The sequence below is a fragment of the Capra hircus genome, chromosome 7 (genome assembly GCF_001704415.2).
Source record: "Capra hircus breed San Clemente chromosome 7, ASM170441v1, whole genome shotgun sequence".
Lineage (NCBI taxonomy): Eukaryota > Metazoa > Chordata > Mammalia > Artiodactyla > Bovidae > Capra > Capra hircus.
Genome location: NC_030814.1, coordinates 66581627 through 66716812, shown reverse-complemented (window position 1 = coordinate 66716812; position 135186 = coordinate 66581627). Strand labels below are relative to the sequence as shown.

Genomic DNA, 135186 nt, shown 5'->3' with positions numbered 1-135186 from the left:
GTGGGTCAGGGGAGGAGGGGAGAAGCTGGCAAACAGGGTCGATTTCTCAACTGAGAGGTGGTGGCCGTTCCCCCCAGAAGAGCAGGGGCGGAAGTCCCCGTCTCTGTGAAGCCCTGGGTGGGGTGTCACAGCCCCACCTGTGGAGAATGTCCTCCAGCCGGCATAGTGGGCCCTGTCGGATGCCTGGGCTTATGGGACAAATTCCCCCCTGAAGTGGGTCCCCTGAAGTTTTTTTTTTCCCCATTGATGTGAAATTTGCATAAAATGAAAATAACCGTTTTAAAGTGAACAATTGTGTTTAGTACCTTCATAAGGTGTGCAACCGTCACCTCTACATAATCTCAGAACCTTCCATCACCCCAAAGGAAGCCCTGTCCCCATCAGCAGTCAGCCCCCGACCCCTTCCCCCAGCCCCTGAAAACCAGGAACCCTTTCTCTGTGTCTGTGAATCTGCCTGTTCCTGGCTCCCAGGAGCTTCCCAGGTGTACAAACAGCGTCATAGAGACCTGCTTCCAAACCATGAGGGGGGGCACCCATCGTTCACCTGGAGCTGAAAATGTAAATGGTGTCAGAATTGCATCAGGGCTGTGGGGGAGATAGAGCCCCCACCCCCTGCCCTGTGCCTTCTGGGGTGGGAATGGGTGCATGTGGATGCCGACGGTTACAAAGGGACCCCTGATTCCCAGCACATGTCTGGGCCCCCATCTCCACCCCGAGTCAGGAGGGCTTTGGTCAGGGCAGGAGGACTGGTGGCTGTAGGGCAGGGGTCCCCAGTCTGTTTGGCACCAAGGATGGGTTTCATGGAAGACAATTTTTTCCACAGATCAGGGCAGGGGTTTGGGGGGTTGTTTCGGAATGATTCAAGCACATGACATTCATTGTGGACTTTATTTCTATCATTATTACATGAGCTCCAGCTCAGATCATCAGGCATCAGATCCCGGAAGTTGTGGTTCAGTCACTCAGCCGTGTCTGACTCTCTGCGACCCCATGGACTGCAGCACGATGGGCTTCCCTATCCTTCACTATCGCCCAGAGTTTACTCAAACTCATGTTAATTGAGTCAGTGATGCCAGAAGTTGGGAACCCCTATTCTAGGGGACAGACATAGCGTAGACCTTAGCTGGGTGTCCACTGCCCCCCAGAGAATGACTCCTTGGCCGCCCCTGGGACCAACCTGGGTGACTGCTTCACAGGACAAGGAACACTGTGCTTGTAAAGCATTTTCTGAACGTTTGATTACTCTTCTGACTAATATTAATACACTCCACTTTTTTGGAGAGTCTTAGAGTCACAGAAAGGTTGCAAAGACAGCACATGGCTGCCATATGCCTGTCCCCAGTGCCCCCACTGATAGCAGCTCACCTTGACCCGAAGCGTTGGTCACAACCAACAGGCCAGCACTAACTGCTGAATCAGGGCTCGCCGATGCCCACGTATAGTTCCAGACATCCTCTCTGCCCCAGGGTCCCTCAGGCTCCCCCCATGACAGCCAGGTCTCCCGCCTTTGGGGTCCCTCTGGGCTGTGATGGTTCCTCGCATGCCTTGTTTGCTGCCCTGGGCAGTCATGAGAAGGCTGGGTCAGTTCTGCGGATGCCCCTCTACTGGGATTTGCTGATGTGTTTCACATGGTCAGATTGTGGTAATGGCTTTTGGGGAGGAAGACCAACACATCACGCATACTGACAGTCGATAAAAAGCACTTAAATTTTTTTAAATAAAATAAATTGAAGTATACTTGATTTACAATGTGTTAATTTCTGCTGTACAGTCAAGTGGTTCATTTATACACATAAGAGGCTTCCCTGGTGGCTCAGACAGTAAAGAATCTGCTTTCAGTGGAGAAGGCCCAGGTTTGATTCCTGCATTTGATTCCTGGGGAGAGAAATGGCAACCCACTCCGGTATTCTGGAGAATCCCATGGACAGAGGAGCCTGGCAGGCCACAGTCCATGGGGTCGCAAAGGGTTGGACACGACTGAGCGACTAACGCTTTCACTTTCACTATACACACACACATATATATACACATTCATTTTTATATTCTTTTTAAAAAATTTTATTTGTTTGCTTATTTTTGGCCGTGCTGGGTCTTTGTTGCTGCACGCGGGCTTTCTCTAGTTTCAGTGAATAGGAGCTACTTTCTAATTTCAGTGCACCAGTTTCTCGTTGCCGTGGCTTCTCTTGTTGCAGAGCACGGGCTCTAGGACATGGGCTTCAGCAGTTATGGCTCGAATGGTCCAGAGCACAGGCTCAAGAGTTGTGGCGCACGGGCTTAGTTGCTCTGCAGCATCGGGGATCTTTCCGGCAATCAAACTCGTGTCTCCTGCGTTGGCAGGCACATTTCCATCCACTCTACCATCAGGGACATCCATCCTTTCAATATTCTTTTCCTTTATAGTTTATCAAAGGATATTAAATATAGTTCCCTGTGCTATACAGTAGGATTTTGTTTATCTATTCTATATATAATAGTTTTCGTCTGCTAACCTCAATCTCCCGATCCTTCTCTCCCCACCCCTCCCGCCTTGGCAACCACAAGTTTGTTCCTCTATGAGTCTGTTTCTGTTTTGTAGATAAATTCATGGAAATGATATCATATGGTATTTGTCTCTCTCTGACTTACTTCACTCAGCATGATAATCTCTTCTCTCCCCTTTGTTTTGGCTGCACTGCACAACTTCTGATCTTGATTCTCTGACCAGGGATTGAGCCCATGTCCCCGGTAGTGAAACTGAGGAGTCCCAAGCACTGAACCAGCAGAGAATTCCCTAGCATGACAATCTCTAGGTTCAGCAATGTTGCTGCAAATGGGATTCCATTCTGTTGTATGCATGTACCACATTTTCTTTGTCCATCCCTCTTTTGATGAATGGTGAACGTTTAGGTTGTTTCCTTGTCTTGGCTATCGTAACTAGAGCGGCAATGAACATGGGGTGCATGTGTCTTTTTAAATTATAGTTTTGTCTGGATATGTACCCAGGAGTGGGATTGCTGGATCATATGGTAGTTCTATTTTTAGTTTACTGAGGAACCTCCATACTGTTCTCCATAGTGGCTGAACCAATTTGTATTCCCACCAACTGTGTAGGAGGGCTCCCTTTTCTCTACACCCTCTCCAGCATTTGTTATCTGTAGATTTCATAAAAACAATTTTTAAATTACAAACTTTTTAAGTGGTAGAGATTTTGGAGAGAACAAAACTCAGAAAATAGCAAAAAAAAAAAAATCCATCAAACTAACTATACATATACAAACGTGTAAAATATAAACATACATATGTATATATTTTTAAAAATTAAATCTATAATTTAAAGGTTGAGACCATAGCATAATACTGAATTAAAAAAACAGGTTTATTAAAACATAATTTACATATCATACAATCCACATATTTAGAATGCACGATTCAATGGTTTCTGGAAATATTACATTATCAATTTTTTAAAAATTACGTCAAATATATATATCATAAAACTTGCCATTTTAACCACTTTCATCGGTACAGATTCTTGGTATTTTTTAAAAAACGTGACAATTTGGCGTTAGTCCCTATTTTCAATATCCTGCTGAAGATAAAGATGTCTTTCTCTCGAGTCAATTGAAAGTGCAAAGTGAAGTGTTAGTCGCTCAGTCGTGTCTGACTCTCTGTGACCCCATGGACTGTAGCCTGCTAGGCTCCTCTGTCCATGGGATTTCCCAGGCGAGAATACTGGAGTGGGTTGCCATTTCCATTCTCCAGGGGACCTTCCCGACCCGAGTTGATTAGCCATTTGTATATCTCTTCTTATTAGCCTCCTGCTTGTCTTTGCCTTGGGGACCTGCTGGCTCCCCACGGTAAGTGATGAAGCCTTTCCCAGCCAAGCCCTGAAAACCTGCTTCCATCCTCCACTCTGCAGCCTGGCTCCCATCCTGGGAAGTAGGTCAGGGTTTCAGTTCATGGTCTACTTCCAAGGACTCTGGCAGCTGTTGAGGGGAGGGTTGGAAAAATACCTTGGGAACGGCTGGACCGTGAGGCTTGTCGGTTTCCCGTCAGGTTTGGAGTAACACTAGCCGGTGTGTGCGGGTGTGGCGGGTATGTGGGAGCCGCCAGTGGTGGTCCTCAAACCTTCTCCACAACCCCCCCCCTCCGACCCCGCTGCCCTGGACCCTGCATTCTCAGCCTCTGGCTGGTCCCTCTGGAGTGCCTCCTGCTTTCCGGCTTGGGCAGGAACATGTATAAAGTGTTCTGAGAGACAGATTGTGTTTTTATTGTTTAGGATAGGCTGTCACTGAAGCCTTAGGTCCTTGGAGCCAGAGGGATCTTGAGGCTGATACCTGGGGCTTCTCTCCACAGCCGTTGGGTTTCCTACGGGGGCTGGAACAAACCACTGCAGTCGTGGTGGCTCAAAACACAGCTTGATTCTCGGACAGTCCTGAGGTCAGGAGTCCAGCTCGGGCCTCATGGGGCTGAATCCAGGTGTGGGCAGGGCTGATCCCTCTGGAGGCTCCAAAGGGGCTCCCCCTTTTCCAGCTTCTAGAGGCACTGCATCCCTGGCTCACAGCCCCTCCCTCCCTCCTCACAGCCAGCTCTCTCAGGTCTCTCTGCCTCTGACCCTCCCCCTCCCTTTTATGAGGGCCCTCACCATGTGAGATGATGCCTCTACAGGCCCTGGGCCAGGGAGCGGACACCTCTGGGGGCTGAGTTCTAACACCTGCTCCAGGGGTTGGGAACATTCTGTCTGGGCTCTTGGCACCCTGTCTGTGTGGCCTCGAGACAAACTGCGTACAAGGCTCTTATGAGCTGGGTGTGCCTGGGGTCTGGGGAATGCCAGGCATGACCAGAGGGCAGACATGGGGCCCCTCCATCCCCTAGGGGCTCAGACTGAGGCCCAGGCCTCAGAAGGTGGGTCCTGCCTGGTGTCAGGGGCACAGGCCAGCCCTGGGAGACTGGACGGGGCAGAGAGGCCCCTGCAGGCCGAGTCTGGGGATCCCGTCCAGAGAAGGGCTGGAGAAAGCTGGGAGGCGCTGCAGAGGCGTCAGTCCATGAGCCCAGGGCCTGGGGTATGTGAGCTGTCGGGCCTCACGCCATGCTTTCTCCTGGCCATGGTATATGGCTTCAGGTCGGTCTTTGAGCTGCCTTAGCCCCTCAACCAGCTGGAAACTGGGTCATCGCAATGGGAGCCGATAACCAAGGAGCACGACTCGTGGCTGGGCTGTGGGAATCAAGGTGGACCCTGGGGCCTCAGTATTGCTGGAGTGTACACAGCTGGGGTTGGGGCCCACACAGGAGATCAAAGCTCCCCCAAAGGCCCCCTCAGATCTGTAGGGGTAGGAGGAGAGAGGAGAGAGGTGGTCCTGGGCAGGAGCCAGCCTGGGACCCCCTCAAAGCTGCAGAGTTCATGGGCAGCTGTGGGGGAGCAGGTGAGCATCCTGGCCCAGGAGGTGAGACTGGGCACTAGGCGGGGTCCAGGCAGCAGGAAAGAGCAGGCAGGTACCCAGCCAGCCCTTGAGATCCTGAGCGTGATGCCCTCAGCCCTCATCACATCATGGGGCCACATAGAGCTGCGTGCTGGGGAAGAAGGGAAGAGAAGGCTTTGGGTGCCCACGTTAGCTCCCAGCATGTGTGGACCAGTGTCCTTTGAGTTCAGGTTCTGTTATCAGTTGAATTGTGCAACCCCCCCGCCCCCCAAAAAATTCCAAAGCTGAAGTCATGACCCCGAATCTCAGCGGTGAATCTGTGTGTAACGGGGTCTCTGCAGGAGGAGTTAGTTAAGGGAAGGCTGCCCAGGAGCAGGTGGTCTTGATGAAGCAGGACTGGGGGCCTCATGTGAGGGATGCTTGGACACAGACACATGGAGAAGGGCTATGTGAAGGCGGAGGCAGAGTTGGGCTAAGGCCCTTTACAAGCCCAGGGTGACCAGCAACCCCCAGGAGCTGGGAGACAGTGGGGTAGGGGGAGAGAGGTGGTCCCTGGGCAGGAGCCAGCCTGGGACCCCTGATCTCCGGCGTTGTTCAAGTCTGTGCTACTTTAACTGAACACAGGTGTTGATTTTTAATGTTATTGCGGAAGACATACCTGTTGTCCATGTTCTGCCCTCAGGGGTCAGGGGAGAACTGAGTGTGGACGCTGTCATCAGCTCGGTGTGTGGCTTCCCCAGGGGGCCGAGGGGCTGGGCTGCAGGGGACCTGCGAACCATCCCACTCAAATGCACACCTCGAAGCCCCGGTCCCCTCATGCCATCCGTTTGTCACAACTAGAGATGTTTAAGACTCATACACATGCTCCGATCGCATTGGCTGGGGTTCTCTGATGTCTGAGGGTCCCCGGTGATGTCCGGGCCTCCTGTCTCCTGGGCCCCCCTAAGCTGTGATATTTCGTGCACTGGGCAGACAGGAGGGGTTCATTGGCTGTTTTCTTGTGGTTATCAGCCTGGGAGGTGGTTTTGGGGAGGGGTCCTTAGTCCACACACACCTTTGTGGTTCTCCTGTGAACTCGGGTCACATATCCTCGGGATCCAGGTCCCAGAGGGAGACCCCAGGACACACACCCAGCATCTCTAATGTATTTCACATTGTTGATAACTGGGCTCTTCCGTTTCCTAAACTTATTTTGTTCTGGTATTCTGTATGTTTTACTCATATTTTACGACCTTTAAAAATGAAAGGATGCCACCTGTATCTGTAATTCTAAATGAAGTGTCTCCTTCGTCCTGCTTTTGAACTTTAAAGGGAATCATATTATGAAAAAAAAATTAAAGGAAAACCTCAGATCTCAGAATCTGAAAACAAAAAGTAACATTTTTGTGTCCTTAAAAAAAAATTACTCAAATGTTTGGTCATTCATATTGAAAAAAAAAAAGTGCCCTTTCTCGAATTTCAGAAGTTAACACTGCTTTTAATAGCTGGTGGCCTCTCTCTAGGACATTTTAAAGGAAACTGCATGTTCTTTAAACTGAAAAAGGCAGCACTTTAGCTGAGATGAGTTTAATAGAGGTTTACCCACAGCCATGGGTCTCACTTGGGCAGTCCTGCCTCCAGGGGATGCTAGATGATGTCTGGGGTGTCTGCGGTCTAGGGGGGCTCCTGGCATCAAGGTGGTGGGGCCAAGGAGGCTACCCCACACCCCACAGTGGCCAGGATGTCCCCCCAGACATCCTGAGGGGGGGGTCCTCAGGAACCCAGAGGGGTCCAGAGGATGACCAATGGATGTCAGCAGCCTCAGGGGATGGAGCAATCCTGCCCTATGCTGACAGAGCCCACCCCCATGTGTGTCTGTGTCCAAACGTCCCCTTTTTGTAAGGACACCATCCTGTTGGCTTAGGACCTTAATTACACCTGCAACAGCCTTATATCTGAACAAGGTCACATTGTGAGATTCCGGGGCTCAGGTCTTCACGTGTGGACTTGGGGGTCAGGCTCAAGCCCCACCACTACCGTCTCTTCACACAGTGGACTCGCCACTGCCAAGGGGGTCTTTACTTTGTCAAGGTCATCTGGATTCTAGTCCTGTCCTTGCCGGCATCTTTGCGTCAGCACCATCAGCCTCAAGAGGCAGAAGCAGCATTTAAAAGCTTCCTTTCAACTTGCCACCTCCATCCTGGGGCCCGCACGGTCTCTGGAGTAGCCTGGAGCAGCCCCAAGTGGCTCCCTCCCTGATTCCAGACGCGGTGCCCCCAAGGACAGGCACATTCAGGGAGCGCTGGCCGTGCCCAGGCCCCCCTGAAGCCAGCATGGGGGTGGCGCAGGCGCTGCTGCAGTCAGGTACCTTGTTTTAAGCCCCCAAGGGGCCCAGCTGTGGCCTCCCTCTGGCCTGGAGTCCCAGAGTCCCGGAGTCCCACAGTCCCCTGGAGGCTATGTTTTCAGAGCAGTGTGTGTCCGTTACTTCCGGAGCCTTTGGTTGCCAGTAGAATATTGAAAGTTAAAGTGACAGTTGCTCAGTCGTGTCTGACTCTGCGACCCCATGGATTGTAGTCCATGAAATTCTCCAGGCCAGAATACTGGAGTGGATAGTCTGTCCCTTTTCCAGGGGATCTTCTCAACCCAGGCACTGAACCCAGGTCTCCTGTATTGCAGACAGACTCTTTACCAGCTGAGCCACAAGGGAAGCCCAGCAGAATATTAATGCCCTCTTTCATCCCACAAGGACACGGGCATTGTCTCTGTGTAGGGCACTCCGGGCCTGACACAGGTTTGTGGAAACATGACATGCTGAGGGATTCTAGATGCCTTACAGGGCTCGGTCCCCATGGAGCTGGGCCCCATCAAGGATAACTGCAGTCTGGCACCCCTGAGTTCCCTACTTGCAGATCTGGGTGGAGGCAGGCATACTGGGAATGCTGAGGAGGAAAGGGGCTGGTGGGGGTAGCCAGGGCTGCTCAGAGACCCCCAGTCAGACAGATAGCACCTGGTCCTGACTTGAGTGTGAGAGGAACACAGTGTCAGAAATGGTGCATCCCCCCCAGGAGGAAGGATCTGCCCGCATCCCCAGGCATCCTGCTGCCCACCCCATCTTTCCCCTTGGAGTGGGGTCACACAGGTGTCCACTCACCTCTGTCCTCCCGCAACCCTGCTGGCTTGCAGAGAGAACTGATTTCTGGAGTGTTGCCCTCATTTTTTAAAAAAGCATTTTCAAACTTTTTACTTGAAATAATTATAGTCACAGAAAGGTACAGCAAAATACACAGGTAGTTGTGTATGTAAGTGTCCTTGGCCCAGCCTCCACCAGTAGCGACACCTGGTAACCGTGGCACCGGGACCCTATAGCTTCTGGTAGCAGATCCCCAGAAGGAAGCTGATACCAGAGTAAGCAGAGTAACTAGATTAACTAGGTACTAGTATGTATAGATAGTAGTTGGATGCAAGAGTCAGCGAAGGGCTGACTCATTGGAAAAGACCCTGATGCTGGGAAAGATTGAAGGCAGGAGGAGAAGGGGGCGGCAGAGGATGAGATGGTTGGATGGCATCACTGACTCAATGGACATGAGTTTGAGCAAACTCCGGGAGATGGTGAAGGACGGGGAAGCCTGGCGTGCTGTAGTCCAGGGGTCGCAAAGAGTCAGATATAGTGACTGAACAACAACCAGAGTAAGTGGATGGCAACTAGATTAACTAGGTACTAGTGCACACAGATAGTAACTAGACACCAGAGTAAGCAGATGGTAACTAGATCACCCTGGTACTAGAGTGCCCAGAGAGTAACGAGATCCCAGGAGAGCCAGACGACAGAGTAGCTGCCCTGCAGAGCATCAAGTCCAGGATGCTGCTACTGGCCCAACCCCAAAGCCCACTCGGCTCTCCAGGTCCATGTGCGCCTCTGTTTGTGTTTCCCTGCCATCCGGAGAAGGCAATGGCAACCCACTCCAGTACTCTTGCCTGGAAAATCCCATGGATGGAGGAACCTGGGTGGCTGCAACCCATGGGGTCGCACAGAGTCGGACACGACTGAAGTGACTTAGCAGCCATCCGGTCACAAGCGCAGATGTGAGTCACACCTCCTGGGGTCAAGTTGCAGGAGGATGTGGGCTCACTTCCTGCGCCCCCTGCAGGCCCGCCCTCACCTGGGTGCCCTCCATCCTGAGTGCCACTTTCACCAATGCCGTGGGTGCCTGAGGAGGACCAGGCAGATTCTGAAACAGGTGGCTGGAGGATTGAGAACAGCAAGTGCAGTGTGTCTGAAAGTTTGTTCTGATTACCTTTCCTCTGTTTCCCTCACTCCTTTATATTCTGATGTATGGTGCTGATTAAAGCAGGCATCAGAGCCTAGGACTTTCATACAGAAAAGGTGGGGGTAGTGTTTATGGAAATATTCACAGCTACATTGTACCACCGATGAGGTGTGTGTTGATGAGCAGTGACTGGTGACACGGGGCAGCTCTGTGGCTGGCGATTGGTGCTAAACCCTCTAATGAGGACAGAGGCTCCCTAACGATGGGAGACGCTCAACACACAGATCCAGGCAGCCCAGGAGAGCTTTGCACATGGGAGATGAGAACGTGGTTGGTCCTCAGCTGGAAATGTGATTTTTCCTCCAGTTGCCATCACTCTGATGGGCGATCCTGGGGTTTCACACTCTTCATTGATCAGTTTCACATTCAGAGAATGAAATTCTGGATGGTAGGGAGATAGACACCTCCCAGCACCATCCCACTTCGTTTTGGCAAGATTGTTGAGAGAAGTCGTCTGGTCCTTATCAAAAGAATTAAGAGCCTAAATACACCACGGTTCAGGTCATAAGCTGACCCGTGAACCGTGGCAAATACAAAATATGACTCGACTAAATTAACTAGACGCTTGCAGTTTTCATCTCTTAACCAGATTTATGATGGCCTCTTCTTTCCTATGACAAGTTTAGATGGATACAAAAAGTAGAACCCAAACTTCTAAACAGGCTCTGAGTCGGGGGTTGGGGACAGGAGAATTTCATGGGGACAGGGTTACAGTTTGGGAAGATGGAAAGTTCTGGAGATGATGGTGGGGATGGTTGCCTGACAATGTGAATGTGTTGAGTGCCACTGAGCTGTGTACTCAGACAATAAATTTAAATTATGAGTGTTTTACCATAATTTTTGAAAACTGCCCCATATAAGAATTAGACACAGAAATAAATAACCCTTCTCATCCACCTTGAATCTATACCACGGAACTGAGGTGTACCTGCCAGATGAGAGCCAAGTGACAGTCCCTCTGCCTCTGGTGTGCAGCCCGGTTCCCACCGGAGTCTAGTCTGGAGTGAGGACCTGGCCCCGTGCTGCAGTTCTGGGTCCTTCGTGCAGCTGTCGGCCGGGAGGGGCGGCCAAGGTTCTAGGGGACTTAGAGAGGCAGAATCTTTATTTTTGCTCAGTGTGTCTTGTGATAAGTGAAAGTGTACGTCGCCCAGTTGTGTCTGACTCTTTGCGACCCCATGGACTGTAGCCCGCCGGGCTCCTCCGTAGAAATCTCCAGGCAAGAATACTGGAGTGGGTTGCTATTTCCTCATTCAAGGGATCTTCCTGATCCAAGGATTGAGCCCCAGTCTCTTGCATTGCAGGCAGATTCTTTACAGTCTGAGTCACCAGGGAAGCCACGGTGTTTTGGGTGGAATGGAAACAAGGTTGCAGTGACCCTGAGAATTTGAGTTTTTGGTGCCCCGTTAGAGGGCTGGCTTGGAGCCTGGGGGGACTGGGAGGGGACGGTCAGCGCTGTGTCCGTGTGGACGAGCTGCAGACAAAGAGGAAAGTTACTGCCTGGAACAATGTGAGATAATATGATAGAGGACCTTGAAGAAAACAAATAAAAGACGGTTGTAGATTACCGACGTCTGGGAGAAGAACAAGGAAACAGAAAAAAAGCAAGAAAACAAACCCTCACAGCGGCGCTTGTTTGAAATGCAGATGACACTGTGCAGCCTGCCCTGAAATGCCTAATAGTTAAAATGAAAGGCTTTTTTAAAAAAATCAAAGGCAAACAGGATGGAAACTCAACGGGGCCTAATCCTTGACTCTTTGTTGAAGAGACACTGCAGTGCGCCGCCCTCTCTGGTCTGGGGACGTGGGGATCTCCATGGAGTGGGGGACACAACGACAAGCGAACAACTGAAGGGGGGCCGCGGCAGGGTCACGTTCCCGGCAGGGTGTCTGCTGCCCTCTGAGCCGAACAGTGAACACAATGGGAGGTGTCCCACTTGGTATGGGAAATGCTTGCTGGTAGGGATGAATTTAGAGAAAAAATATTTTTTATGTGGTAAAATATACATAACATAAAATGTACCATTTTTAAGTGCACACTCGGTGGCATTAAGCACGTTCACACTGTTGTGCAACCAGCCGCACTGTCATCTCCAGAACGTTCTCATCTTCCCAAACAGAAACTCTGTCACTATGAAATACTGACTCCCCAGCCCCTGGCCCCACCTCCTATCTCCTGTCTCTGTGGATCTGACTCCTCTAGGACCTCCTGTGAGTAGAATCAGACAGTGTGTCCTTCTGCGTCTGGCTTCTCTCCCTGAGCATCACATCCTCGGGGTTCATCCCTCTTGTAGCAGGGGTTTGGAACCTCCTTCTGTTTTACGGTGCAGTAACATTCCAGTGTGTACATGGACCACATTGTGTTTATCCATCATCTGTCCATGGACACTTACCTTGCGTCTACCTTTTGGCTGTCCTGAATGGTGCTGCTAAGAACATGGGTGTGCAGATATTGCTCACAGTTCCCTAATCTCCCTTCTTTTGGGTTTGTATCCAGGAGTGGGACTGCTGGAGCATATGGCGATTCTATGTTTAAATTTTTGAGGAACCTCCAGACTGTTTCCACAGCAGCTGTACCTTTTTACATTCCCAGCATTCATGGAAGAGGTGTCCAATTTTCCTGCATCCTCATCAAGTTGTTATTCCCTGTGTTGTTGTTGTTGTTTAGTATTTGCCATCCTAATGGACATGAGGTGGTATGAGTTTTTGAACTCTGTTCTTAGTAATACGACCAGGCTCAATATTTTTTACTTCTATAAGGGTGGGTTTTGAAATACGTAGAATGGGGATTAGAAAGCATGGGTAATTTTCTTATTCCATTGTCCACAAAGGCAATTTTTTTCAAAGGCTTAAAACTACACACATTGATTATCTCATAGTCCTTTACAGTCCTGCAGGTCAGGAGTCTAACATGGGTCTCTCCGGCTGAGATCCAGGTGTGGGCAGGGCTGTGCTTCTTTCTCAAGGCTCTAGTTTGTTTCCTGCCTTTTCCAGCTTCTAGAGGCATCTCTGTCCTTGTCTGGTGACACACTTGTCTCTCCAGGGGTAGCCAGAGTGCTCTATAGACAGGGTCTGTGGCCAGGTATTGTAGCTGCTGCCCAGTTAGCATTTCATCTGCAGGGCTAGTCCCTGGTCAGGACAGCGCCGTGAGTGGCATTGAGTTCTGAGCCCCATGAATGACTGTTCAGGAGCCAAATGCACATGGCTGATTACTGACGTACTTGACTGGACCCGTCTCGGATCTCAGGAAGGAAGATTTTGAGTGAAGAGAAAAATCAAGCTGTTTGCCAAAATCAGTTTGGGTATGCTGGAAGATGGCAGGCGGGGTGGCTGGGCGGGGTTGGGGAAGATGGGATGGGCTGACATTGGGAGCTGGCGAAAGACATCATGGGATATGCTGCCTCACCCCGGGCTTTCCCCTCCTCCTGCTGTGGCCCCTGCCCGAAGGGCAATGCTGACCTACGAGGGGAAGTTCAGGAGATCTGTCTGCTACAGACAGACGGCTGCCTTTCATTTGTTCAGACACCAGGTGGAGGGCGCACACTAGGTGCAGGCGCTGGGCTTGTCCCGAGGACACCCCAGGGAGCGAGCTGACCCAGGCGTGCCTACTTCCAGGGCTCTGGCAGGGATGCAATTAGTCTATGGCTGCGGGTCTCCCCTGAGGGGCACTCTGCTCCCCTAGGACCAGGGGCCATGTCTCGGGACATGTGTGGTTGCCATGACTGAGGGTGCCCCTGGCATCAAGTGGGTGGGGGCCAGGGATGCTGCTCTATCCCCCACAGTGCCTGAGACACCCCACTCCCCTCAGCATCAGCAGAACTGGGGGAGAAGCCACTCTGGCATTAAACTGGTTAGCACACAATGGGATCAGTGCTGAGCAGAGCACACGGCTCCTTCACAGAGGTCAGTGGAGCCACGGATGACACCCGAGGTCAAGTGAGGAATCTGGGCTCCCAGGACAGCTGGCAATGGGGCAGCTGTGGGGAAGAGGGTTAACACGGTGTGGGAAACAGTAGTTAGCTCAGTGGCACCTGATGACCCCCTGGGGCCTGGACAGAGGCAGACACGGATCACAGAAGAGCTATCATTGTATAACTGGTCTTAAAACTTTTTACTGTTTTTTATTTTTATTTTTAAGAACAATACAGGGAATTTCCTGGCAGTCCAGTGGTTAGGACTCCGAGGTTTCACTGCTAAGAGCCTGGGGTTGGATCACTGGTCGGGGAACAAGGATCCCAGGAGATTTGCATCAGGGCAAGCAAATAAATAAACAACTTTTAAAATAAAAGAACAATACAGAAGTAACACAAGCCAAAGGCAATGGGGACAAAAGGAACAAGATGGAACCCCACTGATCCTTCCTTCAGTTCACTCACACCTGGCTGACATCAGCATGAGACAAGCTGGAGTCTATGGGGATGTGGGCATGTTCAGGTCTTGTTGTTTTAATCAGGAGCATGGTTCTCCTTGGACTTTCGTGAATTGCAGGTGTCTTCTAATAACCACGTAAATACTCATCTTTGTCAGACATGGTCATACCACATACCTGCTGAGTGCTGGCTAGGGCACCTGGGTGCCAGGCTCCAGCCAGCTGGCTGACTGGGTCATGCAGGCTAGTTCTCTGCTTTAGCTGAGCCAGTCTGGCTCTGCCAGGATCTGGCTGATCCTGCCACGTGGTTAAGGGGATGAAAAGGGATGTTGGAGGTCCCTGACCACACCTGCTCTGCCATCTCCCGGCTATCTCTCTGTCTCTTGATCTCCATGGGTCCCCACCTCTCTTGGCTCCTCTTCCTCGCCTTTCAAATAACAGCTATTTTCTCACACAGAGGTCTTGAGCGGTCTCTCTGAGTGCCCTTTCATCTCACATCCTCAGGGCCTTGCTCTCCGTCCCCGAGTACTAATTAAGGTATTTTCCTAAACAAGCCCAGTTGCATCTCTAAAATGAGTTCTGGTGCCAGCCAGTGAAATTAATTTCTTTCCTAACCATCCTCTATGATACAATAACAAATGACATGCCGTCTCTCTTCGGTGGAAGGTCAGTGTCTGGGGAAGACGAGTGTATAGACAAATAATTACATTACAGCATGAACCAGCGAGGCTTTGCGCAATGGTGCTGCGGTGACAAATACCCCGAAGCTTGGCATCTATAAACAACTAAGGTCCATTTCTCATGGGCACTAGCGGGACTGGGTTGAACATCGTTCCCCCCTAATTCACTTCTACCCAGAATCTCAGAAAGTGACCTTGTTTGGAAACAAGCCTTTGCTGACATTAATTTACTGAGAAGAAGCTGTACTGGATCAGGGTGGGCCCTAAATCCAATAGCTGGTGTCCTTGTAAGGGGAGACACAGGGACACCAAGCAGGGAAAAGGGCCATGTGAAGATGGAGGCAGAGAGGGAGTGGTGTGTCTACAAAGTTAAGGACAGTCAGAGCCCCAGTAGCTGGGAGGGGGCAGTTTCTCCAAGTCCCCAGAGAGAACCAGCCCAGCCCACTCCTCAATCTCAACAGCTCCACAAATGTGAGCTCATGGATACCACTGTCTGCATCCAGGGGTGCTCATCCACCAGAGCTGACAGGGTTCCTCTGTGTCACTGTCTTCCTTGATCTCAGGCCCAGCTAGTGAGGCAGCCAGCATCAGCAGTAGAGCCAGTCCTCAGGGTGGACAGAAAGGGGAAATGGGGACATGCATACTTGCCATGGTGCTCTGCTCATATGTCATCAAAGCAAGTGCCCTGACCACGTCTGTATCAAGTGGGCAGGATGTGGGCATGGAGGAGAGAGGACCACACAGATGGAAACAGTGCCAGTGAGCACCAAGCTTTAGGTTCAGACTGGCTGTGGTCTCAGAGGGAGTACCCAGCTTCCTGGGATAGGCTCTCAGGAGGGTTTCCTGAAACTCAAGCTGGGATTGGAGGGGGATGTGGCCCGAGGAGCATGGAAACAGAGGAAGGCAGGTGATGCAAAGAGGGAGCTTTGCCTCAGTGGACCAAGAGACACCATGCAGCAGGCACCAAACATGGTGGCTTAAAACACCACCTTCTGAAAGTTTTTGTGGGTCAGGGGCCTGGGCACGCATGACTGGGTGTTCTGCTAGGGTCCCCATGGTGATTCATATGTCACGGTGGCTCTGTTACATCCGAGGCTGGGGCCTTTTCCAAGTTCACAGGTCATTGACTGAACTTCTTTCCTGGCACTCGGGGCATCTTTCCTCCCTGTGAACCACAGGAGAGCCTCTGTAGCCTCTAGGGGACCCTAGTCTTTTCCCTCTTCTAAATGGCTCCTTCTATCTGGCCAAGCCCAGCCACGATAATCTCCCTTGTAATTAACTACAGGTCAACTGACTAGGGACCTTCATTCCGCTGGGAAAATCCTTTGCCTTTGCCAGAGTATCAAAGGATCACATCGTAGGTTTTACCCATACTCAAGGGTGTGAGCTGTTGTGGACTGGCTTAGGATTCTGCCTGCCACAAAAAGACACTGACAGTAAGGGCAGGGGAAGTCCAATCGCACCACAGCTAGAGGTGTGGCTGCTAGCTGTTGGCACTTGTGGTCTTGGCAGGAGCGATTCAGGATGTGCAGGTACCTTTCTCTTTGGTTTTTTCCTTGGCCCCCAGAGTCTCAGCCAGCCTCCCCTCTCTTTTACGCGCTACAAGTAAGGGTCCTGAGTAACAAAAATACTGCTCTGGGTTACACAGGGACGATGTATGGATGGCTTCTGCTGTGACTTCTCAGCTGCCTCCCAGTATCCCTTCTCCCCCAAATGGAAGACCCCTGTTTTTAATTGGGAAGGTGGTTCCCAGAATAAAGACAGCTCTCCCAGCTGGCCTGCCCCCTAGAAGCAGGGGCAGGGTCTGTTTGGACACTATGTGGGATATGGGACAGAGTTGGTACAACGAAGGTCTATGTGACTCAGGCCGTCCACTGCCCCTTGACCCCCTGTGGTGGGCAGATGGGCCCCAAAGATGTCCACCCCTTCCTCTCTGGAAATTCTGTATATATCATGTGAGATGATAGAGGGGACTCTGCAGGTGGGATGAGGTTAGGCACCTTAAGATAGGGAGGTCACCCAGCATGTGCTCAGTATGGATTACTGCTCAGCAACAAAAAGGAAGGCAGTCCTGACTCGCGGGTGGGCTCAGAAGCATCTCCCGGGTACTGTGCTGAGGGGGAAAACAGCTCCAAAGTTTCCAGGCTGTGCTGTCGCCTCTATAGAGCATTCTCAGGATGACAAAGATAGAGAAGAGTCCTAGAGCCCAGGGGTAAGGCATGGCAATGAGGTGGGGGGCAGTCTATGTGGGTGGGGTAGCTGGAGGAAGCTCTCTATGGAGACAGAAACACCCTATAACTGGGTTTGTAATTACAGGAATCTACACAGACTGTTCCCATGTCACTGTCCTGGTTTTTACACTATAGTTACATAAGCTATAACCTTAGGAGGAAGCTGGGTGACAGGTACACTGTTTTTGCAAATTTCTGTACTGTTTTTGCAAATTTCTATGAATTTATAATTACTTCAAAATAATAAGTTGGAAAACCCCCAAAACCCTCCCAGAGCACATCCAAGCCCCAAGGGACTCTTGCGTGTCACTCCACCCTCACACCTTGGTCCTGACCTCACCAGACTTCACTCACTTCCTCTGTGCAATTGGGCCTGATGCTACGCCAGAGCCTTTGCAGTTTCCTAAGCTCTGAAAGCTTGCTCTCGACCCATTTAGGCGTCAGGCTTCAGGGTTAAATGTTATTTCCTTTATCCTGACCCCCCCAACCCCCTCACTCCAGACAAAGTTGTCTTTGTTATTCTCAGGGTTCCCTGCACTTTTCCTGTATAAACTTCCTTACAACCTGTATTTATCTTATGGTGCAGTGGTTAACACTCTGGACTCTGCAGCAAGACTTCCTGTTTTTAACCCTACCTCTGCCTTAGATAGGTGATTTAACCTTTTTCTATCTTGGTTTCCTTGTCTGTACTATGGCTGGGTGCAGTGATGCCCAGTACTTCACATCTGCTGTTATAACCCTTTCCTCTTATATCTGAGCTGGGCCTGAGACTCACTTTCACCAAGAGAATGTGGTGGAAATGAAGCCGGGCCAGTTCAGAATTTATGCCTTAAAAAGGATCTGCAGTGTCCACCGTTGTGGTCCTGGGAACCTTGAGCAGTCGTGTAAGCCAGAAGTCAACTTCCCTGAAGGAGTGAACACCTGGAGAGAGGCAAACCCCACCAACCCAGGCTCTGCTGAACACAAGCATCAATGTGGCCATTGACAAGACCGCCAAAACAACCACATAGGCGAACTCAGTCCAGACTGCACACCTGTGAACAAACAAATCAGTTCTTTCGGCTAAGTGTATACATCTTTGGGTATGCTTCATGATGCTTTGCTATACAGTGATAATTGAAACAATGGGGCTTATTATTACACCATCCTTTTAGGGCTCTTGTATTAAATAACGTTAATTATAAAGCACTTATAGTAGTGGTAGCAAAAAGTGTTACAATGTTACTTGTGATTTTATTAAATGTCTTCCCCATAAGGCTGAGTTCCCCAAGTGCTATTTTCCTTACCACTGTATGCCCAGTTCCTGTCACCAAGTAGTCATTCAAATCTTTGTTTCAAGAATAAATACATGCCCCAAATCATCGAGACTCACAGTTGCAGCAAAGGGCCTCCTTCTAAAGTGGCACAAATGACTGGCAGAGTTGCTGAGAGAACATCCTTTAACAAGATCCATCCTTCTTGGAAGTCTGTTTGGCTTTAATTTAAAAATTTTCCCTTCTACTGGAATTGTATCATAAACATTTCTTGAGACTGAACACATTTTTAAAAATAGCTTCCATTGTGTTTTTGCTAACCAGACCTCTATTGCTGGACATTTCAGGGCCTCCTGATTTTTTTCCACGATACAAGTAACATTGCATGAAACAAATGCTGTACATACATCTTTATGCACATCTGATTATATCCTTATGATATGTCTCTGGAAATGGAAATTGCGGGGTTGGAGGGTCTCAAGCATTTCCAGAAAGGTACCAATTCACACGTCCCAATAGCCTCGAATTAGTGCTGCCCATCTCACAGCCGGCGCTGGGGCAGGGCCTGAATTCTCTCTTTGTTAATTTGATGATGGGAAGAAAAACATACTAAGTTTGTTACTGAACCATGAACCGAATCAAAGATGAGTACGTATTTACACACACCCTAGCAAGGGAGCCTGTATCAGGACGGAATCTATATTTTCTTTTCTAAAACATCTTTATTTGGCTGGGCCGGGTCTTGTTGCCTTCACGTGGGATCTTCCCTGCAGCATGTGGGACATTTAGTTTTGTGAACTCTCTGCTGTGGCATGTGAAATCTAGTTCCCTGAGCAAGGATGGAACCCTGGCCCCCGGCATTGGTAGCTCAGTCTTAGCCACAGGACGACCAGAGAGGTCCGCAATCTGGTATTTTCTAAAACGATGGAGACGGAGCAGCCAAATCGCTAAAGGACTGAGACACCTGCCCCCTCCCACGATATTTCCATTAATTCAGGTAAGGAGGCCATGAAGGGACCCCACTGGTCACCTAGACCTCGTTAACCCAGACTCTGATCCCCGCGGGACGGGCCAAGCGGTCACCTGTCCCTGCGTGGGCTGGGCCCCAGGGCCCCGCCACGTTTGACACAAAACTTCCCAGAACGAGGCGGGCCGACCAGCACAGGCTCCCGAACCGGCCACCCTGAATCCCAACTTCTGCCTTTGATGGGACAGACACACTTGGAGCTGAGGTGGGAGGCGGGGGCCGTTTGTGGGTTCGCTACGTCGCACATCTCACTGCACAATGTCTTCACACCGACTCCACAGCGGGAAGGCGGGCCCGAGCGTGGTAGCTGCTTCCCAGGTCAACGCCCACACGAGTGGGTCACTTGCGAAAACGCGCTACCCCTCCTCTGGTGGACGCTGGTCGGAACCGCCGTGGCGCCTCACGTCAGGCACCTCCGACCTTGGAAAGTTCTGGAAGGCTCTCAATTGTTCCTCCAGGGCCTCGGCGGCAGGAGCCTCAGGCGCCGCGCGGACCCGACCAGCGCAGGCGGAAGGCGGCGGGGCCTGAGCCGGGAAGATGGAGGCCGCCGCCGTCACCGCCCACCTAGCGCCAGCCATCGCGGCCCGCGCCCGTCAGTCAGCCTCGCGCGCGCGCCCGCCCGTCACTCTACGCCTTGCGGGGCGGAAGGGGCGGGGCCACAACGCGAACGCAGGCGTCCCATTGGTCGACGGCGGGGGCGTGGCTTGGCGCCGACGCCAGGCTGGCCCCGCCCCCTGCCCGCGGGAGCGGCGGCGGCGGCGGCGGCGGCGGCGGCGGCGGCGGCGGCGGCGGCGGCGGCGGCGGTGAGCGGGAGCGCGAGCGCGGGCGCGGGCGCGGGCGGCGGCGCCTGGGGCGGCACGGGTGCCACCGCCGTTAGGCCGCCGCGGCTTCCTCGCCCCCAGCACCGGGCTCGGGAACGCCGCGCTGGGGAGGCCAGGGGCCTGGTGAGCCCGGCAGGCTGCGCCCCTCGGGCCGGCCGTGGCGGCGGGGCTGGGCCTGGGGGGAGGGGCGAACCCCGAAAGAGGCTCCCCGGGGCGGATCTCCTGCCGCGGATCTCCCATTTCTGTTCATTGAATCTCTCTGCTCTCTGAACCTTTGCTCACTGAACTCCTCCTCTGCCTGAACCCTTCCTCTGCGCTTTGAAGACTCTCCTTTGCTTTTTGAGCCCCCTCCTCCCTGCCCTGAACCCAGCCTCTGCTGTCTGCACCCGCACTTCTGCTCCGTGAACCTGGCTTCCTCTCTCTGAATTGCCTCCTTGCTGTCCGAAACCCCACCTCTATTGCCTGAATCCTCTCCTGCTAATGGACCCACAGTCTCCTGCTGTGGTGAACCCCCCCAACTTTGCACAAACGAACCCCCACCCCCACCCCCCCAGCTCCTCTTTTCTGTCAGCAGCCAGATCAGCCTTCCTGGTTGATGTAATGAATGGCCCGCAGCTGTCCCCGTCCTTTAAGAGCAGTCGTTTTCCTCCGATTTTATTTTTTTGCGCCGGGGTCAGTTTAGCTCCCCAAACACGGGAGGATTGTAAGCTTTGACCGTTTAAAACACCTCTCGTGCCGAGGTCAGAGGCAGGCCCTCAGTACGGGGACGATTTATTCAGGAGCCCTTTAAAAATAGGCGGGACCTTTGGGAGGGAATTTGGCTGAATTTTATTTGTGAAAATAATCCAGGCGCCTCCCCAGGCATCAAGGCCAGTCATTTCTTTTTGGCACAGAGCCCCTTGGTACAGGATGATGGAATTGAACCATCTACTTGAGGATCAGCCCAGCTCACCTTCACCCTTAAGAGTTGTGGCGGCCTTAAGAGTTGAAGTGGGAAGCAAATGATGTTATAAACCACCGTGCAAATTTTGTTGCAGGGCACATCGCGTCAGACCTTCAAGTACTTTGTTTGTGCCAAATCATTACCACTTGCCACATGAGTCTAAATCATGACGGATGCCAAGTATGTCCTCTGCAGATGGAAAAAGCGATTATGGCCCGCAAAGGTGACAGCCATTATTCTGTAATTTAAGGAATTAGAAATGACTTTCGGGTGACAAGTAAAATCTTTATCGGGAGATACCTAGGAGTCGCTTCAGCAAAATAATTGAATTTGAACAGTTGGTGCTCAGATCTGTTGGCACTGGTCCTTGCTCCTGGTCTAATGGGGTTTTGGCCGAGTGCTTACAAGGTTACACTTCCGGAAGCGTCTTTTTTTTCCTCACGCTTTAAAAAAAAAGAATTTTAGCATTGTCAGCTATAAAAAGGCATGTAAGGCTATAACTCAAGGAAATTTTTGGCAAGCAGCCCTGATAGTAAGTAACAGGACTGTCTTGGGGACGCTTTCCAGCAGTGTGGTGGGAAGAGGGCCAAATATTGAGGCAAGACCCTGCTTCTGGTCTCGGTCTGCTGCTGTCCCCTCATGCCTCAGTTTGCCTGTGTCTGCACTCCTATCTTATATTCTTTAAGAATCATCCACTGCCTTTGTGTTTATATGTTGCAACTGCTTGTCAGGGTCAGCTGTGTTTTTTGGCTTATAACAAGGTTGTGTGTGTGTGTGTTTTTTTAATGTAGGTCCTGGCCGGAACTGAAAAGTCAGCCAAAAATAAGAGGAAAAAAGGATTTTTTCTAAACGTTCAGATACTCTCCCTAGACAAAAAGTTAAGTGTTGTGTTTTTGTAGTCCCTCTGCATGGGATTTGTGATACCACCACCACCCCCCAAAAAAGTGAAGTCTGCTCTTAAGTCTTCTCACCTCTTTGCTTATCAATGTGGTCACAGTAACCTGAAGAGGAAAACAACCAATTTTATTTTATGTACTTTTGGAAATTGAAGAATCTCTATGTGGTATTGATATCCAGAGAGATCAGTACAAAAATGGGATGGGTGTAAATTATATGCTGGTAGACTCTCGTTGGGGTTCAGGTAGGCCTGTTTCTTTCCTACAGATACATTTGTGTGACTTTCTTTCAGAAACGTGTGTCAGCCCCCTGCGTTCTGGGATATTTGATGTTTGAGCCTGTGCTTGTAATAAGAAAGTGTTGTTTAGCATTCAGAAGGCGGATGCATGGAGGGCGCAGGGTAGCATGTTACATCCCATGGTGGAAGGACACAGATGACTGGGGACGATTAAAATGGCCCAGGTTGTATGTTTCTGATGGGTGAATTCCCAATTCTAACTAGGGAGGGAAACAGGGTCAACCCCTGCTCCTGCGTCGCCGGGTCCCCATCCTTTCTTTAGAGCGGATCCTAAGCCTGCTTAGTCCGCAGCTCACACTTTCCCTGAGGCTGGGAAAGTAGCTGAATACTCGAGTTTAAAAGGGAAGCACATCCTTTTAAACTAAAACACACCTGCTGGGCTGTAAACAGCTTTTAGTGACATTATCATCCACTCTGGAAATCTAACAAAGGAGTTATTTGTGCAGTTGAAAGTGGGATGTACCTCATAAAAGTCACAATTTGAATTCATTTTTAGTCTTAAATCCAACCAGCCTTTTTCTGTCTTAAAAGGGGAAAGGGAAAAAAAAAAAAAAAAAACAGCCACATTCACAAGGGTCCTTGCTGCCTCTAACCTCAGGCGCTTGAATTCCTGGTTGGCAGTGACTCCTGGTTTGAGTGAAAGGGTGCGAAAGAAGAAAATGAATCTGATTCTTTTGTCGTCTAAAGCAAAAGACGTTTGCGAAGGTCTCGGTGGCATTGCTGGTGGCGCATAACGGGCATCCCTGTCCCTCCAGGATTAAGGTGAAGAGCGCGGAAGCCAAGGTCCTGAGAAAGGTGCACATCGAAGACATCGCCTCCTCATTAGGTGAGAGCGTGTTTTTCTGTCCCAGTGAGGTCTGGCAAGAGCAACGGGGCATTCTAGGAGAAAACAGACTTGGCCTTCTGGATACAGAGGGACCCTGTTCCCCGTCTCTCCCCTTCCTTCAAGGAAACGTGATTTCCCTGAACTAGAGGAGCTGCTGTCTTTAACCTAGAATCTGCCCCTCGAGCCTGTCCTGTCCTTGACCCCCGCCCCCACGGATGGCCAGTGACAGCAGCATCAGGGCCCGCTGGCTCCGTCCACGGCCTGCAGCGCACTCAGAAGGGATGCACCTCCCCCAAGAAAGGGCAAGAGGCTTCTCCTCTTTCTATGTGGGGTTTTTTTTTTTTTCACTTATCTGTAGTAAGACTGTAAAACGGTTCTGTTGCTGGTCTGGCCTCCGTCCAAGGTTTAAAAAGCAGCTGGGTATATATTTACATTCTATCGCCCAAGCCCAGGGGAGAAAAGAACGGTGTCGCTGCCACCAGCCTTTTGGCCATTGGTGTCTGCAGGGATATGGGGGCCAAGGCAAGGGCAGGGTGAGGCAGGCTGGAAGTGGAGCCCTGGCTCCCATCTCCTCGAGGGTCAGTGTCATAGGTGAGACAGACCTGGCTGGAGTCTGTCTGAGCTTAACCCCTGGTGCACTGCCCCCTCCCAGACCCACTGGGGCCCCACCTAAGAGCTTATTCCATGTGCAGAGAATTTTCTGTCTTGTGAAAAGATTGCCCAGGATCTCCCAGCGGCGACTGGGAAATAGGGTCTGTTTTCCTGCATTTTCGGGGAATGGCTTTGGCTCAGAGCAGGGTGCCCAGCTCAGGCAGCATCCACCACCACTTCTCGGCCGCCCTAATTGTTTGTGTAGATCGTACTGGGGGGCTGGTGTTTGTGGGTGCCTTTAATATTAAACAGGGCAGAGTCCTGTGCCGACTCCGAGGTGTTATTTATGCCTGCTGAGTTCTGATATTGCGTCCGTCATCTTGTTCAAATAAAGGGCGCCAGAGCCGCGCATGGGAATGAATGAATAAACTGTGGCGGTGGGGAGGTCAGGCCGGAATCTCTGCACCTGCGATGCTGTCCACTGGCTTTGAAACGCCCTTGCAGGGAAGTGTGGACAATTTGCTGGCTCACAAAGAGCCTTTTAGGCAGCTGTTCTTACCCACCCCCGCCCCCGCCGCCCCTACCCGAGAATACCCTGCCAGCAGTATCCTTTATTTATTGACCCTGATTGAATTGAAATTGTAAGGCAGAGAGGATTTGAGAAATATCTGAATACATTTTGTGGGCGGTATTGTTTTGAAATCTGGAGGAGTATACCAGCCCAGGCAGGGCAGGCTCAGTCAGTGTGCTTTCTGGGGAAAAGAAGCCTTGCAGCCCTGAAGCAGCAGCTGTGGTTTGATGCCCAAGTCCCTGTTGTGGGGAGGATGCCGGTGAGAAGCATCAGCCCCTCTTCAGGTGTAAGGACCAGTTTTGGCGACACACCAGAGCTGGCAGGGTGTTGCTGGGTGCTGGAGCCCGGGGCCCACTCATCACCAGGCTTTGTTCCTCTTTCTCTGTCCCACAGCCTTGCAGGACGGGACTCCCACTGCGCCCCTGGAGGAGCTGACCTACCGGCGGTCACTCCGCGTGGCTCTGGATGTCTTGAACGAAAGACAAGGGAGCTCTTCCAGGGAAGGAACGACACCTCAGCCTCCAAGAGTGAAGCCCACGGAACCAGCCTCCTGGCCCCCCAAGCCTGGCCTTTCCCCATCATTCCTTGAAGACACGGCAGGCAGTCCAGGGCCCACAAGGAGGGAACGCGTGTCCCAGAGGCTGTCCGGCCTGCCAGCTGGTGAGGAGGATCTGGAGTGCAGAGTGGACCACAAGGAAGGGCTCAAGAGAAGCGGAGGCTTGGATGCCCCGGCTGTGTGTTCAGCCAGCGGTGCCGTTCAGGACAGGGAGGCATCCAGAAAACAGCGGGCAGATTGGATGACACCCCTCAGTAAACAAGGGAGGAACCCGGCACAGGGACCCCGCTCGGGTCAGAGAGTGGGTCCATCCTCAGAGGGAGCCGGCCAGGAAGATGGTGAGACAGGGGCTGGCCTGGCAGCCCTGTGCTCGCCTCTGGGAGGCAGGGACCTGAGTCCCCTGGATAGCTGTCCTGCAGAGCGCCTGGGCCTGGACGGTGGCCAGAGGCCGAGGGCTCACATGGGTCCCCACAGCCCTGCTCAGCTCGGCCCTGCAGAGGAGGCAGCTGACATCCGGCCACTGAAGGAAGGTAAAGGCCCCGAGAGGGTGAGTTGGGAGAGGTTGGCAGTGGGTTCTCCTGTGGCCAATCCAGAGCCAGGCCCCAGATCTTAATGAGATCATTACCAGAATAGACCCTGAGTAGAAGTTTCCTGGGGCCTCTCTTTCTGTATCTCCACCACGCTCTAAGCACTTCAGCTGCCTCCCATACTTGTGTTTTTATTTTTGCTTGGCGGCAGAGGGACTGGAGGGGCACACTGTGGCCGAGATACCACCGTGTCTGCTCCCGGAGGATTAACTCCTTTCTCCTCCTGTTGCAGAAGCCCTAATGCACTCCCGTTAAACTGGCAGGAATCTCAGAAGTGATTAACTCACTTAAAAGGCCCCTGACTTTTCAGGATTCCCGCGTGCATGTGTTTTTGTGTGGCTGCAGCCATGCGCTATGGTTTTCTCTGTTGAGATGCCTTAGTATCCCACTTAGTTTTGAAATGCTAATTTGGAGATCTTCATTTCTGCATGGCTAGGTACTGCACTCTGCCTGCCCACACTCGCTCCGGGTGTCTGCCTTTCTTCTTCGCCTTTCAAGGGGCCCCCTCCCCAGCAGTGGCAGTGAAGCAGGGACTACTACTTTGAAGGGGGCCAGCCCCAGAGCCGCATCCTCCCCATGTGGCTGAGTGCACCCTAGGGAGGGACAGGCCCCTGGTTCGTTCATCTGCCCTCTGCGCACTTGTGGCCACTCCTGCCCTGTTTCCTCTGTTGAACATGCTTTCACTGAGCGAGGCTGAAGGCAAGTCCACATTGTAGTGGCTTTGCTCTCTTAGCTGATGTTCAGGGATCAGGGGGTGGTGTTCCCTGGGTAAGTCCCCAGGACTGTGACTAGTAAGGTCTGATCTATCCTTGTTGGCAGCCCGACCATCGTCTGAAGAGTTTATGGAGCCGAGTGCTGTGAACTCTCTCCTGGAGGAGGACGAGGATGATGAGGAGCCTCCGAGAATCCTGCTGTATCGTGGTGAGTGACTGGCACCTTCCTGGGGTCAGGTCCCTGACATCCCAGTGTCCTGGGGAAGGTCTCTTTGCTGTTTGGCTTTTGTCCTGAACCCAGACCTCACAGAGAGGGAGCCCTGGCTCCCCTCTCTCAAGGACAAACACGTGTGGTGGGGGGGGGGAGGCTCCCAGGACGCCATTCGGAGGGAATGGTGGAGGGCGGCCAAGTTAACAGATGGGCTCTGTCGCCACCGTTGGGTGTGGCCTGGCGCTGCCTCTCAGCCCTCCCAAACAGTGTCCCCACAGCAGGGTGGGCGCCCCCCCCAGGTGTACGCAGGACCCCCGCCCCAGCTCTAAGCAGTGCACAGGTCAGCTGCCCTGTCCTCCCGGGCAGGGGTTGGACACAGGCCCAAGCATCCAAGCCAGCCATGGGATAGTTAGTTACCTCGAACTAAACAGTTGAGGACTGGCTTCAGTTTTCCACTCACCCATTAACCATTCATCTTAACGTAGTCTAGTTTTGTTTTGTTTTTTAATCTTTTTAGCCTGAGATGTTTGTGCATTCAGAGACTGTGGCTGGAGCTGCACGGGGTGGTCTGGGGGCCCTTCCTGCCTGGCTGGAAGGCTGACCCGCTTTCCTGGGAGGGACGGTTGGGGGGTGGGTCAGTCGCCAAGCCCTACCCCGCTGTTGGGGGTCTGGATGCATCCAGCCTGGGGCCCTGCAGTGTGTGGGCTCTTGGGGCATCACTGGGGTCAGTTCCTGCAGGCACAAAAAGGGACGCTGTACCTTCCTGCAGAGGGCGTTTCTGTCCGCCTGGGGGGGGTCACTCAGCCCCCAGAGGCCCTAGAGTCAGCTCCTTTCTCCTGCTTTTGTCTTCCTTGGGTTTTGGTTGCTGGTGTTTGGATTGACTGTTCCTGTGACTGTTGTCCTGGGTGGCCCTGTGTTCCTCCCGAGGGTGACCAGCTCTCCACTTGTGCCCCAGGCATCTCCCCTTCCTCCATCATGGCCCCTTGTCCCTCACAGCTCTTCCTATTGTCATATGCTGCAGCTCAGCCATGAGCCTCACTCGGGGTCTGCGAGCAGTCTCTGTTGCATGCTTGCTTTTGTTACCTGGTTTTTTATCGTTGTGTTATTTACTTGTTTGGGTTTTTTTTTTTGGTTGAGGATATAATTAAATTTTATTCAGAAATCATTTGTAGTTATCTTATGATTATTTAAATAGTTCTTCTTTTTTTCCCCCGCTTTTTAAAGCCCCCAGTTTCTCAGATGAGCTCAGAAATTTACTCCCTGTGTAGGGTCCTTCCTGTGTGCCACGGTCTCTTTTCTGTTCATGTACTATGTTTGAAAAGTGCTTTGCCCTGGAGTAATCTGAGACTCAGAAAAGTGGCAGAGGTGGCACTGCGCCCCTGCTTGTACATGCGTGGTCCCCACCAGGAAATCCGTGCGTACCCCAGCTGCTGGTGGCCAGCGCTTAGGTTCCAGGGTTGGGAATGCATCCTGCCTTCCCGACTCTTGGGTCTGTCCCAGGAACCACGTTAACACTGGGCTTAAGCAGCATCTCTGTGGTTGTGTTTTCTCAAGCAGGTTTGTCTGGTGCTCGATATGGATCTAACATGTCTCTTTTTTGCTTTTTTCTTTCCTTTAAATTCTAGAACCACCTTCATTTGAAGTAGGGATGCTAGTCTGGCATAAATACCAAAAATACCCCTTCTGGCCGGCCGTGGTAAGAACACCTCTCTGCTTCTCGCTTGGTCAGTTGGTTCCCTAGCGTGCAGCCCAGGGGGCCATATTCTAGACACTGGGCCTGGACAGGGTTTTCACTGTTGTTGCTGGTGAAACGGTGGATCTGTGAACAACAATGTAGAGACGAGTTCACCTAAACAAGGGGTCTCAGCCTCCCGGCACTGCTGAGAATGAACTTCGTAGGTCAGGTTCTCACCAAGCAGCTTTAGAAAGGCCGACTCTGAAAAAATGTCCACTATTTGCCCATTTTAAATATTGTACATTTGAGTTTTTTAGTTTGTAGGTCAAGGTGGGGGTCCACCACATGTGTAATCGCAGGTGTTTGAGGTTCTGGCTGTACCTGCAGTGGGATGGACACCCTTAAACATGGTCGTACCTCCTCCAAGTGCCCAAAGGGTGCACACAGTGGGTCAGGTGGAGAATTTTTGAGCCAAGGCACCACCCACCTGCCTTTGCCCCTTCTATTTCCACCTGAATTTATCCTGTGTCCTCTTCCAGCAGGGACAGGATTCTCAGGGTTCTAGTTATAGGTCTTTAATTTGGGAAAGAGGCAGTGAATTGGAAGGTCTCTGTCCTGTGGAGCAGCTTTCTTTGCTGTGGTGAGTCTCGGCTCACGCGGTCAGCATGGCCTCCAGGCACGTGACTGCCAGTCTTGGGAAGGACAGGATTAAACCTGTGTGGTGTCTGTGGAAAAAGCTCGGCCGTGCAGGTGAACCTGGCTCCTCGGCAGTTGGGACCTGACCATTGGGGCCCCTTCCCTCCCTTCAGCGCTTGCTTGCCGGAGGCACCGTGTCCCCTTGTGGTTGTCAGCCTTCTCCATGCCCCTCCCTGTTTACCAGTTCCCAGGGGAGCTTTTGGTTAACTGGGGCCAGCACTGTAAATGCCCAGTGAGTACAGGAAATGGGGTAGTCAGGCCAGCCACCCCCTGGCTGTGGACCTTCCCAAGCTCACTTTGCTTGTCCCCCAGAATGAGGAGGAATGTGCCCTGAGCCTGAAAAGACTCAGCAGGAGGAAGGGCGCTCACAGCGGCTATGGTTCCTCTTTTATAAAACTGACCAGAACCCCACCCACCCACTTCTGCTGAGTTGTAACAGTGCTGGGAGCTGAGTAGTGCTTGCTGAGATTTCCTGATGTCAGCTGTGCCGTGGTCACCCCGGGCCAGCCACCTTTCTTGTCACACACTCAACAAAGTGACACCACGAAAGTGTTGAAAACCCAAACACAGCCTCCTGGGTCCTGGGTGCTGGACACCTTGTGTTCTTGTGTCTGCCTACAGGTCAAGAGCGTCAGGCGGAGAGATAAGAAGGCGAGCGTGCTCTTCATTGAAGGGAACATGAACCCCAGAGGGAGAGGGTAAAGCACCGTTATCTGCTCTCCCAGTGCTCCAGGTGGGGGGACCCTGGGGTTGACCCCTGATGGAGCACCCCCACAAAGGCTGTATTGAGACACCTGGCCAGACAGTCGGGTTTTCCAGACTGCCTGTCGGCTTCCAGAATCAGCCCTGCTGGATGGCCATGGGCCCCCACAAGCCACAGCACAGTGTGCTCCCTGAAGGCCTGTGAGCAACCCCCCACCAGGTGACCATTCGGTAACCCCCACAGACCTTTATCGTGGGACAGAAGCACCATCTGCCCAGAGCCGGTCTTAGAAACACCCTGCTGCCAAGGAGGGGGTGCCTAGGGACCCCTGGAGGTACACCTGGGCCCAGGCCTGGCTCCCTGGGGCCTCCTCCCCCAGGAGCGGGGCTATCCCAGAGGAGGGGGGGCTTTTGGGTCATGAGATGGCACCAGTCCCGTTAATCTCTGCTCTCTGCTTCTAGTATCTCAGTGTTGCTCCGACGACTGAAGCACTTTGACTGCAAAGAGAAGCAGGCACTTCTGGTGAGTGGGTGATTCCTTGTGCTGCTCTGAGCTCCTGGCTTGATGGTTGGTAACCCTGTCCCCATGTATACCTTCAGACAGTGGCCATCCCAGGAGTGGCACTTGGCCCTGCCTGCTCTGTTGGAGGTCATCACTCTAAAGTCTCAGCCTCCAGGGAGGCTGCCCTCCATTCCCCCTGACCCTGTGCAGGGTGGCTGTTTGGTGGGGGACAGAGTGCCCCCTGGAGGGGAGGTGGTAGGGCTCAGGCTGAGGCCGAGGGCTCTGAGCTGCTGCCCCCAGATGGGGCCGTGATTCTGTGCACCATGCTCTTCAGGGAGGCTCCCTCGTGGCCCTGTGACCTACCTGTCTGCGCCCCGGGAGCTGGCGCAGGCAGAGCACTGTGTCTAATTTGAGATAGTGCTTTGTGTCAGCTCCACCTTGATGCCAGCGTCTGCTTGGCCCAGTCAGAGGGTTCAGGCTCTGTGTGGGATGAGGCTTCCCTGCTTGGGAAGCAGCGTCTTGGCCATGGTCAGTGAGCTAGGGCCTAGGGTGTTTGGGGGCTGTTTGGAAGGCCGGCACCTATGTGGAGCGCATCCTTGGGCTTTCAGGAACGATGGTGGGGGGCAGGACGAGAGCAGGAATTGAGGTTGAGATCATGTGCATTAAATACCAGGGGGACACCTAGGTTTGCAGAGATGGCATGTGGTCCATAAATGATCTGGTGTCTGGGCATCCCTCGCCATTCTCCTGTTTCCTGGAAATGGGCTGTGGGAGTGGCTGCCTGTCCTGGGGCCAGACCCCAGTTGTCCCAAGCGCCTGTCAGTGAGCCTGGCCACGGCCCGAGCACTCTCCTCACCCCAAGCTACCTGCCTGCTCCCATCAGACACCTGTGGGTCTTGGGCTGGTCTTGCTGGTCCTCCCAGCTCAGGGGTCTCCCACCCTGGGGGCAGCACCCTCCTCCTGCCAACACTGTGGGAGGAGTGTTTGTTTGGAGTCACAGGCGCAGAGGCTTCTCCTGTGGGCTTGGTCTCACGCACCCCATGTCCCCTCCGTCTGCTGGCCCATCAGCTGCAGTGGGGTGGGGTCTCTCCGTTCCTGTTCTCAGGTCTCTGCTTCTCTCTTGGCCCTGAGGGCTGTGATCACTTTCTGAGCAGCCCCAGCCCCAGAGGTGCCTCGAGAGCCCCACTCAGGTTCCTTCCTGGCCGAGGGACTGAGGACACAGGACGAGGGAGGCATTGCCTGCGGCCTCCTGCTGACAACTGCCGTCCGGGTCTCATTTCAGGATGAGGCAAAGGAGGACTTCGCCCAGGCCATCGGCTGGTGTGTCTCCCTCATCACTGACTACAGGGTCCGGCTCGGTGCGTGGGGCTGGGGCGGTGATGTGGGCTTCCCTTCATGCCCCCAGGGTGAGCACAGCCTGGCCCTCAGTTGGGCTTCTCCTCTCTATCCTGGGTCCAAACAGGACAATTTCCTTTGCATGCAGGGGATTTCCATCCACAGGGGCTCATTGCCCAGGAGTGGTAGGGGTGCCCTGCCTGATCCTGGTCGCAGTTGAGGTGTACACCCGGCAGACAGCTTGGTGCCATTGGTCCTGTGTAACCGGCTCCCTCCTGCCCTTGCAGGCTGTGGCTCCTTTGCCGGCTCTTTCCTGGAATACTACGCGGCTGACATAAGTAAGTCCACCAACTCCTCCAAAGCAGGACTTGCTTCCTGGCCCTCAAGAAGTGGCAGTTTCTCTGTCTGATCTCTGGACGGGGTGTGCAGTGGGCAGCGCGTCTCGAGCCTGAGGCTGACTGTGCAGCCACCCCCGGCTCTCCAGGCCCCACAGATCCCCCTGCTGAGGGTCCCCATCTGCTGTCCGTACTTGCAGCTACTCGCCAAGTGTGCAGAGCTGGGGCATCTGGGTGGCTCCTCCCCTCTGCCTTGTCCTGGGCATTTTCAGTGGCACTGGTCCTTATAGAGCAGTGCAGATGAGCTGATACTGGTTCCGTGGGGTGGGCAGTGGGGGCCAGAGCTGGGAACGGCAGTGAGGGTCCTGTGGGGGTTCCTGCCCAGGTGGGGTGTCCTGGCCCCTGCCCACATGGTTGCTGAGGGCACCCAGTTAGGGGAAGCCGTGTGCTTCCTTCACAGGCTCCCCCGTCCGCAAGTCCATCCAGCAGGACGTCCAGGGGACGAGGTTCCCCCAGCTGAGCGGGGGAGACCCCGAGGAGCCTGTGGCTGGGAACCCACAGGGCAGGAGGCCAGCTTACAGGAAGGTGCTGCCCGACCGCTCACGGGCCGCCCGGGACCGGGCCAACCAGAAGCTGGTAGAGTACATTGTGAAGGCACGGGGTGCCGAGAGCCACCTGTGGGCCATCCTGAGGAACAAGAAGCCATCCCGGTGGCTGAAGACCTTCTTGAGCTCTGGCCAGTACATGACCTGTGTGGAGACCTACCTGGAGGACGAGGAGCAGCTGGACCTGGTGGTCAAGTACCTGCAGGGTGTGTACGAGCAGGCGGGCTGCCAGCTGCTGGCACGTGGGCACGGAGATGGCATCCGCTTTATCCTGGATGTGCTACTGCCTGAGGTGAGTGGTCAGAGGGCCCTCCGCGCACAGGGTGTGTGTGTGGGGAGGGTCTCCCAGGGCGTGCAGCGGGCTGGAGGGGCCGGGTGTCGTTCTCCAGGATCTTCCCTCAACCTGGTGCCACCTGAGCCTCAGTTCAGAGAGGGCACTGCCGGATGGGAACAAAACGTGTGGGACTATACCAGAAGGCTCAGGAACACTGAGCTTTGTAACCGCAGAGAATTTCAAGTATGTTAAAAAGTTAAAGCAGCTCTGTGAACCCTCATGTGTCCATTCCCATCTGCAGCGGTGGCCTTGCTCCATATGCTTCTCCAGCCCCTTCTTCTGGACACACTTTAATGTGAGTGTAGGAAGGGTGACTCTGCCCCCTGGGGACACTGGGGGTATCGGAGGTTGTCACAAGTCGGGTGCTCCTGGCACGGAACAGGACACTGCTCCACACTCTACAGCCCAGGATGGCCCCGTGTCAGCCGTGCCCAGGTGAGGGACCCCTGGTTGGAACGAGAAGGACTTTCTAAGAATTTTGAAGTAACTGAAGTACTCTTTCACCTGGAGTAACCAACAGTGATCCTGTGTTACCAGACATCTAATGTGTATTCAGTTTACCACTTTGTGTTTTTTTGTTTGTTTTGGTTCACTCAGATTTTTACAGCTGCTTTTTGTTTGGCGGCCTGCCTTTTTTTGGGAGGTGGAGGACGGCACCGTTTATCTTGCTTGTGGAATCTTAGTTCCTAACCAGGGACTGAACCTGGGCCTTGGCAGTGAGAGCACAAAGTCCTAACTACTTGGCACCAGGGACATCCTGGGTCCTGCTTTTCTCTGCTTTGAGTGCCATGAACTCTCATCTTGTCGATTTCACTGGGAGCAGAGATTTCGCAGATGGTGTGTACATGTGTGTGAGCCCGGCGCTGGGAGGGCCCTGGCGCCTGGACTGTCCACCTTTGTGGTCTTCTCCAAGCCTGGTGTGAGTGGCCACACACGGCCCAAGCCTGACCCGCGCTACCTTTTTGCAGGCCATCATCTGCGCGATCTCAGCAGTAGATGCGGTGGACTACGAGACAGCCGAGAAGAAATATATCCGAGGACCAGTGCTGAGCTCCCGGTAGGTGGGCCACACACTGTGTCCCGAGGGCTCTGTCTCTGCATGCGGGTGGCTGGGCCTTGGGGCCGCTGGTCTGAGTGGGCAGAGCTGGACCCACCTCATCCAAACTGATCCTCAGGGCTGACGTCCACCTGCCCCTTGTTCTCCCCCGTCACCTCGCTGCCACGGCTGTTTGAGGAAACTGTGAGATTAAGCGGCAGCTGCCGCCTGCCGTCCCTGGCTGGCAGGAAGAATGCAGTGATCAAGATGTTCCTCTACATCCATGGTGAGCCGCCCCGGGCTGGCCTCCCAGCCCCTAATCCCGGCTCTGGGCCGGCTGCCAGGCTGGCTGGGAGCAGGCTAGCCGCGTGGCCCTGACAGGCTGAAGACTCAACTAGGGTCTTGGGCCAGGGCCGAGCAGGCGCTCACAATGGAGTCTGTCCCTGGTCTCTGGTCAGCTGGCCATCCCTGTAACCGCATAGAGAGAAGGTGCTCATGGAGACCGAAGTCCAAGTGGCCCCTCCCCATCCAGCACCTCCCTCATGCTCAGGCGACAGAGGGTGTCCTGTCTCTACAACCCAAGCAACTGCACACGTCCTGGGGCTGTGGGCTGCACCAGTCCCTCTCTGCTGCCTTGGGGACACGGTCCAAGAGGCTGAGCCTGGGCGGTCAGGGTTCCATTGGGCTGGGTTTTAGTTGTCCAGCGGGTCCATCCCAATGCACCTACCTCCCCCATCTTCTCACGCCATAGTTGCATTTAGGTTCTCATGCGCAAGCCATTGAACCTTCACACAGAGACAAGGTCAGGTCTTATGGGGTCCTTAGGCTGCGTGTCCCATTTCCCTCAAGGGCATACCCCTCAGAGTCACGTTTCTTGTTTAGCCTGAGAGGAGCGGCCAGTCAACTACCTGATAATAGTCACTTAACGACGACTTGATACTTCATCTTCTTTTCTTTGTAGTTTTATTTTTTTTCCATTGTGGTGAAATATACATAATATTCACCACCTTCCCTACTTTTAAACATACATCCTAGTGGCATTAAGTTCATTCACATTGTAGTGTAGCATCCACACCATCTCCAGGACACCATCCCCAAAATGAAACTGTGTCCTCACTGAACACTCACTTCTTGTTTAAGGGATGACGGGGGTTGTTTGTCTTTAACAGACACGTAGTTGATTTATAACATTACATTATTTTCAGGGAAACAGTAATTCAGTATATATGTATGTATGTTTGTGTATATTTTTTTTTTCCTCAGGTTCTTTTCAATAATTTGTTAGAAGATATTGAGTGTAGTTCCCTGTGCTTTATAGTTAATCTTTGATGTTTATTTTATACATAGCAGTCTGCATCTGTTAATCTTAAACTCCCAATTGATCCTTTCCCTAACCCTTCCTCTGTGATGACAATAAGTTATGTCTGTGAAGTCTGTGTTTTGTAAAGAAGTTCTTTTGTGTCATATTTTAGATTCCACACATAAAGTGATATCACACAGTATTTGTCTTTCTCCATCTGATTTACTTCATTTAGCATGGAAATTTCCTGGGTGGTTGGGACACCACATTCTCTGTACTGGGATCAGGTTCCATCTGTAGCTGGCAACTAAGATCCGGCACAGCATGCTGTGTGGCAAAAAAAAAAAAAACTACAAATATTTCACTTAGTATAATAATCTCTAGTTGCATCCATGTTGCTACAAATGACATTATTTTATTCTTTTTTATGGCTGAGTAGTAGTCCATTGTGTATGTGTACACATCTTTATCCAGTCATCTGTTGATGGACATTTAAATTGCTTTCATGCGTTAGCTACTGTCAGTAGTGCTGCTGTGAACATTGGGGTGCATTTATCTTTTTGAACTATAGTTTTCTCTGGATATTTGTCCAAGAGTGGGATTGCTGGATCATACGGCAACTCCGTTTTTAATAATTTTGAGGGGAGCCTCCATCCTGTTCTCCACAGTGGCTGCACCAATTTACATTCCCACAAACAGTGGAAGATTCCCTTTTCTCCACACTGTCTCCAGCATCTGTTATTTGTAGACTTTTTAACAGTGGCCATTCTGGCCAGTGTGCAGTGAGACCTCATTGTAGTTTTGATTTGCATTTCTCTAATAATGAGTGAAGTTGAGCATCTTTTCATCTGCCTTTTGGCCATCTGTCGTCTTTGGAAAAATGTCTATATAAGTCCTCTCCATTTTTCAATTGCATCATTTGTCTTCTGGTTATGGAGTGGTATGGGTTGTTTGTATGTTTTTGATTATGGAGTGGTATGACCTGTTTGTATATTTTGAAGATTAAGCCCTTGGCAGTCACATCATGTGCAAATATTTTCTCACAGTCTGTAAGCTGATGGTTTCCTTTGCCATGCAAAAGCCTGTAAGTTTGATAAGGTCCCATTTGTTTATTTCTGCTTTTATTTCTGTTGCCTTGGGAGACTGTTGACGTTTATTAAAACACAATTACTGAGTAAAATGAAGTGATCTCCTTTTGTTTTTGCAGGGAAAAAGAAATATTTGATAACCAGCTCCTAGAAGAACGGAATCGGCGATGCTGAAGCAGGCGGTGGCAGTGCTTCATGCCTGTGCTCTGGGGGCCGGGCTGGCCGTTTGCTGCCTCCTGTCTGCGGGTTCTATTTTCCTGGCTCTTGTGGAAGGTATACTTCCCAACAGGCTTTTAAAGAACAGAAACACTTCATTTTTTTTTTTTTTAAACTTCACGTCATTACCTGTGACTGTACTGCGTAGGTTCATAGAAGGTGCACATTTGTTTTTTATGTTAAAAAGCATTGTATCTGACATTCAACAGGAGTTTAAAAGACATACAAGTGTGCTGCTCCCAGCACATCAGTGTGTTTTTCCATTTGTTTCCCTCTTCTGTGCGGTTCCTCTCATACCGGCTCCTGAGTTTGCTGTGCCTCTGTTCTGTGTTTTTGAGAAAACCAGGTGTTTGTGAGGCAGACCAGAGACCAGCTGCCATCCACACTCTTGCCTCTGCTGGCACTCAGGCAGGGAAGAGGCAGACCTTGAACCTCTCTGGCCACTTCCTCCTCGGTCTCTCTGCGGGTTTCTCCACCCATCCCACTCCTGGGCCGGTGTGACAATCCCTAGTGGTCATCGCTCCCATCCAGCCTGGCCAAGGTCACTGTGCATGTGGCCTGGGCTGTGGGGTCGTGGCCTGGCACCTGCGGAAACCAGCGCTTTGTCCTAAAGCCAGAGCATGGACAGGTCCCCTGCCACCTAAGGGTCCCAGGCTAGGGGCCCGCACTTCGGAGACAGTTGCCTGAAGGCTGGGTCCTCAGTTCGGTCACAGAAATTCTATACACCACAGATTATTTATTCTAAGCTGACGTAGAGCTGCTTGTGGAAGGAGACAGCCAGGTCCCCACTGTGATGGCTGCACCACAAAGTCTGAGCCCGGCCAGTGAGGAGAGGTTCTTGTGGGGGTTGGGGGGGTGGAGGGGTGAAGGGGTGGGCCCTGACCAGAGTGGAGTGGACCAGGAGGAAGGAGGCACAGCCATCACTGCAGGCACCGGGCACCGGCATGTGACCTCTCTGCTGGTTTTGTATGACCCTGAGCAGAGGTGCAGCTGCTGGCCCAAGGTCCGTCTCAGCCACCCTCCAAGGAGACCCCAGGGGTGTCTTGGCTGGGCTGGCTTGGAAGGATTCACCCGCTTTTGGAAGGTCCTTTGACACTGAACCTTCTTTAAACGGGTCAAGGTGGAGAGCAGTACGCTCTTGGGGGCAGGGGACCACATGAACTATTCCGTTACTGTCAGGTATTTTTATATATCTGTGTTCTGAGCTCTCCTTGTGAGCTTTGCTTGTTGAACTGAACTGTTGAGACTGGAATTAAAGACCGTTTTGCAGCCCTGCTTACTCTTTTCTGGGATCTGCCTACAGCCCACCATGTTCAGGCACTCAGGCAGCCACCCTGTCCCCAGCAACGGCTTCTGGAGGCCTGTACCCTGCTGGGGAGGGGGTTCCCACACCAGGCCGGGTAGAGCAGGTGTCTACGATGCACTGTGCCGTGCTGAGCAGATGTGCTGGGGGCTTCCGCCCCACCCCCACCCCCTCCCCACCCGGCGCCTCAGCTCTCACTGTTCTTGTGTCCTGTGGATTCTGAGTGTTTCTGTCTTCAAGCTTTGTCCTGCATCCACCAGGGCAGGCGGTGGTGGGTGGGACCTCCTGATGCCCCCAGGTGGCATTGGGCAGCGGTGAGGAAGCTGGAGCCAGCTGACCCAACTGGCTCCCAGGTGAGGGATGTTCAGAAGGGCCTGCCAGGTAGCCCCAGCTCCCTGGGGAAGTCAGCACACTGCTTCTGAAGCATCAAGAAGACAGCACAGGAGTGCAGGCAGGGGCCCCCACCAGCTGGCCTGTGGCCTCCTGCATCCCTATCCTTCAAAGCCCCAGATTCCCTGCACCCCCTCACCTACGGTCCCCTCGTCAGCCATCCTGGGCTCCAGCCAGCTAGAGACAGCTGCCTGCGCCTCTGCACGGCCACCTTGCTGCCCCCAGGTCTGGTCATCTCCCACCTGGTCACATTCCCAGTCCACCCTCCCTGACCTTTCCACCGAGACCCCAGACCTCCTTAGTACGCTCTTCCTACATTTGCTTGACCTGTCTGGCTCCAGCCCAGATGGCGTGAGGGGGTGATCAGACCCCCAATGGAAGGAGCAGCATATTTCAACAAAACTGCTTCCTTGGTGATGGTGGGGGGGGGGGAAGTTCCCTGTGTTTACTTGGGCACCTCTTCAAGCCCATCACCATTTATTCTGGAAATTGATTAAAACGAGGAATGCCCGGCACACGCATGCACGCTGAGAATCTCAAATCAGCTGTGTATGTCTGGGCAGTGTGGTCAGGGTCTTTCAACTCTGAGGCAGGGCTTCTCCCTCCTGGCTTTCCTGTCAGGGCACCCCCTCCCCCAGCCCCTGCTCGCCCTCCTTCCTCGCCCTGTAGCTTCCCTGGGCCTCTGACCCCTCTGCCTTCCTCTGCTCCTCCTCTAGCCCTGCTTCCACCCCCTGCCCCCACCCCCATCTTCTTCCTCCCTCCTCCCTGCCTGCCCTCTGTTTACTCCCTGCCCCATCAGACCTGCTTCTGGTAGGTTGCCTATTTGAAGGTTCTCCCAGGACACCCCAGGCTCCTGATCCAGGCTCTTCCCTCCCTGTCCAGTGCCTGTCTGAGTTATCCAGCCCTGCATCAGCAGTGAAACCGGCCCCTGCTGTCCAGAAACTACATTCTCCTGTGCGCCACTCTGTGGTCTCAGGAGGTCTCTGTCTGGGGCTGCACCATCTGAAGGCTTGGGTGGGGCTAGGGGCTCGGCTCCCAGATGCCTGGCTCACACAGGACTAGGAGATGAGAAAACGAGCCTGAAAAGGCTGTGATGTGATCATGTTGGCGATGTATCCACATTGGTTCCTGAATCGTGAACGTGAGTATAAGATGTTAGCAATAGGGGACACTGGGTGTTGAGCATAGCAAGCTCTATACTATGTTCAAAACTTTTCTCTGAATCAACAGATTATTTATGGCTGTGCTGGATCTTTGCTGTGTGTGCTTGTCTCTAGTTTCGGGAGCAGGGACTACTCTAATTGCAATGTGTGGTCTTATCACTGCAGTGACTTCTCTTGCTGCTGAGCACAGGCTCTAGAGCCCCCTGTGTGTAGTTGTGGCTCTCAGGTGCTAGAACACAGGCTCAGTAGCTGTAGCACAAGGGCTTAGTTGCTCCAGGGCATGTGGGATCTTCATGGACCAGGGATTGAACCTGTAACACCTGCACTGACAGGTAGATTCTTTACCAGTGAGCTACCAGAGAAGCCTTCTGACCCCCACCACCACCTTAAATTTTTTTATTTGTTTTTGGCTGTGCTGGGTCTTCATTTTTTTAAATTAATTAGCTTATTTGGGTTTATTTAAATTTTAAAAACAAAAATCCAGCTCCACAGCCTGGCCAGTCGTGGGAACTGAGGACTTGTAGGGTTCCCCTCGGCCCCACCTGCTCTTTACTCCTGCATGTGCTGGAGATGGATGGTGAGGGCGGCCAGATCCCACCTGCCCCTGCCCGGACCTATTGCCAGGCTCCCCGACACCCCTAGGCTGGTCCTCGCCCGCCAGGAGGAGCCCTGCTGCTCACCTGAGTTCCCCCGTTTAAGAGTCAGTTTCCCTATACGTAAAATGGGTAGAACAGGTGCCCAACAGGATTGTCACAATTAAACCACATAGGAGGGACTTCTCTGGCAGTCCAGAGGTAGATAGAGTCTGCCTGCCAATGCAGGAGTCACAGGCTGGATCCCTGGTCAGGAAGATCCCACATGCGTCGGAGCAACTAAGCCCCTGAGACACAACTACTGTCCCGCTCTGCGTGGACGGGGCGGTGCTTTGGGGCTGGAATCACAGTTTTGGGGATTGGTGGGGCGGGGCGGGCGGGCGGGTTTGAGGCCTGTTTCCATTCAAGCCCTCTCGCGTTGCCATAAGCCAATGTCAACATCCACACATTCTTGGTAAACAAGCTGGGAGCAGCTGGATCAGCTCCGAAAGAGAAGGATGATGCTAGCAGCGCCAAAACTTTTGCCGAAACCCGGGATCGAACCAGGGACCTTTAGATCTTCAGTCTAACGCTCTCCCAACTGAGCTATTTCGGCTGGATAGTAAGTCGTCTCCTCGCCTCCTGACTCCGCCCCGCTCTGTGCGGCTCGCACGCAGACGTAGGTCGGGCCGCCCATGCGGGCCGCGCATGCCTCGTAGGGTCGCGCCTGCAACTGAGCCGCAACACCGTCTCTGTGGCGCAATCGGTTAGCGCGTTCGGCTGTTAACCGAAAGGTTGGTGGTTCGAGCCCACCCAGGGACGGAGGTTGCACCTTTTGCTTCCCCGGGTAAGAAGAGACTGGGTTACCCTCTTCCTTTTGCCAAGACTCTCCGCCCGCACCTCCGTGTTCTATTTCCGCGTGGGGTGTCGGAGTCGCGCGGCGGTGGGGCGTCCACAGAGGCGGAACGTCCCCACCCGAGTTCCGGTTTTTCCGCACCACCCGAGCCGCTTTGGGCGACGGCCCGGGGCATCCGGAGCGCTACAGAGGACGGACCGTAGAGGTTGTCTGAAGGCCGAGGCCAAGATGGCGGCGCTGGCGGGTGAGAGCTGGTCAGGGCGGCGGGGTCCGGGCTTGGGTCGTTCCGGGAGACCTTTAGCCTCAGCCGCTCGGGCAAGCGGAGGCCGAGGGTGATGCAGGCTGCCATCTCTGGGAGGAATTCCAGGCGAGGGCAGAAGGGGCCCACATTTGGCCCAGGATGCTGCCCCTGAAATTCCCGGGAAGAGGCGGCGCTGGTGGGTACAGCCCTGACAGGGAGAAAAGTGAGGCCCAGAGAGAGGCTGGGACCCCCCTGGAGGTCACGCGGCCTGGTAGGGCCGGAACGCGACCCAGGGCAGCCTGCCACCCTGGGAAGGGGTCGGTCACCCGCTGCGCAGGCGTCCTAACCCTGGCTGCTCCAGGGCCCTTTCCTCCTCCGATTAGCGATTAAGCGCCTAGGATGGATTCCCAGGATTGTAAAGTAAAGTGGGTATACTGACAGCTGTCAAGATACTGTCTGGGAACCAGGGATCTGTTCGCAGTCCGGGTGCTTCATTAGTCATGCCTGGAAGGCCAGAGTCTAGTGGCGGGTCTGCCAACTGCTGTGTCCGTGAAGGAATGGAGTGGGCACGTTCCTTTATACAGGGTTGGCAGCAGTCCCTGTGGCGTAGCTAAGAAACCACTGTCATTTCTGTTGGTGAAATGCCTGCGTCCTGCTAATACTGCTGTAGTTTGGGCTATACTAAGGAAAGGCCAAATTTTTAGTAAGACGTGGGTGGCCATAAAATGGGTGTTTTTCCTTCCCGTGCAAGTTCGCTGGCCTTCTGAATCCTTACCAGCAGCCTCTTGCTAAGTCTGGACCAGAGGTTGAAATTCCTTCACCTTGAAGGTGAAGGGCGTTTACTGTGCTGTGAGCTTACCCAAAGCCCTAACTAAGGTCAGGTTGGGGGGCTGAGGCTGAGGCAGAGGCAGCTCACACAGGAGTCTGGAGTTGCCCAGCCTCTGGAACTCCTGAACTCCCAGCCAGAGCCTGGAGCCTCGCTGAAGTCTGTGGATATGTTAACTTGACACACACCTGTCAGTCTGAGTCAAGGCCATGACAGACACTAAGGGAAGCCAGGGAGGCCCTTGCATCTGGGGCAGGCAGGCACCATACTTGCGGATGTGGCAGGATCAGGAGGGCCTAGGAAGCTAGTGTAGACCCAGGCAGTTGAGCTGAAACCCGTCCCACAAGAAGGGCTGGGTGCTCCAGGCAGAGAGCATGGCAAGTGCAAGGCCCTGAGGTAGGTGGGACACTAATGTGCCTGAGCAAAGGAGCACTGGCCTCCAGTGTGGACTGTGTCATTGGAAACAGAGGAATGACACTGGACACTGTCTGGTGTCTGCTTCGTATTCTGAAAGATGGCTTTTTTCTTTTTTTGGCTATACCTCACAGCTTGCAGAATCTAAGCACGGAGTCCTGACTCCTCGACCACCAGGGAAGTCCCCTGAAAGATCGCTCTGTACCAAACATTTGTTAAATGGAGTCTAGATAGACTGAGGGTGAGAGAGAGGGGGTGCTAGGTCCTGACAGGCAAATGCCTGGCTGGACACTCCCAGCTGGTGTGGCCTCTGATGCTGCCTCAGCTCACTGCCTCCACCCTGTGGTTCTCTCTGCAGCTCCCCGCCTGTTGCACCCGATCCTTGCTGTACGGTGAGTGCCTGCCTCGGGCTCTGATCCTGACCCTCTACCCAGAGCAGTGAGGCCCTGGCCGGGAGGGGCTTAGACAGAGCCATTAGGGTGCCTCAGACTCGGGAGAGTCCTCCAGCAGTGCCAGGTTGGGGGTCACCTGGCCTCCAGACCCATGTTTCCCTGCCCTCGTGCCCTCAACTCAGCCATTACCTGACACTGGAAGGCTTCTAGTGCATTTGCTCAGGCAGCAGCCCTGTGCAAACCTCCTTGGGACGGGAAGGCAGGTGGCTGCAAACAAAGCCCAGAAATCCAGCCCCAGCCCCAAGCTTTCAGGGACACAGCAGATCTCAGGGGAGGGTCATCTTTTATTTTTTTAATACCAAAAACGTTTTGTTTTGGGTTGCAGGTGATTAACAATGTTGTGATAGTTCCAGTGAAGAGACTCAGTCATATACATACATGTATCCATTCTCCCCCAAACCTCAGGGGAGGGTCTTCTTAATGGAGGGGAGTTGGGGGCTCTGAGGACGGTGTGGATTTGGGCTGATTTTATTTTGATAGGCTTTTCCCCTAAGAATAAAATAGATAATGCAAAGCAAAGGGAAAATGGGGAAACAAGGAAAATTTCAGATGCAGAGCAGGCACTCTCTAGACCAGGGATCAGCAGATTTGTTTCCGCAAAGGGCGAGTTAGTGGACGTTTTTGGCTCTTTAAAAACCGCCACAGCCACCAAGAAAGTGAACGGGCATGGCTGTGTGTCAGTAAAACTTAATTTACAAAAAACAGGCGGAGGGCTATATTTGGCCCCTGGTCGGTCCCCCAACGCTGGTCCCGGGGTGACCCTGTCAGCAGGCGCCCCGGGCTCCCTGTCATGTGTGGTCCATCTCCCAACAGCTCTGGCATGGGTGCCGCTCTGCAGGTGCGAGGGGTCCATTCAAGCATGGCCGCTGACAGCCCGAGCAGGTGAGGCCAGCCTTCCCGAGAGCTACCCCACTAGCCACCCCACCCCCACCGGCTCAGCACTGGCCCATGGCAACCCTGGGGCCCTCCCACTACCCAGTGGGGCAATACCAGGAATCCTTGCCCTCAGAATCCTGCCCAGCCCCCTCCTGCACATCCAGGCTGATGGCTGCACATGTCCAGACCAGGAGCTTGCTGACAGAGTGTGTCAGCCAAACCTGTTTTCCAGATAAGGAGACCAAGTCCCTGAGAGGACAAGGTCTCACTGGGACTGCAGCGAGGCATGTCCTGCCCCAGGCCTGGGCAGCAGGTGGGGGCAGAGGGGGCGCCTGCCTGGCTGACGCCTCCCCATGCCATGTGTCCATGCCCAGCACCCAGCCCGCTGTATCCCAGGCCAGAGCCGTGGTCCCCAAACCTGCCGCACTTCCCAGCAGCCGGGGCGAGTATGTGGTGGCCAAGCTGGACGACCTCATCAACTGGGCGCGCCGGGTGAGCCCCTCCCTGTCTCTGTCCCTCAGGCCCCTGCTGCCATGTGGCCACAGAGCGGGCCAGGCCCCTCTGTGTGGAGACCTGAGGCTCTGATTCTCAGGATCTCTGCCCTTCCCCCTGCCACCTCCCAGAGAGGATGACCCACCTCCTTCCTGTCCTGTCTTCTGTTCCTCTCTTTTCTCTTTTAATGTAAAACCCATGTTTTTAACTGGAAATGGGAGATGAAAACAGTAGCTCCTTCCCAGCAGATATCCTAACTTCCACCCCACCCCTCATGTTGGCTTTGGGACAGTCTGGGTACCCTCGTGCTCATCTGTGTCTCCTTAAGACACATGTCCTCTGCCCTAGGACAGGGGCTCCTTTCAGTGCCCCTAGGGCGCCCCGCTGGGGAACAGGCCCCCATTGATGGTACTGTACAATGTCCATGTGTGATCAGCAGGGCTGCAGCAAACGGCGCTCCAGACCCGCAGCTCCAGGGTGGCCATGTCATTATGGTGGGCACCGCTCGGGTACCCTGCCATGTTGGGCTGCCCTTGCCCTCTGGATGACCCAAGCCCTGTCACCTGAATTAGCACATCTGCAGGGCAGCAGGGACCTTGGCCAGATCCCAAAATGGACACAGACAAGCAGAGATAACAGCTGGGGTGGTGGGGGATAGGAGGTGGTGGGAATCAGACTACAAGTCGGAGGGAGGTCAGGGTGCATCCAGGAGGGCTTCCTGGAGTTGGCCCTTTTAGTTCAGGCACTGTTGGGAAAAAGGCCCTGCAGGGGCTTAGTCTCAGGCTCTAAATCTGTGCCAGAAGTGATCACTGGGCACCCAGAGCAGCATGTGCCATATTGGAGGCCAGATTTAGGGGAGACTGGGGTTGTGTGCACTGTATCATTAAAACTATTTGCAGTTGGTTTTAGGGCTTTTCTGTTCGTTTTTCTTTTTGGTAACATAGCTGCTGGGAAGCATGGACCCACTGGCCAAACTCACTTTGCCCTCTTGGCAGGCAGTCCTGGGCTGGGGCAGCATGCTCAGGCTGGTGACCAGCATCCAGAATGCCTTGGAGGTCTGGAGGTCATGTAGTCACTGTGGGCTAAGGGGTCATCTTTGAAGAAAGGCTAGGCATCTGGATTTTTCTTTGTGAAATCGCCCAGTTTCTTGAAACACGGTGGGCCCCTCAGTCTGCTCACTGGCCACCCATCCTGCCCTGCAGAGCTCACTGTGGCCCATGACCTTTGGCCTGGCCTGCTGTGCCGTGGAGATGATGCACATGGCAGCTCCCCGCTATGACATGGACCGCTTTGGCGTGGTCTTCCGTGCCAGCCCGCGCCAGTCCGATGTGATGATAGTGGCTGGGACGCTCACCAACAAGATGGCCCCTGCGCTCCGCAAGGTGGGCCGAGCCCCAAGGCTCACCCTTACTCCCCGTCCCCCACCCCCCAACCTTGAGCCGCACAGACCCCTGTCTCTTCCAGGTCTACGACCAGATGCCAGAGCCCCGCTATGTCGTATCCATGGGGAGGTGAGTGCCCAGTGGGGCAGGGTCGGATGACAGACGCCGGTGACACACTGGCCTCTCTCCTGTCTTTCTGTGCTGCTTTCTCACTGGGGTTGTCCAGAATGTCCCCTTCTGTCCCATGACAGTCGTGCCCTCACTCCAGCAGCCTGTCCAGTTCCTGTCTGTGTCCACGGTAGGACCATGGGAGGGACATCCTGCTCTGGGGGTGCTGCAGCCTTCTCCCCATCTGGCAAGCTCCTATTTCTCCACGCCATTAAAGGCTGTGTAGTCATCTAATTTCTTGGTGGAGGTGGAATTCACATACTATAAAATTCACCCTTTCAAAGTGTAATATTCCGTGGGTTTTGGCGCATTTACAGGGTTGTGCACCCACTATACCTATGGAAGAGGTGTGGGTTGGAGGTTGGGAGCGGGGAGAGAGGTGGCCAGGGTGGTAGGAAAGGCCCTCACAGCCCCATTCCCCTCCCCCAGCTGCGCCAACGGAGGTGGCTACTACCACTACTCCTACTCAGTGGTGCGGGGCTGTGACCGCATTGTTCCAGTGGACATCTACGTCCCAGGTGAGCCCCTCTGGGCACACAGAACCCCCTCTCCCCCATTGAGAGGGCTCGCCCTGTACGCATGAGCAGACCTAGGGTCCCAGAAGAGTGACACCTCAGCCTTTCCCCCCGTTGTCCCTAGAATTGTAGGTCTTTTGAGTTTACCCGGATTCACCTCGCTCCAGTCTGCCCCTACCTCTTTGCAAGGGTCCTGGGGGGCGGAGCAGTGTGGCCTGGGTGTCAGCAGGCCGCCCATACTTGTCTCCTGGGTCCAGAGCCAGGTCACGTGGGGGTAAGGGCCGTGGACAGGGTAGCTCACCTGGGCGGGGCCCTCTGGGCCTTCCCCCACCCACGTCTTGGCCTGGAGGTCCAGTCCTGGGTTCATTCCGTCTGGCGGGCGGGCCTGGACCCCGAGGGTGGCTCCGCCCACCTGCCCACCCCCAAGCCCATCCCAACTGGCGTTGGGTGGAGGATTCAGGAGCTTGAGGCACCGCTCGCACCGCTCCCCTCTAGGCTGCCCGCCTACGGCCGAGGCCCTGCTCTATGGCATTCTGCAGCTGCAGAAGAAGATCAAACGGGAAAAGAGGTTGCGGATCTGGTACCGCAGGTAGTGCTGGCGCCCGGCCGCCCTGAGCATCGTCCCCCCAAGAGGCGGTCAATAAACCCTATCAACCCTCCCTGCGCTCCTGCCCAGCGTGCTCTGTGGGCCGGGGCTGGGGACCTGCGGGGAGGACGGGGCCTTGCTCTCTTGGGGGGGGAGCTGAGGCCTCGGGAGGGCGTGGAGTCAGAGGAAACAGGATGATGGGAGAGTTGGGGTGCAGCCTGACTGGGTGGGACCAGAGGGTCTGGATCTTGGGGCTGCCACCCTGTGTGGCCCTGACCTAGTTCAGCCTCTTCTGAGGACCCCAGGTGCCCACCAGCGGGAGGGTGGGAGGGGCCATCGGTGATTGATTGCCAGTGTCTGACGAGGGCGGGACGGGAGATCGGAAACTAGTGGGGAATAGCCACCGGCTCCGAAAAGCGCTTGTAGCAGATTTTTTTCCTTTTACCATTCTTTGGAGAGGCAGGAAAAATAAAAGCAAAAACACACTTGTGTCCCACTGCTGATGGGCCAGACCAGCATTAGCCTTTATTTCATCCACAGATCCTCTGGCAGAGAGGGATAGGGAGGCTGGTGTGGGTCTGGACCAGGGTTGAGGGCTGGAGCCTTCAATTCCGGTCACAAAGGCACTGAGTAGGGGTAGGTGTTACCGAAACCCAGGGCCCCTGGGCGGCGTGGGCAGCTGGCCCTTGGGCTCAGTGCTTGGTGACCAGGGGCGTGATCATCCGCGGGAAGGCGTAGTAGCGGCAGTCGGCTGGTGGGACCAGCTCCAAGACCTGCGTGCGTATGTTATCCCGCCGGAAGCCCGCCTCCAGCAGGGCCGGCACCTGGGTCTCCTGGCCAGAGGGAGGCGCCAGGTAACGGGGAGTGGCCGGCAGTAGTGACGCTCTGCAGCCCGCCCCTCTGCCAGGTACCCTGGGGGCTAGGCGGGGTCGGAGGCCTGGGTGTGGGTGTCTTCAGGTGTTCTAACAGGGCTTCCAGGCTGTTAGGGGGTATCGCCTAGTACGTCCTCGCAGATAGAGGAAACCAAGTGGGCAAAGGCCTGAGACAAAGGTGGCCAGACCAATAAAGAGAAGCCTGGGTGCAGGAGGGCAGAGGGAGGGGTGCGGTGACTCTGGGGTGCATCCGTGTATCCCAGGGACTGGGGGAGCCACCAGATGTCAGCCTGGAGAGACTGACCTCTCCTGATGTACAAGTGGGCGCTCAGTCCACTGAGATCAGCCCTTAGGGCTGGCAGAAACCAGAAACCCTCCCCAGATCACAGCTGCCTTCCCACCCAGAGTCACTGCCCAGGATGGGGGTGGGGCACCTCAAACATGGTGGTGATGTCCGAATACTTGGTCTTCATCAGCTCCCCCCAGGAGGTGAGGTTACAGTAGGTGAGGACACCCCCTGGCTTCAGCAGGCGGAAGGCATGGTCCTGGGGGTGGGGGTGGGGGTGAACAGTGGTCAGGAAGGGATGTGAGGGTGGGCAAAGGTGTTCCCAGTGGACCTCCCGCCTCCTGGCAGGTCAGGGGAATAGTGGAAGGAGAGGTGACCCCTGCATGGACAGCAGGTGCCCCCCACGGGGCTGGCCCTCCATCCTGTGGCTGGTAGCCCACATTCCACCATCAGTGGCCCTACCCGAATGAAGTTGAACTGGTGAGTGTGCCAGGTCTCCTCCGACAGCGGGTACGTATCGTACAGGATCCCTGTGTGGGAGGATGGAAGTCACATGGTTGGGGGGGCAGCCTCACCAGGCGGGGCTGCCAGTGGGAGCCTTGGGGAGGCCCCAAGTGCCATGGCCACTTCTACGCATCATGTCTCTTCCGTCCTTAAGGAGGTGTACGTGCACCTGCATGCCAGGCTCCTGGACGTGCATCCGTCCGTGCCTGCCTCTTGGCTCTGTGCCCCAGTGAAATGTCAAGGCTTCATAAGCAGGCAGAGGGGCTGGCAGGCCCTGCAGAGCAACCCCCCAGCTCCCAGAGCCCCTCACCATCAAAGTGACTGTCTGGCAGGGTGGGTGCCACTTCCTCCCACAGGCCTTTCAAGGGAACCACCTTGGGGCAGAGGAGAAAAAGGCTAGGTCAGAGGGGGCCCAGAACTCCCATCTGTTACAAGGGAGGGGGCAGGGCCTTCACCCTGAAGACAGGGGCCAAGGGCAGAAACAGGCACCTTGTGTGGCTGCTGCAGGGCCCAATCCTGGAGCCGCTGGAAGACGCCCTCGTTGCACTCAATGATCCAGTGCTCCTCGATGGGAGCCTCCTGCACCTTTGTGGCTGCGATGGCCATGCCAAAGCCCACTTCTAGCACCCGGCCCCCTAGGCAGACAAAGAGCCCAGGTGTTACCCACAGGGTGGGGCTGGTGAGGCTACCTGGAGGAGGGGGCACGGGGGCACAGCTTTGGCGGGGAGAAACATTTGCCACAAGGACCGGGCGGCACAGCAAAGCAGAGGTGGGACAGAACACAGCAGCTCTGAGGGAACAGTGTGGGCCCGGGCCAGTAGCCAGGGAGGGTGGCCTGCCAGGGAGGCCATGGACAACAACTACTGGGCTGGCCAGGCCAGGGAGCAAGACAGACCCTGGACCTTGAGCCCTGGCCCAGGCTGTTTACACTGAGGGTGCTTATCTGCCGATTTGGGCAGTCCCCAGCCCTGCAACAGTGAAGTCAACAAAGGACAAGGAAGAACCAGGATTCAAGGCCCAGGCCTGGAACAGAAGAGGGCGGGGATTGATCCCCTTTAGGTCAAAGACGGAGGCAGAAACACCCTAACCAAGCAGGGACGCTGGCTGTGCCCATTTGGTAGACGGGGACACAGAGGCCCACAGGCGGAACGCACAGCCTCTGGGGTTGTGGGGATCCCTCAGCACCCCACGGGCTCTGACACCTGGTGCAGGGCCACCTCCAACAGCTGTCTCCTGGCCTTAGCTTTCCCGGAGCTATTCTTAGCTGAGGTGGGCCTCCCGCGACTCCTAGGCATAAGTCCCCACGTGGGCTTGGGCAGCACCTCTCCAGGCTGCTATTCCCCGTCTTCGGCCTCGCGCGGGGTTGGGGGGGCGGGGCGCTGAGTTCCGCGTCTCTGAGGACCCATCCCCCGATTCACCCCCATCCCCGAGTGGGGGCGTCAGTGCTCCTGGAGAGGGCGTTCCTGGTACTCAAGGCGCCCGCAGCGCCCCCAGGACAACCCCGCTAGCCTTGCGAGCGGCCCTACATTCCGGGCGAGGAAAAAAGGCGCACAGAGACTCCGCCGCGTCGCCGGAGAGCGGGCTGGCCTCGGTCGGCCCCGCTCGCCGGGCCGGGCTACCTCTGGAGGCGGCGGCGGCCGCCAGCGCGTGCATGTAGGGGGTCTCCCAGCGCTCCATCACCGGCTTGCCCAGGATCTGCAGGTGCGTGTCCGACTCGTCGTAGGCCGCGGGCGCAGCCCGCCACGCTGGGCTGCAATTCTCGCCGGGCGCGAAGATAGGGGTCGCAGCGGGGGCGCTCATGCTGCTGGATAGACCGCGCACCCTGCAAGCTCCGGAGTGGCAGGGCCCCGTCCCTGCAGGGCCTTCTGGGCAGGGGGCGGGGCGGGGCGGGGCGGGGCGGGGCGGGGCGGGTGGTGGGCGGGACGGACGGCCCAGGGCACGGGGCGCGAGCTCATTGCGCAGCGCCACGAGCGGCCTCTAGCGACCGCGGTGGAAAAGGCGGCCCTCGGTGGGTCCCGGATCCCCGCGACGGTCTCTCGCGAAGCCTCCAGCGCCTAGCGGGTAGACCAGGCACTAGAGCCCTCGGGGTCCTCACCCTGTCGCTTTCCTGCCTCAGTTTCCTCATCTGTCACCACCGACCTTATCAACATAGCCCTCCTTGCTGGAGTGTGAAGGTCTAAGGATTTTCCAGGCAGGGTTGGACGTGCTTTAGTGTTTACAATTACTCATCCTTCAGAAGTGTTGCAGTGGCTTCTTTTATCCTCATCAGTTTTATCTTATTTATTCAATTTTTAGTTTTGGGCGTGCCACATGGCTTATGGGATCTTATTTCCCTGACCAAGGATTGAAACTGGGATGCGCAGTAAAAGCGCCACCAAGTCCCAACCACTGGACCACCAGGGAGTTAGTTCCCTTATCCCTCCTCACTTTACAGGTGGGGAAACTAATACTCCACAGGCAAAGCTGGCAACCTTACGACTGTGAGTGCAGGGGTGCAGGGACCCAGAACAAACCCTGACCACCCTTCCTGAGCTCATATCACTCCCCCATGCTACCTGAGACCCCGGAGGCCCGATAAGCAACTCAGGGCACAGAGGCCTCCAGCACTGGGACTGAAACACTCACCCCAGCAGTCAGCAGTTGCCAGACCCTCCTCCCCAGGACAGTAGGCAGGACAGCCCACCCCTGCTGTCTTATCCCAGGGCAGCCTGGGAGTCAGCTATGTCCTCTGCCTGCCATTCTGGGACCCGGCCCCAAGTGGAGCTGGGATGTCCTCCAGGCTCTCCCTTTTCCTGTCTGCACACAGGGTGTGAGTCTGGAACACTCCATCCCTGCCAAACCTTTCGCACATCCCAGTGAACATGTGGGAAAACTGAGGCCCAGAGAGGCTGAGGTCTGAACAAAGATTCATACAGCCAAAGCTATAGTTTTCCACAGTAGTCAAGTACAGTTGTGAGAGTTGAACCATAAAGAAGGCTGAGTGCGGAAGAACTGGTGCTTTTGAACTATAGTGTTGGAGAAGTCTCTTGAGAGTCCTTTGAATTGCAAGAAGATCAAACCAGTCAATCCTAAAGGAAATCAATCCTAAATATTCATTGGAAGGGCTAATGCTGAAGCTCCAATACTTTGGCCACCAAAGAGCTGACTCATTGGAAAAAATCCTGATGCTGGGAAAGATTGAAGGCAAGAGAAGAGAGCGACAGAGAATGAGACTGTTAGGTAACATCATCAACTCAATGGACATGAATCTGAGCAAACTGTGGGAAATAGTGGATGACAGGGAGCCTGGCGTGATGCAATCCATGGGGTCACAGAGAGTGGGACATGACAGCAAATGAAAAACAACAAGCCACGCCCTTCTGTGTCCACCTCTGGATGGCTGCTAACAGCCCTGACCTGGCTCCAGACTCCTCCCCACAGGCCCTGCCCACCCCCTGCAGAGCTCCTGTGTCCCTCCTGCCCCCAGTCCTTTGCACACACTCTTTCCTCTGCCTGGACAGCTTCTCCTCTCTCCTGGCCTGGTTGCCTTCTCTTTCTGCTTCATGGCTGCAGCCACACCTCCTCTGGGAGGCAACCCCCCTTCCAGGCTGAGTACAGCCGATTTGAAGCTGTTTTATCTCTGGTACCTCTCTTTGGTATTTTACTCACTGACAGTATTTCTTTAAGGTGGTATTGTCTGTCTGACCCACCTGGTACACAGAAAGTGCTTGATTAAATCTTGGGGTACATTGGTTCTCATGTGGTCTGGATGGAAGAGACTCTCAGGAAGAGGCATGGTGAATAGATGTCCCAGGCACCAGTCACTAGGGCTCCGCTCACACTGCTTTTAGTCTCACGTGAGTTCATATTGTCTGGTTACGGCTGTGCTGGGCACTGTGGTGGGGGCTTTGCAGGCATGCACCCCAGTATTCTTGAGCCACCCTTGTACACAGGAGGCACTCACTAATGTCACCCAATTCAAGCAATGCTCCAGAATGCCCAGCCAGAATCAGGGGAAGGCAGGTTGTATTCATTAGCTATTGTTGTTTGTCGTTCAGTCACAAAGTCATGTCTGACTCTCTGTGACCCCATGGACTGTAGTTTGCCAGGCTCCTCTGTCCATGGGATTCTCCAGGCAAGAACATTGGAGTGGGTTTCCATTTCCATCTCCAAGGGATCATCTGGACCCAGGGATCGAACCCACGTCTCCTGCATTGGCAGGTGTGTTCTTTACCACTGAGCTTCCAGAGAAGCCCTCATTGCTATTGCTGTATAACAGATTGCAGCAAATATAGCTGCTTAACGCAACCCAGTTTAGCATCTTTCTGTGGGTCAGATTCAGGTGCAGCTTAGCAGGTCCTCTGCTTCACAGCCTGTGGCATGGCTGCAACTGAGATGCTGCCCAGGGCTGGGAGACTCATCTGAAACCCAGCTGGGGATGGGTCTGCTTCCAGGGTTGCTCACTGGCAGTTGGCTCCATTCAGTTCCTGGCCACGTGGGTCTTCCTGAATTTTCACCGTGGCTTCTAGCAAGACAGAAGTCAAAACTGTTTACAGTCTGGTCACAGAAGGACATCCCCACACCCTGGCCATGTCCTGTTGGTTAGAAGCCAGGTGCACAAGGGTAGGGACCCCAGGAGCCCATGGAGTAGGGGTCATTCTCAGAAGCTGCTGCCCACTCAGACCCGAAGAGGAAGCCATGGCGGCAGAGGAAGGGAGTCAAATGGTACTGTCACCTGCAGCTTTGCTGCCAGGAGATATGGAACCTCCCGTGTCTGGTCAAGCTGCCACCTACCAGTGGTTGCCGACAAACAGCCGGGACTCCATCCCCAAGAGTGGCTGAGAGCGTGGCACAACCTGGCTGGCAACTCAGCACAGGGCTCTCTGTTCCAACCTCGGCGGCCAGTGTCCTCTTCTCTCAGTGGAGTGACCACTCTTGCCCCGCTGATGTCTTCAAATAAATGACACATGGTGGTTCCTTGTGTCCACTTTTCTCAAGAGAGCCTAGCGTCTGTGCCCTGTTATCCGCATTTCGCAGACTTGGACTCAGAGAAAGAAGGTGACTTTCTCGGACACGCAGTGAATCGGTGGCAGAGAGGATGGGAACAGGGGTGTACCTGACTCCAGAATGCAGCCTTCAGAGATGTTTTAAAAGAAAGAAAATATTTATTTTCTGATTAGAAAGGTGACACCGTTGATCAAAACATTCCAACTTATGGAGTTGTCAAACTCTGGCCTGCAGGTCACATCCCCTTTCTGTGGTTTGGTTATAGCCTCAGTAGATAAAGAATCTGCCTGCCAGTGCAGGAGACACAGGAGATGCAGGTTCAATCCCTGAGGGGGAAGGACCTCTAGAGAAGGGAATGGCAACCCTCTCCAGTATTCTTGCCTGGGAAATCCCATGGACAGAGGAGCCTGGTGGGCTACAGTCCATGGGATCGAAAAGAGTCAAACACAACTGAGTGACTAAGCACGCAAGGATGTATGTGAGATAAAAATGTTTTGGTTTTTTTTTACATCTTTAAATGGTTGAACGAAAATCAAAAGTATTTGAGACACACGGAAATTATATGACAGTCACATTGGTGTGTCTGTAAATAAAGTTGATAGTCACAGCTATTTGTTTCCATATGAACTCTGATGCTTTCCGATTATAGCAGCACAGAGTCATTGCCACAGAGCTTCAGAGCCGAAAACATTTACTGTGTGGCCCTGAACAGAAAGCTTCCCAGCCCCCTTCCAGAGCAGCCCACAGCTCCTTCCTGGAAAATGAAAGTCACCCAGTTATTCAGCACATATCAAGTTCCTCACCCCGAGGGTCCTGCCCTGGCCCCACCCAGACTCAAAGCATATTGAAAGATGGACAAAAAATAAATAATAAGTGCATGTCACCTGGCAGCTATGACAAAACAAAATCCCCATGATCCCTGCCCCCTGTCTAGGTCTCTCCTCTACCAGGCAATGTCCATGCCATATATTTTCTCTGTACACAATGTTACATATAGTTTTTAAATTAAAAGGGTCCAATGGGCTTCCTACGTGGCACTAGTGGTAAAGAACCCACTCGCCAATGCGGGAGACAGAAGAGACTTGGGTTTGATCCCTGAGTTGGGTAGCTTCCCTAGAGGAGGACATGGCAACCCACTCCAGTATTCTTGCCTAGAGAATCTCATGGACAGAGGAGTCTGGTGGGCTATAGTCCATGGGGTCTTGCACAGAGTCGGACACAACTGAGCAACTTAGGACACACAAAAGGCATTTGTACATCCACGTTCATAGCAGTATTATCCACAGTAACCAAAGGGTAGAAATTACCCAAGTGTCTGTCAATGGGTGATGAATAAACAGTATGTGGTTCTTCCACACACAGGGGACTATCACTCAGCCACGAAAAGGGGTGAAGCACTGACCCTCACTACCACATGGATGGACCTTGAGGACATTATGCTCAGGGAGAGAAGCCAGACACAGAAGGACACATACTGTTTGATTTCACTCACAGGAGGTCCCTAGAAGTGTCAGATCCAGAAACAGGAAGTAGATGGTGGGGCCAGGACTGGGGGAGGGGATGGGGAGTCAGTGTTTCATGGGGACAGAGTTTCAGTTTGGGAAGATGAGAAAGTCAGATGATCAGGGGCGGGCGGTGGGGTGGGGGCCGCTGCATGACAGTGTGAATGTGTTTAATGCCACTGAGCTCTGTACTGATACATGGTTACAATGGTAACTGGTATATTTTACTGCAATTGAGAAAAGGGCAAAAACTGTATTCTGTGTTTTGGATATGCCTGAACAACCCATGTTAGGAGTTACATTCAAGAAAGTGTGCACATACCCGTTTTTGATTCACTGTTCACCCTGGGGTGGGAAGAAGGAAGTGAATGGAGAGGAGGGAAAAGCAAGCTGTCAAGTTCATCTCTTTAAAAAGATCTGAAGCAAAAGTTACAAAAATGCTAAAATGTGTTGGTTTCAGTGACAGGTACATGGCTGCTTGTTTTATCTTGGGTAAGTATCTGTGTTTTTATTTTTATTTATTTATTTATTTTGCTGCATGGGGATCTTAGTTCCCCAACTAGGGATTGAACCCCTGCTCCCTGCAATGGAGGGGTGGTGTCTTAACAATTGGGCTGCCAGGGAAGTCCATAAAAGTACATTATTTTAAACGATTTATGTCTGCCTTCCTTCATTTGACCACATCCTGTGCATTTCATTCACGCCCTTGTGATTTATTTATCCAGTCAACAATGGACGGACATGTGAAGTGAAGTGAAAGTTGCTCAGTCATGTCTGACTCTTCGCGACCCCATGGGCTATACAGTCCATGGAATTCTTCAGGCCAGAATACTGGAGTGGGTAGTCTTTCCCTTCGCCAGAGGATCTTCCCAACCCAGGGATTGAGCCCAGGTCTCCCACATTGCAGGCGAATTCTTCACCAGCTGAGCCAGCAGGGACGCCCGGACACACATGTGTTGTTTCCAATTTTCTGATCTTCTAATAGTGGGGTGTGTACATTAGGGCATGTCTATCTGTTTTCCCACTTGGGCCATGCCCCTCCCACTCCTGCCAAGTGTTACAGGTTTCTTCTGACCTGAAAAACTTTGCAAAGTCCCAGGGGAAGGACAGAATACCTCCCTGATGCTACCTGAGCTCACTGCTTTCCCCTCTGCTGAGCCTCTGTTTCTCACCTGCAAATGGGGACTGATAAGTTACCCTCATCCAGTGGAACTGATGATGCCAACGTGCTTAGCAAATTGTAAAGTGATCTAAGTGAGGTGTATTATAAATGTTTTATGTTATACTGTTGGCCTGACACCTGGTTCCTTCATTCCTCACAGTTCATTTGATTTTATGGTGAATCAGTTATATTGTTAGGCTACCAAGAGGCTGAGAAAGTGAGTAAAAAGTCACTAGGCAGCAGGAACCACCATCTGACAACAGCGTACAGGTCAGTTTTTATTTTATCAGGGTCTGTGGATTGTTCCACCTCCCTTGTTGACGCAGTGGGCAGATTATTCTTTGTTGGGGGACTCTCCTGCCCATTGTAGGGTATTTAGCAGCATCCCAAGTCTCCACCCACTAGGTGCCAGTAGCACCCACAGCCAGTGGTAACCAAAACTGTATCTCCAGACATGGCTCAGTGTCCCCAGAGGAGGCTGAATCACCCTGGATGAAACCCACCCCTGTCGACAAACGAGGGCGGGATCATCCTTGGCACATGGCAGGGGCTCAATGTGTTTTCATAATCTTTGGACCTACAGCCAACTGTTGGGTTTGATTCCAGTTTTTCCCGAGTGACCTTGGGCCGGTGATTCAGCCTCTCTGACCGTCGGTATCTTCTTCTGGGGCAGCTGGAGCAGCTGAGGCATGGGAGCTGAACGTAGGGCCCTCGCCTCCTGCGGTCCAGCGGCGTGAGAGCGTGGCCTGCACCCGGAGCTAACTCCACCCGAGTCCGCCGGCCCCCACTCGAGACTGAACAAGGAAGCCGCAGCCGCGCCTGCGCCCCGCAGTGCCTAGCCCGGAGCTCCCGGTCGCGCGCGCGCCCCGCGCCGCCGCGCATGCACACACGCTCTCAGCACGCGCACGCACGCGGCTTGGCCCGCGCGCCCCCTCCGCGGGGCGGGGTCGGAGCCGGCTCACGGGACTCCACTTCCCAGTGTGCCCCGCGGGGACTCTCGCAGCCGCTGAGGAAGAAGGCCGAAGCGCGGCGGCCGAACGTCGGCGGCGCGGCTGTCCCGCCGCACGCACGCACGCACGCACACGGGCGCACCCCTGGCCCCGCCCCCGGAGGCCCCGTGCGGGAGCGCGCTCGGGCGTGCGCAGGGCGGCGGCGCGGGCGCGGGGGCGCGCGGTGACCGTTGGCGCTGAGGGGAGGAGGCAGCGCGGCCGCCGCCGTTGCGCAGATCCGGGCCGCGGCTGTGGGGAGGGCGCCGGGGCCAGTGACCTTCCGGAGGCGGGAGCGAGCCAGGGGGCCCGGACTCCGAGCGCCGCCACCGCCGCCATGAACAACTCGGGCGCCGACGAGATCGGGTGAGGACGCGCCGGCCCGCGCCGCCGCCTCGGCCGGCCCCCGCCCAGACCGGCCCGGCCCGTCAAGGTCACGCCGCGGGGCCGCGCCGAGCCGGCGGCCGGGGGTCCGGGGGCGCGACGGGCCGGGGTCCCCTGGGGTTCCGGGCCCCCCGCTGCCTCGTGGCCTGGGACCCCGAGCGGGAACCGGGGGTCCAGGGAGTCCTGTGGGTCTGGTCTCCCCGCCGCCTCGTGGTCGGAGACCCCGAGGTTCAACCGGAGAGAATCCGAGGAGTCTTGGAGGTCCAGGGGCCCTGCCGCTTCCTGACCAGGAACCCCGAACCTGACCTGGGGGTTCTTGGGTGTCCCCTCTGTTTCATGGTTGAGGGAGACCCCGCCGCCTGGCCAGAGTTTACCGTCGGGGCCCCTCGGTCGGAAACCTAGGAGGTCCGGGGCATGCTGTCTGCCCCCGCGCCTGTATTTCCCACTGGCGGGGGGCAGAAGTGTCCCCGCGCCCATGTTTTTCCTCGGGGACCTCGAACAGGAACCTGGGGGGTCCAGGGCGCCCCCAGCCCGTGCGCGAACTTGGCGGCTCAGCGCACGTGGCGGCCTGGTCCCGGGGGGTTCCAGTGCTGCCGCCGCCCAGCTTTTCCCACCCAGGACTCACAGCGGCGGCCCCTCCACCATCCGCTTCACTACCAAGTGAGGGTTTGCAAACCGAGGGCCCGAGGGCCAAGGTCATGGGGGCCGGTCCCCGGTCTGCTTGCCGCGCACCCTGAAGTGTCCACCATCTCGGCGCCTCCGCGCCACCTGATGGGTGTCTGCAACTGTTGTTTTCATGTTGCTCGAGCCCCTTCCTGCTCAGCCCCCATGTAAGCCCCATGGGTGTGTTTGAGATAGAGACCTGGAAACTTGGTCGATGGACTGACGGTGGTGATTCTGAGGTCTTTCTTCTCCTTGGTGTAGCTATTAGCGAGAGGAGGTTTGTTATAGCTAAGTTTTCCCTTTTAATTATACCCTTGCCTAATGCTAAACGAGCGGGAGAGCAGGGAAGCGCTCCCAGAGGAACCAGAAAATCCATTTCTGCCCTAGTCTAGGGGTTTGGTCTAGTTTTCTTTGCAGAGACTGGTTCCTACAGCATCAGCATAATTTTATAGTTAAATCTTTTTTGCGAAGATGGCAAAACAGCCTGGGCTGGGTTTCCCTGGCCTTGTGTACATTTCTGAGTGCCCTTCGCTTTGAACAGATGCAGTGTTTACAAAACGTTTGATTTGGTGAGTAAGTCATTGTTTGCTGCTGGATGGCTGGTCAGGCTCCGGCAGCAGGTTACACCAGAAGACAGAAAATGTGTTTGTGGGTTCCCGGATCCAGAGTCCCCATGGCTCTTAGAGCACCAGAAAGAAGGCACTTAGCTTCTAGCCTGGTCTGTTTGGGAGAGAGGTGCAGGCCCTGGCAGTCTGAGCTCTGTGTAGGGTAAATGAAAAGTTGCAGCACTTCCGATGGGAAACTAGCCTGTGGGCAGAATGAAAGTTGTAGCCCAAAGGGCCGGACTTGAGGGGGGCCAGTAGTCTCCCTCAGCCAAACGGATCTTTTCCTGACTTCTTAGACCTGGAGGGAAGGGAGCCTCCAGGTCTAGGAGGCCTGCCTCTTATTCTTGAGGAGGTAGTCAGGCTGGGCTCCCTGGCAGTTCCCCTGTACAGCTTGTATCAGCGCATGGGCGAGGGCGGAGCCAGGATCCCCACTGCTTCTGGAAGGTCCCACCCTCTGTACCGTAGACCCACCCCAGACCCATGGGCAACCTGGAGAGGCCGCAGAGTTGGTAGCAGGATGGGATCAGGGACCTGCCTGGCTGTGTTCCCTGCCGCGGCACCCCAGCGAATCCAGCCAGGCCACCTGACTTCTAAAGCGGTAGATCTTGGGTGTCCTGGGAACTGGTCATTGCTGCCCCACAGCACTGCTGTTTCTGTTTTCTGGGGGAGCCTTGTTTCTGGTGGCTATGGGGAGTGCAGGTCCACCTTAACTTCCTTGTTCTGGTGGCTGTTCCAGTGCAGTACTTGTGACCCCGCTGGATCCCTGACCATGGGCCCCCTTGTTTGTTGGGGGGACCGCAGTTGCCCACTCAGGGTGGTTGCCACATGGTGCTCAGAGGAAGCAATCGCCTGTGTCGTGGGGGTATGATGGTCTGACTGGTCACTGGTGGCACCCACTGTCCTCTCTGACTGCCTTCACTGTGGTGTCCAGTCAGCCTCTCTGAGTGGCTCTTGGGGAGAGTTTGACAGGCCATGGGGCGGCTCCCCTCCTGGATGGGGATCCACATCCTCAGGAAGTATGTGATGCTTGGATGCCACCCCACTGGGGAACTGCGCTTCTGCACTGGAGTCTCTGAAGGCAGACCTTCCCTGCATCTGGATGTGATGGGCTGGGCTTTCAGCATCCTGGTTGTCACAATGGCCCGGTGGCCAGAGTGGAACCTGGGCAGGTCTCAGGGCAGAGGGCCAGGGGGAGTGGCCACTGTTACACATGGCCTCGCAGGGAGCCGTCGGTGTAGTAGCCTGGTCTCTGCCATGGACTTGGAGAGTCAACTTGAAGGAGGGTCTTCTGACTGAGGTTCCTGGAGCTGACAGGTTGTGGAGGCAAAGAAGAGTGAGTGGGGCTTTCATCTGGCAGATGTGGTTCTGCTGGCGGCCCACGGGCTGGTGAGGAAGGACACCGATGTGTCCGAAGAGAGCGTTCTAGGGGGACCTGTGAGGGGAGCAGCACTGGGTGTGGGTCTCCGGGAGAGAGACCTGGGCAGGTTGGGGGGTGGGTAGTGAAAGGCTGGAGGTGGATGGGGGTGGAGGCCATGTGGGGCTTGGGTGACTTAGCTCCAAGGGGTCTGAAGGTGAGCCGACGGGTCCGTGGGCCAGCTCTCTGTGGAGTGGTTGGTGTGGAGCTCTGGCTGGGTCACAGGGTGTGGACCTGGAGTGTGCCAGGCCGGCTTGCCAAGGCCTAAGGGAGTGAGCACCCGTGGTGGGAGTCGTCCTTTGGTGGGAAGGAGGTGTCTTGTGTTCTGGACCTGTCCTGGGCATTGCCGGGTGGAACAGCATCCCTGGTCTGATGCCCCCGGTGGGTAGGACTGTCCTGTTGAGGTCTCCTGTTTGAAAGAGAGTGCTTTTTGAGGCCTGGTTCCCACCCAGTGTGTCCAGGCTGCCTGCTCCTGGGGGCTAGGACATGGGTCCAGGGCTGCTTGGACACCTGCACGATTGGCCGTGAGGGTTGGGGGCAGTTCCACTAGACCCCTATCTGGTTCCAGACAATGTGGCAGAGCCTCCTTGGTGGAGCAGACTGAGGCTTAGAAGGGTCAAGGGACCTGGTCAAGGTCATTCTTGGCATGGCTGAGCTAGAGTGGGGAGCCCGCACTCCTGGTGAGCTGGCCTGCTGTGCCTTCCCTGATGCTCCTGCAGTGCTTCCTTTTGAGGGGTGGTGCTGTGGCCAGGTTTCGGTGAGAGGTCACTGTCGGTGGGGGGCGGTGCTCTGGCTGGCGAGAACACACTGGTCCTGTCTCGGGGCACTCAGTGAAGGCCAGGCTAGGGTCTCGCGTGTGCAGCCCCCAGAGTCCATGAGAAGTGATCTCTTCTGCAGGTGAAGGAAAGCCCAGACTGTGGGAAGAGACCCCCGCCTCACCCCTTGTTTTCGGGGATGTAGTCTGTCACAGAGGGCTCAAAGTGGGATGGCTCCCTGGCTGCAGGAAGGCGTGAACACGGGCTGTAGAGGAAGAGAGGGCCTGCCAGTTTACATGATGGACCCGGCCTCAGCCCCCTGCCCTCCGGCTGGTGGTGCCTGCCGTCCAGCGGGTGGCTCTTGCTGTAGGCAACCCAGTTGAGGAAGCCCCCGAAGGCTGACTTTCTGGCATAAATGGCACATGGTTGCCCTCAGGAGCCATCCAGGACTAGGTTTCAGGTCAGCAGGCAGAACATGGGGCATGCTGCCCAGAGCCTGCCACCCAGTCACCCCTCTGCTGTTGGGGTACAGGCCCAGGAGCCTGCGCTTATCACAGACCAGGAACCTGTCTCCGGTCCCAGGGGTGGAGGAGTGGGGTGCAGGGTCTGTGGGGGCCCCCAACTTCAGCTGCAACTGAGGGATGAATGACACTGTTCAGAGTAGGGCAGGGTTGGAGAGGGAGCCACACAGGGTTAGCTGATCCTTTCACCTGCTGAGTTGCATATAAACGCTCAACAAGGCCTCAGGTCACCTGGTGCCAAGCAAGTCTGGGCTGGAGGGTGGGCATAGGCCAGTTCCCATGCAGGTGTGTCCGGCTCATCTTGCCCAGGGCCCCTGAGACCACCACGGGTCAGTGAGATCTCCCAGGACATCCTGTCTGCAGACGGGGAGCAAGAGGAGAGAAAATAGATGAAGCCCCAACACAATACTGGGCCTGGGGCTCTGTAGTTCTTCCCCAACGTTGTGCCCTGTGTCAGCCAGACCCTATCGCTTCCTCAGTTTTCACCTCCTAGTATCTGTATCTTAGGGCCGGTAGAGCAGTGACAGGAACAGGAGTGCAGTCCCCCGCCCTCCTCACGTGGGTCAGCGTGCCTTTGCGGACGTGCCACTGTGTCCTGTTTCCCAAACACAGCGAGGTGATAGCATCAGAAAGCCCCATGTCCATGTCGGCTCCCTGGCCAACTCGGAGTGCGAGTTCCGGTGGGTGTTGTCAGCTGCACAGAGGACGGCCTTTCTCGTCTTTTTCCACTAATGTCTGATTTTGAAATTTAAACATGGACTGGAGCGTGGACTGGTCAGACCAGTTCCACCCTCTGCAGCGGGTGGGGTGGGGGCGGGGGTTGGGTGGCTCGGAGGGACACCACTTAGGCCTTCCCATCTTGGTTAGATGCCAGCTAAGCAGGCAGGTATTCTTCTCAGTTGGGGTTTGTCCTGGGTGTTCTGAGAATGCTCAAGATTTTTTTCCTCTCCAAGCTACTTTTCCACAGCAAACCCATTTGTGCCTGTGCCAAAGGTCTGAGCAGAGAGGCGGTCCACATTGGCCTGGGCCAGATCAAGTCCTGTCATTTGCCCGCCTTGGTGTCAGTCACTGGGGGAGAGGGGCACAGATGGGATTATGCTCCCCAGGGTCTTAGGGAGCAGGAGGAGCCTGCCTGATCTCCCAGGGGTGTGTAGGGGGCGGATGGAATGGTCAGGAGGCTGGGTGTGAGCCCCCTGGCCTCCATCCAGGAACGTGCCCTGAATGTGTATGGGGGTGAGGGGCTGCCACCCCAAGTGGGGTGAGAAAATGGTTTCTTCTTCCCTGAGCCTCTCTCGCCCAGGGAGAGAGCTGCAGTGAGAGGGACCCCTGAGCACAGCTGAGGCCACTGCCTAGGTGGGTCTGTCCCTGTGCCCCAGCTGCCGGTTCTGGGGCCTTAGTGCAGCCAGCCTCAGGGGGCTGTTTTGTCTCCAGGCTGTGCAAGGGGGGATTGGCTGTGGACTGGATAGCGCCCAGGTGCCACTCTGAGAGTGCCAGTTTCACTCCTTTTTCTGAGGCAACACGCGGGATAGAGAGTGCCCTGCCTTCCCTACTGGCCACACCTGCCCCAGTTGGAGCCCACAGCACGGGGCATCTCTCCTTTCAGCCAGCCCAAGTGTGGCAGGCGCTGACTGGTGGGCTTCTGGGTTCTGGACCCGACCTGAGGTGTGTAGACACCAGGCACGGAGGCTCTGGGAACGGTGGCTCCAGGGAGGCCACCAGTACTTTTCCTCTCACATAGTAGGGCTCTGGCTCGAAAGTATAGCCTAAGCCACTCAGCTAAGTCCAAGCTCCAGGGGCCTCCCCAGAGATTGGTGGTGCTTACTCATGCCCATGTGCTAGGTACCCTTGCTTTGTCCTAAAGCCCCACCACTGCTGCCCCTTGAGTTTGCCATGTGGGGTCTCAGATGTGGACCTTGAAGTCTTTGGTGTTTGCAGAGCAGTGGGAAGGGGCTGCATGATCCCACTCCCGCGCTGGCAGGGTTGGGGGTGGCAGTCTGTCTTACTGTGGTTGAGGTCAACATTTGTGTGCGGCTCTGGACATTGTGACTCGTACTCCCGCCATTTGGGCAGATCCCAGTGGCATTTTTCATGCTGTACCATGGCCGTGCCCCCGGGTGACCACCCTAGGGTGAGCCCGATGGGCAGCACTGCAGGCAGATCCCTCTGTGGTCGTTGGCCATGCCATGCAGCTTGTGGGGTCTTGGTGCCCTGACCAGGGGTTGAACCCAGGCCTTGGCAGTGAGAGTGTGGAGTCCTAACCACTGGGCTGCTAGGAACATCCTGGGCAGAACCCTCCTGACCCTGAATGTTTTTTTGTTGAATTGCAGGAAGCTGTTCGTGGGCGGTCTTGACTGGAGCACCACCCAAGGTAAGTGCAGATGGGCTGTGGGCATGTGACCTTGTCTTCAAGTTGTGAGAATTAGCTTTTCAATTCTTGACTTACTGTCTGGGTTTCCGGGGGGCACTCGATTGGGGGTAGACTGGGGCAGCGCTTTGGAACTTGATCTTGTGCTGATGCTTCTGGCCAGGGAGGGTGGAGACCGGCTTTGAAGGCAGAGGCTGGAGATGGAGCCAGCAGAGTTAGGCGTTTGTGGTAGTCGCTGTGTTCAGCCTCCGGCCTTGCAGGTGTCCCTCCTTTGGCAGCTCATTCTCCTTCCCGGGGAGACGTGATGCATATTCCTTTCCCTGGCACCCATCCTTCTGCCTCTCCCTATCCACCGTCCCCACGTCAGCAGGTCAGCCAGCGTAAAGGTTACTGGCTGAACACTCTCCAGGTCAGGCTGCCAGGGTAGTAGCCTGTGACCTGCCTGACGCCTGGCTGTGTGTGTCCTGACCTCTGAGCAGAGACGCTGCGCAGCTACTTTTCCCAGTATGGAGAGGTCGTGGACTGCGTGATCATGAAAGACAAGACGACCAACCAGTCTCGAGGCTTTGGCTTTGTCAAATTCAAAGATCCAAACTGCGTGGGCACGGTGCTGGCCAGCAGACCACACACCCTCGATGGCCGAAACGTGAGTGCCTGGCCCTGAGGAGGCACCTGCTGCCTTCCTGCTTGGTGCCCCTGCACCTCAGCACTGTGTGGGTGCCAAGGATGGCTTTCCCCTGGGTTGGGTTACAAGAATTATGACTCCGGAAGAAAAAAGTTACAGCTCCGAGCTTAGACCGGACGCTGGGTCAGGATGTGGCCTGGTTGACCTGATGGACCTGTACCCCTGACCCTACCACCAACACCTCCTCTTGTTGGGAGACGAGCCTCCTGTTCACAGCTGATCCTTTGAAACTTCCGACAGATTGACCCAAAGCCATGCACGCCTCGGGGGATGCAGCCGGAGAGGACTCGGCCGAAGGAAGGCTGGGTAAGGGGCAGGGGTTCCCTCCTGCATGCTTCCCTGGGGCCCTTGCTCAGTCAGACTGAGCGACAGCAGGCCTTCCCGTGTGGCGCTGAGCAGCCAAGTTCCTGAGCACTTGGATTGATTCAGTGCCAGGAGCTTTTCATCTTGTAGCCAAGAAGTATCTTATAAATCTACCTTAGAAACGATGGCTCTTGGCTGTTTGTTGTCAGGAACCTCGTGTTCATCCACTCTGACCGCTCCCGCTGCCCCACTCAGCACTCTGCTGGCTGCTCCCCTCCAGGGCTGAGGCCTGTCTATTTTCGCACCTCGAGGACCCTGTGACCCTCCTTTGCCCGCCAGGGCCTGGCCAGCTGTCACCAGAGTGTTCTGTTCTCAAGGAGAGCCCTACCAGACATGGTGGACTGGTGCTGTTGAGGGCTGGGACCTGGGAACCTTCATTTCTGGCAGGATTCCCAGCTGTGATGGTAGACAGGGCCTCAGACCAGGTGTGTCTGTTTCTGAGTCTAAGAAACATCAAACACAGAAACAGTGGTGTAGTGAACACCTGGGTGGAAACACTGCCCAGGTCCTTCAGTAGTCTGCACAGCCGCGCCTCTGTGTGCTCTGTGGGCACTGCGTCCAGGACGCCTGAGGGGACCAAAATCCGTGGTCGCTCAAGTCCCTTCTGTGAAATGGCTATGATGGCACACGTCCTCTATGTATCTAAAATCAATTCTAGTTGACTGCGGTGCCTGATACAGTGTAAATAGCTGGCTGGCATGTGGCAAATTCAAGGTTTGCTTTTCAAACTTTGGACTTCTTTTTCTCCAAGTGTTTTTGATCCGTGGTTGGTCGAATCCCAGATGCAGAGCGTGTGTGTGTATGTGTGTGTGTCTGTGTCTCTGTGTGTGTGTGTCTGTGTCTGTGTGTGTGTCTGTGTCTGTGTGTGTGTCTGTGTGTCTGTGTCTGCCTGTGTGTGTGTGTGCGTGTGCCCACCTCTGCTCGTGTCCCTGTCACCAGCACCCCCAACAATGTAGTCTGAGTTCCCGGCTGCGGTGCCTGGAGGAGGCAGCTTCAGGGGTTGTCCACAGAGGGTGGGATCTGGCCCTGAAGGTGAAGAAGGTGGCGACTGTCCTCAGTCTTAGGAACTTCCCATCACCCTTTGGCCACCAGTGGGGTTGGTGCAGGCCCCACTGCTCATTCTCCGAGCCAGAGACACTCTTTTTGGGGCACTTGGGCCCCTGGCCCCTGTTGGCCTGTGAGGCACTCCTGGACTCCCTGGTCCCCTACGGTGTCTGGTCTGCCTTCAGGGACTGTGCCTTGAATAGCAGGGTGTGTTTGGAGGGTTCCCCACGTGGACTAACCATTTTCTCTTTGTTGAAATAGCAGAAAGGACCCAGGAGCGATAACAGTAAATCAAATAAGATATTTGTCGGAGGAATTCCTCACAATTGTGGTGAGACAGAGCTCAGGGAATACTTCAAGAAATTTGGAGTGGTGAGTCCTTGCCCTGCCCACAGCCACGATCGGGGCGGGAGTGGCAGAGCCCTGTGTCCTGGGGAGTCAAGACAGCTCAAAGCACCCCACATGGCCAGTCACCCACAGGGGAGTGCTTGCTGTAGACGGGGGCCTCGGCTGGTTGTAACTCTGCAGTCGAGAGCACTTGACCGCATCTGGAGAAGTGCTGGACATGGATGGGTCCCATTCCCTGCCCCCCCCCCACACACACACACCCCAGGACAGGGTGTGAGGGGATTGTTTTCCAGAAGAGGCTAAAATCTTTCAGAACTTCATGGGGGCTTATACAGGAACTGAATTCTAATAAGGCAGACAGGAGGCAGGCAGGGCCTTGGTGTCAGGGGTCGGGGAGGGAGGCTATCCCTTGTCCTAAGCAGAAGCACGTGGTCACCTCCAGCTTCCACCGAGCACATGTTCTCTGGCTGCAGTGTGCTTGTCTAAGGGGCGCCTATGTGTGCCCAGGGCCTGCCAAGGAACTCATGCCGCAGTGCACGATGCGGGAGCATGGGGAGGATGCGGGCCCAGCCAGGCCAGCGGCATCGACCCTGAGTGGGAGGTCCTGGCACATGGAGCCCTGGGCCCCTGGTGACCCACCACTGGTCCTGCCCCGCCTATGAGCACTCCTCAGCCTACTCGAGGCCCTGAGGGTTTCACACCCCAGAAGTGGGCCTTTTGCCTTGGAACCTCCTGGCTGTGGGCAGACATGCTGCCTGCCGACCTGGGCCCTCAGACTCCTGTCTCTGTTACAGGTCACAGAAGTGGTCATGATCTACGATGCGGAAAAGCAGAGGCCTCGAGGTAAAAGAGATCGAGTTTGTCCTTGTCCTTCCCCTCAGATGGCAAACTATTTCACACTTAGGTGGTGGTTGTAGCGAGCCTGGCCTCAGCACAGGGTGACTCGAGGCTAGCGTAGTCCTTCCCGCGCAGCCCTGGCCTGTCTGCTTCCAAAGGTCAGGCGGTACAGGCTTGGGGTTCTTTCATTTTTATTTTGTTTTTTAAGCTCATTCTTTGGAAGTTTTTCCAACTTGACATGTATTTCAGCATGGTTTCTGTTTTTAAGCGTGTCCTGAAAGATGAGTGGTTTTGTTAAATGGTGAACTTCCTCAATTATGACCATCTCCTGTTTGAAGTTCACTCAGTGAAGGCGGGGGTTTCATTTCATGTTGTCAGGCTAGGTCTTCCCCAGCTCGGCTTGAACGTGGAGTTACTTTGGTGCGTCCCATGCTTTTTTCTTGTTTTCCTGTTCTTTTTCCTGAAGTCTGTGGGACTGAAGTCTGTGAGGCGCGAAGCTGCCCCAGCTGCCCACACCTGCACGGCCACATTGGTTTGCAAGGCTGGGACACTGGGCACCCAATTTGCGAGCTGTTTTTTTTTTTTTTCTTCTTCTTCTTTTCCTTCTTTTTTTTTTTTTGGCTGCTGCTATTTGTCCCCGCCTCTGTGTTTTGGTTCCTGGACCGCTTTTGGACCGGCCTCGTGAGCCGAGTGCGTCCAGCCCGCGGCCCCTGCCCAGCCCCTGGAGGCACTGCACCAGCCGCGCGCCCGCAGCATGCGCCCGCCATGCTGGAGAATAGTTTGCCATTTGAACCTCACCCTTCTCTCCCTCCATGGTTAAGTAACGTACTTTCACCTCATGTTGATTAAGCTGTTAAGTCTTAGTCTTAACTTTACATAGACGTACTTGCTTAGTGATGCACTTAAGTGTTTTCATAGAAAAGTACAGTAATGTTAAGTAAGTTGTTTCTCCTTTTCTCTCTGTGAATTATTTGTGATTAACGATATCTCTTTAGATTTCTCTTCTCCAGGTGCTAAATTATATCACACAGGTACAGGCCAGTCCCGCAGTCAGAGGAGGGAGCGGGCTTTGCTCCAGTGGGGTGTAAACGAAGTTTCAGTGTGTTTCTGTTCCGCTTCCTCAGCGGTGATGTCGCCTCTTGACAGACAGACGCATCCCTAGAGGGCCCGCCCCGGGGCTCCCTCCCCACGACTCACCGCCTCTTGCACTCTAAGGACCGCGAGCCCTGTGGCTTCAGACCCTCCTGCACTTGGAGAAAACGTTCACTTTCTCACATGCCGCTCATCACCCATGTTGTGCTCCACCACTTGCCTCCGATCTTGGGGCATCTTGGGACATGGGGTCCTGAGGCTGCTCTTAGATCCCCTGCAGGGCTGCCTGCCATCCCTGCAGGGCTGCCTGCCATCCTTGGCCTGGGCCCTGGGGTGCGCTGGGCTGCCTGGGCGGGGTCTGGGCAGGAGGGGTTGGCAGGAGGGCACTCCAGGCTTGACCCGCGGATCCGGGTTCCGTGTGGGTCCTGCCATCCTCAGCCGTGGGCCTTGGCGAGTCCCCGTGGGTCCCCCAGTGCTAGGTGGGCGGGGGGTGGGCACCGCACCAGGAGCAGCAGTTGGTTAGCAGGTGCCCCAGATAGCATGTCCCCAATTTCTCTTCCTGAGCCTTCCATGCAGCCCCTGCTTCCCCCTCCCTCCCTGTCCCACAGTCCATCTGAGCACCCGGACCCCTCCCAGGGCTTGGTCCCTGTGCCCCCGGCCCTGCCTCTGCCCCCTCACACTGCTCCTCCACTGCCCACATCCCCATTGCCTGGCCTGTCTTCTCTGGTCTGTTTATTGTTTCTTCTCATGCGGTGTGCGGGCTCAGGCTATGTGCGTGTGTCATGCTTGGACACACGTATGTGCTAGAGAGCTGGCCCCACCCCATAAGGCTGGCGCCTATACTTCTGAGCTAAGTTGCTTTTTTTTTTCCCGCCTTTGTCTTCTTCCCACCTCGGTTCTGCCAGGAGTCTTTCCCCACGGTCCCTGTGACCGTGGCCCCACATCCCTCTTTGTTCAGCTTGAGAGGCCGGGATCCCAGGGCTGCCCCATCCTGTATCCACATCCCTGGAAGCTCTGTGCCCCGCCCTTCCCCTCCACCCTCGTCCCTTCTCTGCACTCCTCTTCTGACTCTCCTCTGCCCTTCTCTGGCCTGTCCTTTGTTCCACAGGGTTTTCCGGCAGTTGCTGCCATGAGTGGTCTTAGTGCTCAGCGCAGTTGGGCCCCCGGGGACGAACAGCAGCCTGAGGGCTGGACACGCAGGCTAGCCAGGCGGCCCGCCCACCAGACCAGCAAACTTCGTTTATACTGCACTCTCTTGTGTTTGGGAAACACTAAATTGTCTTTCCCGTTAAAATTGTCCTTTTGACGACATGGTGCCTCTTGCTCTTGCTGCTGACAGCAGTGTTTGAGCTGCTGGAACCCCTTGTGGCCTGTATCTCTGTGTATTTAGTCCATAGATACGTACAGATATAGACACTGTGTGCATACGTATGGTACTTGGGCAGGACTCCTCGGGCTTACCCAACAGTGTTGGGCAAGCTTGGCGAGGCTCTCACTGTGGTAGAGACGTGCCTCCGTTAACGCTAGAGCAGTGTACGGCTGCTGTCAGCACTAGCTGCCGAGCGATTGCCAGCCGAGGGGGAGGACCCTGGGTTTCAGAAAAGCACAAGTGCACCCATGACACATTTGGGGCTGCCTGCCCGCTGGGCCCTTACCCACCCCACTGTCCAGATGGCGGCTAAGACACGCCCAGGGGTCCCAAGGTCGTCTTTGATTTATAACTGGCCGCAGCGTCTGGGCTGAGATAGCTCCTGCCCCGCAGCCTCACACACCGGCTTCGCTGAAACCCTTGGTCGATCCCTCGGCCCGTCCCTAATACTGTTCATCATCCTGTTTTGTGTCACAACACCCTGCTACCTTGATTCACTCTTCGTCGTTGGCTAGGTTTTGGATTTATTACTTTCGAGGACGAACAATCAGTGGACCAGGCTGTCAACATGCATTTTCACGACATCATGGGCAAAAAAGTGTGTAGTTGTAGTTTTATTTTACCTTAAGACCAAACCAAGTCTTAGGCAACCTAGGGATTTCACTGGAGAGGAGATCCCTTGGCAGGAGAAGGGCCGGGCAAGTGGTTCTGGGACCCCTCCTGTGGGTCGGATCTGATTCAGGTGCCCCTGGCTCTAGAGCCCCTGGGGATGGCCGGGAGGGTGGGCGGGCTGCGTCCAGTGAAGTCACGGGTTGCCTCAGGCTTGGTTTCAGTGACCTCTCCTTCAGATGTGTGTCCCCTCCCTGACTGTCCCATGCCGGCCTGGAACGTGCCAGGCCGCGAACCTTTGAGAACTGGTTCTGTGTAAAACTGACGGCAACGTAAACATCCTGAAGGATTGGTTTCCAAATTGGGTCACTTACTGTGAACTCGGTCCGACCACATGCTCCTGGTAGTTCTTAACTCCATGCAGTCAAGTGACCTCTGGTTGTTTCATCTTCATACTGTGTTGCTGCCTCGGAGGGAAACTCAGAAAGTGGCCTGATCCCTCCTCGCCCCGTCTCCCAGACCCCTGGCTCCTTGTTCGGAGGCAAGCCCAGAACCCCTACCAGAGCCCCGGCCACCCCATCAGCTGAGACACGGAGGGAACAATGGCCCAGGGTGGCCTCTCTGTCCCTCACATCACAGATGGGCAGCTGGGTCAGCTCCACCTGAGCCTGCTGTGCGGGAGACACAGGCTGTTCTAGGCGCTCATCAGTGGCTAGTTTAGGGTTGGCATGCAGGTCTCCGAGATGCATGCTGTCATGAACACAGGTTCCGAGGTGCCTGTATACCTTGCTCAAGGTCCTATGATGGCTACAGCTGGGGGAGCAGTGAGGGCCTCCTCAGGGTGGGGTATGCTCCCAGGGACAGAGTCCAGCCTCAGCTCTGTCTCAAAGGGCAGGGGCCCACTTGTAATTAAAACCTGAGTACAGGCCAGGAAGAGCAGATTTTTTTTTTTTTTTTTTTTTTAATCACACGGGCTGCTTTGCTTTGTAAGCAGGAACCATATTCCCTTAAGGAAAGTGTGTGAAGACTCATTAATTTGAGTTCTTTGAAACGTCCTGCTGCCACACCGCCCGGAGCTAGCAGAGGTTTTCTTCCCCTCTGTGGAGCGTCCTTGGGGCATCGGAAGGTGGGGTCTTTGTGCCTCTGCGCCCTCCTTGTCCTCTCACAGAACGGGGTTTAGGCCAAGTTGACGGGGTTCTGAATACACAATGTTTGCCAGGCTCCGAGACCCCAAGGACGACTCCAGTGAATTCATTGTCTCTTTCTCATTAAAATTTATCCTACAAGCAAGAGCAACTTGGGATTCTTGAGTGCTGATGCAGCCCTGGAGTTGGGGGTCTGCTTTCAGTCGGCCCAGACTGAAAAGGCTGTGTGAGGGGGCCATGCAGCCTGGCGGGGCGGGCACCTGGTCCTCCGCCCGCCCTCCGCATGCAGTGGTTCCTGGCACCTCCAAAAGGGAAGGCTCCTGGGCTGCTGACCTAACACAGTATGAAGATTGCTTACTGATTCAAATGTCCATTTTATTGCATGTTTGTTTACTTTTTTGTTAGATGTAATGTAAGGTTCTCTTATCACATCCATCCCCTCTGACATTATTTTGAGTTAATTGAGATTCTTTAAGCGTTAGCCTGGGGAAGGTAAGTCTTTTATCTTCCATTAGACATTTAAAATACAAAACCTAAGTAAACCAACTGTGTTTCTCAGGTATGAGCTGGAAGCGCAGGCAGGTGGGGGCTCTGAAGAGGGCCTGACCGCCGGAGCGGCCAGGAAAAGGGCTGCGCTTGCGGGGAGGAGCCTGGCCTCTGTGTCCCTGGGTCTACACTGTCCCTTAACTTGACCCAAAGACCCCCTTGTCATACACAGAACTCTGCAGACTCTTGGTCCTCAGCCCAGTCTGCAGTGGGTGGGGCCTCACATGTTTTATAGTTGGATCTGTTGTACCTGAGAAACATTTTTTTAGACAAAAAATTAAAAAATTTTAAGAAAAAAGTTTCTAGTCTAAATAAGGTTTATAGTTAAGTATTTAGTTTTAAGTCATAATAAGATGCTAAGTGTAGTCGTAAGTTACCTGAGGGTGTGTCTGAAGGGAAGGGGGCTTGAGACCCCCGGTATCTCCCTAAATCAGAACTTGGTTTGTCCAGGTGGAAGTTAAACGGGCCGAACCTCGGGACAGCAAGAGCCAAGCGCCAGGACAGCCAGGTGCCAGCCAGTGGGGCAGTCGGGTCGTGCCCAACGCCGCCAACGGCTGGGCAGGCCAGCCCCCGCCTACGTGGCAGCAGGGATACGGCCCACAAGGTAAGGGTGCTGCTTGCCCACCATCCCCAGGAGCTTCCTGCAGCTCTGGCACCTGGGTGGGCCATGTGGGATATGGGAACCAGAACTGTGGAGTGTTGTCGCCCGGGGCCAAGTGGGTCTGTCCCCTCTGGCACCCCCAGGTGCCAGGGGTGCTGGGGTGGTACCTCCAGGGGAGGTCAGGGGTCATGCCCAGCAGCCAGCTTTGCCCCCAGGGCAAGATCTGAGTCTGGAGTGGACGTGGGCAGGTCAGGCTGTCTTCAGAGCTTCACTTGGATGCTCCTCAGAGGAGCAGGGAGGAAACATGAGCCCTGCCTTGTGGGCCCTTTGGGTCTGTTCCAGCTCCCCTGGCTTTGCGCTTGCCATGTAGCAGGGGTGGAGCTTTTAGAGACCACTTGGGATGGCCAGGAGCCTCCATGGCCTTTAAAACCTAGAGAAGGGTGTCCAAGGAAGGATACCAGTACCCTGAGCTGTAGAGCTGTTTCTCCCTGGCTCCAAGTTTTACCCAGTCTCTTCAGAGCTGGCTTTAAAAGTGTTTTTTATTGCAAAATGAGCCACAGCTATAGGAAACCGGTTAGTGAGACCGGATGCTCTCACACTCATCACAGGGAAAGAACCAGCACTTAGCCGGAGGACACCCCGGGTCCCCGCTCTCCTGGCTGACAGCCTCCCTACTGGGTGTCCCTGAAGCTGCTCTGACGTCTTTCCCCTGCACCTGAGATGTGTCAGGAAGCTGGGTCCCCTGGGGAGGCAGGGTCTCCCAATCCATACCTGGTGCTCATGTGGCACACCCCACCCCCCATGTCTCCTTGCAGGAATGTGGGTGCCGGCAGGACAGGCGATTGGTAAGTCCCTGCTGGAAGAAAGCCTAGAAGAGCAAGATCTGAGAGGGGTGGGGCAGGGCAGGCAGGAAAGGGGCTTCTTCGCCTCACCTGTATGCTGTGTTCCAGGTGGCTATGGACCGCCCCCTGCAGGAAGAGGAGCCCCCCCGCCACCCCCACCCTTCACCTCCTACATTGTGTCTACCCCTCCTGGAGGCTTCCCGCCTCCCCAGGGCTTCCCCCAGGGCTACGGCGCACCCCCACAGTTCAGTAAGTGCCTTGGGCCCCTGGGGGTGGGCCTGGGGCATGTCAGCACAGAGAGCCGGCTCCGCACACCTCAGGTGAGGGCTGGACTCACCTTGTCCACTCGGCTGGATTCTCTGTCCCCAGCAGCCTGTGTCCACCAAAAGAGGAGTGCCCCCCTTGACCCCATTGGGCCGGCAGGTGGGGGTGCTGGGGCGTGTCGTTCAGCCGGCAGGAGGAGTCCTCCCCCTTCCAAACCTCTCCAGCCCTGTGCTGCGTGGGCCATCTGTGACCAGGGACCCAGGACACTGCAGTTTTGTAGCCTTGCCATGCCATGCGAGCCACCCGACAACCAAGTCAGGCTGCCACTCCCGGTCCAGGCCTAGATCACTTTCATTTCTAATAGGAAAGAGCAGATCTTTCTTCATGGACGCCCACACTTCCCATTCTCCTGGGACCCTGGGCTTGGAACGCAGCCCCACCTCACTCTGCCAGGCTGGACTGCTGGGGTGGATGCATGTGGTCCTGGCGGCTGAAGAGCGTGAGCACCGCGTCTGTGTCTGTCTCCTGTCTGTCCACAGGTTTCGGCTACGGACCTCCACCTCCCCCACCAGATCAGTTTGCCCCTCCAGGGGTTCCCCCACCACCGGCCACTCCCGGAGCCGCACCTCTGGCCTTCCCGCCACCTCCATCTCAGGCCGCCCCAGACATGAGCAAACCACCGACCGCCCAGCCCGACTTCCCATACAGCCAATATGGTGAGTGCCTTGCTCCCCATCCACCTGGGGGTTGGGTGCCACAGGACTGTGGGACTGCTTGCAGGGCCCAGGCTTGAGCAGGCCTGAGGTGGGCTCTTGGCCAGGGTGCTGGTGTGGAGGAGCATTCACGGCTCGGCACCTGTGTCCAGGGCCTGTGGGTGTGGGGCCCCCAGCGGGCCTGCGCTGTGTGTGTCTGGGTCTGCCATACGCAGGGTGGGCTTGTGGGCCATGCGGCATCAGTAGGCATCCAGCTTCACCAAGGGGTGCTCACCAAGTAGGTGCTGGAGACCAGGGTCTGTGGCCCTTGAGAGCAGCTTGAGTTGGGGCGGGGCATGGGGCTCTCTTGTGCTGAACAGATGCCCCCCAGCACCCCCACATCTCAGGCTCTTGTGCCCTTGGGGCCTTGCCCAGCTGTGATCATGTGGCTTCTCGCCTCACCCAGAGCAGGACACCGCGGTGGTGGGTGCAGTGTTGCTGACCCCTAGAGGGGATGTACGAGCGACTGAGCAAGCATGTGCCCCCCCATCCCCTGCTCCTCTGCCAAGGCCGCCCGGGGCAGTTACCCTGGTCTCATCTCTCGCCAGGCCTGGGCACCTCTTCTCCAGAGCCGCCAGGCTTCGGCCCACACTTTGTTTACACTCTTTTGGTCAGGCTGAGCAGTGATGTGGCCTAGGTAGGTGGTGCCTCCTCCTCCATGGTCCCCACTGCCTGTGCCCGGGCCACAGATGGCACCTCCTCTGCTGTTCTGGGCGGGGGTGGACTCGGCGGTGCCCTCGGGGACGGGCCCTTGCCAGGGTGAGGACCTCAACTGGCCACCACCCCACTGGCCCTGGAGCTCTGCCCTCACGGTTGGCACCACCAACCCAGGGGGCCTCATGGGGCGGGTTGGCCCTACTCAAAGGAGGGGCAGCACTGTTGGGCTCCAAGCTCTGCAGCTCAGCCTGATCTGTAATGTGTCCTCAAATCCTGGAATCTGCCATGTCCACCCTGAGTTCCACTGGAGAGCAAACTTTGTAGGAGCCTGTGGTCCCCCAGGTCTGGCCAGGTGTCTGTTTCCAAGCTTGAAGGCCTCGCCAGCCGCGAGGGTGCGCCGCAGGCCCCCAGCCCCAAGACAGGGCAGTAAGTGCGGGAAGGGGTCTCAGAGCTGCTCTCCTTTCTGTGAAGATGGCTGCCCGGGTCCCAGTGGGGCTCTGGGGGGGTCCCTCCACCCACTGGGTCCAGGCCCCACCCTAGCTCACCCGGCTCTTCCCCGCAGGTTACGGACAGGACTTGGCCAGCTTCGGACAGGGCTTCTCAGACCCCAGCCAGCAGCCCCCCTCCTATGGGGGCCCCTCGGTGCCTGGCTCGGGGGGTCCCCCCGCTGGCGGAAGTGGCTTTGGACGCGGTCAGAACCACAACGTACAAGGATTCCATCCCTACCGACGCTAGCAGCAGCCCCTCCTTGCAGACGGCAGGCGGCTGAGACCAGGATTCAAACTTGTGAACTCGTGACAATCACAAACTTGGTGGAAATACCGACTCGACCGTGGGGGGAGGGGGGGAGGCTTTTGGCGGTGGCTGTGGGTACCTGGACTGAGGTTTTTAAATATATTTCTTTCTCTAACCCATCAGCACAATAAAAAAAAAGTCACTGGTTCAACAACAGGGTTTAAAAAAAATTCTTCAGCTTTAATTCAAAACTTCAGGTTTCTTTTTCTTCCTTTTTTTTTTTTTTGAAATTATTTTCCTGAGCCTTTATTTTACCGTATATTGTAAACTTTTATGTTAAAGAAAAAAATATACATTTACAAATTGTGAGATTTTTAAGAGAAATTTTCTACGATGTATACTCGCTTATTTTTTAATTTAAAACAGGGTTTCCGTCGGCACTGGTGGAGGTAAGGGGCATTTTTAGTCCCTTGCTCCTGGCTTTGAGGGTTGGGACTTGTTGGTCCAGAAACTCTGGGAGCATAAAGAAGAAATCTACTGAGTGTGTTTTGTTTTTTGTTTTCTTCTCTGCTTTTGTCGACTGGCGTGCCTGGCCATATCTGCAGGTGCGTTGTGGGGCCGCGCCTGCCTGTGTCCACCCGCCATCCAGAACCAGGGGGCCAGGCTGGCCCATCTCCCGTGCTCGGGGCTTCAGGGCATCCGCGCTGACCAGTTTGAATAAAGAAAGTGCGTTTGGACTAGAAACCCACGTTGTGTCCGTCTTTCCCTCTGCTGGGAGTAGCCCCTTCCTGTGTGGGGAGCCGGGCCCTCCTCAGCAGGTATGGGGGTCTTGGGGTCTTGAGCCTGGGGTTGGGGGCCTGCTCAGCTGCAGACCCCCTGTGAGGGGCCTTGGGCACTGGGGTCCATTGGCCACTTACTGGGTGCTGAGGAAGAGGAGTTTAGACAGATCTGGGTGGGGCCTGCCAGGCCCCTTGCACCCCTACAGAAGTGACATCTGGACTGTGGCTTCGAGAAGGCTGCTCACCTTTCCAGGTGTTGGCTGTGGGCAGGGGTGGTGGGACTCCCAGTTGAGGGCTGGTGGGTACAGCTCTTTGATCTGAAGGTCGTGGTGATGGGCCAGGAACCTGGGGGCAGGGAGGTGGGGTGGGACGAGCTCCCACCTGCAGAGTTCCTCCTGCCATGTGAAAGGATGGGGCTGTCACTTCACTGTAAAAATCACAAGATTTTAGGGAAAAAGTGATTTGAAAATGTCCTGGATGGCTCCAGCGTGCTGGACTGGAGATAATGCAATGAACTCAAATGGCCAGAAAGCCCTGGCCCAACCAACAGACCAGCTCAGAGCCAGAGAGAAAGGCACCTTCTCCCCTAGACCCAAAATGCCCCTCTTCCCGTCCCTTCTACATGTCACATCTCTTTTAGTCCTCAGACTACTGCTTTCTTTTGCATTAAATGAATATTTTCTAGTGTAATATTTTAATTCTTTCAATGATTTTTTTTCATTGTAGTTTTTGAGGTTTTTAGAGTACCATATGCACCTGTTTGGTTGCTTTTTATTGTGACAAAATTTAAGATTGGTCATTTTTAACCATTTCTAAGTATACACAGCTCGGTGGCATTAAGCACACAGTCATGTTGTGCAGCCATCCCCACCATAATCTCTAGAACTTCCTCATCTTCCCAAACAAATCTCACTCACCCTCCAGCCCCAGCCCCGCACGATCTACTTTCTGTCTATGGGTCTGAGTCCTCTAGGGACCTCTTCTGAGTGAAGTTGTACAGTATTTGTCCTGTGTTTAGGTTCTCACACTGTTTCTTCCAGGTCCATCCACATTGCAGCAGGTGTCAAAATGTCCTTCCTTTTCAAGGCTGGATAATATTTCACTGTGTGAACAAACCACATTGTTTATACATCATCCATGGATGGGCACTAGTTGTTTCCACTTCTTGTCAATCATGCTGCTGTGAACAGGCGTGTGCAAATCTGTTTGAGTCCCTGCTTTCAGTTCCTCGGGGTTTGCACCCAGGAGGGGAATTGCTGACATCATGGAACTACATACATCTTAGTGTACCAGAATCACCTTTGGATGGACACTGTTCCACTGAATATTGACAAAGTATGCCTGGGGTGTTGTGGTTCATGGGGTCACAAAGAGTCGGACACAACTGAGTGACTGAACTGAACCCCTATATAGTTCTTGTCTCTTGTCCTGTTCTTAGTATTGTTATATTACCCCTCTATGTGTTGCAAACCTAATACTGCAGTGTTACAGTTGTTACTTTACATAATTCTGTTAAAGGCTTGCAGGTCCTTATCAGGGATGCCATTTCTAACCATCTGTGCAAAGCCAGTGTCCCACCCTCTTGGCTCAGATATCTGTATGACCTTGTCCCTTACAGGTCTGCCTCAACCATCCTCCCTATGGAGCCAGCCAGAACTCCAGACAGCGCCTTCTGCAAACAGGCACTCCGTAAACACTTTTTAACATGGGTTTTATTATAGAGGTTATGCAGCAACAATATGAGTTTTCAAAATGGGCAGTGACGAATCACACGTGCCCCAGTTGAAGAAGGGGCTCCCATACACTAAGCAGCCAGCTCCAGCCTGGGGGTTCCAGCAGTGGAGGGCAGCTGTTGTTCAGTCACTCAATCGTGTCCGACTCTGCAAACCCATAGACTGCAGCACGCCTGGCTTCCCTATCCTTCACTATCTTCTGAGTTTGTTTAAATTCGCGCCCATCGAGTCGGTGGTACTATCCAATCATCTCCTCCTCTGTTGCCCGCTTCTCCTGCCCGCAGTCTTTCCCAGGATCCTGAGGCTTTTCCAGGAGTGGGCTCTTCGCATCAGATAGCCAAAGTACTGGAGTTTCAGCTTCAGCATCAGTCCTTTCAGTGAATAATCAGGGTTGATTTCTTTAGCATTGAGTGGTTTGATCTCCTTGCTGTTCAAGGGACTCTCAAGAGTGTTCTTCAGCACCACAATTCGAAAGCATCAATTCTCTGGCGGTCAGCCTTCTTTACGGTCCAACTCGCACATCCGTACATGACTACGGGAAAAACCATAGCTGTGATTACACACATCTTTGTCTCTGCTTTCTAATTTGAGGTCCAAGTTTGTCATGGCGGCGGGGCTCTTTTATTCTTCGGAGACAGAATTCTGACCTCCGGACAGCAGACGGCGCGCGTCCTCTGTCGGGAAAGCGGAAGCGGAAGCGCTTGCGCACGCAGGCCGGGGGCGGGGCATTGAGACCCCGCGATAACTGCGCTGGCGCAGAACGAAAGATCCTTTCTCAAGAACCGGCAAGATGGTGAGTGTTACGTCCTCCTTGTATGTTCCGGGTTCATCCGGTGCCATCCGAGCTCTGGCCCATAGCGGAGGCCGAGGTCAAGCCGCGAGGCTGCGGGCCTCTCCCGCAGGCCTGTGGAACCGCCGGATATGGGGGTGTGGGGCGGGCTTGCTGGTTGTCAGGATGACTCGGGGCAGGGAAGGCCTGTGTCGGCCCGCTTGTCCCAGCCGAGCCTCCGTAGCCCGAAGCCGCGCGGGCCGCCCTGGATCGGGTGCAAGGTGGTGCGTGCCCACGGGCTCCCATACCGGGAGCGCTGCGCGGTTTTCGGCGGGAGCCGCGGGTCCACTGACCTCACCGTGGGGACTGGGGGTGGATCTCGGGGACCCGCTCACCCCCGGCCCGGCCCGCGCAGGCGGAAGTAGAACAAAAGAAGAAACGGACCTTCCGCAAGTTCACCTACCGCGGCGTAGACCTCGACCAGCTGCTGGACATGTCCTAGTAAGTGGTGGCGGGGCAGGGGTTTGGCGGCTGGAGGGGTCCCCAGGGTGGGTTGAGGGCTGCAGGCTGACCTGCGGCCGTGGACCGTATGTAGGCGAGAGGGCGGGGCTGAGTGCGGATAAAAATGAGTCCTTGAGGATTGAACTGAACGGGTTTTCCACGAGTCCCTTTTGGACGTTTTGGCGTCCACTCGGACACGTAAAGGCCGCTCTAGCCCGCGAGCCTTACAAGATAGGGCAGCCGCCGTATCTGGGGGATCTGGCACGTGGGCGGGAGTTTGGCGATCCTTGCTCTAAGGTTTGGCCTGAGCTGGAAACATCTAGGCAGGGGGGTGCGAAGCCCGGGCCCCGGATGGGAAGGGAGGCTCGTGACGCCTATCTCCTAGAGCTGTGCGCGGTCTGGGGCGGAAGGGCCGGCTTCCTAGGGAGCACACCATAGGGTCCTCAGCGGCCGGGGGCTTCTCAGGGTGGCCCCACTGCTGGGTTCTTGCGGCTAGCAGAGCAGAGCAGGGTGCCCGCGAGTTTGCAACTCCCCGAGTCACCTGTTTTTCCGGCTCAGCTTACTCGTTTGTAGATAGCGGAGCGGGGATTCTCGAACTGGAGAGCTCCCTCGCGAACGTTCGGAGCGGGTGCTGTGGGCCCTGGCCGGGCGGGGAACGTTGCTCTCGGAGCTCCTGGTGAAGCAGTAGTGTTCCTGGTGGGCTGTGGGGCCGAGCCGGGCCTCAGACCGCCTACTCTGTGCCCTCACCCGCAGTGAGCAACTGATGCAGCTATACAGCGCGCGCCAGCGACGGCGGCTGAACCGCGGCCTGCGGAGGAAGCAGCACTCGTTGCTGAAGCGGCTGCGCAAGGCCAAGAAAGATGCGCCGCCCATGGAGAAGCCCGAGGTGGTGAAGACGCACCTGCGCGACATGATCATTCTGCCCGAGATGGTGGGCAGCATGGTTGGCGTCTACAACGGCAAGACCTTCAACCAGGTGGAAATCAAGGTGCGTGTGGGATGATCTGGGCCTGGGGGTGGTGGGGCCCTGCCACCGTGCCTCCGCTGACTATCCCCCAACCCTTCCTCTGCAGCCTGAGATGATTGGCCACTACCTAGGCGAGTTCTCCATCACCTACAAGCCCGTGAAGCACGGTCGGCCCGGTATTGGGGCCACCCATTCCTCCCGCTTCATCCCCCTCAAGTAACCTGCTGGCCAATAAAAGCAGAGATTTCTCTAGTCCTGAGTGCGACCTGTGTTTACTTCCTGTGGGTGCTGTGACCCATCAAGACTCCCAGGAATGGGGCTGGAGGCTAAGGTGAAAAACGGGCCAGAGCCAGGCAGCATGTGACCTGGGCTTTCCTGCTGTAGACACATCCGGTCTCAGGGAGGTTGAGGCTAGGGATCAGGTGTACTGGGTTCTGTGACAAGTCCTGGGATGTCCAGGGGCCTGTGCTGCCTTCCCTATGCCCCAGCCACTCCTGGACTGAAGGCAGCATTTCCTCTTCTGGAGCCCCTCTTCCCAAGTTCCCCCAGTGAGCCCACCTGTGGACAGTGACCTGACCTCCCTCCCCCATGCTCCAGCTTCTCACACGTTGCCCATGGTTCCTCAGTGCCCTGGGCAATCAACCGTGCTGCCCACGTCTGTCCCTCTTCTTGGCTTCCCTTGCGCTCCTGATCAGCTTCTAAAGATCTTCCAAAGTAACTCCAGGGCCCAACCCTTGCATTGAGGCTTCCTGGGGTGTCCTGTGGGTGGGATCACCCCCATCTACCATGTTCCCTAAAGTGTTCCTGTCAGGTGTTAACTTCCTTCACGATGGCAAAGATGGCAGGTGCATCAGTGAATAGAAAGGGTGGGTAACTGTCCAGACAGCAGTGAAGTCCTAAGGGGTCTGTAACTGGCAGGATGGGGGAGAACGTGGACAGGATTGCCAGGTTGGAGCCAGAGCTGGTGGAAGGTGGACATAGCAGGGTTGTGTCCTGCAGATACTGAGGTGGCCTTGAGACATCCAGGTCTGCTTGGGTTTGGTATGAGCGATGGCTGGAGTCTGGGTGTGGAGATAGAGCACACAGGTGCCTCCCTCTCCCCACAGTGGCCGCTGCTCTGAGCTCTTTGATCTCCGTTTTAACAGGAGATCAATGAGCTTACTGTTGATGTCTGGGGGTGGGGTTGGCCCAGCGTTGTGTGATCCTAGTTCCCCAACCAGGGATCTAACCTGTTCTCCCTGCAGTGGGAATGTGGACTCAACCACAGGACTGCCACGGAAGTCCCCGTACTGTTAATATCTTGATCTGGAGTTTCGTTGAACAGAAAGCACGGGTCACTGTTTTATACCTATCCTGGAGAAGGCCGGAGACAGTGTGACAGCACTGAGACTAGCCTGTCCGCAGTTTGCCTAGTAGCGCCCCTGATTCACAGGGCGCTCCTATAAGCCCCTAGGGAAAGGGGCAATCTGGAAGGAACAAGGCTGATAAAAGGAAGCTATGTCAGAATGCTGCTGGACCTCCAGTCCGTGCCTCCATCCCACCCAAGCTCCTGTTGGCTGAGAGGGGACCAGTGGGCCTGACCTACACCTGGCCAGAGGGAAGGGTGAGGGAAACGGACACCTGGGTGCTGGTACTGAGGAACAGTGAGGGGCTGCCTGCTGGTTCATGGGGTAGAACACTCTGGATGGCCCTCTGCACCCAGTCATGCTTCAAAGGGACCAACTAGAAACTTAGGCCCATCATGTGAGGCTTGGGTGTCAGGTGAGATCGTTAGCTGTCTGCTTCATGGACCTTTGTCAGAGATACAGCCTGGAAGATCTGGGCTATATGGGCCAAGTTCACTTCAGACCAGGAACTGCCTGCCTGGCCCCACAACTCAAGAGGGAGGGCAGGAGTGGGTGAGCATTTGCTGTACCCTCGATTGTCTATTTTGGGGGTTTCCGTAATTCAGAAAAACACGTGTGCTGAAGTAAGCATGTTTTTCACATTGAATTCAATGTGTATATAGAGGGGTAAGTAAATCAGTCACTTAGTTGTGCGCAACTCTTTGGGACCCCATGGACTGCAGCCCGCCAGCCTTCTCTGGCCATGAGATTTTCGAAGCAAGGATACTGGAGTGGATTGCCATTTCCTTCTCCAAGGGCTCTTCCCAACCCAGGGATTGAACCTGGGTCTCCTGCACTGGCGACTTCCCTGGTGGCTCAGACGGTAAAAGCATCTGGCTACAATGCGGGAGACCTGGGTTCAATCCCTGGGTCAGGAAGATACCCTGGAGAAGGAAATGGCAACCCACTCCATTACTCTTGCCCGGAAAATCCCATGGACAGAGGAGCCTGGTGGCTGCAGTCTATGGGGTCACAAAGAGACACGGCTGAGCGACTTCACTTCTGCACTGCAGGCAGATTTTTTACCGACTGAGCTACAAGGGAAGCCCCATATAGAGGGGTACCTTAGAGCAAATTTGCCCCTTTTTGGAGAGGAGTTTTTTGACCCTGAACTTGAAAAGCTGTACAAGTGCGGTTTTGGAGCCTCCAGGACCCTGCAGGTGCAAAATGCGGGTACCAGGACTGTGAGCCCCTTCACCCTGCTGGGTGGAGAGGCCCTGGTAGAAGTGGTGATGGGTGTGGTGTCGGGGTGGGCAAGCATTGCCATCTGGCTTCGTAAATAACTACACGTATGATTAGTCCTACGCAGCTAGTGGTGCGCGCAGCAGCAGCCAGGTGGCGCCCTATTCCGGGAAAACTTTTGGAGGTCCAGACTTGGTTGGCCTCTCTCCGGTCCGCTGGCTCAGGCCACGCCACGCTCCTGCTTTGTCCCGTCTCCTGAACATACCCTATTGGTTCCGTACCCCAACCCTGCGGGCCATCCGCACCATCTCAGAGGCAGTTCCGTCGCTCGACCCTCAGCTTCCTGTCGGTCAGTCAGCTGCCTTCAGAACCGCTTCCCCAGCGCCCCTGGCCGTCAACCTAAATGCATATCATCCTCCTGGAACCTCCCCAGGTTCCAGAAGAACGCCTAGGCTCCGCCGTGGTCCATGAAGTCCCTCCTCCCCGCTGCTCCTCATCTTCTCCCGACTAGCTCTCCTCTCCCAGCCTTCCCGCGGGCTCCGCTCTCCGCCCGACGCCCTTCCTGCAGATTCCCAGCACCTGCTTAATGAGGCCAGCCCACAGCATCCCGGCCACAGCAGCGCCCCTTACTCTACCTCCAGGAGTACACTAGGACCGATTGTTCTCTACTTCCCAAGACTTAGCAGAGCTCGCGATAACGTCCCCTCCACCACCCTCACCATCCTCCCTTCACCATCCTTGCCCAACTTCCACTTATCTGGGACACCCGCAGTCCCCTCCGTCTCCCAGCGCCACTCACGGCCGTTTTCCCTGAGGACACCAGAGGGCGCCTATGAGCAGCGGGCGGGGCCAAGTCCCGGCTCTGACCACTGCCCTGGGGGCTTGCGCGGCCTCATCCGCCCCTCACATCCAGCTCCCTCTCTTTGTTCTGGCTGTTCCACCTGCCCGGATGTTTACCCTTCGGGTCTCCATTCAAGTGCACTTTCCAGCAGCCCCTCAGTTCCCGGGCTGTTTCCTCCTCAGCACCCTCCTCTACCAACATGTTCTCTTGTTGACTGTCGGCCCCTCTCCACCCAATGTCAGCTTCCCAAAACAGTTTTCACTGTTTTGTTTCATGCACAGGCAGGGCCTAGCACACAGTAGGTGCTTAATAAGTATTTGGTAAATTACTGAAACCTTCACCAGTTCTCCACCCTGCCCCGCCCCGCCCGGGCCCGTGCCCAGCGCCCAACTCCGAGCTCGCAGCCAGTGTTTGCTGAATGACTAATGAACGGAACGCGCGGCCCGGCCTCTGCGGGGACACCTTCCAAGCGAAGGGCGGCACCACCCCCGTGCCTACGAGATCCCTATCTTCCATGAGACCACTCCTACCCCCCGGCCCACTTCCCAACACCGGATTTCCTCCGCAGCTCCCGCGAGAGCCCCTCCCGACCTCTAGGGTTCCCCAACCCCGTCGGACCCCCGCCCCTCCCCCCTCCTCCGCTCACGCTGTTCCCCGCCCTCACACCGCCCCTCCCAAGTCCTCAGCCCTCGAGACGCCCGCCGCCCGCACGAGTCCTCCAGGCCTCCCCTCTTTAGCCCCCTTGGCTTTAGAGACCCCGCTCCGCCCCTTGCTCCGCGCAGGCGCAGACGCCCTGGTCCGCTCCTCCCACCCCACCCCCAGCGGTCGAGGGGCGGGGCGCGGGCTGGTGGAGGTGGCCACAGCTCCATGGGGCTCCTGGGGCTGCTGAGCCTACTGCACTCGGCCTTCTTTGGGGACCAGGTAGGCCGCGGGGGTCCAGGTCTAGTGGGTGGGGTCTGGCCGTGGGCGCGGCTGGGGCGCGTAGAGCCGCAGCCAGAGATGCAGTGAGGACCGCGAGGACTGTGGTCGTGGCATCAGGAGGCGCCGGGGCACGCGCAGTGAATCTCCGCGGGTCTGGGGTCTTGCGCGATCGCTGTGGAGACCGTTGCCAGGGAAACCGCCTCAGGTCGTTCGCAGGGCTGAGAGCCCCTCCCCCGCGCCGCAGTCAACCTCCCCTCCACTCCCGGGTTTGCGCAAGCGCGGTCACTCGTGCTCAGCCTAAAGCCTCTAAGAAAGACTCCCTCCAGACCCCTCCTTATTGAGCGGACCAGGAGACTGGAGGGAGAGGGAGGCTGCGGAGGGGGCGAGCTGTGCCGAAGCTCGCCAAGCACAGGCGGGTAGAGGGACGTGCCACGCCCTGCGCCTTTCCGGGCCTCAGTTTCCCCCTCTGGACGCCGAGCGTATGACTAACATCACCCACGCTGATGTTAATACTAATGTCTATCCCACCAGGCCCGAGCGCTTTGCTACCTCTGACATCCGAATCCTGGGGTTCTAACATCCCCTCCTTAGGAGGAAACAGGCTGGGGGATGCAGCGGGGAACCCCCAAGGTCATGCCTAGAGCTGGGCTGGAGCCTGAGCGCGGAGCGGATACGCCCGCACGTGACACAGCCAGGAGGCCGGCGGGAGCTATCCACGGTGCTGACAGGCCGCGCGCCTGGCCCCTCCACTCCCGGGAAACTGAGGCCCAGAACCGCGGTCAGGAGACCGGGATTCGGGGAAGCTGCCTGGCCCGGCCGGCTCCACCCCTCTCCCACCTCCAGTGGCATTTTCTCCTCACCTGTCAGGGCCCTGTTCAGTCACCCAGCCTGAGCCCATTTCTGTGGTCTCATGACCATCTGGAGCCTTCCTGTTCCCTTGCCCCCATCATCCAGCTCGGAGTTGGGGACCGCTTCTGGTTCCATCTCCAGCCCCTGACACAGCTGAGGCTCAGTGGGGGAGGGCAGAGAATCAAGGGGGCAGAGATGCTCGAGGTCAGGCTCAGAAGGCCCAAAAGTGAACCTGGCTGTGTGCTGGACCAAGTGCTGGGGTGGGGGTGGGGAGAAGACAGCCCTGTGCACTAGGAGGTGCAGATGATAACAGGGACAGAGGCTGGGAGGGTACCCCCCGCTAGACCTGGGGACTGCTTCTCAGCACCTCCCAAGACTGAGCCTGGGGTTCTGGGAGCCTCTGAGGGTTACGAAGCCTCTTGTGGTTATAGAATTTCCAGTGATGCCACATTCTGGCTGTGCCTCAGAGATTTACAGGGTCAAGTCTTGGGTGATGTCAGGGACATGATGTTCCAGAGGCTTGGGGACAAGGGCATTTTGCCTTGGGGTCTCAGCCATCAATACTTCGGCCACCTGATGCAAAGAGCTGACTCACTGGAAAAGGCCCTGATGCTCTGGAAGTTTGATGACAAAATGAAAAGGAGGAGGCTGAGGATGAGATGGCTGGAGGGCATCACTGACTCAATGGATATGAGTTTGAACAAACTCCAGGAGACAGTGAAGGACAGGGAAGTCTGGCGTGCTGCAGTCCATGGGGTCGCAAAGAGGCAGACATGACTTAGTAACTGAACAACAATCCAGCCCCCTGTGCTCTAGCCTTCCAGGTCAAAGACACACCCAGAGTGGTGAGAAATGCCTAGGGAGGATCTACTAGGACTCCTGCATGAATTTAGGCAACCTTCTCCCTGCCCTGAGCCTCAGTCTGCCCCTGTGTATGAGGACAGGACTGGTCATTGGACCCTCCAAGTCTCTGCCAGCTCTAATGTTCTGACTGAGGACAGTGCCATCTGAAACTGGGTGGGGGAGCTAAGACTTCATCCCATGGGGGTAGAGGCAGTGATTCTCCAACCCACCTCCCAGTGAACAAAGTGGGAAACTGAGGCCAGAGAGAGATGTGCTCAAGGTTGTACAGGGGAGTCAAGGTGGAGCTGAAGCCGAGGCCCTGGGCTCTGTCCTCTCCCCACCCTCACTCAGCCCCAGGACTCCTCCATGGGGACTGCCCTTGCTCTGAAGGCCTCATCATTTTCCTGGTCCAGCCCCACCACCCTCTGTCCTCTGTGGCCCCACCCGAAGCCTGTATGCCTCGAGTGGGCTCTGACCTTTCCTGGTTCCAGGCATCAGACCTGCTGTTTCCTCAGCCTGGAAGGCTTTTCCCTTCCTTGACCCCATGCCCAATTCTGATTCATCCTGAAGGAGCCCAGCACCCATGTCCTCTTCTCAGTGCAGCCTTCCCAGCCTCTGGAAGGACTAATTCTGCCCGCTGCACCCCCTTCTGAGCCCTGCAAGCTGGGGACAGCAATGTCCAGCTCTAGAGGCTCTGGGACAGTCAAGGTCTGTGTCCTCTCAGGGCCCTCAGCATTGTCGTCCCAGGATGGGGCTTATGGGGCCTCCTGCAACTCACTCAGCAGGAAACAAAGTGGTCCTTGTGTCTTTTGGCTGCCCCTCCTGTCCCGGCCTTCCTTGCACCAGCCCTTGCAAGGGCTGCAGCCACCTTCCCATTTTACAGAGAGAAATGGGAGGGTCTGCAGGTGAATGACGGTTTGCTCTGGTCCCCCACCCAGAAGACAGAGGCAGGTCCCGAAGCTATGTCTTGTGGCCCTAGTGCCTCCTTCATAGCTTTGGCCACCAGGCAGCCTGAGCCACAGCTACAGATTCGGCTTCTGGGTGTTAAACCCTCAAGTGGCCCCCAGGGACTCATTGAGGATCTGATACAGCTGGGGATGGGTACTTTGGGGACCCCAGACCTTCCCCTCCTCTGGCTTCCCTTATCCAAGGCTGAATTGTGGATTCCACCTGGGACAGAATCAGAGAGATTCAGAGAAAGCCAGGGACAGAGGAATGTGGGGAGGGACACGGAGTCACGGAGGCGCTGACACACTCTGCCAAGGAACCGGGGAGAAATGCAGGGTCCCAGGTGCTCCCCAGCATGCCTGCCCATCCCCCAGCTTCACCTCCCTATGCTAGTCAGGACCCTCGAGGCCCTCCAGCTGTGTCCCCAGCCCTGGCCTACCCTGACCCATAGGAACAACGCCAGGCTGGATCCGTGGGGAAGGGCTTCCTGCCCCACCGCCCCTGGGGCTGCCCTCCCTCCACCCTGAGATTCTGATGTAACACCCAGGACTGGATGCTTTACTCTCAGATTCTTCAGATTCAGCCACTTATAAGAGCAGGTTCTAAGAGGCCATTCCACCCCGAAATGGAGTGGAAGACAAGAGGTCATGGTCATTGGGGCGCTCCCTTTCTTTAGGGGTGTTCACCCACACACATACACACACCCCCTGAACCCTAGCGAAGGCCCGACGCCCCGCCCCCAGAGGCGGTCCCCGCCCCGGGCCGCCATTGGCTGTTGCCATGGCACCAGCCATCTTCCCGCGCCGTCATTGGCCGCCGCGCCTGCATCCATCCCGCATCCTCCCCCGCTCGCGGTGGTCTCGCCCCAGCGCCCTGAGCGGCGGCGCCGCCTGGCGAGGCCCAGACCAGGCTTTGTCCGCCCTGGAGGCCCCTGTCAGACCCGCCGAAATCCCGGAGCCCTGGAGCCTGGACCCCGCGGCCGCCCCAGCCCTGGAAGACTGGGAGCTTGGGCGGGGCTGGCGTAGCTGCGCGGAGGGAGAAAGACCCAAGCCCACGGCACCGGCACCGCACCGCAGCCAGCCCAACCCCGATGAAATAAAGTAAGCGGGCGCCTTCCTTGGGTGGAGGGCAGGGAGGGCAGCCTCCGCCTAGCCCGGAGTCTCCATCCTTTTCTCTCGGCCTTGCCTGTAAATACACAATGTGGAGACTCTATTTCTTCAGGGTGGAGCCATAGGGGAAACTGTGTCCCAGAGAACTGGGCGTCTGCGTCGCTGCAGCTGGTCCCATGCAAACACCCACCCACAGATTTCAACACCCAGGTCTCCCAGAGTCTGCGGGCTGGCTAGTGTGCCTAGGGGGATGCCGCTGCGTCTCTCTGGGTGTCAGATGAATCAGAGGAAATGCGGCCCCTCGCTGCTCATTCAGACAAACCTCCAGCTGTAGGTCTTTTCTCATTGGTGATGGAGATGTCTGATGCGTTCCTCGAGGCAGCCTGGGATGAAGGGCAGGCAGGAGGGCTTCCAGGAGGAGGCTGCACTGTGAGGGATGGCAGGAGTCAGAAGAGGTGTTCTGGGCAGGAGAGCTGCATGTGTCAAGGCCTGGGGTTGGGGGAGAAAGAGCTGCCAGTGGCAGTGATGCGGGGCCTCTGTGAAGGAGTCACAGCTTATGCTGAAGGCCCCGGGGAGCCCTGGAGGCATTGGCGCAGGGGAGAAATGGAGTCCAGCATGTGATTTTCCAAGTTCCCTCTGACTGTGTGTGAAAAGTGGATCGTGGGAGGCCACGAAGGGGCTGGTGAGGCTGCCCTGAGAGGGTCCCCCCAGGGCAGAGCTTGAGGTGGGTGATGGGAGTGTGGGGTTAGGGACCCAGGTTGGAATGAAGAGCGGGGAGCCCAGGGGGTGGCCCAGCTACCAAGTTCAGTCTGATGGGGACACAGCAGTAACTACTGGGTGTGAAGGGGTTGAAAGGTCTGAAGTTCCACTGGGCCATTCCAAGAGCTCATGAGGGCAGCCTGGGGAGGGGGTGCAGGCAGGGCCTGGGTTTGGGGAATGGGAGGGTTATGCCTGGGACTACTGCTCCCCCCTGGGTGGGCATGTGTGGTGGCCTCCACCAGGACACAGGGCCCCCGCTGGACCCCAGGGGGCTCACCGCAACTCCAGTCCATCCTGATGCACAGCTGGGACCCCTGGCTGAGTCATAGGCAGGATCAGTACTGCGGTGGAAGGGGAGGCTGTGGTCTTTGGGCATCAGTCTCCCCCACCTGACACGCTGTCTCCCGTAGGACTGTCCTGTCTTCCTGTCACTTGTGGTTTGCTCCATGACAGCCATCCCACCTGGCCCTCTAGTATCGCACAAGACGGGCCTGGCAGATCGAGTTCTCCCCATTTGTCAGATGTGCAAACTGAGGCCTGCAGAGATGGCGGGGCTGGTATACCTGCAGCACTGCCTGGACTTGTGAGCACTTGCAGGGCAGTGTCTGAGTTCCATGCATGCCTGGTGCATTCCCCTCGGCTCAGCTTCTCCCTCTGGGAACAGTCTAAGGGTGGTCGCTGAGACTCTAGGCTCAGGACTGTGACAAGGTGTCAGATGACAGAGCCAGGCATGCAGTAGATCCTGTGAGTGATTAGAAAGGACTGACTCCATGTCATGCCTGGGCTGAACCCCCACACCCCTACTCCAGGCTCAGCTGTGCCCTTGGGATCCCTAGGGTGTGGGGGTCTCCTTGGTGAGGGAGAGAGAGGAGAATGAGTGGAAAAGCGAATGAATGGGTGTGGCCAGGTGGTGGAGGGGGAAGGGAGGGGGCAGGTGCACCCCCCCACCCCCTGCCGTGGGCAGGGGTGGCTGACTGATTGACTTGGGGAGGGGGCTCCTAGGGAGGAGGTGGCAGAGGAGATGGGCTGCCATTGGTGTGCCTCAGACAAAGGCGGAGGGAGGGGACATGGGCTGATGGGAAGGGAACAAAGAGGGAAGGGGGGCTGGTGGTGGGATCGCACCGTCAGGAGGGCCAAGACAAGGGAGGAGGCACTGGCCAGCTGGACAGACGGAGGAGATTGGGCTGAGTGAGGAAGGACAGCCAGACACACAAAGAAGCAAGCGGCGGTGGCCATGTGCTGGGGGTGGGGCAGGAGGCCCCGGGGGCCAGAGGGGCTAGCAGAGGGCTGACCGGAGGGGCACCGGGCCAAGCAGGGAGGTACTCTGGATCCAACCGCTGCTTGAATGGGTGTGGGGGCTGCAGGTGTCCAGGCTCCAGACCCCTACATGACCCCTGTGTTTCTGGGTCTGTCTGTCCAACTGTACAGTTGCCAGGGCTCCACCATCAGCTTGTCCACCACTTTCTTAGAACCTTCATGGCATTCTTATTGTCCATCATCTGGACCAGCTGGCAGTCTGTCCACCCAGCCTCTGGGTAGTTGTGCTCATTCAGGAGAGGGTCTTGGTTTATCATCTGTCTGTCTGTCTGTCTCTGGCTGTGTGTCTGAGCCTGGTGGCATTGGGCTGGAAAGCCCACCTGCAAGTTTAAATTGTCATATTGGGGACCACCTCGGTGGTCCAGGGGTTGAGACATAGCCTTGAATGCAGGGGGTGTGGGTTCAATCCCTGGTTGGGAAACTAAGGTCCCACATGTCATGATATGGCCAAAAATTCATTATAATAATAAAATTAAATTGTCAGAGCATCTGTCTGTCTAGCTGGCGATCCGTTTGTGTGTCCAGAGGCCCCCACAGTGAGGGCCAGCGTCTGTCTGTGTGTCTTGTGTATTGGTCACTTTGGCTGTCTGTCTGAAAACCTGTCCAATGGCTCTGTCCCTCTGTCTCCTGTTGTCCCTGCCTGCCTGTGTCTGTCACTCCACCTGCCAGGTGGTCTGTCCCCCAGACTCCCTGGGCCAGCACCATCTTGCCTGCAACATCCAGCCACCCTGCCTGAGACCCAGCCAGAACCTAGGTCAGAGGCTGTCCCCTCCCCAGACCCTTGGATGATCCCTCTCTCCTGTGGCCCCAGGCACTGCAGGCGCTGAAGATGACGAGCTCCGTGGCGGCCTATGAGCAGCTGGTGCGGCAGGTGGAGGCCTTGAAGGCCGAGAACAGTCACCTGCGGCAGGAGCTTCGGGATAATTCAAGCCACCTGTCCAAGCTGGAGACAGAGACGTCGGGAATGAAGGTGCAAGGCGAGGCGAGGCTAGGACACAGACTGTGGCACAGGGACAAACACAGGATGGGTGGGCAGGACGAGGGCATCTAACAGATGGCCAGGACCGGAGGTCCCAGGCCTCACTGACCGCTGTCTTTCCTGCCTCCATTTTCAGGCGGTCCTGCAGCACTTACAGGGCAAGCTGGAGCAGGAGGCTCGTGTGTTGGTGTCCTCCGGGCAGACTGAGGTGCTGGAACAGCTGAAAGGTGAGGCACTGACCTGGGACTTCCTCTGCATACTGCGGGGAGAGGAGGCAGAGAGAGGTGCTTATCTTCACCTCTCTCTCCATGCCCACCCAGCCCTGCAGATGGACATCACCAGCCTGTATAACCTCAAGTTCCAGCCCCCAGCTCTGGCCCCCGAACCCACTACCCGGACCCCTGAGGGAAGCCCGGTGCACAGCTCTGGGCCCTCCAAGGAGAACTTTGGGGAGCTGAGCCGGGCTACCATTCGGCTCTTGGAGGAACTGGACAGGGAACGGTGAGATGGGGGGGATCTCCACCCACTTTGTGAGCCATCCTGCCCCCACCCCACCCACTGCCCCCAGGGGTCTAGTACCTCAGCCCCCTTCCCTGGCCCAACTGACCTCAACCAGAGGACAAAGAGGAGGGGGGTGTTCCTGCTGAGGGGAAGACTCCTGGGAGATGTCCCCAGGGGTCCCGGACACACAGGCATTGCCAGGGACAGGGCTGTGTCCAGTGCCAGGGCTCAGAGTCAGGCCTGGAGCCAGGGGGACTCAAGGCAGTCTTTATGGAGAAAGGGCTGCTGCCCAAGAAACCTGGGCCTGGGGCCAGAAGGAGGCAGGGTCTGGGTGCCTAGCTCAGCTGGGTCGTGTAGGGTCAGGTAGAACAGCTCTGGAGCAGGCTGAAGTTAACTCTATGCTTTGCTGTCTGACCTCAAGCAGGAACCCTAACCCCTGCTAGCCTCAGACTTCTGCCCTGTAGAATGGGAATAACAGTGTCTCTGCACAAGGCATGAAGAAGTCTGAACCTCAAGTTTACCCTGTGTAGGCTAGAAGGCGATTATCCAGTATTGGAGAGGTGTTAACCTCCTCAGAGCCTTTCTCCGAGGATCACAGTTTACAAATGAGTTGCCAATTTTACTTTCAATTAATTTCTACACCCCATCCCCACCCTAGTCCCGGGAGTGCTATGGGCGCTGAGATTTTTGCCACACTTTTAAACATGACACCCAAGAAGTGATCATTAAAATCAGGGTAGACAGCACATGCGCCTCGGCTCCCGCCCTGAGAGCCCGCGCCCACCGACCTGCCCTCCCCCAGGTGTTTCCTGTTGAATGAGATTGAGAAGGAGGAAAAGGAGAAGCTCTGGTATTACTCGCAGTTGCAGGGGCTATCTAAGCGCTTGGATGAACTCCCGCACGTGGAGACGGTGAGCTTCCTGGGCTGCCCCGGGATCGACAGGGCCCCGCCTATGGCGGGAGGCGTAGAGCAAAGGTGGAGGCCCCTCCCCCTCCCGGGAGCCCCCTCCCCCTCCCGGGAGCCCCCTCACCGGGGCCCGTCCGCTCCTCCCAGCAGTTCTCAATGCAGATGGATCTGATCCGGCAACAGCTGGAATTCGAGGCCCAGCACATCCGCTCGCTGATGGAGGAGCGCTTCGGCACCTCTGACGAGATGGTGCAGCGGGCGCAGGTACGGCGCTGGCGGGGCACTGCACCAGTGGGCGAATCAGAGCACAGAACTTGTGGGAGGAGTCTGGGTTAGTGGGCGGGGTTATATACCTGCGGGCGAATCAGAGAGCAGAGGCTCCTGTGGGTGGGGCTTGTCGCAGGTGGCAGAGCCACAGCTAGAGCGAGTTGTGAACAGAGCCAGAGGGGGTTAGGCTGGACCCAGCACAGACGGCAGAGTCCCCGGGCGATGGGGATGCGGCCGACAGTGCGAGGAACCGAGTCTGAACAAGACTTGGGCGTTGCCAGTCAAATGGCGGGACCAAGTCAGAAAGTTGAGTGTGTCTGGAGGGCAGCCAGGGGTCTATGTTTTGGGGGGGTCCAGAGTCCGGGGTTAAGGGTTGGACCTTGGGTGGGGCCAGGAAGTGAGTGGAGTCAAGTAACTGGGTGGGGTTTAGAGTGGGAGGGCCACATCAAGGAAGAAGCCCAGGGTCAGAGCCCAGGGTGGGGCTTTGACAGTGGGTGGGGCCGATTTGAGCTGAGGGCGGGGCCATATTGGGACGTGGGCGGAGTCGGAACGGGTCAGGATTTCCACAGCGTGCATTTTCTCCCACTCAGATCCGTGCTTCCCGCCTGGAGCAGATCGACAAGGAACTGCTGTCCGCCCAGGACCGGGTGCAGCAGACCGAGCCCCAGGTACCAGGGGGCAGAGCTAGGGCCCTAGTGGGTGATGACAGCCAAGGCAGTAAGGGGACCCCCAGGGCCCTGCCCCCACTACGTTGTCATGGCAGCCTGAGAGCTTTGTATGGTGCCCCTGGGCGAAACCACAGGCCAGGCGCTCTCCCACAGGCCTTGCTGGCAGTGAAGTCGATGCCCATGGACGAGGACGCCGAGAATGAGGTCCCCACGCACCCTGAGGATGGTGCCCCTCAGCCAGGCAACAGTAAGGTGAGGGGAGTCCAGGTCGGAGGATGCTCACAGGCAGGGTGGAGGGATAGCGGTGGCTTGGTTGGGATACACAGTGAAGTGGGTCCTGCACCCCTACTGCATTTGAAGGCCCTTCCTCCCCAGGCCGCTATTAAGCTTATCCAGGTGTGGGAGGGTCGCCCTGAGTTGGAGTGCTTGGTGAGGCTGGGTTGTGGTCTGGAGCCTGGCGTGGGTGTGGCTACCTGTCCTGTAAATTTGGAGGGCATGCTAGACTTAGGAGTACCCGTGATACCGGTGGGGTGGGCCTTTGGCCCTCACGGACTGGTGGTGTCTCTGCAGTAGGGTGTATGCGTGTGCTGTTCTCTGGGAGGATGCAGGGTGAGAGTCTTAAGGTGAGCAAGGGCTAACATGATGGGACTCCCTTGTTTAGGGGGAGTCACCAGAGGCTGGGGGACTGTCCCTGGCTGGGGAGTGCAGGCTCCCCACCCTGACATCTCCTGCCCCTCGCAGGTGGAGGTGGTCTTCTGGCTCCTGTCCATGCTGGCAACGCGGGACCAGGAGGACACGGCACGGACGCTGCTCGCCATGTCCAGCTCACCCGAAAGCTGCGTGGCCATGCGCCGCTCAGGCTGTCTGCCACTGCTGCTGCAGATCCTGCACGGCACCGAGGCTGGGGTTGGGGGTCGCAACGGGACCCCCGGGGCTCCAGGAGCCAAGGACGCACGCATGCGCGCCAACGCAGCACTGCACAATATTGTCTTCTCTCAGCCCGACCAGGGGCTGGCACGCAAGGAGATGCGAGTGTTACATGTGCTGGAGCAGATCCGTGCCTACTGCGAGACCTGCTGGGACTGGCTGCAGGCCCGGGATGGCGGGCCTGAGGGCGGCGGCACTGGTGCTGGTGAGTGTGCATCCTGGGCTCCCTGAGGGGCAGGGCAGCACTCTCGGGTGTCAGGGGCCTCTGGCTTCTCCTGGGCACCTGCTTTGTGCCTGGCGCTGGCTGAGGTCTCATGGGAACCTGTGAAGATAGACTGCCGAAGGGACAACCAGGAACAACCCAGGCCGCGGGGTAGATGTTCAAGAAACCATGGATTGCAGGCAAGCCTCCAAACGTGAGTGCAGAGTTTGAGATTCCTAGCTTTTGTGGCTGGAGAAGGCAATGGCACCCTACTCCAGTACTCTTGCCTGGAAAATCCCATGGACGGAGGAGCCTGGTAGGCTGCAGTCCATGGGGTCGCGAAGAGTTGGACACAACTGAGCGACTTCACTTTCACTTTTCACTTTCATGCATTGGAGAAGGAAATGGCAACCCACTCCAGTATTCTTGCCTAGAGAATCCCAGGGATAGGGGAGCCAGGTGGGCTGCCGTCTATGGGGTCGCACAGTCGGACACGACTGAAGCGACTTAGCAGCAGCAGCAGCAGCTTTTGTGGCTGATTGCAAAGTTAATATCCGATGCTGAGCACCAGGCTGAGTGAGGCAGGTCGCTCCTTGTTCACTTTAGAGGTTCTGTAAAGGAGGCCCCTCTGCTCCGGGAGTGACTCCCACAAGCCCAGCGCACAGCACTTTGAAAAACTCTGGGGTTTTGGCAGGCCTGCAGAGTGCAGACCACAGGGAGGGGTGGGGACCCACCAGGTCACATCTCCGGGAGTGGGAGGGCTCTGACCATGGTCCTTGTGCCCACAGCACCAGTGCCCATTGAGCCACAGATCTGTCAGGCCACCTGCGCTGTGATGAAGCTGTCCTTTGATGAGGAATACCGCCGCGCTATGAATGAGCTGGGTGAGTGTCCCTCATCCACCCCCGCCCCCGATCTGGTCCAAGGTCTCCAGGCCTCCCCCAGTGCAGGGCAGGCTGTGGGCCCTAGTGGTCCTGGGACTCAGACAATGGGGGCAGGGCAGGGAAAGTCAGGAGCTGAGGTGAATTGAACCTACCAGTGGTCAGGGCAGGGCGACCCTGTGAAATTTTCGGTTTGGGAATATTACATCTTTTTCCTAACGAAGGTCAGTTGAAATGTTGGAAACAGAAATACGCAGGGTGCAAATTACATCCATCTGCTTTGTTTTACTCTAATTAATACAAAATAAGGCACATACTTCTCACCTGGCAGGTGGTTGGAGCACTCAGAAGTTCCCTAAGGTCTCTCAGGGTCCGACATCGTGGGGTGAGGGGCGGGGGAGCAGCCGGGCGCAGCCTTTCTGGGGCAGGGCAGGGGGCATCTGGAGCAGTGGCCACTTTACAAGAGGGCACAGCTCTTGAGGCTTTCCTCTCTTGGCTATTCCACAGACCCCTGGGAGTTACCAAGTCCCCTCCAGGAGGCCTGAAAAAAGGCCACTTGTGTTGATGAAGTTAAGATATGATTTGCCTTTGCCCCTCTCATGGGTATGGTGTGTTCAGTGCAATTTAACAGGCACTGTTACTCTGAGGACCCCTGGGCTGTATGTTCTGGGGTTTTAAGATTTCTCCATTTTAATTTACAGTATGGTAAATATTTGTTATTGGAGTATAGTTGATTTATAATGTGTTGGTTTCAGGTGTAAATTGATTCAGTTATATGTATTCTTTTTTTATTCTTTTCCATTATGGCTTATCACAGGATATTGAATATAGTTCTCTGTGCCACAGAGTAGGACCTTGTTGTGCATCCGTCCTGCACATAATAGCGTACGTCTGCTAACCCCAGCCTCCTTCCCCGTCAGCAGCCACAAGTCTGTTCTCTGTGTCTGTGAGTCTGTTTGGTAGATAGGTTCATTTGTGGCATATTTTAGATTCCACATTAGGTAACATCATATGGCTTTTGTTGTCTTTCACAGAAAATCTCTAGTTGCATCCATGTTGCTGCAAATGGCAATATTTTGTTTTTTGTGGCTAATATTCCACTATATATACATATATATATATATATATGAGTTCCTGGGAGTGGATTTTTAAGAAGCAAAAAGGCTTTGGATAACCCCTTCAACTTTGAATTATGCAGTGGCAACCCACTCTGGTACTCTTGCCTGGCAAATCCCATGGACGGAGGAGCCTGGTAGGTTGCAGTCCATGGGGTCCGCTAGGAGTCAGATATGACTGAGCGCCTTCATATTCACTTTTCACTTTCATGCATTGGAGAAGGAAATGGCAACCCACTCCAGTGTTCTTGCCTGGAGAATCCCAGGGATGGAGGAGCCTGGTGGGCTGCCGTCTCTGGGGTCGCACAGAGTCGGACACGACTGAAGCGACTTAGCAGCAGCATATATAACATAAAATGTACTATTTTAACCATTTAAAACAATTATTTTTAATTGAAGGATAATTGTTTTACAATATTGTCAGTTTCTGCCATATACCGCCATGTATGTATGTGTGTGTGTGTGTGTGTATGTATGTATGTCCCCTCCCTCTTGAACCTCCCTCCTACCTCCCACCGTTTTAACCATTTTAAATCATATTTTCTCAAACTGAAACTCTGTCCCCATTAACCACTCACTCCCTCTCCCCCAGCACTAGTCCCTGGCAACCAAGAGCTCACTCTGTGTGCGTGGATCGGCCTGTTCTGGACGTTTCCCATCAGTGGAGTCACACCCTGTGTTTCCTCCTGTCTGCTTCTCTCACTTAGCATCATGTTCTCAGGGTCCATCCACATGGTAGCGAGTGTCAGGGATTCTCTCCTTTTCAGGGCTGAGTGATGCTTCCGGGTGTGGAGGGACCATATTGTGTTTATCCATCATCCGGTGATGGGCACTTGGGTTTTGTCCATCTTCTGGGTGTCGTGACTCATTCTGCTGTGCACACACATACAAAGGGTCGCTTTGGAAGCTTGTGGGTTTGTGTTGCCGAGCCCCTCCCCAGGGTGGCCCCCATTGGTGTGCTCATGAGCAAAAGCGCTTCACAGCCCTGAGAAGGATCCCGTTGCTGAGTGAGGGGAAGGGCCGTGTGTGTCTGGGTTCCTGCACCTTTTGACCATCACCCTCCACATTCGTGAGAACCCCATGTCCTAGTGAACAGAGGATTGTGTGTGGGGGCCATCAGCGATGGCTCCTGAGCATACGCCATCTGGTCTGCCCTGGGGACGTGGTGGGGCACAGCCTCCTGCTCTGCCCTCAGTGGTTCGCCGTCTAATAGTTTTGAGGCTTCTTGTTTGGGAATTTGGGGGGCTTCCCTGAGGAAGTGACTCTTGAACAGAAGGGGACCCAGGAAACTGGGTGGACAGTGGGTAAGAGCACCTGGGCAGAGGGAATGGCGCATGCAAAGGCTCTGCAGTTGGACCAAGTGTGACTGGAAACTGAGGGTGGAAAGGAGGCAGGCGTGGAGGCACAGGGCACCAGGGGGTAGGGCCAGCCTGCCAGCCAGCTATCTGGAGGAGGTGTCCTCAGAGTCAGGCTTCAAATGTAGGCTTGAGGAGAGCAGATTGGGGGTGGGACAGAAGGGAGGGTGTATAGTAGAGTGACCTGTGAGGCGGGATGGCTGGGGGCACCCGACCACCCTTGCGCTCCTGGGTCCCCCTACAGGTGGGCTGCAGGCAGTGGCGGAGTTACTGCAGGTTGACCATGAGATGCACAAGATGACCCGGGACCCTCTCAACCTGGCCCTGCGGCGATACGCTGGCATGACCCTCACCAACCTTACCTTCGGGGACGTCGCCAACAAGGTGCCTGGGTGGGCGGGTCGGCCTCACCCGGCCCGGAGCAGCACTGAGCTGTGGGACAGGCGGGGAGACTGAGGCCCAGCTTCTCCCTCAACCAGTGTCCTCTTGGCCACTCTGCCCTGTGGACTAGGGGGCCTCTGGGCTGTGGATGGAGGGCTGGGAGGAGGCCAGTGTTTGTACCTGCCTGAGCCTCAGGCTCATCTGAGCAGTGAAGTGACTGCTCCCTTCCCTCCATCGTGGTGAAGATGGGGGTGGGGTTCAAGCTCCAGCACATTGCAAGTGCTTGCTTAACACTCGCCCCACCTGTCCTCCCAACATGGCATGACTTCCCTGTGTGCCCCACAGGCTGCACTGTGTGCCCGCCGGGGCTGCATGGAGGCCATTGTGGCCCAGCTGGCATCTGAGAGTGAGGAGCTGCACCAGGTATCAGGAAGCTGTGGGAACACTGGGGGCGGGGGGAGGTGGAGGGCATCCCCTGGGCTTTGCCGTGTGTCAGCTGCTATAGGCCTTAAGGGTGGGAGCCTGGCCCAGGCCCACCCTGCCTGCCCTGTCCCGCCCCCAGGTCGTGTCTAGCATCCTGCGCAACCTGTCCTGGAGGGCTGACATCAACAGCAAGAAGGTGCTGAGGGAGGTGGGCAGCATGACTGCCCTGATGCAGTGCGTCCTTCGAGCCACCAAGGTGGGCATTGGGTGGGGTGGCTGAGGGGCGGGGCAGCCAGGGCGGTCAGGAGGCCCTGGCTGCAGGTGGTGAGTTCTCCACCTAGGGGGAAACCAAGTCAGACAACCCACTGCTTGGCAATGGGCCCACACCTGGGGCTTCCAATATTGCCGCTCAGAGAACCTGTCATAGCTGATTCCATTACTTGTTAAATTTGACAATGCATCTGAGTACCTTATGTGAGTGCCTCCGGGGAGAGGGCCTGGTGAGTGGGATGTGTCGTCCCCCCACACTGTTGACCCCCTGCCGCTCTTGACCCGCACCCAGGAGTCCACCCTGAAGAGCGTGCTTAGCGCCCTGTGGAACCTCTCAGCGCACAGCACAGAGAACAAGGCGGCCATCTGCCAGGTGGATGGTGCCCTCGGCTTCCTGGTGAGCACACTGACTTACAAGTGCCAGAGCAACTCGCTAGCCATCATTGAGAGTGGTGGTGGCATCCTGCGCAATGTGTCCAGCCTCATCGCCACCAGAGAGGACTACAGGTCAGCTGGGGGCGGGGGAAGGGGGCGGGGAATGCTGGGGTCAGAGGAAGGAGGTATGGTGGGCACTCGGGCGGAGCTTGGGGAAAGAAGTGGCCAGGGGAAGGAGGGGGTTGCTGGGGAGGGTGGAAGAAGGAGGTGTAAGGGGCACTGGAGCAGGGCTGGGGGTAAAGAAGTGGGGGGAGGGAGTGGGGGCACTGGGGTGGGGCTGGCAGCTCCCCCTCTGCAGTAAACTCCCGGGGGAGCCTTGCTTTCTCCTGCCAATGAGTCATCTAGATGACCCCCTAGGTGCTATTTTTAGTATAAATACATCCCCAATACTGCATGGGATATACTTCTACTACATTTTAAACTAGCTTTGTAGAAATAAACATAATATTTAAGTAATATTAATAATATTTGTTATTTATTAAAATGTTATTGACTGTGTAATAAGTAACTTACCAGGTAACATTAACAATAAACAATACTTCAATATGTGAACAGACATACTTTTAAAAGTATATCCCAAACTCTGCATGTGATATACTTGTACTAAATTTTAAATTAACTCAGTAAAAATATACATAATTTTCTAAATAACATTAATAATACTTGTTCTTTATTAAAATACTCATTAATATTAAGTAAAACAATACCTATTCTTCATTAACATATTTCCTACTATGTAACATATTGCATGCTTATACTGAATTTTAAATGAATTTATTAAAATAAAAATGCATCATTTTCTAAATAGCAGTAATAAAAACTTGTTCTTTATTAATATCACTTATTAATATTACTAAAAATAATGCTTCTGATGAGATGTATGAAAGTACATAACTTTAAAAAAGTATACATCTCAGTATATCCCAAATATTGTATAGGATATACCTGTGCTAAAGATTTTATCAGTTAAAACATTAAGAAACAATACTTAGATTTCTGTTTACCTTTAATACTATCTTTGTGTGTGTGTGCTTAGTCACTTAGTTGTGTCTGACCCTGGGACCCCATGGACAGAGGAGCCTGGTGGGCTACAGTCCATGGGCTCCTCTGTCCATGGGATTTCTCAGGCAAGAATACTGGAGTACATTGCCATTTCTTTGTCCAGGGTCCCAATCCAGAGGTTGAATCCACCTCTCCCATATTGGCAGGTGGATTCTTTACCACTAGCACCACCTGGGAAGCCCCCAATGCTATTTTCAGTATATCCCAAATATTACATGGGATAAGTAAATGTGTTAGTCACTCAGCTGTGTCCGACTCTTTGCAATCCCATGGAGTATAGACCTCCAGGCTCCTCTGTCCATGGAGTTTTGCAAGCAAGAATATTGGAGTGGGTTGCCATTCATGTCTCCAATTAGATGGGATATAATATTGGAGTGGGTTGCCATTCATTTCTCCAATTAGATGGGATATACTCGTGCTAACGATCTTACCCCAGTAGAGAATTCCCTGGCATGCAGTGGTTAGGACTTGGTGCTTTCATTACCAAGGGCCCAGGTTCATTCATCCCTGGTGGGGAAAATAAGATCTCACAAGTCATGGAGTGGACAGGAAAAAAAAAAGTCTTATCAAGCAAAATAAAACATTTTATCTACTACTAATGCTAATAATAAATAGAAACAAACAGAAATCTCTAGTATAGGTATATAATGAGATATACCGCTGCTAAGTCGCTTCAGTCCTGTCCGACTCTGTGCGACCCCATAGACAGCAGCCCACCAGGCTCCCCTGTCCCCGGGATTCTCCAGGCAAGAACACTGGAGTGGGTTGCCATTTCCTTCTCCAATGCATGAAAGTGAAAAGTGAAAGTGAAGTCGCTCAGTCGTGTCCGACTCTCTGAGATCCCATGGACTGCAGCCTACCAGGCTCCTTCAACCATGGGATTTTCCAGGCAAGAGTACTGGAGTGGGGTGCCATTGCCTTCTCCGTGAGATATACTACACACTGCTATATGTAAAATAACAAGGACCTACTGTATAGCACAGCGAATTCCACTCAACCTAGTAGATTGGAAAAGAATCTGAGAAAGAATGTATAAAGGTATGACAGAACCACTTTGCTGTACATCTAAAAATAACAAAATTGTAAGTCAACTATACTCCATTATAGAATAAAAATTTTAATAAATAGTTAACTAAATTTCATTTTAAACAAGTATTATTAAAGAATTAATAGTACTGTTTAATAGTTTGATATTAATAAAAGCTTTGGCACAAGTATATCCCATCCACTGTTTGGGATACACTTACACTAAGAATTTAGCCTTGTTTTTGAAATTCAAAGTTACCTGGGCATCTTCTGTTTGGATTTGCCCCAGCCGGCTGCGGAGGGTGGTGGGCGGTGTCCAGGTTGGGCGGGGCCTGACGCGCTGCGCCCCGCCTCCCGCAGGCAGGTGCTGCGAGACCACAATTGCCTGCAGACGCTGCTGCAGCATCTGACGTCGCACAGCCTGACCATAGTGAGCAATGCATGCGGCACACTCTGGAACCTGTCGGCCCGCAGCCCTCGCGACCAGGAGCTGCTGTGGGACCTGGGCGCCGTGGGCATGTTGCGGAACCTGGTACACTCCAAGCACAAGATGATCGCCATGGGCAGCGCCGCCGCGCTGCGCAACCTGCTGGCTCACCGGCCTGCCAAGTACCAGCCGGCGGCCACCGCGGTCTCCCCGGGCTCCTGCGCGCCCAGCCTGTATGTGCGCAAACAGCGCGCACTGGAGGCCGAGCTGGACACACGGCACCTGGCGCAGGCGCTTGACCACCTGGAGAAGCAGGGCCTGCCGGAGGCCGAGGCCGCCTCCAAGAAGCCCCTCCCGCCCCTGCGCCACCTGGACGGCCTGGCCCAGGACTACGCCTCTGACTCAGGCTGTTTTGACGACGACGATGCGCCCTCCCTGGCTGCTGCTGCCACTGCTGCAGAGCCCGCCAGCCCCGCAGTGCTCTCCCTCTTCCTGGGCAGCCCCTTCCTGCAGGGCCAGGCGCTGGCCCGAGCCCCGCCCACCCGCCGAGGAGGCCTGGAGGTGGAGAAGGAGGCGGGTGGGGAGGCAGCCGTGGCAGCTAGGGCCAAGGCCAAGCTGGCGCTAGCAGTGGCTCGCATCGACAGGCTGGTAGAGGACATCTCGGCCCTGCACACTTCATCTGACGACAGCTTCAGCCTCAGCTCCGGGGACCCTGGCCAGGAGGCCCCGCGAGAAGGCCGTGCCCAATCCTGCTCACCTTGCAGGGGGCCTGAGGCGGGGCGTCGGGAAGTGGGCAGCAGCCGGGCTCACCCACTGCTGCGGCTCAAGGCAGCCCACGCCAGCCTTTCCAATGACAGTCTCAACAGCGGTAGCACCAGTGATGGGCACTGTCCTCGCGAACACTCACGGCCCTGCTCGCTGGCTGCTCTGGCCGAGCACCGAGAGGGGCCCGCACGTGGTCAGGCGCGGCCCAGCCGGCTTGACCTCAGCCTGCCCAGCGGCCAGGCTGAGCCTGAGGCCCGGGATGCCAAGGCCACAGATGCCCATGTGCGTACCATCAAGTTGTCGCCCACCTACCAGCATGTGCCGCTGCTGGAGGGCACCACCAGGGTGGGTGTGGGGTCCCTGACCCCTGGGGCCCGAAAACAGGCCTGGCTGTCCACAGAGGGCCTGAGCAGTGTGCCTGAGAAGCTAATGGTCGAGAAGGCACCCCTCTGCCTGTCCCGCTGCAGCTCGCTGTCCTCGCTGTCCTCAGCTGGCCGCCCGGGGCCCAGTGAGGCTGGGGACCTAGACGAGAGCGACTCATCTCTGGAGGGGCTGGAGGAGTCTGGCCCTGGTGAGGCAGAGCTGGATGGGGCCTGGCGGGGCCCAGGGACCACCTCCCTGCCCATGGCCATCCCAGCGCCCCAGAGGGGTCGGGGCCTGGGGGTGGAGGATGCCACGCCGTCCAGCTCCTCTGAGAACTGTGTGCAGGAGACACCGTTGGTGCTGAGCCGCTGCAGCTCAGTCAGTTCACTGGGCAGCTTCGAGAGTCCATCCATTGCCAGCTCCATCCCCAGTGACCCGTGCAGCGGGCTGGGCAGTGGCACAGTCAGCCCCAGTGAGCTGCCTGATAGCCCCGGGCAAACCATGCCGCCGAGCCGCAGCAAGACACCGCCACTGGCTCCAGCACCACCGGGCGAGCGGGAGGCCACCCAGTTCAGCCTTCAGTGGGAGAGTTATGTGAAGCGCTTCCTGGACATCGCCGACTGCCGAGAGCGCTGCCGGCTGCCCTCCGAGCTGGATGCAGGCAGTGTGCGTTTCACTGTGGAGAAGCCCGATGAGAACTTTTCATGTGCCTCCAGCCTCAGCGCATTGGCCCTGCATGAGCTCTACGTGCAGAAGGACGTGGAGCTGCGGTTACTGCCCCCTGCCTGCCCAGAGCGCGGCAGTGGGGGAGGCGGAGGCCCGGGGCACCGCCGACGGGACGAGGCCAGTGGCTGTCTGGAAGGGCCAGCGTCCACCGATCAGGAGCTGGAGCTGCTGCGTGAGTGCCTGGGTGGGGCCGTGCCTGCCCGGCTCCGCAAGGTGGCCTCAGCACTCGTGCCTGGCCGCCGTGCGCTGCCCGTGCCGGTCTACATGCTGGTGCCTGCCCCCGCCCGTGAGGATGGCTCCTGCACTGACTCGGCCGAGGGCACTCCAGTCAACTTCTCCAGCACCGCTTCCCTCAGTGACGAGACCCTGCAGGGAGCCCCCAAGGATGGTAGGCGTTTGGATGGGCAGAAACCCGCAGGTCATGCCGCCTCCACTAGGCAGTCTGCTGGGCAGCGGCACAGGGTGGGGGGCATGGGCCGGAGCACAGAGCAGCCCCAGGGGGCTGGCAGGAGCCGGGCAGGGCTAGAGCTGCCCCTCCGCCGGCCCCCAAGCGCCTGCAGGGATACTGACAGCTCCCGCCCAGGCCGGGAGCATGGGGACGGGGCTCTGCAGTCTCTGTGCCTCACAACGCCCACCGAGGAGGCTGTGTACTGTTTCTATGGCAATGACTCGGATGAGGAGCCGGCCACGGCGGTGGCAGCAGCACCCCCACGGCGGGCATCCGCGATCCCCCGGGCGGTAAAGAGGGAGCGCCCGGCTGGTGCCAGGAAGGAGGTGCAGGCTGTGCCCAAGGCTGTACCCAAGGCAGCACCACCCACCCGGGCCCAGCCCAGCCTCATTGCAGATGAGACACCACCGTGCTACTCCCTGAGCTCCTCCGCCAGCTCCCTCAGCGAACCTGAGCCCTCCGAGTGCATGGCCAGTCGGGCCCGGGTCCACAAGCCAGGGCTCACCAAGGACCTGGTCCCCGGGGGCAGGAAGGATGGCTCCCTCAGCCCGCGGGCCGAGGCAGAGCTGCTCCGGCGCTGCATCGGCTCAGCTTTGCCCAGGCGCCAGCCCCAGGTGTCCGGCCCAAGGCGTCGCCCACCCCGAGAGGCCCAGCCAAAGGAGCGTGCAGCAGAGGGGCCCCGGGAGCGCGGTGAGGAGGCAATCAGCTCAGACCATGCCTCAGACCTGGACAGCATCGAGTGGCGTGCCATCCAGGAGGGCGCCAATTCTGTTGCCACATGGTTGCACCAGGCCGCAGCAGCGGCTGCCCGCGAGGCCTCCTCAGAGTCTGATTCCGTTCTGTCCTTTGCAACAGGGCAGTCTGTGGGTTCCACCCTGCAGCCCACCCTGCATAGGAAGGGGTGTCGGCCAAGGGCAGAGCGCCAGGCGAGTGGTGCCCTGCGGCCAGAGAAACCAGAAGGGGCCCTCACCCAGCGCAGCAGTGGGCCAGAGAAGCCGCGTGGCACTCAGAAGGCCCCAAATGGGGTGCCAGCAGTGCTCCGGGGACATACAGTGATCTACATGCCCAGCCCCGCCACCCGGGCACAGCCCAGAGGTGCCCCTGGTTCCCGCATTGTGGCAAGAAAGATGGGAGCGCCCAGCCCCGTGCAGCCAGTGGCCCCCACTAAAGCCCCCAGCCTAGGGCAGCAGCGGTCTAGGAGCCTGCACCGGCCTGGCAAGATCTCAGAGCTGTCAACGCTCAGCCCCCCGCAGAGAAGTGCCACACCACCAGCCCGCCTTGCGAAGACCCCGTCGTCAAGTTCCTCTCAGACCTCACCGGCCTCCCAGCCTCTGCCCAGGAGGTCAGCCCCTGCTGCCCAGCCTGCAGGGCCCCTGCCTGGCCCCAAGGCCTCCCCAGTGCCCAAGACTCCAGCAAGGGCCCTGCTGGCCAAGCAGCACAAGACGCAGAAGTCACCCGTGAGGATCCCCTTTATGCAGAGGCCCGCCAGGCGGGGGCCGCCGCCCTTGGCTAGGGCAGCCCCGGAGCCAGGCCCCAGGGGCCGGGTGGGCACAGAAGGCGGCCCTGCAGCCCGAGGGGGCCGCCTGGGCCTGGTGCGCGTGGCCTCCGCCCGCTCCAGCGGCAGCGAATCCTCCGACCGCTCGGGTTTCCGGCGGCAGCTGACCTTTATCAAGGAGTCGCCGGGCCTGCTGCGCCGCCGACGCTCTGAACTGTCCGCACCCGCACCCGAAGCCACCAACCCGACCACCCAGGCTGCCTCGCCCTGCCGCGGCCGGCCCACACTACCCGCTGTCTTCCTCTGCTCCTCGCGCTGTGATGAGCTGCGGGCAGGCTCCCGGCAGGCCCCGGCCCCTCCGCGGGCCCACGCGGCCCGGCCCCGCCCCAGCGAGCGGCAGCCTCGGCGCACTAGCTCCGAGAGCCCGTCCCGCCTGCCCGTCCGCACGCCGGCCGCCGGGCCCGAGACGGTCAAGCGCTACGCCTCCCTGCCCCACATCAGCGTGGCCCGCAGACCGGATGCCACCAGCCCCGAACCTGCGGCGGACGCCACACGCCGCAGCAGCGCAGGGGAGGCCGGGCCGCTGCCTAGGGTGGCCGCGCCGGGCACCACGTGGCGCCGCATCCGGGACGAGGACGTCCCGCACATCCTGCGGAGCACGCTGCCTGCGCGCGCCCTACCGCTGCTGGGCTCCCCTCCCGAGGACGGCCCAGCCGGCCCGCCGCAGCGCAAGACCAGCGACGCCGTGGTCCAGACTGAGGACTTCGCGGCTGCGAAGATCAACTCCAGCACGTCCCCGAGCATGGAAAGCAGGGCGCCCCCCAGGCCACGGCCAGCGGCCCCACCTCCCTTCTTGGCAGCGACGTGGATGGGCCACCCGCTAAGGCGCCCGCCCCCACCCCCTTCGTCCCCGCCAGCCGGCACGGCTCCCCCAGCCGCTCCGCCCGCGTCCCCCCTTTCAACTACGTGCCCAGCCCCATGGTGGCGGCCATCGCTGACTCTGCCGTGGAGAAGGCCCCCACCCCCGTCCCCACCAGCCTCCTGGAATAGTGGCCAGGACTGGACTTCCAGAGCATCTTCTCCTGGCCCAGGGCCGTCTGGCTGCCCCGAGGGTGGTCCCAGGACCCGCCTGCCACCCCCCCCACCCAGGGCCCCGCCCTCCAAGCCTCACCCTTGCCCACACGGGCCTCGCACTCACGTGTAGACGCTTGCTTTTGAGCCGAGGAGGCTTTGGGAGGAAAGTGAGCTGCGGGCTGGAGCGCGCGTCACCGCAAGGGGGCGCCCACGAGGCCCCGGCGCCCACGCGGAGACCATCCTCCTGGCTGGGGCCGTCCTCAGCGGTGCCCTTCTGGGTTCCTGGCCCTGCCGGGCCCGGCATTAGCACCACACTTGCTCCCTCCCCTCTGGGGAACGCATGGTGGTGGGGGCGGGAGTGACAGTGCCCGTCGAAGTGGGGACGGGGCTGGGAGGGTAGCGGCAGCAGGAGCCTGCCAGCCGGGGGGCGGTGGTGGCTGCGCACGCGCAGGAGAAAGCCTGTAATTACGGGTAGGGCCGGGTAATTGGTTAACTACGGCTTAGCTGGTTTGTTTGCCATCTCGGCCTCAGCTGGGGGCGTGCGGGAGGGACGTGTCTACGCCCTACCGAAAGGCCGCCCCAACCCCAGACAGAGACGCGCAGGGATCCTGGAGCACCCCGAAACTGGTCGGGGGCGCTGGGGACACAGGGCGTCCCTGCAGCCCTCGTAAGAAACCAGGAGAGGCAGGCCGTGGCTGAGGAGAGCGAGAAACGGAGGGGAGGCCGGGGCCTAGCTACCGCCCAGTAGCCAGGCCTGGACCACGGGACCGGACCGCGCTCTGCAGGAAGTGGTCCCCGCTGGCGCCTGCCCGGTCCCAGGTCTTTGCCTTTTCACCGAGTCTCCTTTTCCCTGGATCTGCGGGCTCCGTGGGGCGTGGCCTCCTCCCGGGGGTCAGCACACCTGCCCGAACAGCCCATCCCTCTTCCTTGAGGAGGCCGGCTTTCAGCCGCCCTAAGGATCTGCAGTCACACCGCTCTGCCGAGCTGCTCTGGAGGCCGGGGACAGTGTGCCGGTTCCTGTCCCTTCTCTGGGAGGAGGGGAGCAGAGCCAGGTAGAGAGGACGTGCGGAAGGAGCCCTGCCTCTGCCCCCGTCGGACGCTGTGCTGCCGCTCATTAAGACACACACGCTGTGACATCTCGTCCGGCAGGCCAGAGCTCGGCTTGAAGGCCAGGAGCGGAAGCAGGACGCAGGAACGGCTGCACCACTACTCCTCCTGGGGAGAGCGAGCCTGAGAAAGCGGTGGGGACTGAGCTGGCGCTAGAACAGCCACTGCTGACCCTGAGGCCCCTCTCCAGGGCCGATAAGACACCTATGCAGTTGCTCCCATCCTGTCAGTAGCCAGAAGGGGAGGGGGGAGTGGCCTTCTGAGCTCCCTCTCAAACGTGGGGGCTGCAGAATGCTGCACCCCATCATCACAAGGGAGCCACCCTTGGAAATGGGGGAATGCTGCCAGCTTGCCAAGCAGTGGGGGCCTGGAGTGGAAGCCCCCGTACTGAGTCCCAGGCTGTGCTCTGGCAACTGTGTGCCTGCTTCCCCATGTGGGCCGTGGGAATTCCCAGAGCTACCTCTGGGTTGAGCAGGTCGGCTGCCATGACTGGTGGCAGAGGACCCTCCTGGCTGGCTGTCCCTTGCCATTCTCTCCACAGGCAGGGGCAGGGTCTGAGCTATCCCATCCTGTCCAGCGCCCACCCTGCCACCTCCATCCATCACAGCAGCGGTCCATGCAGCCGTTGGGCTAGTGGGAGCCCGAGGCTTCCTGGAGGAGGCAATGCGGACCACTGATGGACAATCAGCCTGAGGCCAGAGCTTGGAAGAACAAAGTCCAAGGACTCCAAACACTCTGTGAAGCCCTGACCAAGAGACACAGGGCACCCAGGCTAGACCTCGGCCCGGAGGAGATGGACACTGCGAGCTGGGTGCTGACTTTGAGGCACTACCTCACCACGCTGCCGCAGCCTGAGCCTGGTTGTCTTGGCTTGTCCCCCTCCCCGCCGTCTCCATCCCAGGTGCCGCAGGACACCTGTAAATACGTACAGCCCCCACCTGTAAAGCCATCACCTGGCGGAAGGAGGCCGCAGAGCCAGGCATTTCACTGCACCTTTAATAAACAGCTGTTGAATCGCGCTCCAACTGGCTGTGCCTTAGTCTCCAGAGGGGTGAGGCAGGGTGGGGGTCAGGAGGGGGCTTTCCAGGCCTTCCATCCGGGTCCATGTGCTGCCTGTATAGCCTCGCTCCCCACAACCAAGTGTACTCGAGGTTGACACAAGGGTTTGTTGTGTGCAAGAGCGCCCTCCCTTGGATGAGGAGGCTGCTCCGGGTCCACTGCTTCTACTGGCACCGCATCCATGCTTTCTCAACACCTGGGCCCCCAAGTTTCCAGTTTTAGGGTCTCTAGGCGTGAAGCAGACACCTTTTCCTCCTGGGATATGTGAGGTCTCCTTTGTCTGCTGTGCGGGGTCCCAGCACCACCCTGAGCTTTTGGGACCCCAGAAAGGAGGGGCCCATGGGGGGGACTGTCGTCGGAGGTACTCAGTGGGCTCATCACCTCCCACTGGTCTGCTGCTCTGGTCTTCAGGGGACTGGCTTCTTAGGGTGAAAGCCCTTTTCACCGTCCTCACCTGGCCCACCGCCCACCTGTCTGCAGGTGAAGGTGGAAGGAGGGAGGGCACTGGGTGAGAGCTGGGGCGGGGACTGACTACCACGCCCTCTCACAGTACCCTCATGTGACTGCATCCCACAGGTGACAGACAGACGAGAGCCTGCCCTGGGGGAGCGCCCAGGCCCAAGATGGGGTGCCAGGGACCCCAAGAGGTGGCACTCACCCTGAGGGCTACTGCTCCTCATACAACCAGAGCCACCATGGGCTGGGGAGGACACTGAACACCCCCACACTCTTCTGGAACCTCTGGGGCCCCCCCAATTCACATGGAGATGGCAGAACCAGAGGGGTAGGTCCCACCTGCTCAGTCTGATTGTTCAGTGAAGCAGGGTCGCCAGAGGAAGGGAGGGGAAGATGGATTGACGGCCCTGGGCCCTGAGTCTTGAAAGAAGTCCAGTCTGGGCTCCTCAGGTCAAGAGGCCTGTGCACAACCCGGATCCCATCCTCAGGGAGGGGTCTATGCCCAGTGGGACCCCACAAACGACTGGGCAGGCCGTGTCCCCTGGCATCTCTGGGTGCCAGGGCATATCTAGGCCGCAGAACAGAGAGCCAGAAACCTGCTTCTGGGACCCAGGGACCAGGTGTCAGGTGAGGTGTGCCAGGCCAGATGCTGAGTGGAGGACTCGAGGTTCCGGTGGGCCAGGTTATCCCAAGGAGGCGGCTGCCGTGCCGGGCAGAGCCACTTGGCCCACCTGGCTGATGTCCCGCTCCAGCTCGTCGCCCGCCTGCTGCAGGTCTGCACGCTTCTGCTCCAACTGGGCACCCGCCTGCTGCAGCCGCTGGTTCATGGCCACATAGATCCGGCTCTGGAAGTAGAGCTGCTCTCGCTGGGCTTCGGCGTCCTCGGCCCGCCCAGAGGGGCTCAGGGGGTCTGTAGATAGGACACGGCAGCATCACTGCCCGTTAACCAGAGGACTCAGTTTATCCTCCAGAGAAAACAATGGACTGGAGGGGACAGGTCACAGGAAATGCTGGACTCCACTGACCCACAGTCCCTCCAAGGGGTGGGCCCTGGCTCCTGGAAAGGGCTCTGACCCTGATCACGAAGCAGACTGGCTCTCACCAGCACTCTGAGCACTCAGGGAGATGGGAAGAGGCCAGGATGCACATTTCCCAGTGACCATGCTTCCTAAAGGGTACAGGAGAAGGGGGGAGTCAGGGCAGAAAAGGCACAGACTCCAGGGTCACATGGACACACATCAAGGTCCTCCTTGCTCTGCCTGGTCCCCCTGTCCACAAACTGGCCAGAAGCTCTGCATTTGATTGCAGATCACTTTATCACCTGCCTGACACCAAGGTGGGAAAGGCCAGACAGTGCAGGTGCACACAGAGGCAGACACAGGCCGGCAGGGGCAGCCCCTGCTCCCTGAATGGCCCCAACCTCCAAGTGCTAGGGACCTAGGCCTGTGAGCCTTAAGCTGGGGCTCAAGCAGCTGCCAAAAACCCAGCTGTGGGCTGTGGATAAATAGGTGCTGCGGTTCCTCAGGTGGCCCCATCCAACACGTTCCAGGTGACAGAAACGTCCCCAGCTGAGCCCCCCAGCACAGCAGCAACAAGGGTTTCCTGAGCCTGTAAAATGTGGCCATGTGCAGCAAAGAACAGAATTTTTACTGTTACTTAATTTAAAAACAAATTGTCCCACAGCCACATGTAAGTCAATGAAGTTAGAACACTCTCTCATACCCTACACAAAAAAACCCAGAATGGCTTAAAGGCTTAAATATAAGACATGACACCATAAAACTCCTAGAGGAGACCACAGGTATAACATTCTGTGACATGGATCTTACCTATGCTTTCTTAGGTCCGTCTCCCAAGGCAACAGAAATAGAAGCAAAAATAAACAAATAGGACCTAATCAAACTCACAGGCTTTTGCCCAGCAAAGGAAACCAACAGCCTATAGACTGGGAGAAAATAATTGCAAATGATGTGACTGACCAAGGCTTGATTTCCAAAATATACAAACAGCTCATACAACTCAATATCAACAAACAAAACAACCCAGTTGAAAAATGGGCTGAAGACCTACATAGACATTTCTCCAAAGAAGACATACAGATGGTCAAGAATCACATGAAAAAATGCTCAGCATCACTCATTATCAGAGAAAGGCAAGTCAGAACTACAATGAGGTACCACCTCCTACAGGTCAGTATGGCCATCATTAAAAACTGTACAAATAAGGACTTCCCTGGTAGTCCACTGGCTAAGACGCCATGCTCCTAATGCACAGGGCCAAGGTTCAAACCCTGGTCAGGGAACTAGATCTCACATGCTGCAACTAAGAGTTCACATGACACAACAAAGACCTGGCACAGCCAAATAAATATTTAAAAAAAAAAAACCTCTACAAATAAACAAATGCTGGAGAGGGTGTAGAGAACAGTAAACACTCTTACACTGTTGCTGGGAATATAAGCTACTGCAGCCACTGTGAAAACAGCACAGAAGTTCCTCAAAAAACTAAAAACAGAGGTACCATATGATTCAGCAATCCCACTCCTGTGCAAATATATTCAGATGAAACCACAATTCAAAAAAACACATGCACCCCAATGTTCACAGCAGCACTAGTTACAACAGCCAAGACATGGAGGCAAGCTAAACGCCCACTGACAGATAAATGGATAGAGGAATAAAAAGGGTACGGTAAGAAAAAAAAAAGGATATGGTGTATATATACACAATGGATTACTACTCAGCAGTGAAAAAGCACAATATTGTCACTTGCAGCAACATGGATCCAACTAGCGATTACCATACTAAATGAAGTAAGTCAGAAAAAGACAAATACTGTATGATATCACTTATATGTGGAATCTAAATATAATGCAAATGAACTTATCTATGAAACAGAAACAGACTCAGACCTAGGAAAAGACTTGTGGTTGCCAAGGGGTAGGGACAGCAAGGAAATCAATCCTGAATATTCACTGGAAGGACTGATGCTGAACCTCCAACACTGGCCACCTGATGTAAAGAGCTGACTCACTGGAAAAGACTCTGATGCTGGAAAAGATTTCGGGCAAGAGAAGAAAGGAGCAACAGAGGATCAGATGGTTGGATGGCATTAGCAACTCAACGGACATGAGTTTAAGCAAACTCTGGGAGATGGTGAAGGATACGGAAGCCTGGCGTGCTGCAGTCGATGAGGTCACAAAGAGTCGGACACGACTGAGTGGCTGAACAACACACACAGAGGGGAAGGGGGATGGTGGAAAGAATGGGAGTTTTGGATAACCATATGCAAACTATTACATACAGAATGGATTAACAACAAGGTCCTGCTGTATAGTGCAGGATTTTCAATATCCTGTGATAAAACTATAATGGAAAAGAATGAGTATGTGTAACTCTACTATAAAACAGAAATTAACACTGTAAACCAACTATACTTTAATTAAAAAAAACCAAAAAGACACAAAGACGAACCCCCCAAAAAAGTCCCAACGTGTTTCTCACCTTCTGACATCCCACAAGCCTTATACTGATCCTCTCTACCCACTAGAATGGCCTGAGGACAGGCACTTTCATCTCCCCGCCCCCCTTGGCTGTACCACGTGGTATGTAGGATTTTAGTTCCCCGACCGGGGATTGAACCCATGCCCCCTGAAGTGGAATCGCAGAGTCCTAAGCATTGGACGGACAGGGAAGTCCCGGGGACTTTCAACGTTCAGATCTCACCTCACCACCTCAGTGATTAGAATAGAACCTGGCCCATAAGAGGTTCTCAATAAGGCTGAACGAATAAACGAACCTCACAGAGAACACAGTATTCAGACTACAACTGTATGTCGGCCCCTGCAGTCAATGTTCTCCGTTTATCTTCTGAACAAGGGGTGGACACCCTTTCTCGGCAAAAGGCCAGACTTAAGTATTTTGGGCACTGTAGGGCCAGACAGTCTCTGTCCTGACCATTTAACTCTGCTAGTGCGTCTCAAAAGCAGCCAGGTGCTTCCCTTCTCGCTGGGGTCTCGGGACCGCCCCTCCCCTGCACGGCCTGGACTCCCCCTACCTTCCCGGGCCAGTGCGGTGAACACGGGGTCCTCGGCGGGAGCCCCCCGCACGTCCTCCAGGATCTGCTCTACCGTGGGGGGCGCCGGGCGGGTGGGCAGCACCACGCGCTTCTTGGCCTTGGAGCCCATCCCTGCAGGCTGGAGAAAAGAGCGTTGACCGCGCAGTTCCTGGCGCCCTGCTCCGGAGTCCCGCTCCCGGCGAAGCCGGCCCTGCCTCGTTCCTCCCAAGGCAGAACAGCACGCGGTCTGGGGCTTCAGTGTCCGGCTCCACTCAAGACAAGTTTCCAGCAGAAGCTCCCCCTGGCAGCGGGTACCCAGCCGCCACAGCTGCCGAGAGGCCACTTCCGCTTCCGGTCCGCCTGCGGCCCGCCCTATAGGCACGTGAAGCGCACTTCCGGCCTCCTCGGGTTCCCGCCCGCCGCGAAGCCAACCCCTCTTTAAAGGGGCCATGCCCGAGAGAGTTTCAGTACACTGGAGCAGAATGGCTGGAGCTTCCGTGATAGCTCAGTTGGTGAAGAATCCACCAGTAATGTAGGAGACCCCAGTTCGATTCCTGGGTCGGGAAGATACCCTGGAGAAGGAATAGGCTACCCATTCCAGTATTCTTGTGCTTCCATTGTGGCTCACCTGGTAAAGAATACGCCTGCAATGCAGGAAACCTGGGTTCGATCCCTGGATTGGGAAGATCCTCTGGCGAAGGGAAAGCTACCCACTCCAGTATTCTGGCCTGAAGAATTCCATAGACTGTATAGTCTATTAGGTCGCAAAGAGTTGGACAAGACTGAGCGAGTTGAAGTGGGGTTCAGTTCAGTTCACCCGCTCAGTGGTGTCCGAATCTTTGCGACCCCATGAATAGCAGCACGCCAGGCCTCCCTGTCCATCACCAACTCCCGGAGTTCACCCAAACTCATGTCCATCAAGTCGGTGATGCCATCCGGCCATCTCATCCTCTGTCGTCCCCTTCTCCTCCTGCCCCCAATCCCTCCCAGCATCAGAATCTTTTCCAATGAGTCAACTCTTCGCATGAGGTGGCCAAAGTATTGGAGTTTTAGCTTTAGCATCAGTCCTTCCAAAGAACACCCAGGCCTGATCTCTTTTAGAATGGACTGGTTGGATCTCCTTGCAGTCCAAGGAACTCTCAAGAGTCTTCTCCAACACCACAGTTCAAAAGCATCAGTTCTTCGGCACTCAGTCCAACTTTCCTCACAGTCCAACTCTCACATCCATACATGACCACTGGAAAAACCATAGCCTTGACTAGACGGACCTTAGTCGGCAAAGTAATGTCTCTGCTTTTTAATATGCTGTTTAGGTTGGTCATAACTTTCCTTCCAAGGAGTAAGCGTCTTTTAATTTCATGGCTGCAGTCACCATCTGCAGTGATTTTGGAGCCCAAAAAGATAAAGTCTGACACTGTTTCCACTGTTTCCCCATCTATTTCCCATGAAGTGATGGGACCGGATGCCATGATCTTCGTTTTCTGAATGTTGAGCTTGAAGCCAATTTTTTCACTCTCCTCTTTCATCAAGAGGCTTTTTAGTTCCTCTTCACTTTCTGCTATAAGGGTGATGTTATCTGCATATCTGACATTATTGATATTTCTCCCGGCAATCTTGATTCCAGCTTGTGCTTCTTCCAGCCCAGCGTTTCTCATGATGTACTCTGCATATAAGTTAAATAATGAGGAAGGAAGCAACATCAGCCTCCTTGCGCAGGGCCTAGAAGCACAAAGGGTGGATGTCCGGTCCAATGCTGGCTTCTCTGACTGCCTAACAAAGCATCCTCCAAGCCATTCTTCAACAGTATAGGTTAACAGTACATGAACCATCAACTTCCAGATGTTCAAGCTGGATATCAAATTGCCAACATGCGTTGGATCATCAAAAAAGCAAGTGAGTTCCAGAAAAACATCTACTTCTGCGTTACTGACTACACCAAAGCCTTTGTATGGATTACAACAAACTGTGGAACATTCTTACAGAGATGGAAATACCAGACCACCTTACCTACCTCCTGAGAAATCTGTATGCAGGTCAAGAAGCAACAGTTAGAATCAGTCATGGAACAACAGGCTGGTTCCAAATTGGGAAAGGAGTACGTCAAGGCTGTATATTGTCACACTGCTTATTTAACCTATATGCAGAGTACATCATGCGAAATGCCAGGCTGAATGAAGCACAAGCTGGGATCAAGACTGCCAGGAGAAATATCAATAACCTCAGATATACAGATGACACCACCTTTATGGCAGAAAGCGAAGAAGAACAAAAGAGCCTCTTGATGAAAGTGAAAGAGAAGAGTGAAAAAGTTGGCCTAAAACTCAACATTCAGAAAATGAAGATCATGACATCCGGTCCCATCAATCATGGCAAATAGATGGATGGAGGAAAAAATGGAAACAGTGAGAGACTTTATTTTTGATGGCTCCAAAATCAATGCAGATGGTGACTACAGCCATGAAATTAAAAGACACTTGCTCCTTGGAAGAAAAGCTATGACCAACCTAGACAGCATATTAAAAAATAGAGACATTACCTTGCTGACAAAGGTCCATCTAGTCAAAGCTATGGTTTTTCCAGTAGTCATGTATGGATGTGAGAGTTGGACTATAAAGAAAGCTGAGCACCAAAGAATTGATGCTTTTGAACTGTGGTATTGGAGAAGACTCCTGAGAGTCCCTTGGACTTCAAGGAGTTCAAACCAGTCAATCCTAGAGGAAATCAGTCCTGAATATTCATTGGAAGGGCAGATGCTGAAGCTGAAACTCCAATACTTTGGCCACTTGATGCAAAGAACTGACTCACTGGAAAAGACCCTGATGCTGAAAAAAATTGAAAGTAGAAGGGGATGACAGAGGATGAGATGGTTGAATGGCATCACTGACTCGATGGACATGAATTTGAGCAAGCTCCAGAAGTCGGTGATGGACAGGGAAGCCTGGTGTGCTGTAGTCCATGCTGTCACAAAGAGTTGGACAGGAATGAGTGACTGAATTGAACTACTACTACTACTACTAAGTCACTTCAGTCATGTCCGACTCTGTGCGACCCCACAGACGGCAGCCCACAAGGCTCCCCCGTCCCTGGGATTCTCAAGGCAAGAACACTGGAGTGGGTTGCCATTTCCTTCTCCAATGCATGAAAGTGAAAAGTGAAAGTGAAATCGCTCAGTCGTGTCCAACTCTCAGCGACCCCATGGACTGCAGCCTTCCAGGCTCCTCCATCCATGGGATTTTCCAGGCAAGAGTACTGGAGTGGGGTGCCATTGCCTTCTCCGCTGAATTGAACTGAACAAGGCATTTGAGGCCAACTTTTATGCAAAATGGGGACACAACCTCCAACCCACGTGGCTGTCATGGAACACACCAGGTGGTAGGCACACAGGGAGCACTCAGTAAATGCCAGCTGTGCCAGTCCCACTGAGGTGACCAGGGGCACAGCATTCGCATCTGGGCTCTCCTCCCAAATCCACCTCAGGGTCCCCTCTCTAGTCTCTAAAACCCCTTCCCCTCAGGGTGGGGTCATAGCGCTGGAGGCTTATCTTGGCCTCGCCCCTCTTAAGTAGGGTGGGAAGACCTGCTCAGACCAGGGAAGTTTTTCTGTGTTTAAACAACTTTATAGAAAGTAAGTTAGGGCTTCCCTGGTGGCTCAGTGGTAAAGAATCTGCCAGCAATGCAGGAGACCACCAGAAATGCAAGAGACTCGGGTTCGATCCTCAGGTCAGGAAGATCCCCTGGAGAAAGAAATGGCAACCCACTCCAGTATTCTTGCCTGGGAAACCCCATGGACAGAGGAGTTTGGCGGGCTACTGTCCTTGGGGTCACAAAGAGTTGGAGACGACTTAACGACTAAACCACCACCACCACCTACCAGTGGTTAGGATTCCTTGTTCTCACTACCGAGGGTTTGGATTCAGTCCAAGGTAGGGGAACTAAGAGCCTACATCCCATAAACTGCCCCGGTGAAGTAAAAAAAAAAAAGGACCAATTTACATACCACAAGTAGTAGTATTAGTCACTCAGTCGTGTCAGACTCTGCGGTCCCATGGACTGTAGCCTACCAGGCTCCTCTGTCCACGGAATTCTCCAGGCAAGGATACTGGAGTGGGTTGCCATTTCCTACTCAAGGGGATCTTCCAGACCCAGGGATTGAACCCGGGTCTCCCTCATTACGACCAGATTCTTTACCATCTGAGCCACCAGGGAAGCCTACAATACCATAAAGCCTACCTGTTTAAAGTGTACAAATCAGTGTTTTGAGAATATATAGACAGTGGATGTTTCACATCAGCGGGATCACACACTCTGTGTTCTTTTATGTCCTGCTTCTCTCACTGAGCATCGTGACACTCCCGGGTATGGAGAGACCACCCTGCATTTATTCGTTCACCCACGTTAGTGGACATTCAGGCTGCTTCCAAATTTTGGCTGCTGTGAATCATACTGCTGTGAACTTCCTGGCATAGTTGTTTGTGTGAATGTGTCTAGTTTTCTTGGGCACGTGCCTAGGAATGGAATCGCTGGATTCTTCGGTAACTCCATGTTTGTCTGTGAAACTATTTCCCAAAGCGGCTGCCCCAGCCTGGCATGATTTGGGCACTTACCATATGTCAGGCCAGAAAACTACTTTGGATCCTCGAGAGTATTTGGTGAGACAGGTGCCAGGTTTAATGCTGTTGCAGAGGTGTGGTCACTGAGGCTCTGAGAGGGAGGCCAGATGACTCTGGACTCACAGCCTGGAGCTAACTCTGGAAGCAGGGGCTGAGCTGGGTGGGACTCTAGGGGGCGTGGCCAGGACTACACTCGGAGGGCAGCTGGCTGCTGCTCATGCTTCCAGTGGGTCCAGCTTCAGCCCTTGACCTCATTCCCATTACTTTCCAGCTTGAGGCTGCCCAACCCGAGCCTGGTGGCTCAGCAGGTGCCCAGGGTCCTTGGAGAGGAGTATCTCTGGGGCTCCTGCAACAAACCAGGCCTGCCTCCATGGAGTTCAAGTGAAGCCTGTGGTCAAGGCACAACCAGCCTCCACTTCCTTGTGGAAATTGTCTCCCAGCTCTGAAAATCAGAAGGAACGAGGAACATGTCCCCACCCCATAGATGTGTGTGAGGACAGACGAAGGACTCTCAATAGCTCCATCCATGCCCTCCCTACCCCAACCCCACCCCCCCTGCACTTTGGGATCCTCCTTCAGTTCCAGAGAAGTGGAGAACCCACTTTCCAGATGGTGAAGTGGAGGCCTGAGGGAGTGAGAGCATTGTATCTCCAGTTCATGATTCCCTCAGCCTCCCAAGGACCTCAGAAAAACAGAAAAGTGCAGTTATTGGAAGACGGTAGACAGGCCGTGTGGGTAGATCCGCAATTGTCATTTGCAGATCACACTTCTGTTAGTTCTCGACCTTAAAGAGAAACTCATGCATAAGGGTGGAAAAGGTGGGAGTTCCCTGGTGGTCCAGTGGTTAAGAGTCCGCTTTGCAGTGCAGGGGACACAGGTTCAATCCCTGGTCTGGGAAGATCCCACATGCCATGGGGCAACTAACACCATGTGCCACAACTGCTGAAGCCCGAGCACCTAGAGCCTGTGCTCCACAGCAAAAGCCACCACAACGAGAAGCCCACGCACTGCAACTAGAGAAAGCCTGTACGCAGCATTGAAGACCCAGTGCAGCCAACGTTAAATTTAAAAAGAAAAAAGGATGGGAGAGCAGTAAGAGCAGGTCAGGACACTTCCAGGGCACTCAGAGGCTTTGCCACAGCTGTCATTCAGGAGCCCACCAGCCCCCACCCCCCAGGGCATGGGCTCTGGACTCCACTGAGCCTGACCCCTTCTCCAGGGACAGACATGGTATGCATGGGACACCTCCCCCCCCGCTCCCAGCAATCACACCGTGGGAAAGAGAGTGGTGCCCCAAGGACCCCACAGACTTGTACCTTCTGTTCAACCTTTATTTGCAAATTCTGCACTGTCAGAGGATGAGGTGCCCGAGAGGAAACTCTGTACAGTGTCGTCTGCTCCGCCTCTCCCTCCCTCCACTCTGGGACAGGGAAGGGATATCGGGATATCGGCCTCCCGCCTGGTTGCCCCCCACTCACACACACCACCCAAACTATGCAATGAGACTTCTCTCTCTCTCTGACCTTGACTTGCCAAGTCCGGGGTGCAGGATCCCATGTGGCCACCCCTGGCCTGTGCCTCCGAGGCTGCCAGGGCCCTCCCGGGGCAGGTTCCTATGGGGCGCCAGTCTGGACAGTAGGATGGGGGTGCCCATCAGGGCTCGAGCGAGGAGCATGCTGGCTGTCCTTGTCAGCCGGCTCTGGGTTCCAGCCTGCTGCGGGTTCTGGAATGGCGACTAGAGTGGGCCCCTGTCCTAGGGGGGCCCATCCATGGCAGCAGGCAGCCCGCGAGGAGAACATGGCAGAGGAGGGGGGTCCCAAATGCCAGGGACAGCAGGGACAATACCACAGCCTGGGCTGGGCCATGGGGGCAAGGGCAGGTAGTCGCTGTGGACTGGGAATGGGCCTCAGTGGGGTGGGGTCCCGAGCAGGAGCCCTGCTGCTCATCCAGCGTGGACTGCGGAGGGCAGGCAGTGCAGTCCAGCGGGGAGCTGCCTCGACAGGTGTAACAGGACGAGTGGCAGCTGGAGCAGACCCGCATGGCAGGCACAGCTGAGCGCCCAGATCCAGCAGTCACTGCCTGCTGGGTGTGGTTGAAGTACCTTGGTGGGCAGTAGGCAAGGCAAAGGTGGCCCAGGATGTAGGCGGGGCTGTGGCACTCTGCATGAGGGACAGACACGGCCATGGGGCTGTGAGGCTGGGACCTGCCACCCCGGCCTGCCTGCCCCTCCACCCCAGGCCGCACACGCACACTGCCCCTGCTGCCACCTCCCGGCAAATGGGCCATGCCACGCCGGGCACTCACCCTGGCACAGCCCCTCTGTGTCCCTCTGCACGCACGCGTTGCTGGTCACCTGGGGGCCCGAGGGCCGCGCCGTCATGTCCTCAGCTGTCCCGTAGAGCAGCAGCGTGTAGCGGTACAGCGTCCCTGGGCAGGGGTCGTGGTGGGCACAGGGTGGAGGGGGAGAGGCTGTCAGCAGCCTGGTCATGCCATTCCAGGCCCCCCGCCCTGCCACCTACACCCCATCCTGGAACCCTGGACACAGACAGTGCAGAGTTGCCCAGTACCCTCTGTAGGCTGGGAACCAGATACCTGGTGTGTGCTGGTAAGTGAGCACCTATTGAGTGCCAGTCCCGCCTGCTCAGTCTCTCCCAGGAGACCAGCGGGAGCCCTCTGAGGTGGGGGAGGGGAGCAGCTAAAGAGCCCTGGGCTCCAGTCTGCAAGCTGGGTAGGGGTGGAGCCCCAGCAAGCACCCGGCTGGACCTCACCTGTGTTGAAATAGTAGCCCTTGTTCTCCAGGCCCAGGATCCACAAGCCCCGCGGGTCTTCGTCCCAGAAGTGGGTGGACATGAAGACCCAGTTGTTGTAGCCTTGGCTGCTGACGTCAAAGGGTCTGGGACAGACAGGTGAGGGGGGTTCATAACCAGAGTCCTGACCAGCACGGCCAATGTGGACAGGGCTGGGGTCCAGCCTGCCTGACTCCGGGGTGCTCAGGCTCCTCCCCATGGGGGCACCCAGGAAGGAGGGAGAGTTTGCACCGAGGGCCGGCCTCTGCCCCTGCACCTGATGGCCACGAGGGTGGAGCGGGTGCCCATGGGGCTGGTGAGGGAGATCTCCAGGTCCCCACGGCGGCTGTAGGACAGGGACAGCTGCACCTGCACGTGCTCCAGCGAACGGATGGAGTTGGCGTGGCCGGCGCAGGCCGACACGTTCTTCCTCACATGCATGACCGGCAGGATGGGGCTGGGGGCCAGGGCCTCTCCTGCTGGCCTGCTGGTGGGGGGCCAGGCAGAGTTTGGGCTCAGATCCTGAAGCCTACCCTCTCTTGTTCAGACAGGTAAACTGAGACCTCAGGGCACGCCTCCCTGTGTCCACTCCCCAGGTAGCAATGGGAGGTGGAGGGAGAAGGCAGGTACAGAAGCAGGTGGAGGAGGGCTGGGGGAGGTGGCAGGTGGGAGGAGGGAGGGAAAGGCAAGATGGCAGGAGGGAGAACAGCTGTGGGGAGGTAGGCACAAAGGCTGAGTTGGATGCAGGCGTCCTGCGGGCAGAGGGGCGCGCTCACGTGCGGGTGTGCACGATATGAATGACACATTTCTTCTGGGGCTGCGTAGGCAGCCAGGAGCGAGCCATGCCCACCAGCAGTGCAGCGTCCAGCAGCCCGTAGCCATAGTGGTGGCTCACTGCAGGGGGAGGGGCCGGCGGTCACGGCCCTGTGCTTGCGGCGGCCCCGCCCTCCCGCCCGGCCCTGCCGCACCTTGGCGCCCAGCTCCGTTGGTCCTCCAGTCCTCCGCCTGCAGATGCGCGGGCCTGGACGCCCGGACCACCAAATGCTGCATGTCCCTCCATGTCAAGAGCGGGCTGCAAGTGGGCGAGGGTGGGTGAGCCAGGGCCACGCTGTGGGGCGCGGGCGGCTGGCGGGACCCCACCCTCACCTACTTGGCCTCCAGAGCCAGAGCGATCATGCCCGCAGCCAGTGGGGCGGAGGCTGAGGTCCCCGTGTGCTTGTCCGTGCACTGGTGGTGCAGGTCTGTGGTGACCTGGGGGGCACAGACAAGGGCTTGGGACCAGTGCCCATAGAAACCCCACCCTGCTTCAAAAGTCCCAAGGGCTTCAAGAAAGAGGCACCACAGAGCACAACAGCAGGGCTGGGGCACTGAGTAGATAGGAGGGCACGTGAAGGGGTGTCAACCCATGGTCTGGGACCCCACTCTGTGTCAAGTGCCAACAGGGCAGCCCTGGGAGGAGGCCAGGCAGGGGACGGGGGGAAGGCGAGAGACAGCCGGCTGGGTAGGGCAGGCAGAGGCAGGAGGCCTTGGGAGTCTGGCCGTGGGAGGGTGCAGGGGGCAGGGGAGCACTCACGATCTGGGGGTCCGTGGCTACACCGCTGCTGTAGGTGGTGGTGAGTGTGGAGGCACAGGCCTCGCTGTACCAGGGCACATGGCCCTGCTGGGTGGTGCTGCCCACTGAAAGCGTGTGGATGCTGTTGGTGTAGCCGTCGCAGTTACAGTTGTCATAGTGCAGGCCACCATTGCCTGATGCCCAGATGAAGAGGGTGCCCAGCCCGCCTCGGCCCTGCAGGAAGGGACCAGCACAGAGGCGGGAGTTGGGGTGGGGTGGGAGCCTCACATGCAGGCCCCAGACCCGCCATGCCTTGTACCCACTCACATTGGTCACGCCACGCCTGAAGGCTTCTCGGGTGAGGATGCCTGGGCCGTCCACCGTGCGGCCGTCATCCTCGGGGCCCCAGCTGGCACTGTAGATGTGGATGTGCTGTGGCTGCAGGCTCAGCGACTGGGCCTCAATCACGTCGGTGATGGTGCCATCCAGCATGCGCACACCTGCATGGGCGGCAGCTGCAGCCTTGCTGGACACCCTGCCTGTGCCCCGTGCTCTCCCTGCTTGGGGGTGAAGGCATCGACGACGGGGGGGGGGGCGGTGCTCAGTTCTCCTCCACCCTGGGCCTGGCACCTTGGCACCACTGCTCAGCAGCAAGGGTGTGAGGCCAGGAGGCTCCCCACCCCCTAGTCTGAGTACCTCCGATGCGGCTGTTGTAGGCGACACCCGCACCACAGAACCTGTTGTTTGCCATTGCTGCCACTTCCCCGGCACAGCGGGTCCCGTGCCTGGCACCAGGGCAGAGACAGGAGCCCATCACATGCCCCTGACTCCTTGTAGGGAACCAGGGGCTGCCCCCACACCCCTGGGGATGCCAGGCTTACCGGTTCTCATCGCTGGGTGTGTATCGAGGCTGAGGGTCTGGGTCGTAGTCATTGAAGTCATAGCTGGCCAGGGGATCCTGGGGGCGGGGGTGGAGACATGAAGGGCCTGCTACCAGCCGGTAGACATGAAGCAGCCCCCACCCCAGCCCCGCAGGCTCACGTAGTTGGCCCAGAGGTCTGGGTGGTCTTTCTCGATGCCATCATCCAGGACAGAGACCACGACGCCCTGGCCCGACAGCCCCTGGCTCCAGACCTGCAGGATGTTCAGGTCTGACTGCATCTCATTGTTCTGTGCAAGGCGGGGCCAGGGTCAGGAGGGCTCTGAGATGGCCAGGCCCCGCTGCCCGGCCCGGCCAGCTCACCATGTACCACTGCTTGGAGAACCAGGGGTCCGTGGGCACCACCAGGGAGCGTTTCACCCGCCTCTGCACTGTCTGCTGTTGGAACCACTGCACCTGGTGGTGGGTGGGGGGCAGAGGAGACCACACTGTGGGAGGGGCTGGACCTGCGAGCAGCCCGCCCAACTCCCAGCTTCCTGTCCTCACACCAGGATGCTTTAGAGGGCCCTGCCTCTTAGCTCTTCTGCAGATTCCTGGCCAAGAGGCCAAAATCTGCTTCCAGGGTCTGGGCAGGCCTCTTACTGGGTCTGCCCTGAAGCCCGAGAGGCCCCCTGCCTGTCTGGCCCCCACCAGGCTTCCTCTGCTGCAACCGCAGTGGCTGCTGCACCCAGGGCCTTTGCACATGCCCTCCTGCCTGCCTCGGGCCACTCTTCCTCAGACCTATACCCTTTCCCCCTTTTCCTTGTTCTACTCCCACCCCCTTTCCAAACTGGCTCATGTTCCCCCTCCCACCTCTATCTCAGCAGTCAGGTCCATCTTCTGCCCATTTGCTCAGCTCCAGACATGGAAGCTGCCCCTGAATTTTTCTCTGACCCCCACACCCAACCCATCAGCCAGACCTGGCCTCTATCAAGACCACATCTCCAACCAGCCTCTTCTCTTGGTACCAGTGCACCTGGCGGGTTTCAGGCTGACTCTTGTGAATCAGCCCCCCAGGCCAGCGTCTTTATACCTGGGGGACCTTGATCTTTCTGGGTGAGATACAGGAGAGAAGGGGGATGACAAGAAATGCTGACAGGGCACCAGGCCCTTGGGATGAGAGCTGCGCTCACATGTTATCTGTTGCTCTCCACAGATCATCCCCATCTGGCTCCCCACTGTAGACTAGGGAGCCAAATCGATACCAAGACTCAGAAAGCTGGTGACTTGCCCAAGGTCACACAGCCATTCATTACAATTACAAGAATAATAGGAGGTGGAAGAAACCTTTGAGGGAAGGCCAGGCTCACCTTAGGGTCTTTCTTTAGGCGCAGGCAGTGGCCCCAGTGCGGGGTCAGGGACTGCTGGACCACGCCCCGGTGCCGCAGATGGAAATACTGCCCATCAGGGAAAATCTGGGAATGAAGGAGACCATGGCTGAGACCTGGTTCCCCTGATGGAGCTCTTCTCAGGCTGGGGCCAGTCCCCTTCTTACATCTTCCCCCAACCAGGTGGCCTCTGGGGGTTCCCAGAATCTGAAGTTAGACAAGGCAGGGGTGAGCTGGGGGTCCTTGATATATGGGGAACGAGGGGCCCCGTCCCATCTGCAGAGATCTGGGTCCCCTTCTTACATCTTCCCGCCTCCTCCCGTCAATCTGGGTCCCGCCCACCTGCCCCAAATTGACGAAGCCGAATTTGCGCGCCAGGCGATCGACCTCCTGGTAACCCTGGGACACCCGCACTGCCCAGCTGCTGACATAGACGGGGGCCCGGGCCGAGGCCCACCCCACAGCCATGAGGCCAACGAGCGCCAGGCCCAGGGCCAAGATCAGGCGCAGACAGAGCGCAGTACGGGCGGGCCGCATGGCGGCGGGGGCGGGGCCGGGGCGGGGCCTCAGAAAGCCCCTCCTCCTGGCCAAACCGCCGAGACGGCCCAAGCGCCCGCCCAGCCCCCGGCGCCATAGCAACCCTTGAAAAGCTTCAACTCCCAGGGAGCCTTGCGGCTCCCCCACTGGAAGGGCGCAAAGCTCTAATAGAAGTGTGGGGGAGACACATGCTCAGACCGGTGTTCTGTAGACTCAAACCCTCTGGAGCTTCAGTCTCCCCGTTTGTACAATGACCCGCAATTCTTCTGACCTAGAGGAGCGAGTTCATTGTTGCTATGATTGACCCCGCCCCACATTGGTCCCGCCCACTTCATATACACCCCTACCCCTAGAATAAGCCTTGCCTCCTTCCTAATCCAACCAGAATTGTGCTTTTGAATAAACCCCGCCTCCTACATTTAGCCCCATGTTCTTGGGCTCCAAAATCATCGCAGATGGTGACTGCAGCCATAAAATTAAAAGACTCTTCCTCCTTGAAAAAAAAGCTATGACCCAACTAGACAGCATATTAAAAAACAGAGACATTACTTTGTTGACAAAGGTCCATCTAGTCAAAGCTATGGTTTTTCCAGTAGTCATGTGTGGATGTAAGAGTTGGACTATAAAGAAAGCTGAGTACCAAAGAACTGATGCTTCTGAACTGTGGTGTTGGAGAAGACTCCCTTGGACTTCAAGATCAAACCAGTCAATCCTAAAGGAAATCAGACCTGAGTATTCATTGAAAGGACTGATGTTGAAGCTGAAACTCCAACACTTTGGCCACCTGATGTAAAAAACTGGCTCATTGGAAAAGACCCTGATGCTGGAAAAGATTGAAGGCAGAAGAGGATTTCAGAGGATGAGATGGTTGGATGGCATCTCATCCACCGACTCGATGGACATGAGTTTGAGTAAGCTCCGGGAGTTGGTGATGGACAGGGAGGCCTGGCGTGCTGCAGTCCATGGGGTCGCAGAGTCGGACACGACTGAGCGACTGAACTGAACTGAAGCACCGCTTTTCCGATTCTGTCCCTCCTCTCGGCCCCACTTCCCCTCTGCTTTCCCTAATAAACATCTTCTTGTTTCTCCAATCAGCTCTGAACTTTCTCCAGCCCCGCCCACCAGCTCCGCCTTCCCAGCACTCTTCTCTCCGCCCCAGCTCCACCCACAACCGCTCAGCCAATAATCCCCCGGCCATGACCCCGCCCCTCCAATCAGCTACGTCCCCCTCCCGCTCAGCCAATCGGTGTCCTCAGTCAACGCGCCCCGCCCCCTTCCTCCAAAGTCGCGGCTGCGGCTGCCGCGGCCCTCCAGAGGGCAATGCGGCGGAGGAGACGGGGCAGGCCCCACCTCCTTTGTCCGCCCTGCCCTCCCATTGGCCAGAGCGGAGGGCAGGAGGCGGAAACCAGCCCGGGGGCGGAGACCCGCCCGGGAGTTGAGCGGTGCGGCTCGCGCCGAAGGAAGGCGGGGCGCAAGCAGTCTAGCAGGTGCGCGGGGAGACGGTCGAGTTCAAGCTGCCAGTCCCGGGCGCCCAAGTGCCATGGACGGCCTGCGCCAGCGCTTCGAGCGCTTTCTGGAACAGAGGAATTTGGCCACCGAAGCGCTAGGGGCACTCGAAGCCAAGACAGGTGTCGACAAGCGGTACTTGGCCACGGGTGAGCCGTCGGGGGCAGCGCTTGGGGCTGCCGCCCCATTTCGCCGACAGGCACAGTGAAGTCCTGGGCTATCGGGGCCTCGGACCCTCTCCCTTCCGGCCGCCCCTGCTGCGGGTTCCAACTCAGGCGGCGGGGCGCTCCCACAGTCCAGCGAGGAGACCGAGATCCTGGGGATGGGTGGTAGACCAGGACCTTGGTTCTGGCCGCAGTCTCTTCTCGCCCTCGCCGTGCGACCTCAGTCGAGGACCAACCCCCTCTGGGCCCTGCAGTTGTCCTTTGCCCCCTCCTCCCTCCTGGCCCTGGGTGCCCTCCAGGCAGAAGTCCGGTTCTTCCGGTTGTTCTTCTGGTCCCGGGGGGAGGAGAGGGCAGGTAGGTAGCAATGCCCTGCCAGTCTCGCCACCCTCTTCCCAGATGGACTCCAGCCTGGAAGCAAGTGTAGAGATCTTCCCATTTTCTCAGGGGATGCTCCAGACCAGGAGAGGAAGGGTCACTCCCACCTCCCCTCCCGAGGTTTTCCTGCTAGAATCAACCCCACCCCAAGCTCAACCCCTTGGCCTGCCCTCTCACTCTGCCCCACCCTGAGCTGGATTGTTTGACTGCTGCTGTGGGCTTGCAGAAACGTTGGCTGGGGCCCATGGAGAGGGAGTCCAGTCACCCCTGATTGTCATTTCCATTCCAGTCCCTCCTCTGCCTTTCCTCCTCAGTGACCTTGGGTGGCCTCTGCCATTCTCTGAAATTGTCCAGTAAGTGCCCTTTAAGTACCTCCCTCTTTTTTGGTGCTTCAGACCCAACCCTCTTCTGCCACCTCTTCCAAGAAGCCCGCCTAGAATGAGTCTTGCGGGACACCGGGTTGGGGGGGGGCAGCTCTGGGTGTGTTTTGAGCACCTGTGTACGGATGCCGAGAGTCTGCTTTCCTCCTGTTCCCCCACCAGCTGGGGGATTGTAATGCCAGGCAGCCCAAGGAAGGATCCAAACCTGTCCCTCCAGGTTGCTGGTGCCCAACCCGTGTCGGGTCAGCCAGGGACCTCCCCTGGGAGCAAGCCCTTTATCCCCTGTCTGGCTTTCCACATCCCTGTCACCAGTGAGTGGGGAATTTAGGTCACAGAGCACTGGGGAGGGGCCTGTTGGGAGAGGCCTGCTGAGGAGTCTGGGGGTCACAGGGCAGAAAAACGGCCCAGAGCAGTAGGGGCTGCATAAGAGGCTGCTCCTGAAATCTGCCCTGTCTGGAGCACCCCACCCCCACCCCATCTGCTGCTGATCTCGGGGACTACCCCCGCCCATGCCCCAAGTCATCCTCCTGTTGCTGAGGCTGCAGAAATCCGGATTGAGGGAAGAGGGGCCCTGGGAGAGCTACTGCTCCCCAACTAGCAATCTCCAGGGAAGGGGTGCCACTCCCCACCCCCTTTCCCAGATGTAGAAACCCTCAGGCCCCACTTGCCTGAGACTGTCTAAACCCTCCTCCGCTCCCAGCTACCAGAGGAGGAAACCCAGAGGAAGCAGTGAGCAGGCTGCCTCAGGCCAGCCAGGGATTCCTCCATTCCTCTCCCGATGCCAGACCCCAGGGATAAAGGCTAACACAGGTGGGGGGGAAGGGGAAGGGAACTCTGCCCTCTGGTCCACTGGTGGCCTCTGTTTCTCTCTGCAGATAACAGCCTGGAGGTGGGGGAGGGGTTGTAAGTGCTCCCAGAAATCAGAGGCTCCCCAAGTGACCTAGTGTGAGCCTCACCCCCGCCCCTGCCCCCACCCCTGGCCCCTGCCCGCCAGCTTCTGTTTCATCCTGGCTGTTGAATGAGAGAACAGGGGGAGGATAGAGCCCTGCATACAAGAGCTTAATAAATGTAACAGCAACCATTCTGATTTCAGAGTGGCTAACACTCGAGGCTCCCACCCCCCTGCTCCACAATGTCCTCTGAACCCTCATTGCTGGGAGTGTGTTTGGGCCACCATAGGGGCTCACTGTGTAGGGAGGGGTCCCCTCTTTTATTTAGTTACCCCCACACCAACCCTCAGAGACTGGGCCACTACTGCCCCATTGACAGATGGGGAAACTGAGGCTCCAAGCAAAGAGACACTCACTAGGGGTCTTGTAGTGGGTGAGAGTTCTCCATCTGAGGGATTCTGAATGACACTTTGCATCCTGCCACGAAGACAAAGACTCTCATGGGCGGGGGGGGGGGGGTCCTGTTACCCCCCAGGGACACTGGACAGTATCTGGGGACATCTGGTGGTCACGACTCAGGGTGCTCCTACCATCAAGCAGGGCGGGGCAAGAATGTTTCTCCCTGCCCCACAGTGCCCAAGATCCCCCAAGAGTCAGCAGTAGCAAGGGGAAGAGACCCTTGACTAAGATCAAAGGGTTACAAACTCTGTTGCCTTTCTCCTCTCTCCAGTAATCAAGTATTAACAACAGAATAGCCTCACTTTCAGGTTCTTCTCCCATTGTTGTTTTTGTTTAGTTGCTTAGTCGTGTCTCAGTCTTTGTGACCCCATGGACTGTAGCCCACCATGCTGCTCTGTCCATGGGATTTCCCAGGCAAGAATACTGGGATGGGTTCCTATTGACCCAGGGATCAAACCCATGTCTCTTACATATGCATTGTCAGGTGGGTTCTTTATCACCGGCACCACCTGGGAAGCCTCTTCTCCCACTGAGAGTAGAAAGTGTTAGTCGCTTAGTCCTGTCTAACTCTGCAACCCCATGAATCGTAACCCACCAGGCTCCTCTATCCATAGAATTCCTTGGTGACTCAGGGTAAAGAATCTGTCTTTTCCCATGACTTCTATTCAAATTCTAGCCCCTTCGGCTCAGCCACTCCTATAGGGCCTGGAGTGAGATAGTTATAATTGCAGAGATCCCATATTCATTCAATAAACACTGGGCAGGTACTTGGTACAGACCAATCCTGAGGTGCCCACCTGCCCTTGGCGAGCTGGCAGTCCTGTGGGGGAGATAGACATATTAGGGCATTATAGACACAAGAGTCAGGGTTCAGAGCCATGATGGGGGTACCCAGGTGCTACAGGGGCTGCGGAGGCCTCTGGGAGGAGTGATGGTGCAGGGTGCATGGGCCAGGCCCAGGGGATGCTGGGGTCGGGGCTCAGCAGGCGAAGCCCACGCCTACCGCCTTCTGTCTGCAGGAGCCGCCACTCTGCTAAGCCTGTATCTTCTGTTCGGGTACGGGGCTCCTCTGCTGTGCAGTCTCATCGGCTTTGCATACCCCGCATATGCTTCGTGAGTGCCTGCTAGGGCAGGGCTGGGGTGGGGGGCGCCGAGGCACTCTCTGGGCAGCCTCAGACCCTGCTATGCCTCTCCCAGGATCAAAGCTATCGAGAGCCCAAGCAAAGAGGACGACACTGTGTGGCTCACATACTGGGTGGTGTACGGCCTGTTCGGGCTAGCCGAATTCTTCAGCGATCTACTCCTGTCCTGGTTCCCTTTCTACTACGCGGGCAAGGTTAGCACCACCCCGGGAAACACCACTCCACCCTGGGAGCGGGTACCCAAAGGGGTGTCTGATGGGGGAGGCCAGGCCCATCCCTAAAGGTGTCTGATGGGGGAGGCCCAGTGTGACTCCTGACCTCTGCCTGTAGTGCGCCTTCCTGTTGTTCTGCATGGCTCCCGGCCCCTGGAACGGGGCTCATATGCTGTATCATCGCATCATACGTCCTCTGTTTCTAAAGCATCACGAGGCCGTGGACAGCATCGTGAGCGACATCAGCGGGCGGGCCCTGGACGTGGCAGCCGGAATGACGAAGGACGGTGCGTGCATGCAGGGCGAGTGGTGTCCGTATGTCTGGTCTCTGTCTCCCGGCTTCCCTGCCCCACTCAACTTCACTCCTGCCTCCCGTCCTCCTGACTGACTCGCCTCTGTCTGGCATCCCTGCTGCCTCTGACGAGCACTCCTCCTCCCCGTCTCACTGTCCGCCTCTCTCTCCCACGCTCTCGGGAACCAGTCCTGCAGGCCTTGGCCCGCAGCCGGGCTCTTATTACCCCAGCAGCCGCAGCAGCAGGCCCCTCACTGCCCTCGGAGTCGACTGTACGTAAGCACCCACCCCTGGAAGGGGGGTCCTAGATGTTTGTGAGCTTACATGCGTGTGTGTGAGTACCTACACTTGCCTCTATCTCAGCCAGGGCTGGCTGCTGGTCCCTCAAGTGGGCCCCATGCTGGTCCTCAGTGGCCTGCGCTCAGGTGTTACTGACTGAGTATGGCCTTCGGGCCCTCGGGCTCTCGGCACAAGCAGACCCACCTCACTTACCCCTGGCGTGCTCTCTCCACAGCAGGGAAAGTAAGCATGACCCAGCTTCAGAAGGCCAAGTAAAGCCCCCAGCCAGCCCAAACGCAGACACACCAGACCATGAGACGGAGGATGTGCCACAGCGCAAGTCGTCTGTGGATTCCTCCACCGACTCACCAGCAGAGCCCACCACCAGCCCCTCGTTCCCCGCCAAGCCCGCCCTCAGGAGTTCTACCAGCCTGGGCCAGGCCCAACCTCAGGCCGTAGCTGCCACCACAGCCGCCGGCACGCAGCTGCCTGGCAAGCCCCGGGGTGGGCTCCGATCTCGAGCCAACTCTTCTAGCCAGCCCCAGGCCCCCGGGCAGCAGCGCGCCCGGCCCTCCACCACTTCCTCAGGCCCTTCCCAGGGGCCCTCAGGCCCCACACATCGGCCCAGCACCACCTCCAGCCAGGGCCCCACCCTCGGGCAGTCTCCCAGTGGCACCACCACCCGCACGCAGCCCCCCAACAATACCCCCAACGGGCCGGATGCCTCCGCCCCCAAGTCCAGCAGACGGCACCAGAAACGGCCCACGACAAAGGCCACCAGCAGCACCTCGGTGCCAGAGCTCCCCGCTTCCTGCCAGCCTGAGTCCTCCCCAGAGTACAGCTCAGAGTCCACCACCGAGGTCACCTATAGCTGGCCTGACTACAGACACAGGCTCCGCTGCCTGCAGCACTGCTGGCGGATGAAGCACCTGGCCTGCTAGGGAGGGCTCAGTAAAGCTCTCTGGACCAGCCTCATCTCCCCTGTCTGTCCTCTGGCTCTGGGGAGGGGCTTCCTGGGGGCGGGTGCTGGGCCAGCCCCACTTTACAGATGAGAAGACCAAGGCTTAGAATGGAGGTCTCACCAAGTGGCTGAGATGGACTCTGACCCCATGTACTTAAGCTTTCTCTCTCCCCTTCTTCAGGAGCTCTCAGGCCTGTTCACCACAATCCTCTTGTTTTTTTGGCCACACCAGGCAGCATGGGGGATCTTTGTCCCCTGACCAGGAATTGAACCTGCGCTCCCTGGAGTGGAAGCCAAGGAAGCCCCCTTCTTTGAAAACTCTTCCAGAGGAGCCAGCCAAAAGCAGCAGTCCCACCTCACAAGAATCTGAGTTCAAGCTCTTTATTTGGGAGGGAACCCAGGAGGAGCCTATAGAAAGAGACCGAAGTGGGAGGAGAAAGAGGCTGAGAAGGCGGGGGTGGCTAAACCCAGCACATCTGCTGGCACCTGGCGCTCTGTCCCCTTTCAAAAGCACACCTGAGATTTTTCTTGCCCAGGAGCCAGGAAAGCTGGGCAGGATCCACCACCTGCTGGTCACTGGGGAAGTAGTGGCCATTCACTCTAGCCAGCGCCCCCTGCAGGCACCTCTGCAGCAGGGCCAGGCTTGCAGTTGTTCAGTGGCTAGTGAAGTGAAAATGGCTCAGTCATGTCCAACTCTTTGTGACCCCCATGGACTGTAGCCTGCCAGGCTCCTCTGTCCATGGAATTCTCTAGGCCAGTATACTGAAGTGGGTAGCTGTTCCCTTCTCCAGGGGAACTTCCCAATCCAGGGATTGAACCCAGGTCTCCCACACTTTACCATCTGAGGTCTCCATTCTTTACCGTCTGAGCCACCAGGGAAGGAAGCCCTGTTCAGTGACTAAGTTGTGTCCAACTCTGTAACCCCATGGACTGCAGCATACCAGGCTTCCCTGTCCTTCACCATCTCCTGGAGTTTGCTCAAACTCATGTCCATTGAGTCAGTGATGCTGTCTAATCATCTCTTCCTCTGACGCCCCCTTCTCCTCCTGCCTTCAATCTTCCCAGCATCAGGGTCTTTTCCAATGAGTCAGCTCTTTGCATCAGGTGGCCAAAGTATTGGAGCTTCAGCATCAGTTCTTCCAATGAATAGTCAGGGTTGATTTCCTTTAGAAATGACTGGTTGGATCTCCTTGGAGTCCAAGAGACTCTCAATAGTCTTCTCCAGCACCACAGTTGTGAAAGCATCCATATTTTGGTGCTCAACCTTCTTTATGGTCCAACTCTCACATCCGTGCATGACTACTGGGAAAACCGTAGCTTTGACTGTATAGACCTTTGCTGGCAAAGTGATGTCTACTTTTTAATATACTGTCTAGGTTTATCATGGCTTTCCTTCCAAGGAGCAAACATCTTTTAATATCATGGCTGCAGCCACCGTCCGCAGTGATTTTGGAGCCCAAGAAAATAAAATTTGTCAGTGATTCCACTTTTTCCTCTTCTATTTGCCATGAAGTGATGGGATCAGATGCCACCTGGGAACCTTCAGCAGAGAGGCCGGGAGACTGGCCGTGGACATCCGCCTGGCCTCCTAGGAAATTGGGGGGCGGGAGCTGGGTAAGCAGGGACAGGACCTCCTACAACCTGCCTTTGGTTTCCTCTGTGAGGCCAGCACCACCCTGATCATAAAAACAGGCAGAGACAGGACAGGTAAGGAAGGTGATGCACCTGTCGTGTGGACATAGGTACAAAAACATCTGAGCAAAAAGTAGCAAATCCAATTCAACAAGAGAAAGCCAGGACACCCTCCCTCTCCCACTTGTTAAAGTTCACATTCCTGGAAGCACAGCCTGAGTCGGAAGGTAGGAGGTGAGGGGAGCTGAGCGAGGCAGTGGTCTCAGGGGAGCCCCTGGAGCAGGTATTGTCTCCTTTTCATGAAAACTGTCTCTGATGGACAAGCCACCAACAGCTCGGGGCAGACTGGGCCTATAAAGGGGGAGAGGGATGATGTGTCCCGGGATAGCAGGGGGCTTCCCTGGTGATCTCCCACAAGGCGGCTGCAGCCACAGCTGGAAGGACCATGGTGTCCAACACAGTCTGCCCCTCACCAGAGCTCTGCACACCCCTGATTCTGGTCGGTCACACTTCTGGTGCAAGAGAAGGGTTAGGAGGAGAAACCAGGGACCCCAATAGGGCGGTGGCTCCAGGGGCAGCTCAGTGGTTCCCAACTGGGGATGTTCCTGTCCTGGGGCCATTGGGCCATGTCTGGAGTTATTTGTTTGGCCATGCTGCAAGGCTTGTGGGATCTCAGTTCCCTGACCAGGACTGGCCCACCCAGTCACTCACACCCAGGGAGCCCCCATCCTGCCTCGGTCCCCTCTATCATTGAAGGTCACTTGCATTATGTCCATAATATCTTCTGTCCCCTCCTGTCTGACTTGGACTCACCCCGCTACCGTGGGAGTGACCTGGGTGTCATTCTTTGTCATTGGAGAGCATGTCATTTTGCAGGAAGGCCAGAGAATGATCTGGTCCCCTGCTGATGGGCATTAGAGTTGTTTCCAGTCGGGGCTATTGTGACGACAGCTGCTCAGAACTGCAAGGCTTGTGGGATCTCAGTTCCCTGACCACAAACATGGGCCCCTGGGCTCCTGGTGGGGTTGATTCAAGGTAGGGTATCTGCTTCAGGGGCTCCCCTGAGACCACCACATCGCTCAGCTTCCCCCACCCCCCACCTTCTGAGTCAGGCTGTGCTTCCAAGGACCTGAACTTGAATGACTGGGAGAGAGAGGGTGTTCTGGTTTTCTCTAACCGATACACCACCAAGGAAGTTCCCTGCAATCCCAGGACACATCATCCCTCTTCCCTCTTGTCGGCCCAGTCTGCCTCCAGCTGGTGGTAGCTTCACCACCAGAGACAGTTTTCACAAAAAGGAGGCAGTTCTGCACAACCCCCAACTGGGCAGCCCTGAGTCCTCATCCTTGAGAATTCCAGCAAGGCAGGAGGAGGAGGCACTGCTTGAGTGCTGCCGGTGAGCGGTGGGTCCAGTTCATTCAATTGCCTCTCAGCAAACGCTGAACACCTACTGTATGCCCGGCCTTGCTCCAGGAGCCAAGGGTAGAGTAACGGCCCAGAGAAACTAAAACCCCTGCTCCTGAGAATTTGGGGATGTCACAGTTGACAGGATAAATGCATAACAGATCAGAAAGAGAAGAGTGTCACGGGAGAATATTCAGCGAGGAGCTAGGGGGCTGGGGGCAGGAGCTGGAAGCGTTGAAAAAATGCCTCT

General features: G+C 56.1%; 9 protein-coding genes, 1 long non-coding RNA gene and 2 other non-coding genes across 29 annotated transcripts; 7 read left to right on the top strand and 5 right to left on the bottom strand.

Moving 5' to 3' along the window:
* On the top strand, positions 20030-37372 carry LOC102191038 (PWWP domain-containing protein MUM1). 6 transcript variants are annotated; one of them, XR_001918311.1, is made up of 15 exons: positions 20030-20066; positions 21122-21250; positions 21819-21904; positions 22978-23048; positions 24604-25296; positions 26173-26274; positions 27903-27973; positions 29270-29346; positions 29813-29873; positions 31135-31210; positions 31475-31525; positions 31983-32419; positions 33430-33518; positions 33637-33783; positions 36005-37372. XR_001918311.1 is itself a non-coding variant. In XM_018050449.1 (14 exons), exons 2-14 carry the CDS (start codon positions 21194-21196, stop codon positions 36057-36059), a joined length of 1926 nt encoding a protein of 641 aa, XP_017905938.1. In that variant the 5' UTR covers positions 20030-20066; positions 21122-21193; the 3' UTR covers positions 36060-37372. The 6 variants fall into 6 exon arrangements, 2 of the variants coding, with proteins under 2 accessions (XP_017905938.1, XP_017905937.1); XR_001918312.1 differs by lacking the exon at positions 20030-20066 and adding an exon at positions 20089-20207; XM_018050449.1 differs by lacking the exon at positions 33637-33783.
* Positions 40073-40145, bottom strand: TRNAF-GAA. Its single transcript has one exon. It is a non-coding gene; the product is annotated as a tRNA-Phe (tRNA).
* NDUFS7 (NADH:ubiquinone oxidoreductase core subunit S7) lies at positions 40236-46410 on the top strand. Of its 5 annotated transcripts, none has more exons than XM_018050444.1 (8): positions 40236-40629; positions 42225-42258; positions 43132-43200; positions 43569-43686; positions 44889-45068; positions 45151-45197; positions 45666-45754; positions 46247-46410. In XM_018050444.1, exons 1-8 carry the CDS (start codon positions 40614-40616, stop codon positions 46342-46344), a joined length of 651 nt encoding a protein of 216 aa, XP_017905933.1. In that variant the 5' UTR covers positions 40236-40613; the 3' UTR covers positions 46345-46410. The 5 variants fall into 5 exon arrangements, with proteins under 5 accessions (XP_017905933.1, XP_017905935.1, XP_017905932.1 ...); XM_018050443.1 differs by lacking the exon at positions 40236-40629 and adding an exon at positions 40666-40822 and having other exon boundaries at positions 46247-46408; XM_018050445.1 differs by lacking the exon at positions 40236-40629 and adding an exon at positions 42006-42107.
* Positions 40278-40351, top strand: TRNAN-GUU. Its single transcript has one exon. It is a non-coding gene; the product is annotated as a tRNA-Asn (tRNA).
* On the bottom strand, positions 46827-49870 carry GAMT (guanidinoacetate N-methyltransferase). Its single transcript, XM_018050447.1, has 6 exons — positions 49619-49870; positions 48489-48634; positions 48310-48373; positions 47958-48025; positions 47644-47754; positions 46827-47170 (listed from the first exon to the last, which is right to left on the bottom strand). Exons 1-6 carry the CDS (start codon positions 49797-49799, stop codon positions 47030-47032), a joined length of 711 nt encoding a protein of 236 aa, XP_017905936.1. The 5' UTR covers positions 49800-49870; the 3' UTR covers positions 46827-47029.
* DAZAP1 (DAZ associated protein 1) lies at positions 56798-75975 on the top strand. 3 transcript variants are annotated; one of them, XM_018050441.1, is made up of 12 exons: positions 56798-57001; positions 63305-63345; positions 63822-63988; positions 64268-64333; positions 65696-65806; positions 66577-66625; positions 69596-69678; positions 71831-71984; positions 72797-72826; positions 72932-73072; positions 73627-73803; positions 74388-74548. In XM_018050441.1, exons 1-12 carry the CDS (start codon positions 56973-56975, stop codon positions 74474-74476), a joined length of 1137 nt encoding a protein of 378 aa, XP_017905930.1. In that variant the 5' UTR covers positions 56798-56972; the 3' UTR covers positions 74477-74548. The 3 variants fall into 3 exon arrangements, with proteins under 3 accessions (XP_017905930.1, XP_017905929.1, XP_017905928.1); XM_018050440.1 differs by lacking the exon at positions 74388-74548 and adding an exon at positions 75059-75975 and having other exon boundaries at positions 56801-57001; positions 65699-65806; XM_018050439.1 differs by lacking the exon at positions 74388-74548 and adding an exon at positions 75059-75975 and having other exon boundaries at positions 56801-57001.
* On the top strand, positions 78340-80239 carry RPS15 (ribosomal protein S15). Its single transcript, XM_018050438.1, has 4 exons — positions 78340-78536; positions 78928-79013; positions 79767-80001; positions 80087-80239. The coding sequence occupies exons 1-4, from the start codon at positions 78534-78536 to the stop codon at positions 80198-80200; spliced, it is 438 nt and encodes a 145-aa protein (XP_017905927.1). The 5' UTR covers positions 78340-78533; the 3' UTR covers positions 80201-80239.
* APC2 (APC2, WNT signaling pathway regulator) lies at positions 84218-107192 on the top strand. The gene is given in 16 exon segments (XM_018050437.1): positions 84218-84309; positions 90946-91104; positions 91250-91340; positions 91434-91614; positions 92417-92525; positions 92669-92785; positions 93379-93456; positions 93610-93708; positions 94198-94588; positions 95374-95469; positions 98181-98320; positions 98663-98740; positions 98880-98996; positions 99303-99517; positions 101894-106578; positions 106581-107192. Coding segments are annotated over 16 exon segments (6837 nt in total). The 5' UTR covers positions 84218-84255; the 3' UTR covers positions 106808-107192.
* On the bottom strand, positions 88138-92753 carry LOC108636368. Of its 2 annotated transcripts, XR_001918310.1 has the most exons (4): positions 92646-92753; positions 91269-91372; positions 89095-89158; positions 88138-88485 (listed from the first exon to the last, which is right to left on the bottom strand). It is a non-coding gene; the product is annotated as an uncharacterized LOC108636368 (long non-coding RNA). The 2 variants fall into 2 exon arrangements; XR_001918309.1 differs by lacking the exons at positions 88138-88485; positions 89095-89158 and adding an exon at positions 89175-89559.
* C7H19orf25 (chromosome 7 C19orf25 homolog) lies at positions 108917-113873 on the bottom strand. Its single transcript, XM_005682916.3, has 2 exons — positions 113510-113873; positions 108917-110363 (listed from the first exon to the last, which is right to left on the bottom strand). Exons 1-2 carry the CDS (start codon positions 113637-113639, stop codon positions 110137-110139), a joined length of 357 nt encoding a protein of 118 aa, XP_005682973.1. The 5' UTR covers positions 113640-113873; the 3' UTR covers positions 108917-110136.
* PCSK4 (proprotein convertase subtilisin/kexin type 4) lies at positions 119436-125240 on the bottom strand. Of its 2 annotated transcripts, XM_018050435.1 has the most exons (15): positions 125046-125240; positions 124686-124790; positions 123700-123792; positions 123498-123626; positions 123338-123414; positions 123153-123241; positions 122784-122956; positions 122478-122690; positions 122055-122155; positions 121873-121976; positions 121681-121798; positions 121182-121388; positions 120887-121011; positions 120423-120545; positions 119436-120277 (listed from the first exon to the last, which is right to left on the bottom strand). In XM_018050435.1, the coding sequence occupies exons 1-15, from the start codon at positions 125238-125240 to the stop codon at positions 119808-119810; spliced, it is 2322 nt and encodes a 773-aa protein (XP_017905924.1). In that variant the 3' UTR covers positions 119436-119807. The 2 variants fall into 2 exon arrangements, with proteins under 2 accessions (XP_017905924.1, XP_017905925.1); XM_018050436.1 differs by lacking the exons at positions 124686-124790; positions 125046-125240 and having other exon boundaries at positions 122784-123241; positions 123498-123590.
* Positions 126501-131914, top strand: REEP6 (receptor accessory protein 6). 5 transcript variants are annotated; one of them, XM_018050430.1, is made up of 5 exons: positions 126501-126895; positions 130034-130127; positions 130212-130350; positions 130487-130655; positions 131175-131914. In XM_018050430.1, exons 1-5 carry the CDS (start codon positions 126781-126783, stop codon positions 131213-131215), a joined length of 558 nt encoding a protein of 185 aa, XP_017905919.1. In that variant the 5' UTR covers positions 126501-126780; the 3' UTR covers positions 131216-131914. The 5 variants fall into 5 exon arrangements, with proteins under 5 accessions (XP_017905919.1, XP_017905920.1, XP_017905922.1 ...); XM_018050431.1 differs by having other exon boundaries at positions 131178-131623; XM_018050433.1 differs by having other exon boundaries at positions 130577-130655; positions 131175-131327.

Bases quoted from the DNA above. Each gene is read 5' to 3' on its own strand.
- NDUFS7 (XM_018050446.1), top strand. From the start codon at position 43,267: ATGGCAACCCTGGGGCCCTCCCACTACCCAGTGGGGCAATACCAGGAA. The intron at 43,687-44,888 runs GTGAGCCCCTCC...CCTGCCCTGCAG, and splicing joins TCATCAACTGGGCGCGCCGG to AGCTCACTGTGGCCCATGAC. The intron at 45,755-46,246 runs GTGAGCCCCTCT...GCTCCCCTCTAG, and splicing joins AGTGGACATCTACGTCCCAG to GCTGCCCGCCTACGGCCGAG.
- DAZAP1 (XM_018050439.1), top strand. From the start codon at position 56,973: ATGAACAACTCGGGCGCCGACGAGATCGG. The intron at 57,002-63,304 runs GTGAGGACGCGC...GTTGAATTGCAG, and splicing joins TCGGGCGCCGACGAGATCGG to GAAGCTGTTCGTGGGCGGTC. The intron at 73,804-75,058 runs GTGAGTGCCTTG...TCTTCCCCGCAG, and splicing joins CTTCCCATACAGCCAATATG to GTTACGGACAGGACTTGGCC.
- LOC102191038 (XM_018050448.1), top strand. From the start codon at position 21,194: ATGACGGATGCCAAGTATGTCCTCTGCAGATGGAAAAAGCGATTATGG. The intron at 21,251-21,818 runs GTGACAGCCATT...TTTTTAATGTAG, and splicing joins AGCGATTATGGCCCGCAAAG to GTCCTGGCCGGAACTGAAAA. The intron at 25,297-26,172 runs GTAAAGGCCCCG...CCTTGTTGGCAG, and splicing joins CATCCGGCCACTGAAGGAAG to CCCGACCATCGTCTGAAGAG.
- RPS15 (XM_018050438.1), top strand. The intron at 79,014-79,766 runs GTAAGTGGTGGC...CCTCACCCGCAG, and splicing joins CAGCTGCTGGACATGTCCTA to TGAGCAACTGATGCAGCTAT. The intron at 80,002-80,086 runs GTGCGTGTGGGA...CTTCCTCTGCAG, and splicing joins TCAACCAGGTGGAAATCAAG to CCTGAGATGATTGGCCACTA.
- GAMT (XM_018050447.1), bottom strand. From the start codon at position 49,799: ATGAGCGCCCCCGCTGCGACCCCTATCTTCGCGCCCGGCGAGAATTGC. The intron at 48,374-48,488 runs GTGCCTGTTTCT...CTCTGCCCCAAG, and splicing joins CCCTGCAGCAGCCACACAAG to GTGGTTCCCTTGAAAGGCCT. The intron at 47,755-47,957 runs GTAGGGCCACTG...CCCCACCCCCAG, and splicing joins ACCAGTTCAACTTCATTCGG to GACCATGCCTTCCGCCTGCT.
- REEP6 (XM_018050434.1), top strand. From the start codon at position 126,781: ATGGACGGCCTGCGCCAGCGCTTCGAGCGCTTTCTGGAACAGAGGAAT. The intron at 126,896-130,033 runs GTGAGCCGTCGG...TTCTGTCTGCAG, and splicing joins CAAGCGGTACTTGGCCACGG to GAGCCGCCACTCTGCTAAGC. The intron at 130,351-130,486 runs GTTAGCACCACC...CTCTGCCTGTAG, and splicing joins CTTTCTACTACGCGGGCAAG to TGCGCCTTCCTGTTGTTCTG.
- PCSK4 (XM_018050435.1), bottom strand. From the start codon at position 125,240: ATGCGGCCCGCCCGTACTGCGCTCTGTCTGCGCCTGATCTTGGCCCTG. The intron at 123,242-123,337 runs GTAAGCCTGGCA...CCCTGGTGCCAG, and splicing joins ACACCCAGCGATGAGAACCG to GCACGGGACCCGCTGTGCCG. The intron at 122,156-122,477 runs GTGAGTGCTCCC...TGTGCCCCCCAG, and splicing joins TAGCCACGGACCCCCAGATC to GTCACCACAGACCTGCACCA.
- C7H19orf25 (XM_005682916.3), bottom strand. From the start codon at position 113,639: ATGGGCTCCAAGGCCAAGAAGCGCGTGGTGCTGCCCACCCGCCCGGCG. The intron at 110,364-113,509 runs GTAGGGGGAGTC...TCCTATCTACAG, and splicing joins CACCGCACTGGCCCGGGAAG to ACCCCCTGAGCCCCTCTGGG.